Below are 121,687 nucleotides of genomic sequence, written 5' to 3' on the forward strand. Positions count from 1 at the left end.
CAGCAGCCTACACTTGGAGGGGAGGGTCACAAGGACCTGTCCTGACCCATCTACTCGAATCTCCAGGAGCCCTGACTGGAGCTAGGAACTCCCTTGTCTGCTCAGGGAGTGCACACTGAGAAATGATGGCCCTCTGCTTAGCTCCCACCCCAAATGACTTTGATTTGGCCAGTTGGCCCCTCAATAGCTCACTTCCCTGGTCCCTCTTCCTCCTCCTTTGTGTTCCATGGAGAGTAAGATGAGGACCGGGGAGAATTGAAGTTGGGGCCGGGCCCAGAATCAATGTGACCGGCGGTCTCACCCCAGCCACCCTCTCCTGACGGGCACCACAGGCCACAGGAGGACTGGCTTGCCCCCCTCTGCTGTCCCCCAGCCACATTTTTTCCCTGGTTTGAAAACCACTCTTTCCCTCCTTCTTCTTTTATCTCTCCTCTGCTCTTCCCAATAGCTCTCACCCCCCCTTCTCCTTTCCACTCTCCCCTCTGGCCAATCCCTCTTAGTTCCCTTGGACATTTTGAGACCAACAGGGAACAGGGGAGTTGGCAGTGGGAGTGGGGGTACTTACTTCCTGAGTGGAATCAACTCAAACCCTCCTCAGGCTAGAGGGGCTTGAAGTGGACTGCCCCCCAAAGGAGAGAGGAGAGTGAGCCAGAGGGGATGGGCTAGGCCTCTCCTCCCACCCTATGGCACAGTGAAGCTCTGTACAGAAACCTGCATGTGGAACTGAAAACAGGGCTCCAGCTTTAGAAAATAAAGTGTTTGTTTATTATGAAATTAGAGATGGAGGCCTCTCCCCTTCCTCCCTTTTTCCCCTTCCCCAGCTGCCTCCCTCTTTTCTTTCCTTCCCCTCCCCTCCCCCCGGGGCCTGGGAAGCACACAAGACAATGCCCAGAGCTGGGATGCCCAAGGCAGGCCAACAGCTGGGCAGAGCTCCAGGGAGGCGGCCATGGTGGGAGTGGGGTGTGCTGGAGCTCTCGCCCTGGGAGGTGGGCTGGCACCCTCTCTCTGCTGGAGGCCAGTGGAGCCAGGATGAGGCCATGAGTGATGGATGGAACCATGCGGGCAGGTCTGTAAAGACAGGAGAGCCCGGGGTCGAGGTGGTGAGTGGAGGAGGGCTTCAGGCCATCCCTGTTCCCCCAGGCCCATCATCTAGGGACACTGACCTGGGGCCGAACATTCCCTGCAGGAGGGTGGGCAGCAGTGGCTGGAAGTTTCTCTTGCTTTTGGGATGGTCAACAGAAAAAACCAAAAAGCCAGTCACAGGGACCCAAAGAGAATGCAGGCAGATGTGGGCAGGAGACAGACACAGAGCATGTATGTGGGCAAGGGAGACAGAGAGAGGGTGTGAGAGAGATTTAGAATCCGGGAGACAAAAACAGAGTCACAGAGAGAGTGGAATCACAGTGAAAGAACAGAGAGATTCAGAGTCGAGCCACACAATCCAGACCCAGACAGGAGAGCGTTACAGAAAGAGACAGAGATCCCTGGAGGGAGACACACAGACTCAGGAGGAGGGAGGTAAGAAGGAGGTTGCCCTGGGGAAGGTGGGAGGAGGGACACAGGGAGGAAAGGAGGCCTGGGGGCCCCTGGGCTGCTGCCGCCTGCCTGGACCCCGGGGGAGCTCACTCAGAGGGCCTGTGCGGGCTGCCCCACCGCGGCGGGCAGGGCCAGGGCCGGCTCTCAGGGGGCCGGGGGCTCCTTGGCCCCGTACAGCTCAGCCAGGGTGCGGAAGAGCGGCCCCCAGTCGTCCAGTGGTTCGGTGGGGCCGGAGGCGCCCCCCGCTTCGCTGCCGGAGCCCAGGGAGCTGAGGGAGCCGCAGGAGGAACCCCGGCCCTCGTAGCCGTACACCTGCACCGAATCGTAGGGCGGCACGCTGGGGTCATCGTCCGCCTCGCGGAGCCGCAGCGCCAGGAGCTGGGCCACGTCAGAGGGGCCGGGGGGCCTGGGCTGGCGTGGCGCCCGGGCCCGGGGCAGCACGTCGCGGCGCGCTGGAGGGCCCGGGTTCGGTGGGCCCGCCCCGTCGGGGTTCTGCAGTGCGCTGATGTCGAAGGCCTCGGTGTCCTCTTCGCCGCCGCCCTCATCATCGTAGGTGATGATGTTCTCGCGGACGTCCTCCTCCTCCAGCACCATCAGCGCTTCCTGCTTCTGCCGCCGCAGGGCCACAAAGAGCACCACCAGCGCTGGGGGAGAGGCGCACACAGGCCGCTGAGCCCGCAGGGCCCGGAACAGGGCGCCTGGTTCCGTTCTGAACCGCAGGCAGGTTGGGAGACAGAGGAGACAGTGTGGCCTAGGGGTGGCAAGACCTTGGTCTGACATCTGGCAAACCTCGTTTGAGTCCTGACTTCACCCCTTAGTAGCTGTGTGACTGTGGGAAGTTGCTTGGCTTCTCTGAACCTCTTTGACCCTTTAGAGGGTTTGTGTGGAAAACAGGGAGAACAAATTTACCTCTTAGAGCTGTTCAAAGGATGAAAGGAAATAGCAGGAGTGATGTGCTGGGCACCACACGTGCTCCAGAGTCAGGGTTCAATAAACAGTTTTTATAGCTTGTTGCTGTCATTGCGGATGGGTATGTCAGGGAAATGAGGCCAGAGCTTTTCTCTTGGACACATGAGGCAGTGGGAAAATCCAGGCATGATGCTTCCTTCATGCCCTAGGGTGGATTTCCCTGTGTCCAGGGATCTGGCTCCTCTCTATACCCCCTGCAGCCTTGGACCCCACATCTGTGTCCCACGGTGGTCTGACTCACCAAGCAAGGTGCCCACGCAGGTGATGATGGCAAGCAGGGCCCCAGTGCTGAGCCCAGCGGGGGAGAGCTGCGCCTCGGGCCGGCAGGACGCCACAGAGCCATCAGGACGGCAGCGGCACACGCTGACAGTCACTGTGGCAGTGCTGCTCATAGCTGGCTGTCCCCAGTCCCACAGCTCTATGGGAACCAGATAGGGTGCCTGGCGGGGCGGAGCAGGACGAGAGGGCAGCAGCAGGCTGGCAGAGCCATCTGTGGGAGAGGGAAGGTGTTGGCTATCTCCGGGGACACCTCCCCTGTAGGGTGGGTGCGACCCACGGAGACAGCTTCCGATGGGGAAGGTTTGCAAAGAGCAAAAACGTGCAAATCCCCATCCACTTTCTGTTGAGTGGGGGGCCCAGATATGTGGGTCAGGAGTCAGGCCGACTGGGCTAGGGGGTGGCAGAGGAAGAGAAGAGCAGGGAGGCAGGCACAGGCACAGTGGTAGAAGGCTACCCACCTCGGTTGTCTCGGACAGTGAAGTTGGCATCAGGCCCCAGAGGCCCTTGAAGGGAGACACGGCTACTGTTGCCAACTTCATCTCTGTCCAGAGCCCGGATGACCTGAATCAGCTGGGAGGAAGAAGAGAGGCCTTGTATGGAGTGGGCAGCTGAAGGTCTTGAGGTCCCAACCCTGCTGCCTCAGCGGCTCACCTGGCCAGGGGCTGCAGAATCACATACAAAGGTGTCGTAGGGCTCGGCCAGCTGGGGGGCGTTGTCATTCTCATCCAAGGTCTGGATGGCCACTTGCACGCGGGAGGCCTGTGCGGAGCTGTCTGAAGCCAGAACACGAACACATACACCCCAAACACGCACACACGCCACAGTTTACACACAGCACACAGGGTGCACGGGCACGGATGCCACATGCAGCACACAGCATGCACGTGCAACACACGAGATATGCACGCAATATGCGAGTGAGAAACAGCATTGTGAAATGAAAGGAGCAACACCAAGTGCACACAACATTCCCGTGGTAGCCAAGATATGTGCAATGCAGCACACACATTCGGCAGGAGGGAAGCACCCACAATACATACATACAATAACCCACATGCAGGGCACATGCACCGTGAATGAAAGGTAGACACAAAGTGCATACAGGATGCACACATACAATAGTCATGAAATAAACACATTCATACCATATATTCGATGTACACTCAGCATTTAAAGCAAATATAACACACACGAAGTGGATGTTGGATATATACAGTGAATACAGTGTCACCAGCCCCCCGGGTCGAGAGAATGCATTTCATACACAGCGTGCGTGGGACAGAGACAGACACATGCACGCGTGCGCGCGCACACACACACACACACACACACACACACACACCCCATCAGAGGTCTGGGAGGCCATGGTATAGCAATGAGTATCACTTAGAGTTGGCCTTGGGGAGCCAGGCCAGCCTGGGTACCAGAGCTAGACACAGGCCCCCTTCTTCATGCATCCCTTTATCAGGTGGCTTCATCATTGCCCTGCCTTGCTCCTCACTGCCAATGCCATCCAAGAGAGAATGGAAAACAGGTACCCCTGCCCACCCTGGTGCTCACCTCTCCTGGTTGAGCCTCCCACATTCTTTAGTCCTTCCCCAGGTGGGGAGAGAGCTGGCTAGCCCTGGTGAAGGGGCTAAGGTCCCAGCCTGGGCAAGGGAGGCTGAGTGGGCTCCCCAGCCAAGGGTTTGGGGCTCCATTCCTTCTGTGCAGTCAGGACCTGGGGCCTGCTACTTGATATTGGGGTTTGTTGCAGAGCAGGATTTGGTGGGAGGGTGAGAAGGCAGGGAGGGGAGCATGCGCGTGCACACGCGCACACGCATACACACACACACACACACTCACACACACACACGGCTACGTATACACAGGCAACTACAAACACACTATGTAAACACGCAGGGGGATTCCCACGGACAGATACACAAGCACTTCTATGTAACACACAGCAACATGGGCATAAACATAAGCCCATACACAGAAAATTCTACACCGAGAGGAGAAAACTGCTCTGATTCTGCAGCCTGACTGGGTCTGATGGCTCTTCCACTTAACGTCTGTGTGACCTTGGGAAGTTACTTAACTTCTCTCTGCCCGAGTTTCCTTATTTTCAAATGGGGAACTAATCATAACTTCCACATAAAGTTGTAGTGGTGATTACATTAATTCGTTCACATTTGGTACTTAGAACAGTGCCTGATACACAATAAGTAATAAATTACCTGTCCGCAAACACTCACACATGCAAAACGATATATATAAATGGCCACTGTACCTATTATCATATACATCAAATTACACATATGCACAAATATTCTATACTCAACTACATATACACACAAATACGTGTGTGTATTTTCACACACACAGAATTATACACACATGTAAGTACATACTCACACGTACACATACTATATAGTTCTTTACTGACACGTACAAACATCTGTGCACACAGTTACAACTCCCACAGACAGGACACAGAGAGAAAATGTAGGAGACCCTGGGGCGTGAACAGGGGTGAGAAGGGGGGGTTCACAAAGGGGAAGGAGGTCTTCCTATCTCCGGTGGCCATGGCTGCCCAGAGGTAGTCAACCCATGCTGCTGGTGACTGGTGGCTGACAGGGGCAGGAGCTGGGCCCTCTCCTCTACCTTGAGGGCTCTCTGTGGGGCTTCCCTGAGAGGGGCTTCTGGGGCCCCCCCAATCAGCCCCCAGAGGAGGGACCCAGCCCTTCCCTGAACCCTGGCTTCAGCCTGCAGCAGACAGTGGGAAGGGCAGGGTCTGCCAAGGTGCAGGTTGGGGTTTGTTAGGGGTTGGAAGCTATCTGAGGTTAGGTTTGTTTCCCAGTTGGGGAAAGTCAGGCATGGGAGTGAATTTAAAGTCAGGGGAATGTGCAGGCAGACCCACTGTGCCCAGGCCAGTCCAGCCTCAGAGACCAGAAGGCCTGCCTGTGGTGATGATCCAGGCTGGGGACCCAGCGCTGCACACAGTGAGGAGTGGTGGCAGTGACTGCCCCTCCCCCCCCCCCCCCCTCCACCCAACTCCCCCTGCTCAGGGACAGCTCCTCTGCCAGGAGGCTGCTGCTTTCCCCTCTCCTGGGGGCCCAGGGCTCCTCACCGAGCTCTGTGGCCAACACTGTGAGGTTGTGCCAGACACGAGTCTCGCGGTCCAGGGGCACCACCGTGCGGATGGTGCCGTCTTCAGGCTCGATAGAGAAGCAGCGCTCTGGATCCGAGTGGGGGAGGATGGAGTATCTGGGGAAGACGGAGTGGAGCTGGGGGCAGATCTGGGGCAGGGCCGGAGCTGGCTGCTACCCCTCCCTCCCTTCTGTTTGCCTTGCTGGGCCTCGTGGCTCTTCTGGGCAGAGGGCCCGAGCTCGTCTGGGCTGAGCCTCCCCCGTGTACCCAGAGCCATGATTCACATTAGGGTCCCCTTAAAAAACAAATCATTTGGGGAAGTCATAAACATTAAACACCTGTCCTAAGACTCAGGGGGACTGGGTTTCATGGGTTTGGGAGAGGAAGAGGTGGAAAAGGGGTAGATATGATCTGTCTGTCAGACTTCTGGGCTCTGTTTTGGGGACCCAGGGACCTGTGTTTCAGCTTTGCTTTGCCTCAGACCAGCTGTGTGACCTTGGGTGAGTCGTTCAACCTCTCCTTACTTAACCACAAAATGGCAATGACACCAGCACCTCCCTCATTCCTGTGACAGGGATGCCCAGAGGTGGGAAGAGTGGCTCTTCTCAAGGCAGACAAATCCGGATTTGGATCCCAACTCTGGCGATGTAACCTTGGGCAAGTAACTTAAGTTCTTGGGGCCTCGTCTCTAAAACAACGGGTGATGATCATGCCTACTTCACGGGGCTGTCGTGAGAATTGAATGTGGTCAAGCGTTTGGTAAAATGTGAAGCAATAGTGGTAGCCATCACCCATCCACCAAGCTCCTCGCAAGAGATTGCATTTGCTTGCACCGCCACTGGGAGGTGCCACTGTTATCCTCTCAGAGGGATGGGTGGAATTGGAGAGCAGTAATTAGCCAGGTCCTCCAGCCCTCCCCTGGCCCCCAGCCCCGCAGAGTGGGAGACCTCTGCCAGGAGGTGAGTGTGATTTTTCCATGAAGGGGACCCATCCTCAGTGGGAATAGCCTGCTGCTGAGCTCCTTCCCTGAGTCCCGGCCCTTCCCCTGCCCACACCCCAGCTCACCTGATTGGGCTGGCTGGGGAATCCAGGTCAGAGGCTGAGACCTGGCCCACCAGCGTCCCGGGAGCTTTGTTCTCAGGCACTGCCAGGTGATAGGCAGCCTGGGTGAAGGCAGGGGGCTCTGGGGCATCCTGCACAGCCACGCGTACCGAGGCCACGTCCTTGAAGGGCCCTCGCCGCAGGTAAGCTGGGTCGATGAGGGTGTTGGTGGCCTCCACACGGAAGGAATAGGAGCGCCGGGTCTCAAAGTCTAGGGGCTATGGGGAGGGGACGGGGAGTGACTGAGGCACGTGGAAACCAGGGCAGGCCCAAGCTCCCGGGAGGTGAGAGAGAGGTCCCCTCTCCATGCAACCAGTGCTCAGCCCACCTGACAGGAGAGGTGGGCGCCTGAGAGGCAGTGGCCGCAGTGGTCCGAGTGAGGCAGATGACTTAGTCCGTAACTCTAGGTGTGCCTCCAGCTCCACCACAGACTGGCTACATAAAAAGTCCTGAGCCAGTCATTCCCCCTTGCTGGGCCCCAGTCCCTCATCTGAAAGAGGACTAGATGACCATGATCCCTAAGCTCCAAACGTGGTCCCGAGTCTGTTGTAGACCAGTTAGAGGGGTGCCTCATGGGGCAGGAGGCACACATGAGTGAGTCTGCAAGCGTTAGCAGACAGGAGACTAACCTTGCGGACAGTGAGAAGCCCATCTCGACCCTGGGAGTCTGTGCTGATGCTGAAGGCCTCGGACCCCTCTCCGTCCAGGATGCTGTATGCCATGAGGGCGTTGTCCCCCAGGTCTGGGTCCTGGGCCCGCAGACGGCCCACTAGGGTGCCTGGCCCAGCAGTCTCCACCACAGAGAACTGGTACAGGCCTTGGGTGTGGATGGAGAGGAAACATTCTTAGAGGGGTCCCAGCCCTCCTCCCTCCCCCAGCACTTCCTTCTCCTGGGGGCTGGCTAAGGGAGGGGCGGGAGAGAAGACTTCTCCAGAGGCCGTAGGGGGTGGGGCGGTCAAAGGATGGGTCAGGTGGCAGCACTGGCCCCTTACTTTGAGGGAACTTGGGGGGGTTGTCGTTGACATCGCTGAGGGTGACTGTCACCGTAGTGCTGCCCGACAGCCCCCCCATGTGGCCGCCCATGTCCTTGGCCTGAATCACCACCAAGAACTCCTCCTGTGTCTCCCGGTCCATGTTGGGGATGGCGGTCCGCACCACTCCTGGGGAGAGACGAGGGGTCAGGGGGTGCCTGTTCCCATGGCTGCCCCCCCAGGTTCCTGAGCCCTATTCTCACCAGTCTGGGGGTCAACAGAGAAGAAAGGCAGTCCATCCAGCACGGTGTACACAAGCTTGGCGCTGTTCCCGTAGCTGGGGTCATCGGCATCGTGAGCCGTCACCTGGATCACTGATGTCCCTGTGGGCCGTCCCGGCACCCCCACTCAGCAGGGGCAGGGCCAGGTGGGAAGGAACAGCAGATGAGGGGGACCCAGACATGACGGCAATGCAGGAAGGAGAGATGAGGGTGCTCCAGGAGATGGACCCCAGGATGGTCAGAGTTGGGGTACTCACCGACATTGGACATCTCGGGCACTGTGGCGTGGTAGGGCCCGAGGGGAAAGATAGGTGGATTGTCGTTGATGTCTTGCACCTTGATGATAAACTCTGAAGGGGGCTCCAGAGGCCGGTTTGAGGCTCGGTCCACAGCTTGGGCAAGCAGCACGTACTGTGCCTTCTCCTCTCGGTCCAGGCTCTTGGTGACATGGATATTGCCTGTGGCCTCATCAATCACAAATACAGTGCCTGCCCCCTCCCCGGTCAGCAGGTACTTGGTGCGGCCCTCGCCCCTGTCCACATCCGAGTGCAGCTGTAGGGGTCAGGGAAAAATGGCAGCGGGTTCCAAGCATAGGGACAGAAGGTTAAAGAGTCTAAGTCTATGACTGGGTGGAACGTTGGGAGTCCTGAGGGACCAAGGTCATTGTAGAAGTGACAAAGTTGCAGGGCAGGGCCTAAGGGCCTCAAGAGTCAAGGTAGACATGGGAAGGGCTGATCCTTACCTTACCAATAAGGACGGGCTCTGGACCGGCATATTCCTCAATGACAAAGAACTGGTTCCACACCCAACTCCTTCGGTTCCGTAGCAGTACTGGTCCTGGGCCCCCCCGGGACCCTGCCCAGGCCCGGGCTGGGGCTGCCAGGCGCCCCATGCAGCCCCAGCCACCCAGCCAGGCCAGGAGGAGCCTCACCAGACCCCACATGTTTGGGCTCCAGCCGGGGCTCTGTTCACTGTCCCTGGGTACTGAGGCATGAGCTGGCCGGGGCAGAGGGGCAGATGCGTTGGAGCTACCCCATAGATCCACACCTGTAGGACAGGTAGTTGTTCAGGGTCAAAGAAACCCTTAACTCTCCCCACCCCCCAACCAAAGTTCGATGCTGAAGATCAGACCTCCAAGGAACCAGACATCCCACTGCCCAGAACCCAGACTGAGAGCAGACAGTCTGATCCTTCTCTCCACCCAGGCTCTGCCTGTATTCACCTCCAGCCCTACAAGCTGATAAATCTCTGGCCAGTCAACTCTGAGTCGAGAAGCTGGGGAAGAAAACAGGAGAGGGGATGCCGGAAGGGTTTAGAACCCTAAATGTGGCTCCTGTTCTCCCAGGTTGGGCATGCAGCCAGGGGGTTGGAGGAGATGGGGACTACCAGAGAAAGGGCTTAAAATCCAGAGGCTGGGACTCATGGAGGTGTGGTGTCAGGGTGTCTAGGGTCAGGCTGAGCAATGACAAGGAGTGCAGCCAAAGACAGGGTTGCGAGCCTGTGAAAGTCCCTCTTTCACGGAGAACCCCACCTCTCCAGAACCTGCCCCCAGCTCATACTGCCAGCCGAAGTCCTTGAAGGGGGACTCCAGAGTGGAGGGCCGGCCCTGAAAGAAGAGGGGGTAGAGTTGGGGGCCAGGGCCAGGAGGCTGGGAAGGGAGAACAGAGAGTACAGATACAACGTTACTGAGGGTAAGACCCAGACTCAGGCACTGTCCGGCACAGACTGGGACAGAATGGCAGCAAGAGACACAAGGAAAGAGATCAAAGGAGGCAGCCTGGATGTGTGATAGGCAGAGAAGAGTCATAGGTAACAGGCTTGGGAATGGTTGGGAGGAGGGCAGAGGGGCTTTCTGTGTGTGATGGGCAGACAGGGGCAGCCCTCAGCTACGGGGGGGTCAGGCCAGGCCTGGAGAACTTCAATCTGGGAGAGGGGGTGGCCAGGAGGGGCTTCGGGAAGGGAGCTGGAGAGAGGACCCTTCCCACTGCTGTCTCCTCCCTCTCCTCCTGGGGGGCATCCCTCAGGTAGCTGTGGCTGCCACCCCTCCTTCCCCAGAGCAGATACACACCTGCCAGTCCTTTGCCCCCCCCCCCCCCCCGAGGGAAGAGGGAAGCCGAAGAGGGAAGCCGGAGGGAAGCGGGGGGACCAGAGCGGGAGGCGGGACGAGGAGAAGGGAAGGGCTGGAGGAGTGGGAAACAGGATAGCGGGAAGGGAAGAGGAGGCGAAAGGAAAGGAGAGCGGGAAAAGGCAAAGAGAAAGGAAAGGAAAGGTAGGGGAAGGAAAAGGCAAAGAGGAAGAGGAGATGGAGAAAGACAGGGCAAGAGGGAGAGGGAAGAGGCGGAGGAGGCAAACAGGCAGAGAGAAGGCAGGATGAAGAGAAATCGAGGGAGAGGAAAATGGGGAAAGGAGGGAGAGTAGGTGCGAGGGAAGAAGGGAAAGAGGTAGAGCGCGGGAGACGGGAGCGGGCAGTGGGCTCCCAGCCGCGGAGCGCACCGCTCTGAAGACACCCGCAGGCTGCGGGCCCCCTGCTGCCCCGCCGCGGGTTGTCCACCCCGGGCTCCGGGGCAGGCGCCCTTACCTGGCAGTGCCGAGAGGCCCAGGCCGGCGGGGAGCGTCCCCGCCCGCCCCCGTCGCCGGGTCCCGGGGGCGCAGCCCCGAGCGGATCGGAGCGGGCGCCGCGGCTCCGCTGCAGGTCTGAGCGGCCCCGGCGAGAACAAGGGAGCGAGACGGAGGGGGCGGGGGAAGGAGGCTCCGCCTGCGGAGGAGCGAGGCGGCTCCGCGGCGCGCGGGAGAGAGCCCAGCCTCCGACCCTCCCCGGCCAGCCCGGGCCCGCGCGGCGGGGGCGGGGGCGGCGCTGCCGGGCCGCCGGGCGCATACAGATGCAGCGCCCCTCCCGGGCCGGGCCGCAGCGCCCGGCGGGCCACTCGGGCGGGAGGACGTCCAGGCCCCGGCGCCAGGCCGTCTTCCAACGGCTGGCGAAGAGGGTGAAGCCGGGAGCGCCGAGCGGCCCCCGCACACCGCCCGCAACGGGGCGAAGGGCGAGCGTGTGGTGAGGCGGGGAATTAGGAGCCCGCTGCGGAGAGGCCCGGCTCCAGCTCCCGGGGGCGGCCTCTGGGGCGGCTATAAACCCCGGCCACAAGGCGGCGGCATTTGGGGGGGCCGGTGCGGGGCACCAGAGCGGGCCGACTGGGGCAGCGCTTAAGCCCGGCAGAAGGGTCCAGGGAGACCGCGGGCTGAGCCCAGGGAACAGGTCAGGGCCCGAGGCACGCCAGCAGCGGGAGGGGACGGAGGTGGGGAGTGGAGCCTTTTTGGGAAGCTCCTTTACAGGTTCCCATTGAGCTAGTGGCTGCCGCCCCCTGGCGGCAGCCGTGGGAGGCGCCTTGAAGGAGGCGAGCAGGTGACCAAAAGCCTACACCACAGGAAGGACTGGGAACCTCCTCAACCCTCCAACCAACACTCCTCTTGGCAGGGGTCTTCCCCTCTCTGCCCTCCAGTGAGTTAGATCCTCTGTGGCGACGTAGTTACAGCCAAGGCAGAGATGGAGGGCGGGAATTCCCTGCTCCAGGAAGCAGCAGGCTTCCTGAACAAGTGTACGGAGTGCAAACAGTGGTGCTTCCATGCTACCAGTCCTCTTCAACTCAATTTGGCTCTCCCCCACGCCCTGCCCAAGGAAGGCCAGTAATACACACTAGTTAAAACTAAGTCAGATTTTTATTATTTTCCATAGACCACATCATTTAATAATAAAAAAAATAAAAATAAAAATTGAACAAAAGGAAAAGGTGGATATAAAGTGGAACCGGTGGGCAAGAGGCAAGGACTGCAGGACAGAAGAGACTGGGAACTGCAGGGGCCCTGGGACTCAGGAGGAGATGCTGATTCAGCTCATAGGTGACCCAGTCCTGGCCCCGGCTGTTCCCAAGAGGGGGGTGTGAGTACCCAAAGGAGGTGGTGAGCAGGATGGAGGAAAAATGAAAGAGGTGTGGGGCTTCTGGCTGTTCCCCACCTCTGGGCCAACCACCTCCCTCCCTAACCTAGCTCTTCCCTCTCAGATTTAACATGGGAAATGAGAGGGAGAAGAGAGCAAACTCCCAAGAGATAGGTTATGGGGGTGGGGCTTTGGGGGGGGGGGGAAGATGGCCACTACTCCATTTGGTATGTGGGGACAGGTGGCAGCCATACTTCAGCACTGGGTAAAAGATGTGAAAGACCCCTGGTTATAGGGTGGTAGAGATTGTACCTATCCCTCTGTGGCCTCGAACCCCCCAGGGCAGGGTGGCTGATGCCTGCAGCTCTCCCTCTCAAGTTTTCCCAGCTAACGGCGCCCGCCCCGGTCCCGCACAGGTGTGCTCCGACTCCGGCTCCTGCTGTGGCGCTTGGTGTCTCTGCGGTCCCTCTCCCTGCCTCGCTCCCGGTCCCTCTCCCTATCCCGATCTCTATCACCCCTGTCACGCTCCCTTTCCCTCTCTCTTTCCCTGTCCCTCTCTCTGCTGTGCTCTCGACGCTTCTCCCGCTCCAGCTGTCGGTTCCTTTCCCGCTCTGCTTCCTTCTCCCGCTCCTTTTGCTCTTCCTCCTCTTGCTCCTTTCGCCGCTTCTCCCGCTCCTTGGCCCGTTCAGCCCGCTCTGCCTCCTTCTGAACAATCTGCAGCAGGCAGCAAATGTAGAGAATAGGCATCTTGGCCCTGCTCATGCCAGTCCCGCTTTGTCTATCTGCATCTGGACCCTGCCCTCCTAGCTCAGGGTCACTGTCAGCTCTGCTGTTAAGCAAGAAGTGTCAGCAATCACATCTCTTTGTCTTGGGGTCCTAATCCCTCCAAGTTTTTACCTTTTATACCCACAACAGGTAGTGGCACCAGTCATGCCTGGCCTCTGGTATTTCCCTAGCTACCTAGATGTGAACAAACCACTTTTATGTTTAGTTGAGTAATATCAGCCTCAAATTCCCAAAAGGCCCATCACTAAGAAACTTAAATTTAAAAAGCAAAAAATCCAAGTAACAAACAAACAAGTAAAAAGCAAAAAATCCTAGTGGTGCTTGGCTGGTTCAGTCAGAAGAACATGCAACTCTTGATCCTGGGGTTGTGAGATGGAGCCCGACACGGGGTGTAGGAATCACTTAAATAGATAATTTAAAAAAAAATGTTCTTAATTTTTTTATTTTTGAGAGAGAGAGAGAGAGAGAGAGAGCGAGCACACAAGCAGGGCAGGGGTGGGGGCGGAGGGGGACAAAGGATCCAAAGTGGGCTGTGCGCTGACAGCAGCGAGCCCAACGTGGGGGCTTGAAACTCTTGAACTGTGACATCATGACCTGAGCTGAAGCCAGACATGGAACCAACAGAGCCACCCAGGTGCCCAAAATAAATAAATAATTAAAAAAAAAAAAAAAAAAAAAGTCCTAGAAATAAAAAAGCAGAGAAGTGGATGAATCTAGAAAATGGATTTCTTGGGGTGCCTGGGTGGCTCGGTCGGTTAAGCGTCCAACTTCGGCTCAAGTCATGATCTCACAGTCCGTGAGTTTGAGCCCCGCATCGGGCTCTGTGCTGACAGCTCGGAGCCTGAAGCCTGTTTCAGATTCTGTGTCTCCCTCTCTCTCCGCCCCTCCGCTGTTCATGCTCTGTCTCTCTCTGTCTCAAAAATAAATAAATGTTAAAAAAAAAAATTTTTTTTTTAAAAGAAAATGGATTTCTTGGCTAACCAAAATCAATTTCCAAGAGGCATGGCTGACACAACTATATAAACCCAGTTCCTGTCTTTGTGTCAACCTTTACCCTCTTGGGTTTGGCTTCTCTGTGGCATACTTGGCACGTGGTTCTTAAAACTACCTCTTTCTGTGATGCTTAGTTTCTCCCCTTACTATCCTAAGCCAACACCTGGGCCTACTCAACCCTCTAGTCACGTGACTCTCTCTGCAGACTGCCGGCAAGACTGGGTGCTACTCTGAGTGGAGCAGGAAGGTGAGCACTCACCTGGCTGTCAGTCAGCGGGAGCCAATAGATGCAGGGAGCTGCCTTGGTTTTACGGAAAAGGTCATCCAGCAGCTTGGCAGGTGGTTCCTCCTGAGCTTTCTCTGAAGTGGAAGAAAGCAAGTCAGACTTTATGCCGCTGACCCTGTGTCCCATCCCATTTGGACCCCTACTAACGGGTGTGTATGCCCCCACCACTAAGTACCTTTCTTCTCACTCTTCTTTTCTTTAGACTTCGCACGTTCCTTGCGGCGGCGGTCACGGGACCGTGATCGGGAGCGGGGCCCTTCTCGAACTTTGTCCCGATCCCATTCACGCTCTGATCGAGTTCGCTCCCGCCGCTCCATTTCCCGTTCCCGCTCTGCCCACTGTTCCCGCACCGCCCTCTCCTGCTCCCGCTGTTCTGCCCGGGGATGCTGTGGTGGCTGGGCTGGGGGTGGGGGCGGGGGGTGCAGGGGCCGTGGTACCCCCTGCTCCTCTGTCTTAGTTTCAGAGGGACGGTCCACCAAGAGGCCCCGGTGATAATCCAGCTGTGGGTAGAGGAGGGACAAGGACAGTCAGGATGGAGATGATATCACTCCCACTGAAGGAGCCCAGGTACCAGGGCATACAGATTTTGGAGCCCCATGGTTCAACTAAAGGAACCAAGGGGGAGGGAGAAGAGGGAGAAGGAATCTCAATGACTGCAGGTTTGGCCAGGATCTCAGCTGGTTTCTAGCAGATAATGGCCTCCCCTGCCCCTCCTTCCTTTCTCTAGGTTTCTTACCTCCTCTTGCTCAGCATAGTCAGCACAAAGGAATTTGGGGTTGGACTGGGGCCACTTGACCCCATGTAGAGCTGTGCGGGTGGCAACTGCTTCCTCTACTGTTGAGTACTGGTGGAGGAAGGGAGAAGGTGGAGGGTCACAACAGGCCTCAATCCCTCCCACTTGCCACAGGGCCCTCAATTCCACCCACATTAGTCACAAAAGGAAATCTATGCCACAACCTAGAGGATCAGCATCCTTTCCTCACCGTTACAAAGCAGTGAGATTTGATCTTGTCAATCCAGAAGGCCTCTTCCACCAGAGTTCCTGTCCGTCCCAACAATTCCTTTAGTTGGCCTAAAGTAAAGGGACGCACCTGCCAGCGAAAACGGAGTTTCAGAGTCTTAAAGAAAGCAAGAACAACACTGTAACTAGTATTCAGATTCCCCAAATCTCTGGCACAGGAGGACAGCTTCAAAGTCTGGGTGAGGGCAAAGGGGTCAGGAACTCTCTTGCATGGGAAGCGAAAAGAGTGGTAACACAGAGATACTATGTGCCAGGCCCTCCACAAATCCTCCAGACAAACCTTACAGGCTGATACTTTGTCCCTATTTTTCAGGTGAGGAAACTGGTTGTGAGAGATTAAGTTCAGTTGCTCAGTGAATAACTGACAGATCTAGGAGCTGAAGCTAAGAAACAGGAACCCAAAGCTCAAACTCTTAACCACTGAACAATGTTGTGCTGTGGGGAAACAATGCCGACTCACCAAATTGGAGATGTGGACGATGTTACTGATCTTGCCCCGGGGTGGGGAGGGCACCTGAGCAGTTCGGACTGGGTCATCAATTGTAATGGAAACTCCAGACTTTTGCTGGCTAATGGAACGTCGAGTTAAGGTATCTCCTAAAGTCACTATCAAAAAGAGCACACAAAGTGTTTTCAGCAGGGAGCAATGCTGGCTCTTTTACCTCTGATACGCCTTTCTTTTTTCTTATTCTCCACCACTAGTCACTCTTCCACCTAATGTGCTGAACACCTATAATGTGCAAGGTGACGCTCCATATTATGGAGATTGAAAGATTCTAACCTAGCTCTCATGCAGCTTAGTAACAAGGAGGCGGAAGTAAAACAGATATGCAAAATACTAAAATAAAAGGCAGAAAACATTAAATGCTTTAAAAGAGGTCCAAATAAAGTGCTCTGGGAATTCAGAGAACTGCATGCTTCACCTACCTTTCTTTACTTCGTGCTCCACAGGAGGGGGCAAGGCCACCTCTACTGAAACCTGGGGAGGTATAGGGGGTTCTGCTTCGGGCTCCTTCTCTTCTTCCTCTTCTTCCCTCTGCCCATTCTCTTGGCCTTCGGCAGGTACTACCTGTAAGTATCAGACAATGGAGGAATTCTTAAACACCAAACTGGCACATTCTTTTCAATCTCTTGTTCCTAAGAGGGGTGGTACATTTAACCTAGCATGCTCTTTCAACTAGGAGAAAGATTAAGTTCTCTTCCACCAGATCCTGGGATTATTAATGGTTCAACTGTCATGAGGAAAACTAAGACAGGAATGGGCAGATTTTCTCTGTATATGGCAAGATAATATTTTTAGGTCTTGTGAGTAATACAGTTTCTGTTGCAACTATTCAACACTGATGTTCTAGCACTTAAGCAGCCAGAGAGATAAGAATAAATGGGTTGGCATAGCCTTGTTCCAGTAAGACTTTATTATTACAGACAACAGGTTAGATTTGGTAGTCTGTTGATCCAAAAGGGCAATTAACCCAACCCTCTGCACAGATGGCAGATTTCCCTTCTAAAACTCCACCTTAGTTGCCTGCTCTGAGTCCACTGCCCCCTCCCGACACTGGGGTGCAGAAGCCTTACCTGGGTGACAGTCCGGCATATTTTCAGCCCCTTGTCATGTGTCCCATCGTCACCATTACGCTCTGTCTCATCCTCAGAGATTCGGGAGTCATCAGCATGAAGATCCACAATAGCCTCCTGCCCCGCCAGGGGTTTGATGTCGGGGATGAGGCTCTGGGACACAGATACCCCCCACCCCGTTACACTGGGCCCGTGTCTACTCCCACCTCAACGTGTCTCGTCCTCCCTTCCCCGGCTCCTCCCACCTCACCTTGAGTGATTCAGTGGTGATACTGATGGAGGGCTTCTTCTGTGTGGTGGCTGTGCTGGCTCCCCAACGCCGCTTCCGACCAGGCTGGCCCCCCTCTGTGTCACTGTTTCCAGCTGGCACCCCCTTGGTAGCTGCTGTCCCCAAGAAACAGGACCCAACAGTTAGATGGTCTCAGGTCCTCTGCTGGTTCACACCATAACACATACAGATAGCCTTCGACTGGAATTTCAGTAAAAGGTTAACTTAAGGAAATTTTATTTGGGCACTGGGAAACATTGCTTCAGAGTGAACAATAAAAGGACTGGAGCTACTTCCTGACAGATAAAAACTACTAATCTCTAAAGGCAATGAGGGATGGGTAACTAGGGTGGTGTGAAGTTTAAACTTTTAGTGGCAAAAATAGCTAACACACTGGAGAAGGCAGACTGAGAAGGACATATGAATACAAGAAAACACGGCTATGTGATACCAATATCTAAGTAAAGTTAAGACTGTGACATATCTAATCATGCTTCACATTCATTTTCACACTATGATCTCATATTTAAGTTACAAAGATCTATTATGCTTTTATGGATTTAGAACTTCTTGGTGGGAAAATGTTAAAAATGTTACTGTTTGAGGTGTGAGCACTCTTAAGACTCTCTCTCAGAAGAAAACATAAACTGATAAGCATTATATGGGAATCCCTCAAACCTACTCCTGGTTCTGAGGGTTCAGATACCTGGACAAGGAAATGCACGTAGGGCTAAACAGGAAATGGTGAGACACCTCGCAGTGTGTCTCATTAGTTAAGAAAGAAATGTGACCTAGGAAAAATGACAGGGATTGTCTGAAGTTTTGAATTACAAAATGGCCAAGATGGAAATCTGCTGGGTACAGGGAGTGGGATGGGAAGAGGTGACCCAAGAATGCCATGGAGAAAGAATGGGAACCTATTTCGCTATAAACTCATTTTTATGGTTACTTTTGACCTTTATCAGGGATTGGGGCTAGACTTACAGACAACGGAGATCTTCCTCTTGAATGATTTGGGCAGCGAGCTCTGTATAGAGAAGAAAAGGGGGGAAAAAAAAAAAAAGAGAAAGAGACACACCCCACAGAGAGGGGGGAAGGAGGTTAGATGGGGCAGTCTTAGCATAGGCTCCAAAGACACAGAGAGAGAGAGACACAGAGACAGACAAGAGACCAAAACAGAAGCGGCAAACGGCAAAAACGAAGCAGAATCAATGCAAGTTAGAGAAAAAAATAAAATCAAACATCACAGCAGGGAAAAGTCATCTAGTCCATACCACACCTGTGTATTAGCTTAACCAGAAATAAGCTGGAAGAGGAATTCAGGAGCCTCCCAGCCCTTTAAAGGCATTGGTCATGCCCTCTTCCATGGTCTCTAGGGGTCAAGAGGACACCAAGCCCAATAAGGTATGCCCAGAACTGGGTCATCTAGTCCTCTCAGAAAACATGAGGAAACAAGGAAAACCACCTTTGGAATAACTGTCCAGCCTGACACCCACTGACACTGGCAGTGAGTCACTTGGACAGCAGACTGTTAAGACTGTCCACACCCCTACAGGGCAGCACCAGACCCACTGGAGATGAGGCTCCCTAGTCAACTGCCAGCAGAAAGAATTTAAAGGTGCCTTTGGTACAGAAAGGTTTTTATGATGGGCAGATTGTCCCCAGGGAGCCTCAGACTTTCTAACCACTGTACAGAGCTCTAGCAGAGCCTTCCTGGTTCCTTTCAACCGGGGCTTAAGGCTTAGGGGCTCTGCCAAGGACTAGAAACTCCCAAACCTGCTTTGGAGCAAATTTCTACCCCAAACACTCAGTGGGAGAAAGACTATGGACAGAGCAAAAAGAGGAAGAGAGAGAAAAGGGGATTAGAGCATTTTGAGATTTCAGTGCTTATTTCTGGAAAAACTAAGACCTACCACCCTTCTAAAGGGTAGGGCAGGACCCTCTTGATGAAATCCCCTTTCCCCATCCACCCCCCAGCCCCGTTTGTGTCGTCTAACCAAGTCTCCTTGGTCTCCGTTAAGGGCCAGCCTGACCCCTAGCCGGGCTGCTCTCGATGGGTAAGTTAGTGAGAGGAAAAAAAAAAAAAAAAAAAAAAAAGAGAAAAAAAAAAAAGAGGTCTTAATTAAAACAGGAAAAACATGAACCAAATAAATAAATCCAATAAAGAAATCAGAAAAATAAAGAAAAAGAAAATAATTAAAATAAAATATTAAATAAAAAGAAGAAGAAAATAAAGAAGAAAATAACTAGGAATATGACAAATGTTCCAGGTACCATCTCACACCTGGGATCTTCAGTTCAGCCAATCGCACCTCACTGTGTACTGTATCTAGTCAACCGCCGGTCCAATCAGAATGAGCCCTCCCTGCTAGGCGCTGTGCAATTGGTGGGGGGTTGGGTTGGCAAAAAAGGTGGGCGCACGGCGTGGTGGTCAGCACGGCACTGCCAGAGTCCTCCCAGGGGCGCAGGGGGGGCGGGAGGAAAACGTGTGGGGGGACGCTGCCCAGTTTCCATGATGTCAAGACAGTTCACTGGTGGTGGCCAGGCTCAGCGAGGGGTACGGGGGGAAAGGGGGCAGAGACATCAGTCCCAGCCCTGTAGGGGCATCATCTTGCAGTCCCTGATGAGATGGCCTGTGAGTAGCAGGAATAGTCCTGGCCTTTTATCGTGACAGGCAGGCAGGACCCTATGTCCACCAGTGGCAAGATGCAGCAATACCACCACCCAATACTTGGAATCCAGGTGATGACTCCAGAGTCCCTTTCTCCTCTGCCTGTAAATGGGGAGGGGGTCCTCTCACCGAGTGGGATCATGGAGCCTCTGATGAAGGCAGGCTGGGGGTAGTAGGTGGATAGCCCCAGGACCTGGCACACATTCAGCAGCAAGGTCAGAATACTTTTCTTCTGAGAGTTGTGTGTGGCATCTCCTCAGGGACTCCAGCTGAGACAGTGGTTCCAGTCAGATGGATGGATGAGGCCCTGCCTCCAGGGATGGAGGAGAAGCCGGAGCAACCAACATGCTGCCCTTCACCATGGACAACAGGGACCAAAGGAAAGTCCTTCTGATGAGCAAGTGGTGATACATGGCTGGGCTGTCATCAGCATTAAATCCCTGGGCTCAAACCCTAGACTTCTCTGCAGGGTTCCTAGTCGTCACAGCTTAAGCCGAGAGCCTCCACTTGGAATTTTACAGCATGGCACTGTGATCACAAACATTGACTCTTTAGGAGGTCTTGGTGCCCTAGATGGGGATCCCAACAGTCTGCAGCAAACAAGGCAACCCACAGTCCTCAAAAGGGTTAAGGGCATGTGGGCAGGCGCCCCAGCACTGACACAAGCTCTTCTTGGGGTGTCCCAAATAGGGAGATGATGCAAGTCCACCCCTTTCCAAATGTTTTTTGCTTTCTCAATACAAGTCTCTCCAGAACAGTGCTCTTCTTGGCCCCCTGATGTAAGCAAGGCAGGGAGGCAAAAGGGGGCCCATCACAGGATCCCATATACATGCCCCCCTCTGGCCAAGACACCTGGATAGCAGACTCGGCTCTGATTGGGCAGCTCAGTAGCAGCGGGTGGGTCCAGAGGAAGAGGCGGCATCAGCGATTGGCCAGTTGGGCAGGGTTTTATTTTACGGGCGGATTACCGTACATGAGGTACTTGGACAAAGTTTTACGGGGAAGAAGGACCTTGTAATAAATAATATTCTGCACATCAAATCACTTTCACCGGCCCCCACCCCCGCAACACACACCAAAGAAAGGCTACACACACGACAGTCCCTCCCATCCTGTTATCCCACTCCCAAACCCAGCTAACTCCTTCTCTATTACTTTAAGAGCCAAGAAGACTTCGCTGGCTCTGATGGGGGGAACCCCCTGAATTGGGTGCAGGACACAAGATAATATATATGCCAAAAAAAGGAAGTAGAGGGGTCAGAGAAATGGAGAAGGGGCCTCCGGGCTCACCAAGTGCTGGCTTAAGTAGCTATTATCTCTGCAATATGACCACTAGAGGGCAGAGGAGGAACAAAAATTCCTCAGCATGGCTGGTCAGCTGAGAACCACCACAGCCCACTAGATGGCGTTGAACTCCCACAGGCTTTTAAAAAGGAGGGAAAGCTAACAGTTACTACAGGGAGAAGCTTGAGAGGGTAGCAGGGAAAGCTGGGCCTGGGTCTTAGATAAAGGGCCATTAATCGACGTTTCCTTTCATTACAAACTTCCAACACTCTGCACTACACTACTTCCCCAACAGGGAAAGGGGAACCAATGAGCCCTGTCCCCATCACAAGGGGTCTCCCTTGCTAAACCAGCGAATTCTCCCTTGGCCCTATCCTGATCCAAGTCTGTCTAGTCCCTTCTTTTTAAAGCTATCCCACTGTGTAAGAGGGATCATCAAAGTGGTCTACTCTCTCCCCTAGGCCCGTTCTTGCCCACCCACCCCAACAGGTGGCTTGGAAATTTACCTCTTTCTTCTCCTCATCTTCGGCACTGCCCTCTGGGCGGTCATCATTGCTGACTTGGTCTGCAATAGGCACGGGGGGTTCTGGAACCTCATTTTCAGGTCTGTTTTCACTTGTGTCCATGGTCACTTCCTCCTTCTCCTCACTGACAGTATGGGGAGAGGTACGGAGGGAAGGGCAGGAAAGAACCAAGGGGAAGAGAGAGCAAGACGTTAGGTTTTGGGTCAGGAAACCCCCATGCCTCATCACTTGGGTGGGGTTGGGAGGGCTGCTTTTCAGATCAGACTAGAGACCATGCCCCCACAGGAAAAGTGAGAAACTGTTTTCTTTGGGGAAAGAGCACAGATTGTAGCATCCACATCCACTCACTGCTCAGATAGGATAAAGGTGTGATGAGTGAGGTCAGGACTCCCAACTGTTTTTAGGTAATTCACCAGAGTACTCTTATATGGAAAGGAGTAACATCCCTCTCTGAAACAGTCCCTCAAAAGTCATTGTGATTTGCCCACAATCCTGTGGCCTCCCTATCCCCTGGCCACAGGCATCTTTAACAAAATTGCATGAGAAGTTAAAGGAAGCTTGACTACTTAAAAACACGAGAAATAATGTCCGTGGCTGTGGCAAATGATTCCAACCTTGTGTTTATTATAATCAACTGCTTAATAAAACCTACTGACCCACAGGATCTGGAAACATCAGGAATGGAGAAATTGTGGGGGAGGGGGCTGCAGGGAAAGCAGGGCTGATGAAGGTTCAAGCTTCAACAAGGACCCTCTGTCATCCAAAAAGAAAAAGCTACAATTGCTGGAGTTTGAAAGCTCAGAGAAGAATCAGGCCACTTTTACCTGCTCAGGGGTGTAGGAATTGTTCTTATATTCGGCTTTCGCCCAGTTTCTCCCACTCCCTCATTCCAACTTCCAAGAGGTAAAGAGAGCAGGCCTCCTAGTCAAGACACACCCCCCCCCACACCATGTATCGCCCCCCCAATATTGAATCCCCCTACCCCCACTCTGAATCACACAAGTTAGCTCCCATTTCAGGCAATGAATCCCAAAGATTCACTTCAGATAAACTATCTTTCCATCCCCTTTTTCTGTTTTCATCCCTAACTTCTATCTCTAACCTCACCCCCACTACCACCAAACACTGGGGTTCCCAGTGTTTGGGTTCCCCCAAATTAAGATGAGCAGGAGCCTAAGACTCAGGAGAGGGCAAACCAAGCCCCCCACCGATAACCACCACCAGAAAATTCAGCATTCCCAACGGGCTGACTGACACTCAGAGGTCAGAACAGCCTCCCCAGAGCAGGCAGGGAGGGATGCACGGGAAGGGGGAGGGGAAAATCGGAACTGTGCCCCCAGCTAACCGGCCCCCACAGAAACACGCGATTCAACTGCCTAAATCTAAGGAAAAGACTTATCCCAAAAATACCTATTTCCCACACGGAGAGGGCAAGTTGGGCCAATTAGGAATCAGGCAGGAAGGACAAAGAGGGAAAGCAGAGTGACTGAAAACAAACCAAAACGAAAGACGGAATGAAAGCCATGGGGAAGAGAAGGAAGATGAGGTGGGCTAAAGTGGTGGGGTAAAGGGATACATGGAAATGTGAGGCTCTCACCCTTCTTTGCTTTCTGATAACATGATTTTTTTTCTCCCCCTGGAAGTGCTGTTTATCCCTTTCTGGAATGGAAGAAATAACAAAAACCAAAGAAAAAAAATCCTAAAAAATTATAAAAAAAAAAAAAAACAACCAAAAAACCACAACACCTTCCTTGTCCCAAGAGCCCACCACCTCCTCCCCAGCCACCCGATCCAGAGAGAGAAAATCGAGATGCAGCAACTGGGGATCCAAAAAATGGTAAATGGAAGGGGAGGTGGTGGTGGTGGTGGTGGTGAGGGGAGGCTAAAATAGATCTGGCTTTTAAGAGATAAGCGTTAAGTCCTCACGGCAAACCCCGAGTTCGGCTGGATTGGTCTCTCTGGAGAAGGAGGAGGAAGAGGGCCAGGCTGCTGGTAGTGGCTGGCTCTATTGTATTGGCGGAGCGGCGGCGATCAGCCGGAGACATGCAGGGGAGCCATCTTGCCACTTACCCAGCAGCCCGTGTGTGCGGATGGGGGAGGGCCCTGCTGCAGCAGGGGAGGGGAAAGAAAAAAGGGAGGGCGCTGAGTGAGCAAGGTTCTTATCCTCTGGCAGGCCACAGGGAGCTCACTGCTGGCTCAATAGGCCTGGCCTTTTTCCTTCTTTTCTCAGGTTACAACAGCTACCCAGGCCTATCCCCACAGGGAAAGGGTGCGCTCTCCTTGTCTTCCCAGGGGGAGGGGGAGGGGGCTGGGTGGAGAGGGCATACAAAGTTACAGCAGCTTGCTTGGAAGATTCCAGAGAATAGATGGAAGGGAAACAGCAGAGCTGGGAGTGAAAAATGATTAAAGGAAGACAACAAAGCCAAAGTTGAAAGAGACACAGAATGGAGGGTCCTGAGCAATTTTTTACGTGTCTACCTCCCCCCCATCCTAGAAGCCAGTCAGCTGTTCATGGCAGGGAGGTGGGATGAGAACTGGCACTATCCAATCACTATAGCAGCTAGCTAGCTGCTCACCCCAAGCAATGACCACGTGTTATTACTCCAACCTGTCCTTTCTCCAGGGATGGTGGGAGGAGTGGATAGCAGAGATAGTTCCTTTTTGAGTTACCAGTAGAGAGGGGGAGAGGTGTCTCTAAAGAGATGACAGACAACTTTGTTTCAAAGAGTCTTTAATAAGGTCACCCTTCCCCGGGGTCCACTGGAGCCAGAAAGGAAAAGGATAAACAGGGCAAGGGGGACCTTGGGTAGCTGTAGCACGAAGGCCACATTTTGGAGCAAGGACTCCAAGGTGAAGGCTTGAAGTAGATGAGAAACTGAAGACAGCAGTTACCCGGGGCAGGGGTAGGGGGATATCTGTTGGGCCGAAAGTGTTTGGGAACTAAACAGAAACTATTAATCATGGGCATCTTCACCAGACTACATGTGAAATAGGAAGCTGACTCTAACCATTCAAAGAAAGCACTCAGGAGATGTTCAAAAACACTGCTTTGTTGAATGCAAAGGTGCTCCTTTTGTGTCCTAGTGGCAGCAGAGGTTTAACACTAAGACAAGCTCCTGGGTACTTAACCAAAACCTTGGTATTATCTCATCTGTAATACCAGAGCTTTTAGCTAGGAATAAAACTTACTCCCCAATGCTTAAAATCTCATACATGCCAACCACATGCTAAAGTGGTCATGTTTACACATTACACATTTCCTTTCACTTAGTGGTCCTTGTCTGCCCAGTAAGACTGAGAGCTCTGCAGTCAAACTGGCTAGGGCCTAGTCATGGCCTGCCCCAGCTCCCATACAAGTTCTGTGGTTTTGGGCAAATCTCTGATTCTGTGTATCTCTTTCTTAATCTGTAAAGTGGGGATAACAACAATACCTATCTCATGGAAGTGTGATGAGTTCGCCCTTAAGAGTCTGGCTTGGATGACTTTTGATTCCAAGTCAAGGTAAAGATATACATAAACACATGTACATTTAATAGGTCATTATCTCATTTGATGCCACCTATGGAACTTTTTCTGAGTTTTCTCAAAGAGTAGACTGCTTTTTCTCTGACGTGAAGGTATTCGGTAGTTGGTCTGACAGGTTTTCAGCAAAGACCTCATCACTCTGTATGATAACCGCTGGTTGACTTGCCCCTCACCTCCACCTTGCAGGGTTCCTCAAGGTCAGGGGCTACATCCCTAGCCCAGGGCCTAACACAAAGAAATGCTCCATAAATATTTAAGACTGTCACTGGGGGTACCAGGAGGACATTTTAATAATTGCTTGCTGAGTGGCACCTGGGTGGCTCAGTCAGTTAAGCATCTGACTCCTGATTTCGGCTCAGGTCATGATATCACGGTTCAGAGTTCAAGCCCCATGTTGGGCTCTGCGCTAGCAGCAAGGACAACTGCTTGGGATTCTTTCTCTCTCTGCCCCTCCCCCATCCCCCAAATAAGTAAATAAACATTAAAAAAAAAAAATCATTGCTTGCTGAACTAAAAGTTTTCTTCCTCTTTTTTTTTTAAAGCTCTATGGGGGCGCCTGGGTGGCTCAGTCGGTTAAGCGTCCGACTTCAGCTCAGGTCACGATCTCACGGTCTGTGAGTCCGTGAGTTCGAGCCCCGCGTCTGGCTCTGGGCTGATGGCTCGGAGCCTGGAGCCTGCTTCCGGTTCTGTGTCTCCCTCTCTCTCTGCCCCTCCCCCATTCATGCTCTGTCTCTCTCTGTCTCAAAAATAAATAAACGTTAAAAAAAAAAAATTAAAAAAAAAAAAAGCTCTATGCCCAATGTGGGGCTCAAACTCTTGATTCCAGATCAAGAGTCACACCCTCTACTGACTGAGCCAGACAAGCTCCCCTAAGTTTTCTTCTTAAAAATTATTGTAGATGGAATTCCTACAGAAAATGTTACCTCATGAAGAATGTTAGCTTCCAACATCCTCAGATAAATGTTCCCTGTCCATCAAATGTCCTAAAATAGTTTGGGGTGCCAATATGCCTCTCCAGAAGTGGCTTCCTTGGAGGAAGAATATTTCTTTCTTGGAAATTCTATCTCGTTTTTTCAAGAATAAGAATTTTACCTGTTATCCTTGGCTTTCTTAAGACACAGTGAGTTTGTGCCATCTATTTCCCCACAAACAATTCTGTGGGATCCAAGATTCCCAAGACTTTATTTTCATAAGAAAAAGATGAATCCTTCAAATTGCCCCCCAAAGGGGCTCAATCTACTTGCAGGCCCAGTCCCAAAACCTTGTTAGCTATTTGTCAGAGCCCCATGCAGCTTTTCTTTGTAGCCCCTTTTAGACAAAAAGCATCCAGGCATCTCCCTTCCCACATCAAGTTCTTGCACAAATATTTCTGATATCTTTGAAAAATCTGTGAAATTGCATGGGGGCTGGGGGTCGGAGATATCTATCTATAATTAAAGAGCACACAAAGCATTTGCAGGCCAGAAGAACCAAACTACTTGGAGACTAGTAACATATTACAGTTCATATCAAGATTCAGAGAAACTGATGGGAAAGGAAATTTCTACAGGCATACATGTCTCAATTTTAGTTACTGTAGAACACTCATGAGCTAAAGACCTGATATGAAACTTACTAAGAAATAACGGGATGTGACTACTCCCAGGCAGTGAGACTTAAATACATAATCCTGTAGGAGCATACTAGTTCCAAGATAACCAAGAACAGAATGATTTGGGGAGTATGTCTTTAGATCCTCATTTCTCAGTGAGCGAACGCTATTGAGAATAATACATTTTACTTTTTAAAATTATGCATCATTTGCATACTGGCACTGTAGGTCCCCTGGAGAGTAACCATTACGCTGTCATACTGGCTTAAAGGACCATTTCCTTCCTTCATACTCAGGCAAGCCAAAAGTCCAAAACTGCTATTGCCTGCAAGGGTTGTGTCCTCAGGAAGGTTGTATTCAGAAAAATTCAAGTTTGAATTAACTACGGCTGGATGATACAGCTGCCCACACGAATGTTCTTATTTCCCCTCTATTTTTTTAATGTAAAAGAGAGTAGCATTATTTTCTGCTGAGGACATTTTTGTTATATCCATAGCAGGCAAAGATTGGATTTTGGAACATAGCCCAACCGAAATAGGACTGAGGGCTCACAAATTACTATTCCAAGCAATGACAAGATACCTTACCTCATAAATTTAGAATTCCTCAGGACACAATCAGAATGGATTTAACAAAGCATGGAAAAAGTTAGGCAATTTCTTCCAGGTGCTGAGAGGTCCATGAAGTCTTTTTTTTTTTTTTTTTTTTTTTTTTTTTAACACTTTACTGAATCAACAGGCCCTAGCTCTCTTGTTGAGACACACTGGAAAACCAAGGTTAAGCCACAAATAGTCTTTTCCATTTAGCACTGCTGATCCCACTTTTAAAACTGGCCACCAGGCTGAACACTAGGACTCTAGAGGGGTGAAGGACTAGGAGGAGTGTTGTGATTCGGTTGAGCCTCCAGAAATGCAGGCAAACTTTTCTCAAAGATTCATTTATCAAATCCAATGCCAGAATAGCCTACAGGTTTTGGCCGTTGGGCATGTCTTTTTATTAGGCTGCTGAATAGACCATCTGGAAGACAGGCAGAGGGAAAGTAAGTAAAGGGGATGTGTGTGAGTTACTCCTGAGGCCAGATTGCATTTCTAATCTATAGGCTGCTCCACTGAAGCTTGCCTAGGCAACAATGGACAATCTCAGTATTTGCCCAAGGTGCCACTTGCCTATCACCTTGTTGGAATCAATGTAACTAGATTGCTTGCCTCAGTTGTAAAATGAAAGATCAAAGCCACCTTTATGTGGGGAGAAAAACTCTATATGACTCCAAGCTTCACTTGTCCCAGGCTTACATGCAAAAGTACAGAAATAAAGATGTTTCAAAATGGCATCAAGTGCCGTTTTGTAGCCAGGATCTCACAGACCAACTGAATATTAGGGCAAACAAAACCTTTTCAGAAAATTACTTGCCTCTCAAGGTGCATAGGAGGCAGTTCCTCAGGCCCAATTAGTAGCAAGTTGTCAACACCTACTTTGAAACTGCCATTACACAAAGGACATGCTGTACCCCGCCCCCCCCCTCCCCCGCCCATGGGATGGGGTAGAGGAGGGCAGGTATTATCTCTGCTTGATGGATATGGAAGGGAAGCTGTCACCCCATTTCCTCATCGATGGTGTAGCTGGGGAATCCTGAACACCTTCCAGAATCCGCTGGGTTTTCACTTTATGGTCCTAGAAGAAAAACCCCTCTCCAAAGGATAATGTACCCATCCCCAAAGGGAAAAACAAAAACTTTTCAAAGTCGAGTGAACTTTTGACATTCAAACCAAAAAATGGCCACAAGATGGCAGCAGAGGCAAGACCATTAGACTGAACAGCAGCAAGGGTATATCCCAAGGCAAAAACTATACAGATAGAGTACGAAACTAGTATTAAAGTCATAAGGAAATGAGGTAATCAGTCGCCTGCCCACCACCCTCCAAAATCTGAGGCAAGATAGTCCGAAACTCTCATAAGAGAGTAAATTATTAGACTTTTACATAAAAGGGAAAATCATACTGGTAGTATTAGTGTTAAAACGACATAAAACCAACATGGAACAACTTTAGGTCAACTGTCTACACAGGATGTTCACTAAAGCAGTACAGGATTCTTGATGTCCAAAAGCTAAGCAATCTTATTTCCACAATGCTTTGCTTTTCATTTCCCATGGGACTCTGAAGCCAGGAATTTGGGTTCAAATGCTTCTTAATTTATAGTACCTAGCTCAGAATACTGAATGATATACCTGTTCTTACCTGTATTTTTCTAAAAATAAATACAAGGAATAAAAAGTTCAAATTATATAAATGGCAAAAATCAATCCAAGGGTCTTACGGGGCCCCCAAATAAACTTCTGACTTCCTTCATGTACACTTCATATTTTGCTGTATCGTATCCAGTAAAAACTACGATGGATTATGCTTAATAAAAAGACAGCTAACAACCAGGGAAAACAGCGAAAACTCAAAAGCAAACCCCCTGTGCCTTTCTCAGTAGACTTTTGATATCCTTTATTAAACTGTGTTCCCAGGCTCAGATGTAGCTGGTAAACGTGAATTAAAGATTGAGTTAAGCTGACCTGAGTCAACTCCCTCACTGTCTTGAGTTTGGAAACCAAAGTCCCTACCACCTGTTCCTTAAAGGACCTGACTATTTTGGTCAGAGGATCCCAGAAATGGGTTTCCTTATGCTCTAACCACCACTTTTCAGACTACCTTAAGAATTCTCGTGGCAGCTCTTAATGTGACAACTGAAACCTAGACTTTGTCCAGATAAAGCTCTGCCTTCTGTTTTAAAAGGAAACTAGGACTGCGTAGTCGAAGAACCCCAGGGAGTGAAGAACTACCCCTCACTCCCAGTTCCTTATTATACCCCAGACAAGATCGATTACTTACACAGTGTGATGAATCCTTTCTGATTCTGGTAGGTGAGAAGTCTGGGTCTCGGAGGTTTGGGGCTGTGTGGCAGCTGGTGGCTCTGCCTCTTCAGCTTCACACTTCTTTGGGCTCCCCTGTCAGGACAAACATAGCAAAACAACATAGCAACGTACTTAAATCTGCTTGGTTCCTTTTCTTTAACCTGGAGCTGGTAAAAGGCAGAGCAGGACTTACACAGTAGCAGCTCCACACTTAGCCCTATATATCTTCATTATTTTAGTTTAGAAAGTGGAATGGAATGCCACTTCAAGCCAGCAATCATTTTATTAGAATTTTTTTGAGAGAACTGAGAAAAGGCTTCCTTTGGGGCAGAAAAAAAGGAGACATTCTACAGAAGTGACTCTGGGAGCCCTAGAGATGAGAACCTTGCTGCTTAGCCTCACATAGAGCTTTCATGAACCAGGGAGCCGGAACGGAGTTCAGTGGAATCTTCCATGTGTCCCCAAATATCAACGTTTCTATCGAACCTTATCCAGACCAACCTTTCAGTTTTACAGCTAACACAAAAGGGAAAATCATGCCTAATCCTCCATCTCCCACTAGGGAGGGGGCATAACAGCCTACCCGCTCAGGTTGTAACCTCTGGGTCACATGCTTTTCGGCTGGCTCAGGTTGGCTTAAACGCCTCATTCGAATAGAGGATGAGGTGGAAGTCCTCTCCTTTGGCTCAAGGACCTGCAGTTGTGGCACTGGTGGAGTTGCAACCTCCTGACCAGAAGAGGGATCTTTGGTTTCAGTGTAGCTGGTGCTGCTGTCTCTGGAGACTCCAGGGCTCAGAGACTAAAGAAATGAAGCACATAAAGCAAATTATTTTATATGATTATGTATTTAGTACATCACTGAGTTTTCCAATTTCTGCTGACTCAGTTTAATACTTTAGACCCTTCTGTCTCTTATGTTTATTCTTGTTTGAGTTAGTGATCTCTTGGACTTCCTAGAGTATTTGCCAAATTATTTATTAAGTCCCAACTAAGGTGCTGAGATGCTGGGATACTAGAATACACATGTAAAAAGGCATGTCCATATCCTCAAGTTTACAGTCTAATGAAGGAGACGGGTAAATGATTCAACTTCGGAATCAAAGGGACTCAAAAAATGAAAAAGAACTCTAGGGATCAATGAGTTGAAAATCAGACTCAGAGATGATAGGAAAGTGACCTGGGGAGTAAAAATAGTTTTTCCCATTCCTGCCAGGAACTATAATAGGTTCTCCTGGGGTTGAAAAACACTGGAGTACAAGATAAAAAAACATCAATGCACCCAAGATTCTCCCACACTTACTTTTCTGCTGTTGCTTGACGCTGAACGGGAACGGGAACGTGACCTGGACTCTGACGTTGATCTGGAGTCCATCTCAGATCTACCACGAGGGTTGGTGTGAGTACGTGCCCGAGATCCATCTCTCTGCTTGGATCTTGGAGATGAGTGAGATTGAGAGCCTGAGCTGTCAGGAGAGCGGGATCTTGATCTAGAACTGGAGGATGAAGAGGAGGACCGGCTTGAGGATGAGTCAGCTGACTGTTTCAATCTGTGGCTTGGGAAAAGAGTATGAGAAGCCCTTCTGCCTTCCTTCTGTTCCAAAGACAGCTGTTTCAGAGATTCCTCAGTGATCCCTTTGGCCGGTGCTAATTCCTCAATTTTTAGAGGGAGTGGTTGAGCAGATTTTTCTGACTCAGTTTCAAGACCCTTCTGGGTTGAGCATTCAGCTAGTGTGCTTTTCTGAACTAGAGGCAGGACACTCTCCTCTGGCACTTTCTCTGCTAGAGATTCTGCTTTGGTGTCTGCAAGACTGGACAAAGGAGACAGGCCTCCCACCAACTGGACAGTATGCTGAGATATTAATAGCTCCCTGGCCTCAGCATCTGTATTATGAGGAGACAGCTGAATGAGGACAGGGGGAGCTGGGCCTTCCATGGGCTCTATTTCTTCTTCACTCTGGAGTTGTGTATTAGATGGTGGAGAAGATGCTTCCTTGGTAAGTAAAGGTGGGGGAGTTTCCTCCTCACTGGCATTTTGCTCTGGTTGTAGCACAAGAGGGGCCTTCTCCAGATCTTCAGTCAGTCGAGGAGGGGAAGGGGATTTCGATTTTTCCTCGAAGCCTTTTAAAATTTTTACTTCCTTTTCTTCCTCCTCAAGAGAAGAAACTGTTTTCATCTCTTTCTCCTGCTGATGTCTGGCCATATGACTTCTTCTGGCCTCCTCCTGGGACCTTGTAACTCTCCCTCCTCTCTCTAACCCCTCCTGTTCCTGGGATCTTATGGTTTGGGATCTCTCATCTATCACCTCCTCTGGTTTTGCTCTGGGTATCTCTTCCCTCTCTTCTGTTTCCTCAAACTGTTTCAGGACTAGTACATCCCTAGATTTTTGTCCCTCATCATCTTCTTCCTCTTCCTCATCTTCCTCCTCTTCCTCCTCCTCTTCTTCTTCCTCCTCCGTTTTCAAATTTCGATCTGCTCTGACCCGCAGATTTCTGGAAGGTGCCTCTTGGTCCTCTTCCTCCTCAGCAGCCTGGCTGCACTCAGAGAGTTTAGCTGCTCTTGCCTGAAAAAAAAAAAAAAAAAAAAAAAAAAAAAAGAAAAGATAGTTATTTGTTTATTTATTTAAAGTAGGCTCCATGGCTAACCTGGGGCTCAAACTCACAACCCTGAGATTAAGAGTCACATGCTCTACCCACTAAGCCAACCAGGTGTCCTGGAAAGGAAAGATATACAATAGTTCCAAGTATATTTGCTCACTATCAACAGAGGAGAAAAGTATCTCAAGATATACATAGGAAGGAGAAACTCAAAGACACGTGTTTTCAGCAACATAAACAAGTGTCTCAGTAAACAAGCATGACTTATCGAGCTCTTACAGGCATCAAAATAGTGACCAAAAGGAATACAATAATGAAACTGCTACTAGTTTTTAGTTTCAAGCTTTAAAAATAAACTGAACATCTTTGGATGCCTGGGTGGCTCAGCTGGTTAAGTGTTGGACTTCAGCTTAGGTCATGATCTCACGGTCTGTGAGTTTGAGCCCCACGTCCGGATGTGTTGACAGCTCAGAGTCTGGAGCCTGCTTCAGATTCTGTGATTCCCTCTCTCTCTGCCCCTCCCCTGCTCACACTCTCTCTCAAAAATAAACAAACATTAAAAATAAATAAATAAAAATAAACTGAACATCTAGAAAGTAGCAGGGCAGGTGGGGGAACTGACATATCATCACTTAATGTAATTATTCTTATCGTTTTGGTATATTTAATTTTTTCCCCACTATTTCTTTTACATACTCATAATTATACCACAAATATCCTTTTGTATTCTGCTCACTTAATACTGTATCATATGGCTTTAAAATTTTTTTTGTTTGTTTTAAAGATTTTAAGTAATCGCTACACCCAACATGGGGCTTGAACTCACAACCCCGAGATCAAGAGTCATATACTCTACCGACTGAAGACAGCCAGGTGCCCCTGGCTTTAAAGTTTTAATTAAATAACTGTATCTTTTCTAATAATGTATTTTAGAAATACAAACCAGCCTGTTAATTTTCACAATTAAATTTTAATTTTTATATATTTGCTTAATTTTATATATTTGCTTCTATGCAGATTTGCTTAGAAATCTGAACACCAGAGCAGATCTAAATTAAAAAAACCAGGGTGGCTCAGTTGGTTAAGGGTCTGACTTCAGCTCAGATCACGATCTCACGGTCCATGAGTTCAAGCCCCGCATCAGGCTCTGTGCTGACCGCTCAGAGCCTGGAGCCTGTTTCGGATTCTGTCTCCCTCTCTCTCTGACCCTCCCCCATTCATGCTCTGTCTCTCTCTGTCTCAAAAATAAATAAATGTTGGGACGCCTGGGTGGCTCAGTCGGTTGGGCGGCCGACTTCGGCTCAGGTCACGATCTCGCGGTCCGTGAGTTCGAGCCCCGCGTCGGGCTCTGGGCTGACAGCTCAGAGCCCGGAGCCTGTTTCGGATTCTGTGTCTCCCTCTCTCTCTGACCCTCCCCCGTTCATGCTCTGTCTCTCCCTGTCTCAAAAATAAATAAAACATTAAAAAAAAAAAAAATTAAAAAAAAAAAAATAAATAAATGTTAAAAAAAATTTTTTTTTAATTAAAAAAACCAAAGCAAAAAAAAATGATAGAGACGAGAAAGAAGATAACTACAGAAATCTAAAGAGACACCAATTCTGAAAAAGTCTGAGGAAGAGAAGGAGAAGATAGCCAAAGCAATACCCAAAGAGGTGATAGATGTTTTAAGAGGTATTTGAATTACCTGTCTGACCCTGGATGATCGTCTTTCTCCTTTCCTTGGTTTATCATCATCAGATTCACCTTTCTCTTCAGAAATAGAGGAGCTTTTTCCTATCAAACGAAAGAAAATCAAGTCAGACTCATGGCGTAAACACTCGTTCAAGGCTGCTTTCTAAAATTCAATCAATCATAGCATATGAGTGGGGCGCCTGGGGGTTCAGTTGGTTGAGCGTACAACTTCGGCTCAGGTCATGATCTCACGGTTCATGAGCATCAGGGTCCGTGCTGACAGCTCAGAGCCGGGAGCCTGCTTCACATTCTGTGTCTCTCCCACTTCTCTCTGGCCCTCCCCTGCTCACACTCTGTCTCTCAAAAATAAATAAACATTAAAAAAAATTTTTTTTTGAATCATAGCATATGAGCTAGCCAATATATATATGTATCAATTTCTTTGACTTCTAAGCAGAAGACCATATCAAGTTCTAAGAGTCAAGGTCTTATTGATAATTCCTGCTATGCATGTCTGGAATATTTTCAGTATCTCAAAGCCGATTCACAGATTACAAATAACTCAAATAAATACATGTAAAATAACTACTAGGGGTTTCAAACTGTTTAGCAGGGATGTACAAATACAAAGTATACTTATTTCTATAAAATATTTTGTCACCATTTTTCTGGATTGCCTGACAAACCAGTTTGTGAAACAACAATCTCATGAAATAAGTACTTAAATGAATTGTTTTCAAGCCCTAAGTTGCTAGAAATTACTTCAAGCCCTGCACAGGGCCTTAAAAATGGGCTATAAAGAGCTCAAGGTAAGATTTCTTTTTGGAAGGAAAAATAAGTTCAAGAAAGCTTGAAAACCACTAGTCTAGGTCATTTCAAAAGAACTCCATGTAAAGCTGGAAAAAAGATGGATTGAAAGATTTCTAAGTTCCCTACCAGGATTAAAATATTACACAGAATACAATGCAAATATCAATGAGAACCACCTTAGAAAGCAGCCTAAACATTATTCCAGATACTTAGCTAGATTGGGCTCAATTTTAATATAGTACAAAACTTAAATGATCCATAAAACCATATCCTACACTAAAAGTATTTAAATTGGTGCAAATAAAACAGACGGTGTGAGGTCTAATTCAGTCTTCTTATTTCTATATCCCAACAATTTGGGGCACCTGGCTGACTCAGTTGGTAGAAAATGTGACTCTTGATCTCAGGGTCATGAGTTCAAACACCGCATTAGATGCGGAGCTACTTAAAAAAAATAAAATAAATATATACCAAAGAACTAAAATGAACTAGTCTTTGCTTCTGTAATTATAAGAAGAAACAGGGGCACCTGGGTGGTTCCTCTGGTTACACATCCAACCTGCTCAAGTCATGATCTCATAGTTTGTGAGTTTGAGCCCCTAATTGGGCTCTCTGCTGTCAGTACAGAGCCCACTTCTGATCCTGTCACCCTTTCTTTCTGCCCCTTCCCTGCTTGCACTTTCAGGCTCTTTCAAAAATAAACATTAAAAAAAATAAACATAAAATGAACTAGAAGACTGCACATATTTTGTAAAACTTTACTCCATCATCACTTGACTAATAAGATCTCTGAATATATACCATTTTACATCTGGGTTAGTGAATAAACACCTGCATTATGGGTATGTGCTTAGGATATATAATGACAGGCCAGACTCTCTAGCAAACATTTGAAGGATAATCTGTAGGAAATTAATAAATAATGTGATTATAATAATCAATAAGAATTTAGTAATTAAGTGGCCTGAAATAGGTTAAATTACAATTTGAATAAACCAAAAGAAGATTGTTTTCCATTAATTTCAGATAAAGCTCCTTTACAAAAGTTTAAAAGAAAGAAGTTATTTTTGTAGTTTAACCAAAAAAAAAAAAAAAAAAAGGCAGAGGCTGGGGGCAGGAGGGCTGAACAGGCAGAGCACAGAGAACTTTTACAACAGTGAAAATACTCCGTATGATACTGGAGTGATGGGTACATATTATACATCAATCCAAACCCACAAAATGTACAACTTAAGAGTGAACTCTAATGTAAACTATGGATCTTGGGTGATTATGACTTGTCAATGTAGGTTCATCAATTTTAAGAAATGTACCACAATGATGGGGGATGTGGATAACAGGAGAGACTATGCATGGGTGGGAACAGAAGGCATACAGGAAATCTCTATACCATCCTCTTAATTTTGCCCTGAACCTAAAATTGCTCTAAAAAAAAAAAATGTCTTGGAGCATCTGGGTAGCTTAGTTAAAGCATCCGAATCTTGATCTCAGCTCAGGTCTTGATCTCAGGGTTGTGGGTTCAAACTCCACGTTGGGCTCCAACCCCACGTTGGGTTCCACGCACAGCATGAAGCCTACTTAAAAAATAAAAAATAATTCAAAAATAATGTCTTAGGAGGCACCTGGCTTGCTCAGTTGGTAAAGCATGCAACTCTTAATCTTAGGGTTTTGAGTTTGAGCCCCTTGTTCAGTGTAGAGATTATTTAAAAATAAAAATCTCAGGGGCACTTGGGTGGCTCTGTCAGTTAAGTGTCTGACTCTTGATTTCAGCTCAGGTCATGATCTCACAGTTCTTGAGATCAAGCCCCATGCTGGACTCTACACTGACAGCAAGAAGCCTGCTTGGGATTCCCTCTCTCCTTCTTTCTCTCTCTGTCCCTCCCCCACTCTCTCACTCTCTCAGAATAAATAAGTAAGCTTAAAAAAAATCATGCAGGGGCACCTGGGTGGCTCAGTTGGTTAAGTGTCTGACTTTGGCTCAGGTCATGAGCTCCTGCCCATGCTCTCTCTCAAAGGTGAATAAACACTTAAAAAAAAAAATCATCCAGATGCTCAAAAAAAAGAAAAAAAAAAAGTTAACCAGGTCAGAGGTAACGTAAAGATTTGAATTTTGTAGGCATTTTAAGCTTATACACAGACAAAGAAAAGATGGGGAAAATTATACATCAAAATATCAGCTGAGGTTTTTTTAGTGTGTAGGACTATGGATGATTTAAAAACTTGTTTTCTTGGGGCGCCTGGGTGACTCAGTCGGTTAAGCATCCGACTTCGGCTCGGGTTATGATCTCATGGTTCGTGGGTTCAAGCCCTGTGTTGGGCTCAGTGCTGACAGCTCAGAGGCTGGAGCCTGCTTCAGATTCTGTGTCTTCCTCTCTCTCTCTGCCCCTCCCTTGCTCATGCTCTCTCTCCTTCTCTCTCCCAAAAATAAAATAAAAACATAAAAAAAATTAAAAACTTGTTTTCTCTAGTTTTTCCAAATTTTCTTTAATAAATACATACTTTTGTAATAAGACAATAAATATTATTTAACTTTTTTTAAAGATGTTTATTTATTTTTGAGAGAGAGAGTCACAGTGCAAGCAGGAGAGGGACAGAAAGAGAGGGAGACACAGAATCTGAAGTAGGATCCAGGCTCTGAGCTGATCCAGGCATCAGAGCCCGATGGAGGGCTCGAACTCATGAACCATGAAATCATGACCTGAGCCGAAGCTGGACGCTTAATCGGCTGAGCCACCCAGGTGCCCTGACAATAAATATTATTAAAAGGATAAAATCCTATCCTCTGGAAGAAAAAAAGTACTCCTCAAATCCTATAAATAGCTAAAATTCATAGGCCTAGCCATCCCAAGTACTCATTTTTATCACTGCAAGTTCTGAGAAACATTCTCTGTGTTCTTTTCAATTCATAAACAGAAATTATATACACATATTTACAGCCATACTAAAATGCTTTGTGGTGAAAAACAGGCTTTCAGTAAACACACATATGCTCTGAATAAACAAATGTGATTTTAAGGGGTGGGAAAAAGACATGTTTTATAAAGCTGGCCAGATTAATGTGTTATACAGGTCAAAGAGTTCTAGAGTTGTGATTTTAAAATTTATGTACAAGCAAAGAGCATTTTTCTCTACCTATTGAAAGTTGAGTGCTATTTATAACTTGGATCATAATGTTGTCCAGATGCTGTAAAACTACAGTGATAGGATTCTAAATGTTAACCCTCTGGAAGCACTTGATTCATCAAAGAGACGTGGGCCATTCAGAAAGTTTTGGTCATGAGTGTTTAGCAAAAAAAAGTGACAACTTGGAGGGGACCCTCAGACATAAAATAGGAACTCAATAAGCAATACAAAATATAAAGAAAAAAATAAATAAAGAAATCAGGAATCACTTTCTAGCTCTTAGTAAGGAGCTGATCTGATGCAGACAAGCTTCTGGGAAAGGTGACATCTTCTATGATGGGCACAAGATGTCTTAACGTAAGTGTCTTAAGCCAGATGTTAACAGTATGTGTAGAAACTGAGTACCTTTAGCAAAGGATGGAGCCAATGTATTTTAGGAGTTGAAAAGCAAGTCAGAGTAAATATAAGATTTCTAAGATTCCAAAGCCAGAAGCCTTCAGGAGAAAGTGTAAGGTGGCTGCTAGATAGTGGAGAAGTGAAGAATGTTTAAGGTCCACATAGGAAAGCAGTATCTTCATTCTAGAAGATAAATCCATGGGCAGGACTGGCAGGACCCAAGTAAGGTAGTTAGAGATCACATCAAAGCCTGTGTACAAAGGGTATCCTTGGGTATGAATGAGAAGCAGGAATTAAGAGAAGAGAACTGGCAATGATGCCAAACCTAAATCTGACTCATGGCAGCTGAGTAAGTAACTTAACTAGCATTTCTCTAGAATCTCAGCTTTCACATTTAATACGAGAAAAAGGAATGAGGACTGTATGCCCTATAAGCAAAAGGCTAGTTAAGATTTCCTAGAGCTATACCTTTGTTAAAGAACCTGTATCCTGATATCCACTTTTAAATGTTTTTGTATTTTCCTAGATTGGACTCTTTTTGAAATAACTAATGGCGGCAATAAGAATTTCTGTATACCCAATCATGACCTAGAGGTGAGTCCAGACAACTTCTGACTATGGACTCCCCATACCTTAGAAAAATCTGAAGAAAGTGGTAGAAAGAGAAGTCAAGAAGGAAAGGCAGGGAGGATTTTATATACCAATTCTTCCCTATTTGGGGTTTTGTGTATAACACATAAACAGGAGATTGCTGGAATATAAGCCAAAGATCCTCATCAAATACAATATTGAAAAATTATTCTTTCAGTTAGTCATTCACAAATTGAGTTGATTAACAAAACTACCAGGGGACTTTTAAAAACATGTAGAATCCCAGACTCCCATTCCCTGAGACTCTTGGGGTAAGGTCCAGGAAGCCACATTCTTAAAAATAGTAATACAAAAAAAAAAAAAAAAAAAAAATCAGATCATCAGGTGCCACTACCAATTAGCAAAATATGTCACTAGAAACCTAAAATCAAAATCTTAATTAAAGAGAGGATTCCCAAAACATCCAAATAAGCTGGTATCTCAAAAGTTTCCTGGCCTATGGCAGATTAACACAGCGAACCTTGCAAGAATCTAATTTTCTGGGTAAACTCCAGGCATTACCACTGTTCCAAATACACACTGCTAGAACTCCAAACTACCACTTCGTTGAGGATCTTGCCCAAATTTTGTACATCTATGAGATCCATATTCTAACCAAGATCAGAGGTAGGAAGTTTATGGTAGACAGTACAATGAAGAGCACAAATGGCAATTGTTAGCTGTGCTCTACAATTTACTTCAGTAATCTCTTCTAATTTATTTGCTTTTGAAACCTTATTTGTTTCAGGATCCATTTCTTATTTTCATTTCAAATTACATTCAGAACTGAGACTCTTTTATTTAAAGAGAGTTCTTCATCAAATCATGCTCCTATTAAGAATTTTCAGTGGTTTCTCCTTACTTTAGAATAAAAAACCTCATATTCATTGAATTAACATTCAAAGACCTTTGCACTATTATCCCAATCTACCTTACAAGTTGTTTCTCTATTCTTTTTTTAATGTTTATTTCTGAGAGAAAGACAGAGCACAAACAGGGGAGGGACAGAGACAGAGAGGGAGACACAGAATCCAAAACAGGCTCCAGGCTCTGAGCTGTCAGCACAGAGCCCAACGCGGGGCTCGAACTCAGGACAGTGAGATCATGACCTGAGCCGAAGCTGGATGCTTAACCGACTGAGCCACCCAGCCCTTCTGACTATTTTTGAATATGTAAGACCACTTCACTCTGGCTGCACTAATTCATTACTTCTCCTTTAAAAATATCACATCCAGGGGCACCTGGTGGCTGTTGGTTGAGCATCCGACTTTGGCTCAGATCATGATCTCCTGGATCTCATGAGTCTGAGCCTCATATAGGTAAAAACAAACAAACAAACAAACAAACAGGCAAACAAGCAAACAACAACAAAAAAAAACCCAGAAAAACAATCCACAAGCCCTGCACCAGCCTTGCTACCATCAGCCCAGAACCTGCTTTGGATCCTCTGTCCCTCTCTCTCTGCCCCTCCACCTCGCCCCCCTCAAAGATAAATAAACATACAAAAATAAAAATATCACATTCATTATTTCTATGCATTTGTTCCTTCCTAAAAATACTCTCTTGTTTCCTCTGAGCCAATTCAAATCCTACTGATTTCTAGGGCTCAGTTCAAATCCTACACCTTTTCCATGAAGCTCTCTCTCATCACTGCAGTCCTCAGGGAACTTTTATTCTGTATTCTTATGGTCCATGTGTTTGTACTATTTATGTATCACTTTAAAGCACACCATCTTCTCTTGATGGCTGTATGTGCAATTTTCCTCTCCCAAAAAGACTTTATAATGTGTTAACGCCCCCTATACTCACAGCAGAAACTTAATAAATACTTTCGTGACTGACTTCTGAAAACACTGACAACTAATCTAGAAGAGTTTTCCCCCTCCCTTCTGGCTTTACAATCATGGGGAAAAAAAAGAGTATTAGGAGCAAAATGGATCAACTGAGACTCTGCTACTTTTGTACTTGAGAAGAAAAGAGATCTCTAAAATAACTTATTTTTCTCTTACCGTTAAATATCTGCTAAAAAAAAAAAAAAATCTATGTTCAGAAAGGAATTCTATATTCATCAGAAAAGGTAGTAACTTCTACATGTCCTAAAAATATTAAATATGGAGTGATCACCTTCCCCATGACCACTAACATTAAAAATGATTCACAATCCTTTTAATTACAAATTGTTTTAATATATTTATTGTCCACGTCCTACTACGTGAAACTGGGTGCTTAATTTTTATGTGAAAAACTAACCTTGCCTGAACCCACCCTACACAGTGAGTTAGAGCTCCCTGTAATATGCTCACATGATATTCTGCACTGCCTCTGAGAGCACAGAGCACAACAGTAATAATTATGCAATAACCTGACTAATGTCCATCTCTTCACTAAACTATACATTTCATTAGGGCAGAGACTTGTCCTTGCTCTCCTATATTCCTGGTGCCCAGCATGTGTCTAGCATACAAAAAGCACTTAATGAAAATTTGTTGAATGAATTAATAAACTACAGCAGATGTCCATTTGGGGGGGGTGACTGGATGGGCAACACGTAACCCATACAACTGGTGAAAAGATGACAGAGTTGTGACTCCTGTAAATTCAGAAGTAGAGGAGGTTAAAGAGGTACAGATGCGAAGAAAAATCATACTGCCTTTAAAACACTCTGAGAGGTTGTCACAACACAGAGGTGAAAGCAGACTTCAAAAAGGACATAATTCCCATGACAAACAGATGTGAAGTATCAATGTCACAGAACTGCCCTGGGACTTTAACGGAGGCTTAGCATGAAAGGAGGCGTAACTACCTCCCCCCACCAACTACGCAGGATTGACAAAACAGCGCAGTGGGGAGGGAGATACGTACTGGGTGAATGTCTGCTGAGCTCCAGCTCTGGTCTCTCCAGGCTGCTCTGAAAGTCAGGAGGCAGCAGGGAAGCCACTCCCTCAGGATGGATCATCTCGTCCTCCGACTCAGCTGAAGCTTCTGCAAAGCACAGATTGGGTCGGGGCAGGGAGGGAGTGAAGGGCTCAGCATGTGGGAATATGTAGAGGAGCGAAGGAGATCAGGCAAAGTCACGGGACACAGAGTATATACTAAAGAGAGCACTGTACATAGAGAAAAAACTCCCTGGGATTAAGATCTACCTCATTTAAAGGGCAGCTTAATTTACTTATAATTCTTCCTGTTGGCAGGAATCCTTTTCTAACAGTCAAATTAAGTGTCTTCTTCCCTGACAAAAAGTAAATAACAACTCACTTGGCTTAACTACCAAAGCAAGTAAGTAGCAGTTTCAGCCTGACTTACTCCTGAAATTGCCTACTTAAACTGGCCTATCTATTCAGTGACAGGAATAAGAATGAAGAACTCCTTGAAAGAAGTGACAGTCTGGGCTTACCTTCAAGTTCTGCAGCTTCTCGGGCTTCACGTTCCAGACGCTGCCTAAGTAGCTCCTGCTGCTTTTCCAGATACTGCTTTATGAAACTGTTCTGGCTCATTTCCTCGCCAATCTGTGTAGAAGACATGGAAAAAGAAAGTCGAGGAAAGCAAACCAGGAAAACACAAGGAAGAAAATTCCATGGAGCAAAAGTCTACTCCTTATATTTGAACCCAAGAAAGATAATCAAAATGTTGGAAGGCCCTTTTCTAATTATGGTGAGGACCAAAATAAATAACCCTATGATTCAGAAAAGATGGCAAAAAGAGGAACTGCACATAATTTCTTATCTTGAATATTTAGTCCCAACGAAAGAGTGATGCCCAAATTAAAATAAAAATTCCTGCAAAATTATGTTTTAATCCAAATTTTAATCTAAAATGTTATTTAAAGTTAATCTAATTTTTCTTTTTAGTAATATCAAGAACTGAAAGGAAAAAATACAAGTTCCTACTAGGTCATTTTGTTGTTGATAAAAAAAGGTAAATCTCCACCTATCCAGGGATCATTTTGTTAAACAACTCCAAAATTTACATACGGCACTTAAACTATGTAAGAGATTAAGAAAAGGGATGTCTATTCATCATTTAAACAGAGTTTTAACTTCCTTTTTCTTTGGGTGGGAAAAAATCCTTGGTAACAACATTAAAATCCAGGAGCTTAATCCCTTTTCCCATTTTTTCCTGTAACACAGAGTCCCACATCACTCTTCTGTCACAAGTCCTTCCCAGAACCTTCTTGCTTAGCAAGTCCTACTAGAATGCCAAAAAAAGGGAAAAAATCTGAATATTGTTTGTTTTTAGTCATCTTTCCTAAGCATGGTAAATGTTTATTTTCACTTAAAGTAGAGATGCATCTCTTGGTACTCAATGGACATTGATAAAGTGTGGGTTGCATTTATTACAGAACGTACAGATTTACTGCAAAAATCCTATGTTAATAAAGCAAAGTTTCAAAGACTAAAATGCAATGAATAAATGGAATATAATCATAAACTGATTAACTCATATAGTTTCTTACACTTATACTTAACTAAACTTCCATAAACAGACTAGATTATGACATAGCTTAATGAAGTGGTAACAAGGGACTAGGAAGGCTCTCTTGTTTTTCCATAGTATCTTGGGACTTCACCTAGTACTGGAGCTGCACAACACTGCACTAACAAAGACCTAGATTTTTCCTTTAAGTACATAACATACTATAATGAGGGGATTTTAAAAGCTGAAAAGAGTCCTATGAAATTGCAGTCTAAGAATTTTATTTTTTTAAACTGTGGAATTGTTTCTTCTAAAAAAATCTTACACTGAAACTCAATATATAAGACAGATAAAAGAAGATCAAATTTAGTTAGGTGGGGAATATGAGCACCTGCCCACTTGGGAAGAAGGTTATCTTCCCCAGAAATCCCCCAAAAGCAGGTCTACAAAACTAAAGTAGAGCAGTTATAAAACTACGGATATAGTCCAACCTTTTCTAATATTATACATAGAAATTGTGGAATCCAAGGCATCCAAAGGTTAAGTTTCTTGCCCTAAGTAACAGAGTAACTAATGATATTTACAAGTAAGTGCACAGTTAGCATTAACACTAGTAATGGTGGATATTTCCAAAGGATTGAATTCTTGGAAAATCTATGTCAACACAAGAATTCTTCTTGATCAGCAAGTATCATCCTACACTGCCCTATTGATTGTCTACTTCATGTCTTCATTCAAAGACATCAACTACTTTTTCCAAATCAATGGCAAATGAATGGCTCCAGATTCTTGTACTACACTTCATCAATTGGAACCACATCTTTTTGCACACATCATTGCAAGTATCAGAAATTAACTAATAGCTCTTCTAATTCTGTTTCTGAATTTTTTTATTAGAATTCATCTGATCTGGTATGAGGACTTTTCCAACTCAGGGAATTCAGAAAAATACTGGTGAGGAATTAACCATCAAATATATATCATTATGTCCTTCCATATGTCTGTGCATCCAAAGAGCCCACCCTATCTAATAAATCTTTTTTCTTACCTGGGAATTTGGCTGGAATGCAGCATGGGGTGTTGAGTGTTTCTGCAAATTTTCTAGCATTAGAGCCTGGTATAGAGAATGGCAAAAGTCAGAAACTTGGGGGAAAAAACCCACCACTCCCCAATCTCTTCATTGAATGCAATGACTAACCATACACACTTAAACTGTACTCCTTTTCCAGGAACCTAAAAGCCCTTTACTAATACTGTTCTTACTCATCTTCAGAAGACCCTTAAAAGTAGCCATGGTTACTGCTCCCAAATGTACAAATGTAAAATGCAGGCACATGAAGAAAATGAGCGACCTGGCTATGTAATAAAATCAGTGACAGTGACAGAACCAGTACTACAATCTCTATTATCTTCTGCACTTCTGACTAATGTCCCTTCTAAATCTGGCCATGCAGGTAAAATGACTTCAAATGCTCAAGTCAGCTTCAAATACAGGAAACCAACATGGGGCTGCTGGTTTTGGCTTGACTGAATTACTTGGTCAGTTACCCAGGGCTAGATCTACTTGAGTGAATTCGTATTGTTTCCAACAGAGTGGCACCTAGATTTATCAAGTCTATAAAAATTTCAAAAAGGAGGCTATAGAACAAAATGACCACAGACTCTAAACTGTGGCTGACCCAATCCACACACACGAAACCGTCAGCTCTGTACAGGCAGGCAACGGTCTGTCAATTTAACCATTGAGCCAACTCAGCCCTAATGGGGACTACACACCATGTATCCTAATTAACCCCAATTAAAACCATGACATCCTCACATTGCCTCCGTTTACACCAAATCTATACACACAAATCCATCCACCTCATGACGATCCCACCCTAAACTACTCAAATCGATTCAAAATCCCCAACATATAACAACCTGCCCCACCTCTCTCACCAATATTCACCAAACTCTTATCCACCTAAATTGCTTCTGGATAAATCATACACCCCTCTACAACCGAGTCCCTTCAAGTCAAGGTCTCTCTTCATCTCACCTCCTAATCTAATCAGGTAGGCGTTTTACCCTATCCCAATCCTATTCCTCCGGATACCGACACCAGCCCCATTAACCCCTCCGCCCAACTATACCCCTAACTCTGACCCAGCCCAATTCGCCCCCCTCAGGCCAGCAACGCCGGTGGTAGTGGTGGGATTTAACTCCTTCTGCAGCGCATGCGCCGAAACCACAGACACAAACAAGGAGGGGGTGGGGGAAGGAGGAAGGAGCTTAAGACACTCCGGGAGAGTAGCGCGCACCCTCCCATTTTGGGCTCGCGCCGCTGCCGTTAAGGCGGGAACCGGCGCTGTCTCTATTCCAGCGCGAGCCTCACCAACCACCGTGCGCGCGGTTCCGGAGGCTCGCGCTGGCGGCCTGAGCGAGCTCGCGCGGAGCCCGGACACTGCGCCTGCGCCGCGGCAGAGACTCGTCTCTACCGGGTCCGCTCCCCTCCGACACCCCGGCAACGCCGTCTTCTCACCCCTTTGAGCCGCTTGACCAGGGCACTCTTCTGCCCGCTCTTGGCTAGGCCTCGCTGCTCCAGTGCGGCCTTCAGGTCGGTCACCCGCAGCGCCTGAAGAGGCTTCCCGTCCAGAGTCACCTCCTCCAGCTCCGCCATCTTGCGTGAGGTACTCGGGTCCGTCCCGACGGCTTCGGGCATCTTCGGTAATTTCCGCCAACGCCCTTCGAACGTACCGAGCTGACCCCGCCCACTGCCATAGTCAACCCCTCGATTACCACTCAGAACTCCTCGGGTTCCTCCGGAATTGCTTGGGTATTTCCGTCTCAACATCGGCACCAATCAGTTCTTCCCATCCTCCCAGCCTCACCCCCTTCCTCACGCGGCCTTCAGAACTCGGTTATCTTCGTCTTACCGAGGCTTTGAATCGAATGTACTCGGAAGCCCTCGACTCTGGCCTAACCAAAATCGGAGTTAGTCGGCTATCTCCGAACCTAAGACTGAGGCGCTGAGGCGCTTGGGTTTTTGGGGCTGCTCCGGGACCGGAAGTGCGTGGGCTGCCGGGCTGGCCCTGCTTATGGTTTTCAGGAAACATGGAAGCGGCGGCGACAGTTGGGGTTTAAGCACTTTGTGACGGTCTCCAGGTGCCCTGTGAGAGGAAAGGGGAGGTAAGCGGGGTAGAAGTCCCTCCCTGGGCCGGGTCAGACTCGGTGTTTGCGGGTTACCCTAGTTGGGCACACTTCCCGCTCTCCTACCGGTACAGCTGCCGCCTCCCGATATCTGAATCCCCGCCACTCCCATCTAAGGCTACGTTGCTCTTTGGGATCTTAGAATGCCAGGCTCCGTGGCCTCCAAAGTGGGCAAGTGGCGGCACCGTGTCTTTGGGCCCAGACTGTGAACCAATTCAAAATTATTGAACTTGAGTTTGCTGTGGAGGCCATGTCGCAAGACTAGGCAAAAGTTTCTCCTTTCCCCGAGTAAGAATAAAGTTCCTTTAGGAGGGATTGCTTCTTGGAGGAGCTCTGTGAAAAAGGCAACCTCCCTGTACTGTTTGGGTACTGAACTGATGTTAATTGCTTACGGATTCTTCTCTTTGTCACTACAAATACTCCAACCTGCAGCAGAAGAAACACAAACAGTAAAATGGGTCATAGACAAGTAGTTTAAAGTTTTCATTGTTAGACATTCAAACTGTGGAACTCAAACTATTCAAGTCGACTGACCTTCCATTTGCATTACTGATGCAAATCAATGACAGGGCATCAATAGGTATTATATTATTAAACCTTAAGGAAAATGTTCAAAGACATAAATTGTCATACATCTCCCGCAGTATGATACTTGTTACACTCCTAAGTCATCAAACCAACTAGACTTTTTTCAGTCTTGAATAAACACGTAGCTTCTTCTATTTTTTCCTTTCTGTGTTATCTTAATTTGGGTGAGGCACGCTCACTTACTTTGCTCTTTAATTTTTCCTGGTGCTTTAACAGGAAATATAAGGAAGTAATGGATGTTATGAAGCTCTTGGCATATCTCAGAGGCAATGTGCACATTACAAAGAAGACTTATCATATATGATTTTCACCATTGATAGCTCTGGAATTATTAGCAGCTAGGCCCTCACCAGCTGCATGTACTAGATTAAAAAAATATGTACCTTTTTTCATTTTAAGGAAGATGAGGTGGACCAACATTATCATTTTTCTTTACTCAACCTCGAACATAGAAGTAGGCCAGAGAGAGTGAACAAGAAATGTGTTGGTTATTTTTAGATTCTTTACAAGAATAATGGAGAGAAGCAGTGGTTGGGGAGGCTAATGGGTTTGAAAGGGAGGGAGGTTGGCAAATATGAAGTTATTTTGGGGTGACTTCTCTAAGGTAGTTGGAGAATAACCTATGTGAAGTACCCTGTTGTTTTCTTGTAAATTGAATTGGTGAAAAATAACTTTATCTGTAGATGGTGATTTTCGGTAAGATTCTTTGTTGGGAAGTTGTATTTTGGTTGCCCTATCTAGAGAGTATATAACAGTGCTTTTATGTTTCAGGATGCCACTGGAATCATCTTCCTCTTCGATGCCACTATCCTTCCCTACTCCCTTACCCTCAGTGCCAGACAGTATTACTAACTCTTCCCCACCCCCAATGTCTTACATCACTTCCCAGGAGATGAAGTGTATTCTTCACTGGTTTGCCAGTTGGTCAGGTCCCCAGCGTGAGCGTTTCCTACAGGACCTGGTAGCTAAGGCAGTGCCGGGAAAATTACAGCCACTGCTGGAAGGTCTGGAGCAGCTTAGTGTGTCTGGAGCAAACCGACCGCCTTGTATCTTTGAGTGTCAGCTACGTCTTTGGGATCAGTGGTTTCGAGGTTGGGCTGAGCAGGAGCGCAACGAATTTGTCAGGCAGCTGGAGGTCAGTGAGCCAGACTTCGTGGCAAAGTTTTACCAAGCAGTGGCTGCTACAGCTGGTAAAGATTGATGGACTTTAAAATCAAAGAAGATAATCGTATCTGATGGAGCTGCAACTTTACAGTGAGAACTTCAAATATGTCACTTAACAGTCTAGGGATGCTATCCTGATCAACTGACTGAACTTGTTGACCAGGACAGGCTTGGTTATTTCAACTTTAATAGCCTATCAACTGGACTCCCAGCAGAAATGTTTTCCATCTAAGTAAATTCAGATCAGTCAGCCTCCTAGCTTGCTCCTTTCTACATGTCAAACCCTCAAGAATTCAATGGCTTCTTTTGTGAGTATAACCAAAGGGAACCTACATATTATAACTCAAGCCTATTGCTGGCCCATGAGGCTATAAAGTAGAGCCTTCCTGCTCCAGAAACAGGAGAGAAGGACGATAAAAGGTCACGTTTTTATAGTTTAACTGGATTCAGATGGCTGATATCACCACTCTTACCAGATTCTGGCATAATTGTGTGACATCCCAACTATTAGCTTTCCTAGTGATGATTTTGTAAAAGTATGTAAAAATCAGGAGAGGGAGATAATTGTTACTCCTTCCATGCTGATGTTGGTTTGAATCCAAATAGCAATGGCTTTTTCTAAAGCATATTGTGATATCCTTGGAGCTGGTAACAAATATCTGTTCTGTAAGTTTGCCCTCCAATATGAAAACAAGTGACACTCTTTATAGGTTGAAGTGTTTATTTTTTGTATCAAAATAAAGAATCTTCAGAACCATAAGTCTCTGGAATTTTTTCATTACAAGGCTAGAATAGAGTTGGTATCTAGAGAAAGAGGCATTCTGGGAAAAGTATAGACTTTCCATCCAGTTGTCTTCCAAGAAATAATCTGCCCTATCTATCCTGTCATGTCACACCTCTCTTACTCCTTCAACTGGGCCCCTTGTTTCTTGGAGCTCTGGTGAATGGTGAGGGGCAGCTGGTGCCACCTGGAGAATAGCTCTTCTCTGATAGGCCATGGTTCCCAGTGCACCCACCAGGATAAGCAGTGTTAGGCAGAGTCCCATGGACAGCCCTAGATGAGTCATGGAGGAATTATGGTCCAAGGTAACCAGTGACCTAGGAACATAGAGGTAATATTTGGCTTGAAATAATGCTTAGGCTTAGGAGGTGAAGGGCTTCACTTTTATCATACAGAGCTCATGAAACTCTGCTTCATCCATTCAAGCTACACAGGAAATCAGGAATATAGATCCTGAAAGTAGGAAAAAGACCAAGATCCAAGTCTCCTAGCAACTTAAATTGTTGGAAAGAGACCTAACCTGGCAGTGAGGTGTTGGCAGTTAGACTATGGTGTTTAGGTAACTAGACATAGTAGCCTGTTAGTACTTTAGGGAGGAAGAGGACTAGGATCCCTATGTCCTACAGATGGGGAACTCCATCATTGTGGAGGGAAAGGTGTCGCATAGTGCTAGGTCTGAGGTGATCCCACTCGTTTTCCAAAATAAGCCTAAGACACACATGAGTGCTTACTGCAATTTCAAACATCTGGACTCCAGGAATTTGAAAGAAAGCTACTTGGAATATTGTCTTACTTGATGTGTTCTGTGGTAAAGCTGGCTCCTCCATAATATACTTCCAGGGGCTTCTTGTGGAGACTCAGGGTCAGGGCCCTGTGCAGCATACCAACTGAAGGCCCGTGGCAGCCAGAGGACTTCCACATGTACACAGTGAACACCAGTCCAGTGGTAGTGGAGGGGCTGTGGAAATAGCACCTACAGGGACATTTGGATCTCTTAAGGGAGATAGAGTCCCTGGAAGAGTATATCTCCTGAAACAGGTGCAGGCTTAGGAATGGCACAAAGTTTTCAGAGGAGAGTGGTGAAGTAACCAACTTAGGCAGTCTCCCTGGCCCACTGTGTACATCCTCAGTCTGAACTGTCCCTTTACCTGCCAGTGTGGCCTCTGCTCACCAGAGCCTGTAGTACTGCTTCAGTCAGCTCTTCTAGCATTTCTTTCCCCACAGAGTGGCCTGGGGGCCCAGCTAATTGTAAAGACAGATGGAATAACAGGTCTTGGGTGGCAAGACTCACAGGTGGGGAAGTAACAGCACTGGTACCTTCATTTGTTTGACACAGCCGACCCCGGGGACAGAAGAGAAGACCATAGTACCCAGGTATCTGTAAGGAAATACATAGCAGGGTATAGTTATTACCTCAATTGTTTGCTCAAGCCTTTCTAAGGAAATTGTACAATCTAGATCAGAGTCACAGACTCGGTGGGTACTTAGAGAAAAATGAATGAACATCTAAATGTACTAACTACCATACAAGCATTGTCAAACTTCCTTTTGCCAAGGGGCTCTGTAGCTTTTCACTTATGATACCCACCTGAATAGCCTTTCCAGGAAGGCATGAGGCCCAGGGTGACCCCTCTACCTGCACGTTGTATGCTCCCCTTTCTGTGCATTGATGTAAGTAGCAGCGGCCAGTGAACTCTGCTTCCTTCAGGTGTGGGATCTGAGAGGGATGCCTGGTCTCGTCCCCACGGAGCAGTTGTGAAGTGAGGTTGGCAAGGAAGCAACGACTCTGGGAATGGTAAATTTCCCCGTGGGGGTTGTCTGCCCCAGGTGGGAATCCATTTTCCTTCTTCCAGCATTCACTCTGAAAGGCGGGACAGGAGGCAGAATAGTGTTTGCCTAGATGCCTTAGACGTTGACTCCTCTCCGGGCCCACTCACTTCCATTCTCTCTTCTCCAGTCGTCTCACCCCATTGGCCAGGGGCTTGTACATGCGGCAGCCTTCCAGCATGGGGTCTGAGGAACAGCTCCCCTTGTCCAGGTGCAGGTAGTGGCAGCCCAGTCCGCTGTGTGGAAGGGATGGCAGCTGACACCAGGGTCCCCGACAGCCATACAGCCCCTCAACCACTCAGCACACACACCTGCCAGTACAGAAGAAGTCTGAGGAGCCAGCCCCACATGTGGTCACCAGGCCAAATTCCAGGCCAGATCCTGCTTGAGAGGTGGGAAGAGAAAGAGCCCTCAGAACAAGTGAAGCCCCCAACACCCCTCAGCGCTGGCTGTGCTTATGCTTCAGCTACATGTCTGCAGCAGATAACCCCTTCCAACCTCTCTCACTGCCCCCAAGCTGACTCAGGTGGTGAGGGCCCCTATGCGATTCTCCTTTGTTCTCACCCCGGCCCCACAACAGCTCCTCTGCAGCACTGTGGTTGACTTGGTACCAGCCTGAATCTTTGAAGGCAGCAAGAGTGACGGGATCAAGTCGAGTGCGCCGGGCACCATCGAAGGTAGCGGTCATTACAGAACCCTGGAGCAGTCGGGCCTCCCAGTGTGAAGACAAAGTGCCCTAGGGAGGAGGTAGCCCGTTGCCACCTGATGACCCCCTCTTCCTTCCAGCACCCCGAGGTGTTCTCAGTCTCACCTCTTCTTCCAAGGGAACACCCAGTGAAGCCCCTAGCACTCCCAAGTGTTTGGCCAGGCTGTGGCTAACAGCTGGGGTAGTGAGAAGCAGCTGTCCCCACTCATCACGCCTTGTGACTTGTGGCCTTGTAGAACAGTTCTCTGGAACTGAGCACAGAAAGTGAAGGAGGCAATATGAGAGGAAAACTCAGAAAGGGTGGAGCAGAAATGGAGGGAAGGAGTTGGTGGGATGGTAGTGATCCCCTCTCTTTGACATTGTGGGAAGGCTGACTCTCACTCCTCTCATTTACCACCGGGTCCTGAGGGGCAATCCCGCCACTTCTTGAAGAGCTGTCCAGAGAAACCCAGAGCATGGAGCAATTCATGTAGTGTGGCCTAAGGACAAATGACCGCACGGTGAGGGGGACTGGGTGTGGAGCAGACTGACCGGCCATTCCATAGCCCCTCTGCCCAATCAGCTCTTCTTAGAGTCTGAGGCACCTTCTCCTCCAACCTTAATAGATTCTTCCACTTCATGGGAAGCTGAGTGACCTGTCCCCTATCCCCAACCTGTTTGCATCTTCCTATTCATCATGCAGCAATCACCGTGATGATGTCACTATGGCTGAGGCTGGGGCTGGCAAGATGTTGGGCACAGTAGACAATGGTACCAGCAAGGGGCCTGTCTTCTGAGTCCAGCTGGCAGCAGGCAGCATAGGCTATGATAGAAGGCTGCGGATGGGCCAGGACAAGGTAGCGGTGGAAAGCAGGGATGCGGGGGAACACAGAAGAAATCTTTCTGAAAATAGACACCCACGGAACTCAGCAGGGATGGTCCCAAGGGATTACTTGAAGGGGTTTAGCTCCCACCCAAACTTCATCAACATGACCCAAGTTACCTCAAATGAGCACAACTTTTAATAAAAATTGCTTTTATGCTCCCTCCCCCTCCCCAGGATATTTAAGACTAGGAGAGACAGAACACAGAAAAGGACTCGATTTGGGCCTCACCTCTCCATGGCACTTGGAAGTGTGGGCAATCCGCACATACAGGAGAAAATCAGTGTTTTGGACCCCAGGCCCATCTGGCTGGACAAGTTGTGGGGGACCCTGCTCTGGCCACAGTGCATAACCACGGAGATGGGCGTCAGGGATCTGGCAGGGAGTAGAATGTAGCATCTAGTTTAGCAGATGAGGACAATAGGAAACTGGGTACTAGGAGTGAGGAGTGTGGACAGTCTCTGTCTTTAGTCTGCCTTAGTGTTATGTAGGTAGCTGGTCAGAATAGGGACTCCTGCCACCTTCCCTCCCCATCTCTGATTTTGTAAATTGCCAGGGTGAGAAGGGGCTCAGGAATCTGCATTTATTAGGAAGGACATTAAACAATTTTGGTGCTAATAATGGTCTTGGAGAAGTCTAGGCAGGCTAGAGATCTTCAGATCCCCAAATCTCACCTTTACTCCCAGGCAACTCTCTCCTTTGTACCCTGGGTTCAAGAGGCTGCACCTGCCAAGAATGAATACCTGTAGGTGAGCTGGAGACATTTCTGTGTACCGCCGAAGAGGCACCATGTACATCTCAATTACATGAACTCACCTGTGGTAGTTTGGGGTGTCTGGGTCTCCCCAGACAGCATGGCAGTACTGTGCAGGGTCTCGACTCAGAAGCAGGGGTCCTTGCACTGGAGGGACTTAAAAAGACAAAAAGTCGATTTCACCTCAACATCTTTAGAGTTCCTTTTTGCTGGTTGTCTTCCTCCATAGCCCTCTGACCCTCAGCCCTCCCTGACTACCTTTGGTTTCCCTACTTACCTGCAAGGACACCCTGGAGTCTCCTAGCAGCCTGTCTGGCAGCCACCAGGGCATGAAATACTCCTCTCCTTCCGGCTCCCTCAGTATCCCAAGCTCCATCTGATACAGGATCTCTGATATAGCAGGTTCGGATTCTCAGGGGCTGAGGATCACGAGAGCCAGGGTGGGTGAAGGAAGCAGAGCGGAAGTCTGGGGCAAGTTGGGAGAGAGGGGGCCTGAGCAGGCTCACAGACTTCTGTGTCTCATCGTGTAGGCATCTGCTTGCAGCAATCCCCAGGAACAGCAGCAACAACATCTCACAAGTGGTCCTCCCTAATGTGCCCTGGGTCCTGTCTTCTGCTCCTCTCTCTTCCTTGCCTCGCTTACTTCTGGCTGCCCTCTCTTTACTGTCTCTCTCCATACCCTCTCCACCACTCTTGCTTATTTTTTTTTTAAGATTCGAGTCTCGTTGACTAAATCTATAGTTACCCCCAGGAGGTCGGATGTGAAGCACAAGGATCAAAGCTGCGCCCCCCCACCCCCCATGCCAGAGTGGAGAGCTGGGGGGCGGGGCAGTGTTATTCCTAAAGCCTCAACTGATCTTTCCAAACAGGAGCCTGTGCCATCTGGGAACCCCTCCAAACCCTCTTTCATCTCTCATACTAATTTCCCTGCCTTTCTGAGTGGACAACCTTGGAACCTTCCTAGAACTAAAAAGTTGGTGTTAATATAAGCGTGTATGTGGGGGGGGGGGGAGGGGCACTCTGTGCTTCACAGATGCCTACTTACCTCATTGGAGATGGGCAAACAAGGCTTCTGCATGGCACTACCCCCGGTATCAGAACTGGGTGGACTCTAACCTGACTGCAAGACTTTTAGGCGTCACCCCCATCTGTATAGGGCACTTAGTAGGTGCTCAACAAACACATGTTGGTTGACTGACACCTCCTAGGAGAGGCTGTTGTGTTAGCTCTGTGAGGCTTCACAGATAGGCATGCTGCGGGGGAAAGTCAACTCTTACAGTGGACATTAAAAGAAGATGTTCAAAGATGTTCTCACCCAGCTCTTGGAAGTCCCTCTGTTTTCTTTGCTCACACTGTGTTTTCACATCCTGTTCCCCCCCCCACCCCCTCCCGCTCTCCTTTCCTGCCTGCCTGGCTAATTCCTACCTCCCCTATAATTACTTCGGGAAGCTTTCCTTACTTAACACCTCCTGCCCAAATTCCACTCTTGCTCTGGGGAGGGGAGGAGGCCCACTTCACAGAAGGCCTCCCCTTCCCTCTCCTTCTATAATTGTTGGCTTAGCGGCACTCCCTCCGCATCCTGCACTCCTTCAAGGTAAGCCTGCTTCCTGGCTGGCTTTGTAGTCACAGCACTCGGCACAGTCCCGAGGGCCTAGTCATCCGTCTGTGTTGTGGATGAAGGAACAGAACCTAACCCCATTGTTTAACTTTTGAAGAAACAGGTCAGGGGTGAAATGACATAAAGCAACACTGCTAATTCCTGACAGGATGAGAGTTTCCAGAAGGGCCGCTGACTTCCTAGGGAGGCTGGATTTGATACTTTGACACGCCACAGCTGTGGCTGGAAAGGTGATTACAAGGGAGGCAGCCAAACGCTGGAGCCAAACCAACTCTGCCACTTTCTGCCTATGCAGCTTTGGCCCAGTGCCTCCGTGTTCCCATCTGCAAAAGGGGGGTGATTATACTTACCTGACAAGGCTGCTCTGAGGAGAAAGCAAAGATTTGTAAAGTGCTGAGAACAGTGTCCATGCTCATGGTAAATACGAAGTCACGTCAACAGTACATATTCCACAGACACTTCCAACTCAGTGGAGAGCTGTTCTGTTCTTATCAACATGTGTACAAATCTTTAGGGGACTCTTGTTCTTTTTCTAAGACAAACCCTATTCTGCACGTTATCAGACTCCCTCTTTTTCCTGGCAGGGCAGCCTATTTGGGGAACACCCTTGTGGTGAGGCTTGGGGCAAGGGAGTCCAGGTCTGTGTGGCTTTCCGTTTTCCGTCCCCTCCGCAGCCGCTCCTGATGCTTTGCTGCCCCCTTATGGCCGCGCAGAGGAGGGGCACCCCCACCAGGGCCGGGGGTCAGGCTAACTTCTTCACACACGCATGCAGAACTTCGTACTTTCCAGCAGAAACAGCACAAGAAACACCTCATGTTTCTTCTGCTGGAATACCTCTGTCCTGCCTTTGCCTGGCAAATTCCTCACCATCCTCCTAGAGCCAGCTCAGAGGGTATCCGCCTGCTGAGTTTTTTCTTTACTCCCCCAGGCAGAGGTGGTTTGCATAGCCCCTGTTCTCCAATAGCAGCTCTTGTGCATCTAGCACTTATTATATTCTCTTGACATTTATTTCTGTGCTTGTTCCCCTGCTAGACTGTGGGCAGGGGCTGAGTCTGATTTCGCCTGTGCCTCTTTGAAGAGGTGTGAAGTCGGCACAGAGGGATAATGGAGGTGGGAAGGTGGCTGGGAGGAAAGAGAGGAGGAAAGGAGAGAGGGTGAGAATAACAGTCATTGGAGCATTCCCTTTGTGCCCAGACACCTTCCAAGTACTTTAGACTCACACATTCCTTTTGGCAACCTTCCAGGGTACGTATTATTATAAATACCCCAATTTTACAACCGAGGCATGGCAAAATTAGGCAAAGTGAGTAGGTGGTGAGTGTGGGGTTTAACCCAAAATGCAATAGTGTTCTCAAGGGCATAGCATGATCGTGATCGATTGGAGGGGCAGGATGAGAAAGAGGGGGCAAGGACAATAGGTGGAGATTGGAGGGAAGCAGCATAAGAAGAGGCTGAGGCATGGGAGAGGGTGGGGCAGATCCCAGAGGGGAAGAGGTGAGAAGAGGGTGCAGAGGGAGGAAATTAGAGACTGGGAGGGACGTGCTGAGGAGGAATGGGAGGAAGGGAAGGCCAGCTAGGACGAGGGCAGGGTGTGGGAGAGGATGGGACTGAACAGAGGATGCCTTGGTGGTGGTGGTGCCTGTGTGGATGCTCTGTCCAGCACACTGACCTCTCAGTTCCTTCACTCTCCCATCTCTAACATTCTCCATTCCACCCTCACAAGCCACTCCCGGGAGCCTTATCATCACCAGAAACTGCAGCACCTATGAAATAACTGAATCAAACATCGTGCTGTCTGATATGATCTCCTTTCCTTATGGTTTGTTTGCTCAAGTAGGCTTACTGCAGCTGTTCTAGGGGCTCATGGAAGGACCGCTGGCCCTTCCTGTCTTTTCATCTTCAGCCTTGGGTTCCATGCTCATTACTAAATCCCTCCTTCGAAAGTACCCCCCCCCCCCCTTCACTGTCTATCCTGTCCATCCTGCCTCCCAACATTTGACTTCTCTACCCTGGCCCCCAGAAGCTAAGGACCACAGAGGGAAATCACCCAGGAGAACAGTCTGTTGTCACTCCATTGTCATCATTGACTTCAGTGGAGGCATGCTCTCCAGTCAGAAATCTCAGTCCTCCTTCCTCTCATCACCTGAGGTCTTACACCTTGAAGCCTGCTTCTCAGAGCCTCCTGCTTCATCACTGACACTCACCTCTTCTCATGGTGAAAACAGACAGAACTGGCCACAGCCTGCTACATCCTACCTGTGCCTGTATCTGTGTCTGCTGCTGTCCCGCTGTCTCTTCTTTCTCCTTAGAGGAGAGGAAATGTCCACCTCCCTTGGGAGGTGGTTCCTGCCTCTGATGCTCTGGATCCCATCAGAGGGAGGTCTGGTCTCAGCCCCTCTCTGACTTGGTCTGTCCCCCAGCCACTGTCAGTGACCAGGAAGGGCCTGCCTGGGGCCTTGGCATACATTTCCCATCTGCTGGGAACCCCTGCTCTTTGCCAGACCAACTCCTCACCTTTTAGAGATATCTGCATGTTACTTCCTTGAAGAAGCCTTGCCTGACCTTCACCTTTAAGTCAGGTGCCCTTGTTAACATCCGTCCCAGTTGCCCCTTTACTTTTGCCACATAGCACTGCCCATTTAGAATTATCAATTTATTTGTGATGTTATGTCTGGCCCCCTCATGAATCTGTAAGCTCCATGAGGGCAGGGACTATTCTCTTTGTGTATCCTGTAGCTTCTAGAACAAGCAAAGTGCCCAGCCTGGAGTAGGTGTTATAAGTATTCTTTGAGCAAATGAATACATGAATGGGTGTGATGCGAAGACAGGAGGGATGTGAGGGGGAAGGAAGGATGGGGATGGGAGGTGAAGAGAGCAGATGGCCAGTGCAGGGAGAGGGTGGTAATGACAACGTGCAGAGGTGAGGCTGGGGATGGAGGGGAAAGGTAGGGAGGGGAGGACCAGGCAGAAGGCATCTCTGTGCTGGTGCTGGGCCTGAGTGAGGCTTCCCAGGAGCTCTGTCTCTTGGCCATGCTGCCTGAGAAGTTTGAAGGCAGAGCCAGTGGGCGGGGCTAGACTTTATCTTAGGGCGCAGTCCTAACCTCAGATGGTGACAGAGCGGGAGCTAGCAGGGGTTTTGCAAACCGTCCCGATTGCAGCAGGCCAGCAGTCTCGCTCTGGAGGGCGGGTGGGGCCTGGGCTTATCTCCCAAGTACAGTCCTAACCTCAGATGGTGACAAAGCGGGAGCTAGCAGGCGTTTTGCAAACCGTCCCGATTGCAGCAGGGTTGGATGGCCTGGCCAGGGGCAACAGTGCTAGGCGTGGGGGGCAACAGAGGGTTGGACAGTTTGGGGCTTCGGGTTGAACTTTGGCTTTTGGGGTGTGGGGGATCCATTCTACCTATGGCTTGCCTTCACCTACCTTAGATCTCTGTTTCTAAAACCATAGGGGGAGGCTATGGCTCTGTAGGTGGGGCTCTCCCTGTTAGGAAGCCTGGCTTTTCCCAAGTCCTAGGACCCTTCTGCTACTTCCAGAAGTCAGAATTGACGGCCAGTTGCAGCCATTTTCCCACAATGTCCCCAGCAGGCTTGCCTCAGGGAATTTCTCATGAGCCAAGGAAGTTTCTATGGGGCTGGGCCTGCTTATAGGAGCAGCTGACAAAGGCCAGTCAGGAGTCCTGCCCAAGTCTAACCATTCCCACTTAGGAACAGTGCAGGCTGAGAGGAGAGGTCTGCTTGCCAGGGGCCAGCGTGGGTGACAGGAAGTGACTGGCCTGTCAGAGAGGAGGTGCACAGGCCCTCAGCCAGCCCTGGCTATTGTTGCCTCAGCATCTCCTATACAGCCCCCTGCATCCCAGAGCCCCCTCCCTGGCTGGCAAAGGGTAGGGGTGGAGGTGAAGAGGCCCCTTTCCACCCCCACTACCCCAACCGGGATCTTGCAACACTGGGATGGGGGCCCTGGGGGCCCAGGCGTGTGGCAATCCATGGGGGGTGGGGTGGGGAGGTGTGCACTGAGCAGGGGAGCAGCTTTCACAAGCAGCCACTGCAGGACTGACCTTGGCTGCCTCACCTTGGGCAGCTTCCTCTCTCTTCCCGGTATCACCAAGTAGCCTTCCTTCACCTCAGCCGTTTCCCAGGAGCCTGAGGTCCTGTCTCTCAGCTCAGCACTCTCATCCCGGTCCCCAGTTCAGCTCATGAAGGAAAAGCAGGCCTGAGCCCACTGTGGAGGCTAAAGCAATGGGACGCATGTGTGTGCTGTTTGGACCTTGATTTGCTGGTTTCTTAAAGTCACCGCAGCCCAAGGAAGAGCACTTCTTTCTGCCTCTTCTTTCCCTGAGGCAGCTCTGCTTTGGGGGGTGAGGGTGGGTTGGAGACGGGGTTTGGGTGCTGGATGCTTGCTGTCTGTGACACCTCAGTTTCTTAGGGACTGTCCTGTCCCACAGAGGGAATGGGAAAGGGAGAGAGTCCTTTGCAATTCCATTCTAGACAGAGGGAGGTGTTTTCTTGTTTACCCCTTTCCTTCTTCTTTCCATTCAGCCAGCCTCACTTGGCTTGCTTTCTTTTTCTTGATCACCCAAACTTTAGAGCCTTCACCTTTTGCTCTCCCCTCTGCTCACCCTTCCACCCCAATTTGGCACATCTGCTCCTCCTTGAAATGTTTTAGGTTTCAACTCCAGTGTCACTTTCTCAGAGAAGCCTTCCTTGATCACCCCAGCTAAAATAACCTCCCTCCTAGGGCACCTGGGTGGCTCAGTCAGTTAAGTGTCTGACTTTGGCTCAGGTCATGATCTCGTGGTCTGTGAGTTCAAGTCCTGCATCGGGCTTTGTGCTGACAGCTCGGAGCCTGCTTCAGATTCTGTGTCTCCGTCTCTCTCTGCCCCTCCCCCACTTGTGCTCTGTCTCTCAAAAATGAATACATGTAAACAAAAAGTTTTTTTTTAAATAAATAAAATAACCTCCCTCCCTGTTTATCTGTTTGGTTTCCCCAAATGGAGGTATTAATGGATTGACTGAAGGGATTAAGGGAAAGTTGCAAGGAGAGATGAAGAAACTGGCTAGCTGCAGCGAGGGTCCATTACAGCCCCCAGGGCCATAAGGGCAGGGAGCCTGTGAAAGAGACCTGTCCCCTACCGCAGAGAGGGTGCCCTCCTGCTGCTTTCCAACGTCCAGTCATGCCTGGAACACAGCAGGATGACTAAGGGTAGGGGGCACCTAGAAAGGCAAAGGAAGATAGTGCACTCGCTTGTTGCTTGTTGTCCTTTTCTTCCTACTCCTTCAGTGAAGAGCTGGGTCTGTCTGGGTCACTACCGTGTTCTCAACACCCTGCAAGAGCCTGGCACAGGGACAGATGCTCAACAAATACATGTTGAATAAGTTGCTTTGGCCCAAACCAGAGGAGGTCAGGTTAGAAGCCTCATTCAGAAAGTGTGACCCCTGGCTATGTGTCATCCCCCTGGGATGTGATCTGCCAGAGCATTGGGGCATGTTCAACACTCCTTGTCACGCAGGCACCAGGTGTGTTCTTTTCTCACAGCGGCGCTGGGACCCTTCTCCAGCTCTGGTGCCAAGCACCTGCCCAGAGGATGGTGGACGGCTGGGTGGAGACCCAATTCAGAGCTGTGGGAAAGAAGCACGGAGTTGGTGCTGAACAACCCAGGTCCCATCACCCAGAACCTTGAAAATAAGTCAAGGGGCAGTGGTCTTGAGCTGAGAGGAGGAAATCCGGAGGTTGAGTCACTTACCATGTTCTGTACAAACCCCCCTTATGCAACCCCATCCCCCTGGGCTAAAAGGAAGGTGCGGGATTCTCCCGGACATCCACAGAGACTGGCGCCTCCCCCTTACAAACTCAGAAGGCCCCACGGCTGAGGAATAAACCAGCTATTGAGGTTCAGATCTGTCTGTGCAGACCAGATCTGTGGCAGTGGGATCCAGGGAGAGATGTAGGACAGGATGCCTGAGGGACACAGAGGCAAAGGCAGGAAAAGGGACCGAGTCCTGGGTGAGGCTGGCGTGCTGCCCACGGATGCCCAAGATGTAGGAAGTCTCTGCCCCTGGGGATGTGGAGATGAGGGGAAGGGAGAGAGAGGGAGAGACTGGGTTCCACCTGTCAGAAAGTTATTCCTTAATGTCTAACTTGGGCTTTCTCAGCAGTGGCCTACAAGTCACTGGCGGCCCAGGAGAGACTCTAGGCCCTATTGTGTCTTATGTCTCTCATGTGCCCATAATTCCTGGTTACTTATTGAAGGGACTCTCAGGCCCACCCTGTGTGCCTCTGTGGGGAGGGTGTGAGCAAGGAGTAGAGACAAGTGCCGTGTACTGACACAGCAAAGGGACTGAGAGAGCCTCAGGAGAATGTCTCTTATCCCCTCTGGCTTTATCTGTAAGATGTGGCTCGCACTATCTTGCTTGTCTGAGGCCAAAGCCCACCAGCCGATCTCTTGAGGTCTCTTCCAGCACCTCTTGAGATCTGTGATTTTTGTGGAGCTGTTTTTGATTCTGCCTCTAAGCAATCCTGTGACTCTGGCTAAGTCCCTTTCTCTTCCTGAGGCCTCAGTTTCCTCACCTACAAAATGAGAAGTTTAGATGAGATCCTGAGGTCCTTCCAGTTCTAGTAAAGTGGAATAATAACAACTATTCATCTCACCATGTGCCAGGCCCTGTTTATCTATGAACATAACAACACTGTGAGATGGGTATTAATCCTACTCCCATGGTACAGATGAGGAAATTGAGGCATAGAGGGAAGTCACTGGTTCAGGTCACACAGCTTGGAAGAACCGGAGGGAGATTCAACTGGAGCCTCTTAAGAGGGCTAGAGTTCTAGCAAGAAAGAATACTTTGCACAAAGGATTTCACTGGTAGAGGTGCCTGGGTGGCTCAGTCGGTTGAGTGTCCAACTTCAGCTCAGGTCACTATCTCACGGCTTGCAAGTTTGAGCCTGGCGTCAGGCTCTGTGCTGACAGTTTGGAACCTGGAGCCTGTTTCACATTCTGTGTCTCCCCCTCTCTCTGCCCCTCCCCTGCTCATGCGCATGCTTTGTTTCTCTCTCAAAAATAAATCAACATTAAACAACAACGACAACAACAACAACAACAACAACAACAACAACAACAAAACCAAGGGGTTTACTGACAGAGGTGATTGTTCTTGTCATTATCAACTTTCTTCATACACACAGGTCTCAGGCCTTTCCCAACGGAGTCCTCCCCCAGGCACTCAGATTCTAGTGCTTTGGAGAACTCAAGCCCCAGGGAATGAGGGGCAAAGAGGGAATGGGTGGATAGGAGCCATGTTGGGGGGGGTGGGCGCTGTCAGCCTGGTGGGCTCAAGCTGTGGAACTGGAGAGAAAAGATTGAGTCCTGGATTAAGAGCTAGGGGACCATAAATGTGGCAGAGCCATCTGGAAGCTGACAGGAGCTCCCAGACCTATATATCAAGGTGCTGGGGTCAGCAGGCCTAGACAGGGATTGGGAGGTGCTGGGATCCCCCCACAAGCCACAGAACTCTGTTAGGGAAACATCCAGAGGCTGTTCCAGGCCTGTGGGATTGCAGGGGTGGTGTGCCTTCATTATCCAGAAGGATAGAGTGGGTTGGCTAGGGGCAGGGGGAGAGCGGAGCAGAGTGACAGACACGCAGCTTGGCCGTGTGGTGTGTCAGGGGAGAGCTGTGGGCAGTGTATCTGTATTCTTGGATATTCATTTGTGCATGGAACCGAGAGGTATACAGACCCAGCCATATGCATTCCCTGCCCTTGAGGCCCCTATGCCACACATGCAACCCCCCCCCCCCCCCCCCCGCCGGCCGCCGGAGAAGGCCAAGGCCCAGTGTGCAGGCCCATTACTGAGTCATAGTGCAATTTTATTCAGCCATAGAATCATCATGCTGGGGTCTGCCCTCCTCCCTTGCCACCCGCTGCCATTTGTCCATGGTCTATGTCTCAGGCTCAACCTGTGAGGGCTCTAGGGCCCCAGCAGGGTCAGGCCAGGGCTGGTGTCACAGTCTGCCAGCTGGGCTCAGCTGCAGCCCCCCACGCCCTTGATGAGGTTGGCAGCCTCGGGGATCTGGCGGAAGAGGTTTCGGAGGGTGTCCAGCTCCTGGGTCAGCTGCTCCACGCGGCTGCGGAGGCGCTCGTTCTCTGCCATGTACTCCAGCACCTTCTGTTGCGTCTCCAGGATGCGCCTCTTGGCCTTGTCCCTGCTCTTGCGCACAGCAATGTTGTTCCGCTCCCGCCGAAGCCGGTACTCCAGGCTGTCCTTGTTCACCGCCTTCTTGCCTTTGTGTGAGGGGCCAGCTGGGGATGGCGCCTTGAGGAGGGGGCTGCAGGGGGGTGCGGCGGCGGCCACAGGGGCCTGGAGGGGACACAGAAGGACCAGAGGTGAGGCTCTGGCCAGGAAGCAGAGTGGAGGCAGGGCAGGAATCCCAGCAGCACAGGCACACTTGGGCGTCAAAGAGATACGGGATCCAGAGCCAGCTTTTGGCTCTCAGTGAGAACAGCCACTGCCCTGCCGCATGCAGAGGGTCCCCCGCTCTGACCAAAACTTCCTTTCATGTTCCCACAGGGTCTGAGGACACTTTCCTTCAGTCTCTCTCGAGTCTCTAGTCCTACGACCAGTAGGTGTTTTCTCTTCTAGAAGCAGGTGGCAGAGAAACAAGAGGAAAGGGCTGATGGGCAGCAGAGAAGCTGGTGGGACCCGAGGTCAGGGCAGGTCGGCTGGCCACAGGGGCTGCAGGACACACTGGGTTCCAACCATACGGTGGGGTCTAGGATAAGCGTGAATTCACAGAGAAGCAAAGAGGGGTCCTGGTCGGGGGGGAGGGCATGGTGGTGAGCACAGAGGGCTTTGGGCTGGGTCAGTTCCACACAGCAACATCAAACATAGACTCGTTAGTGTAAGCAGGGAGCTCAGAGTCCTGCACCAGCACGGGCCTCTCTCCAGCTCCTGGGTGCCAGGGACGGGATTTGACCTGCTCTTACCTTGAGGACGCGCAGGGGCTGGCTGGGCGCTGCCAGGGCTGGGGGCAGGTGCATGGCCGTCTGCCCACAGTGTGCTACTTGGTACTGCAGAGGATTGTAGCCACCACGGCTGGCCCCTCGGCTGCCCTCTGGTCCCCGGGGCTCCTCCTTCACGGCCACAGCCCTGGGGTCGTAGCTCCCTGGGCTGCTGTAGATGCCAGGCCCCAGTGCCTTCCTGTCAGGGCCGAAGGTATGTGGCGGGTAGGCGAAGGGCCGTGGGTCGGGCGGCAGGTAGTGGGGGAAGGCAGGGGTTCCAGGTCCCTTAAGCCCTCTGGCCTCAGGTGCTGGCTTCACAGTGAAGAGGTCAGAGAGGAGCTGTTCCTCCCCAGACTCGATGTAGGCGGAGAGGTCGATGGAGGCCTCATGCTCACACATGTCCCCCAGCTCTCCAGGCCCCGCTCTGCCCCCTGAGAACTCGAGTGGCTGCTGACCAGCCCGGGGCTCACACTCGTAGTAGGTCCCGTGGGACATGGCCGGCCCGCCCCCTCAGCTCCCCGCCCCTGCAGCCCTGCTCTTGGGGCACCCTCTGGGATGCTCGACCTGCCCTCTCCCTATCTCCCCCTGCCCTAGATCTGCCCTAGATCTGCCCTCTCCGGACTCCTCTGTCACCCACTCTTGTGTGGCCTCTCTCCTCCCTCCTCTGCTGTTTCCTTTTCCTTCCTCTGTAGTCAATGCCTCTTTTCTCTTCCCTTTTTTCCTCCTCTCTCCTTGGGGTGACTCAGGGAGGGGCAGGGCGCACCCCGGAGGAAGGGATGCAGGGCTTAGAGAAAGGGGGCCCCTGGCCTATTTAGCAGTTGGGAGCACTCTTTGGTCAGGGTCCAAGCCAGGGTTCTCAGACGCCTGGGAGCTGATGCTTCTGGGAATGCCTCCCCCCTCCCTGTTGAGTCCAGGGGATTCCAGAGTCCTCCCTGAGGACAACACCTCACTCTGAGTGTCCTCCTCCCTCCGACTTCTAAAAAGTTCTGTGCAGATGAGGTGCCAAGTCAGAATGAACAGAGAAAACCCTCTGCCAGTGCCGACCCCAGCCGGATCTGAGCTCCTCCCTTGACACGCCTCCCTCTCTGCCCCCCGCCCCCCCAACCCAGCGCTGGGCTCCACCTACCCCCAGGGGGAGTCAGTTCCTTTTGTAGCCCCACCTCCCAGGGCATTCTCTTGGGTACAGGCCAGGGGGTGTTGTTTGAGGGGTTTACGAAGTAGTGACAGGTTCTGGGACCAAGCCTGCACTGTGGTGCAGAGCATTTGCTAGGTTTTTGTGCAATAGCCCGAACCCTCTTATGTTTCCAGCCCTGGGTAGCCCTTGCAGCCTGGCACTATCCCTGACTGCCAAGGCTTGGCTGAGGCACCTGCTCAGGACTTGGGCCCCGTGCCCCAGACTCAGGCAGGCTGCTGACCCAGGAGCCGACAGCTGCACTCCTCCGGTGACTCCAGTGCTCTCTCTTCCAGCTGCCCTGCACTGCTAGAGCCTCAGACTGGCACTGTGCCCCCACCCCCCCATCTGGTCCTGGGGCTCTGCCCTGTTTCCTGTGCCTTGTGCCACAGGGCTCAGGCACTCACTGCAGCTTGGTTTGCTGTCTTTCCTTCTGCATAGCCGTTCTCTGACCTCGATGCGTCTCTTGGGTCCACTTCCTCTTGCAAGTCTTGAGAAGACTTCTCTTTTTGTCATCACCTCTTCCTGGGACTCTGTTGCAGGGTTTCCAGGAGAAGCCCAACCTCGGCACGTTTTGTCTCATGCTGAGCCCCCTCTCCCTTCCCTTTTCTTTTTGCTCTGGGAACTCCCCACTCTCTCCTGTTAGAGGTATTGCAGTTGCTCTGTGTTTACCTATTGAATTTCTCCTACAAAAGGGACTATAGGTCCAGAAAAGGAAAGGACACAGAAATGTGTCACCAACACTTTTATCACCAGCAGATGCTGTGAGTACAGAACCTGTGGAGGCCAGAAGGTTTGATAAGTAGGGTACATGAAGGGCCAGGGCAAATGCAGAGGGGATATGTGTGGCATTGAACATTAAAATAAAGTATGCAAATGTAGACATGGCTGCCTACCCGTCAGGCTAGTTAGCATCTTCCTTCCTCCCTCCCATCTCCAAGGGCACAGCTTAAGGTACTTCCTCTGAAAGCCCTGTCCTGGCATGGGGAGATCTGCGTGTATCCTGGAGACAGATCTCAGGGACCAGATGGGGAGATTTCTATCTGATCTCCTTTTCAAAGGACCTTGGGTCAAACAGGTACCAGAGCTGAAGTACTTCAGTTTGGCAGGAGTGCCTCTGTTGACCACCAGGTGGCAATGTTGGTCCAGAATTCAGGACTTGAGGGGTTGCTGTGGTCAGGCATCCGGGGGCCGACAGAGGGCAGCCTCCCACAGCCATGACAAGGGCAAGCCGCAGCTGGGCCCCCAGAAGGAGGAAGAAGAATCACGGCGGGGTGGGGGCTTGCAGTGTAGTTACCGGGAGGGTGGGTAGGCTGAGAGGACTGGGGCCAGGGCCTTGTCTTAATGAGGAGAAATTCTAGCCCTCTCCGACTTTGGAATAGTGATGATGGCTAAGGCCTGGCATTTTCTGGGGTTACGCTTTTTTGATCATTGAAACATTTACTTTTCCATGCTGACCATTTCCCTGTGAGTTAAGGGGGAAGGTAAGCAAGACAGAGGGTATTTTTATCTCTGCCTTATAAAAGAGGAAAACAAGGGTGAAAGGCCAAACCTCCCAAGGTCACACAAGGATGCAGTATTGGTCCTGGGGGATAGGGCGGTAGGCTAGTTCTTAAAACCCCCAGGCAAGAAGGGGTGTGGAAATGGGGAGCTGTGTGACTCAGAGAGCCATGTTTGCCCTCAGTCAGCCCTCCTGGGGGGAGCGAGAGACCGTGTCAGTAGCCAGTAGCCAGTGAAGGGGGGGCGGGGGAGGGAGCACTGGAGGAAGCAGGGAAGTGTGCAAATAGAGCTGGCAGGAAATGAGAAAGGCTGGGGCCAGTAGGAGATAAGTGATCTCGGTCTCTCACCTCCCAGGCTGGTGGCTGACGTTGCTGGAGTACTGACATCAGTGTTTCCCAGTAACCGAGGGGCTTGGTGGTGGGGGTGGGGCAGGTTGCATTCTGGATGTCCCTGCAGGGGAGGAGTGGGTACTGGACAGGAACAGGGGAGGGGGAGGGCAGTGCCAGCTAAGAGCAGGGGGCTTCTTGGATTCCATGGAGTTACTCAGGAGTGGAAAGAAGCCTCCTTGGCCAGCAGGATCATTTCCTCCTGTGCTGCTTCAGTTGCTACCTGTTTGCATTAACTGAAACAATGCATGATATATTATCTTAGTGACTTTGTAACAGGCCTCAGTTCAAAAGTCACCTCCTTCACCAGGTCCTTCCAACAGGGAGGCAGCCAAACATGGCAGTCAAGTGTCAGAGAGAACTGGGCTTACATCCTGCCTCTGTCACTTCCCAGCTGGGGGGCCTCAGGCAAGTTACTTAATCTTACTTGTAAAATGGCAGTAGTAAAGTCTACTTTGCTGGATTGTTTAATTACTTTGAATAAGATAATGTATAGAGAGCAACTTATCAGTAAATGTTCAGTCTTCTTCTGCCCTTCCTCTGACCACCTCTTGTGGTTTATCTGTGTCTCCTAAGTAGACAAACTATCTGTAGCCTCATCCGATGCCTTAACTTGACAGGTATTTTGGGGCATGTAGGCACCAGGCACCATACAGGTTCTGGGGATCTGGCGGACTCAGCTCGAAGTCCACCTGGTGTGGGCAGTCAGCCATGCCTGAAAGTGCACATGTACATGTCATGTGCCTTCTTTCCGTCAGCTGACCATATTGCCTGAATTATAATTAGTAGAGGTGGATTGTCAAGTATGAATATTTTCATGGAGTCAGCGGGACTAAGTATTTGAAATCTGTGCTGATTTGGAAAATTCAGGAGTAAGTTTGCTATTCTCATAGCATATAACAAACCCCTTGGACACGATGGTTCTAAGATATGTTGTGTGACTAACAAATGAATGCTCAAGCAGCTATGATTTCAGTGACCCCCAAAGTCCCTAAGGTCAGAGCATCTGAATTCCTACCATGAAAGTGACTGACAGGGTTAAGACAGGGTAAAAGCCCAGGTTAAAAATAAATGCATGTTGCCCAGGAGGAGACTACATTTTCCCATTTGACCAGGTTAAAAAGGTCAGCAAATGTCACCTTAGGGGGATGGTGGTAGTGGATAGGAACAAGTGTCTCCACAGGGTGAGAGGGGACTGGGAAGGGCCAGGCCAGACTTGCTGGAATGAGGCAACATGGAGAATATACTGGCAGCCATGGGAAGGAAAAGTATGTGTATTGGGGCAGAGGGGGTTCAAAAGGGTGGATTTGAGTCCTGGAGAGAAGCCTCTTGCACAAGACTGGCCTCTGCCCAGTTTTGCCCTTGCTCTCTGGGGACAACCTTGGGCTGGGAGATTGAAGGACTCTTTGAGAATAGGTTTAATCCTTTTTTTTTTTTCTTCTTTTCCTTTTCTCTAAAAGTGCTATATAGGTTAAGTGACTTGCCCAAGGACACAAGCTGTTTAGTGGCTGCTGACCTGGGACTCAGAGCCAAGCATCTGTACCCCTGTGACTGGCACACCTCCAGTCTGAGTCTAGAAGAAATGCCAGCCATAAATGAGGAGTGTTGGGGCCAGGCCAGGACTGGGAGTAGAGGCATCTTGCCTGCCTGTGTCCTCACGTGTCCTAGATGGTAGAGGGTGATGTCTTAATAACCCCCTCCCCTGCCCATGTCTGCCAGAAGTACTGGCTCTGGAGTAATGCAGCCCCAGGACAGGCAGCTGGGAGGCTGCCCACAAAGGAGGCACTCCAAGCAAGGACTGGGCCTAATCCCACCAACTTCCTCCAGCAATTAACCCAAAGCACGAGGCGAACTTGTTCCTACTGTACCTGCTCCCTCCTTTGTCCTCACTCAGCAGCCTTCCTAGTCTTCTAACTAGACACGGTCCTCTCAGTCTGCTCTGTGCAGCTGAGGGGGACTGTGTCTCACCTCCTAGTCCCTCCTGTCAAACCCCTTGTATCTGGCTGGGTGTTTTCCTAAGTCTCCTTGGCATCTCTCCACAAGCTCAGCCTGTCCCTTCCTTTCCCACCTGGTGCCAGCTGTCCTGGTGCCAGAAGCCTTTGCTGATCCAGCCTTGGGGAACCACCCTGCCTTTGCCTCCCTCCACTCAACTTAGTGCTGTCTGTCATCCATGTCCCCAACTGGGCAGTGAGGAGGTTCTTCTTCCCAGCTAGTTTGTGGGCTCTCGGTAAAGTAGGAACTTTAACACTTTCTGATTTTACTGAAGCAATGAGAAAGTTTTTGGTTCAAAACGAGAGGGAGTTAAAACAACAACAACAACAACAACAACAACAACAAACCCAAAGAGGTGGTATTTGTACTGGCACTGAGTCCCTGGAACAGAGCAAGGGCCATTCTGGGGTGAAGCTGGCAACCAAAGCATCCTCATGAGATAGGAAACACCTGGGGACTTTGTTTCAGAAGATCACTGAGTTATTACCACCAACAACTTCATTTCCATTTAAAATTTTATTACATCAAAAGAAAAAACAAAAACAAAAAACAAACGAACTCTAACCCTCAACCAACTCAAAGACAGAAGATTATTATCCAGGTATAACTAAGGCCCTCCCCCCACCCCAAACAACTTACATTAAAAAATCCAAAAGAAATAGAAATACCAGCTTCAAAAATATTTATCCAAAAAAGTAAGGCATTCACTTTATGAAACAAACAAACAAATCAACCCCAACAATTAAAGGAGGGATGGAGGTTGGAGGAATGAGAACAGAGAACAGGAGGACGGTTCCCTGACCCTTGAGGGGCCAGCCCTATCCTGCCCTCCACTTGGAAGGGACCAGAACTCAAACCAAACCTGGCAGCTCACCAATGGGGGGTCAGGCAGGCCAGGTGGGGAGTTGGTGGAGCCAAGCAAGCCAGGAGCACTCCCCACGTGTTCTAGTCTAAGCAGATGGTACAGGGAGGTAGGAAAGAGGGGATCTTGCTTTGCGATGAAAAGATCCTAGTCCTTAGCACAGCAAGTGTGGCAGGAAGGGCAAACATGGTGGCCTTCCTCTGGAGTGCAGGGAAAGGCAGCCTCTGCCCACAGGATGGCCAGAAGTCCACATACCATAGAGAATGTGTCTCCAAAATGGGTACCTTCTGCCACTGCCCTTTCATCCTGTCTTGGAGGCTGTCTAAAGACAGGCAGTGGTGGGACCAAAAAAGGGGGGTATCTGAGTAGGGGGAGGAGGGATGAACTAGCCTTCAGAAGACACTCTCTCCCCAAATAGTCTTCCAGCTTATGGGATGGGCACTTCTGAGGGGTGGGTGGGAAAGCACCCTCCATTCCAGGAAGGCTTTTCATACCAGGTCTATCCTGAGGGTTAGAAATCAGGGAGTATTTTTAGGTCCAGTTCTTGGATGGGAGGTGACTTAAGGCTGATTTGGCTTGGGTTTCAGGCCTGAAGGGCTTGGGGAGCCTTCACATTGGTTGGTCCCAGAGCCAAGCCAGAGAGGAGGAAAAGGACATGATGGGGGTGCCAGCAGGGGGCATGTTGGGGGCATGGCTGCAGGGATAATGGAGTAACTGCTTCTTCTCGTGGGAGTAGGGAGGGAAGAGGAGCTGAGCAGCTTTGCCATCAAGAGAAAAATGTCCACTACACTGAAAACAAGAAGACTTTCTGGCTTCAGGAAGCTTTGGCACCGAATGGGGGTCAGGATGCAGGAGACAGGGACAGGGCTGGGTTTCTGCAATTTGAGCCTTTCCCAATCTCTTCCACAGGCCTGGCTTGGGGTTAGGAGGAGGGGGCAGTTCTCCTGCTCATTGGTCCTTAGCTCTGTAGGAAGGTGGTGTCCCGACAGGAACCTTGCTCTAGCCAGGGAGTCCAAGCTGGGGTGGGGGGAGGTACATGGGGAGGGGGAGAGGAGAGAACAGAGGGAAGCATCTCTCTGATTTCTTGGGTTCCTAGTGAAGGGAGAGGGATATGGGTCTCTCCAGTTGACCTTTAAAGATGACAGATTTGTTTGAGTCTGTCCCTCCCCAAAAGACTCACTGTTGCTTCCACTTCTCTGAGCAGAGGCCTCCCTTGGGCTCAGGAATGGGGAGGGAAGGCAGTACTGAACTGGGCTCCTGAGGAGGCAAGTGAGGGTTTGAGCCCCCAGGGCGGTGCAGGAAGGCCCTGTAGGATACCCCCAGCAGCTCCACTCTCCTCCCACTGCTTGGAGCAAACCCTCACAAGGGTTTTGGACATAGGCCCTGGTGGTAAGAAGCTGGTTCTTTGGGTACAAATGTCAGTGTCTTTGTTTATAGTTTTTTACACCCACACCCAGGTCCTGCCCCTGCTTGACAGAAGCAGAGGGGTGTGTGTGTGTGTGTGTGTGTGTGTGTGTGTGTGTGTGTTGGGGTGGGACCTAGCCCGGGAAGGAGGGCAAAAAGGGGGTATAGGAAGAAGAAGCCAGTTGAGAGGGGATGGTGGTCCTCAGGGCTGGGGCTGCTCCGAGTCCTTGTCCTTACAGGCAGTGGGCTGGTAGATGGGCTGCCGCTGTTCTTCTGTGTCCTCATTCAGTTCCTCTGTCCCTGAGCCCCCCTCCACCTCGGGGTACACAACCACACACATCTTCTGGCTCACCAGGGTTAGCAGCTCTATGGGAGGTTACACAGAACAGGTCAGTGCTGAGCATCCCATCAACACAGCCAACCAGGCTATGGCCCTGCCCAGATCCCCTGCCCCAGATGTAGACTCAGCAGAGCTGCCAACACCTTCAGGAGACTTCCATTCCAGTAGACAGCCACCTTACCACCTCCTCTGTCTCTGGGAAGCCTGTTTGTTGGCTGCCCATTCCCATAAAAGCCTTAGTCCTGCACCTTCCCTACACTTGCTGACCACCAGTTCTAGGGTCTTCCCTGGCCTCTACCTCAGGCAGCTCCTGCAGGATGGCTGTCAAGTTGCCTATTTTCTTATAGGTCTAAGGTCTGTGTGCAAACCTCAGCTGTTCTCCCCTCCTCAGAGGTTTCTGGGAAGGCACCCACCCTTTCTCATCCTGTCTTCTTCTACGGAGCTCTGTGGACCAGCCTAGGACTCCTGACCGGGAGACCCAGTCCAGACCAGAAGGCCCTCTATCCATCCAGCGCCCTCAACAACTCACCAATGAAGTTATTGAAACACTTGGGCTTGTGTTGCCAGTAAACACCCAGGAAATAGACGGGCACTCCTGTCAGCATGATGGCCAGGCCAGTGCCACACACCACAGGCTCCGACAACAGGCTAAAGATCAGCAGGAAGGCCCAGAACAACAAGTAGATGATGGGGAACAGCAGGTTGATCTGTGGAGCAGAGGTGCTGTTAGCTGTGTGGACCCCAGGGGCCCCAGGATCAGGGCATTCTCCTTCTTCTCAACCTACAGGGAGGCATCTTTGAGGGCAAAGGGTAGACTTCACTCAGCTCTGTGGCTTCCACACCCTTACGCCTGACAGATCAAGTGCTATGTCAACAAATGTTGGTGAACTTGGGTAGTGGGACAGGAATAGGAGAGGGGAACTAGGGAAGGAATGATTTTCACTGGATCTTCTCTTCTGGGAAGGATGAAACAACACCTTGTCATCCATGCCATGTGTTTGTGGCAATAATAGAAGCCCATGGGGATCGATAAGCTTGCTGGTATATTGGTATATATTTGCTGAGGTCCTAGGGTGGAGGAGAAGTGGAGGAATGAGGGAGAGGAAAGAAGGAACTGGCCTGGATATGTCAGGTTCCTTACCCTTGCCCGGTTCTAGGCAAGGCCCTCATCTGGGCACCATGTGGGCAAATGTCCATCCCTCTCAATGTGAAAGATCTAATCCCAGGATCAGTCTCAATGTGTCTCTCTCAAGCCATTTGAGAAGATAAGTCTGCCAAGGTCCAAGAAATCAGGAAACCTACCATAGTATAAGACAGTCAGGGGCCTCAGTTTTTTCAAAAAGAAGCATCAGCTCTATGGGCTTCATCCTATCTGGTTGGCCACAGGTGGGAGTTCCCAGTAGAGTCTTCTTCAAGACTCTAGATTCAGCTGCCTTTCTCTTCCCTGTCATCTCTTCTCAGAGGGTATGAAAGGGTTGGGGGAGGGATGGGTTATTCTATGTTGTCATCCTAGCAGGCTTTCTAAGAGTGGTAGGAAAGTGGTGGTGGAAAACAGATGTGGAGAGCTGGAATTCCTCAGCTGGAAGAATCTTCTGGAAGGATCTAGTCTTCTCTGTTTCTAGAATAGGATTGTTCAAATAGCTCAGGGATATACTCTATTCTTCCAATTTGCAGGAGAACCCAGAGTGCTCTCACATATTTTTTTCTGAGCAACCCCATTCATTCCCACCACACAATTATCTCTTGTAGCCATCAATAGGTTCACCAAGCACCCTACTACCTATAGGGCCCTAGTAGTTTAACAAGAGAGGCACATGGAGGGTTGGGGTGGACTGGGAAGCTTCAGGGAAGAGGAGGAACTTGAGGCCTATGTGGAAAATGGTTAGGATTTGGATAGGCAGATGGGAGAAGGAAACTCATTCTGGGATGGAGACATAGCTCAAGTAAACTCAGCTATCTGGAGGGATAAGGAGGAGACTGGACAGATCAGCAGACTCAGGGAAATGTTGGAGAGATAAGGGAGTCTGGAAAAATCAACTGGAGTTTATAAGAGTCATAGGAAACAAAGAAATGACCTGATGAAAGTACATTTAATCTAACTTATTCTTCCAGCTGCAATTTGTTCTGGTCCTGTCTCCAGTGGAAAATGGAAATGGCTGCCCCATTTATACATAACCCTTGCTTCCCAGAGGGTCTGCTACCATCATAGAAATTATGATCTGTGGTCAGCAGCTGATAACAAGGTGATTTAAAAATCTGGGCTGCAGCTAGAACCAGTAGAGGAGATGGAGGGGGTCCCAAGGGCAGCACCTTGATAGGGCGGGGGATGTCAGGCTTCTTCCAGCGAAGAACTATCTGTCCAGCAATTGTGACTCCATAGAAGAGGTAGTTGATGAAGCCCACGTAGTTGATGAGTGTGTACATATCGCTGGTGACCAGCATCAGCAGGGTTGAGATGCACTGTAGAGAATGGGAGAAACTCATCAGTAATCAGAAAGATATTTGGACACTGGAGGAGCTATTTACAGGTCAGGGGACTGTTCTGCCTCTAGGAAGACAACACCATTTTATGATGAATGTCTCAAAATTGAGACTTTACAGCATCCCCTAGTCACCCTGGCCATTGCTAACACCTTCGTTGCCAGTAAGTTCTTTCTTATTGCAGGAGTGATAATAAAAATATTTAAGCACTGGTATGGCATGGGCACTAACCAATCAGAACAGATACTGGCTGTAAACAACTGGATTGGCCACACTGGCGACAGTGGCTCTACGTCTGCCCTGGTCTCATTTATATTTCTTCCTTGGTTGTAGCTCAAGCTGTTTTTTTTTGTTTTTTTTGTTTTTTTTTTTTGAGTCCCTTAGGGAAGATTGTTAACTGCAGATTAAAGCTTTATTCTTACCCTCAATCTCTTCTCCTGAGTCATTATCCTCCCCCCCCTTTTTTAAATATCACAGTTTTATAACAATCCCAACCAAAAAAAAAAACAAAAAACAACAAAAACTGTTTATAACAGTTATAAAGCACTTACTAGGTGCCGAGCCCTGTTCTTAGTGTTCTACAAATATTAACCCATCTAACTCTCATAACAGCCTCATGAGGTTTTGTTGACAGAGTCCACTTTCCAACTTCAAAATCATCTCAGTGGCTCTCTCAGAACCACGTTCTGCCCCTTTGTTAATTTGTTAAGGCCAAGAGAAGGTTCAGTTCTCTTGTAAGATCTGATGGTGAAAATAATCTAGAAGATTTTAACAGGCAAATAAGCCAGATTCTGACTATACTTGCCTTGCAGTCACAGGACTTCACCAATGGCTCAAACTGGAAACAAGTCTGTGGGTCACTGGGAGCACTAGGTGGTCTCTAGGCACCTTTCACAGCTAACCAATCAGATGGCCTTCATCCTGTATCTGAACATTCTGGAACTCCCCTCATGTTGTACAATGTTTCCACTTGACTCCTGAGAACTCTATTATCCTGGGCTAACTGCTTCTCTGATGGAACAAAATCATTTTTAATACTGTATTCAGGATACAGGAAGAAAAAAAAATAACTCAAAAGACTCAGTGGGAACAAGTCTTTGCTCTTTCTTTTTACCCCTCCAAATGACTCTACTCGGGGCCATTTTGCCCTCATTTCTTCCCTGTCCCAAGTTTCCTTTTCTTCATTTTCAGTTACTAGTCTTCCTTTCTTTATGATTTTCTTATTTGGTGTACCTACGCATAACACCGAATTTGTTTCAGTCATGTTTTCCAAGAGATAGGCAGAGCCTCCTGGGGTAAGAAGATTGAGGGGAGTGCTGGGAGTGTGCAGCAATTGGTCAGGAGCAGGGGCCCAAAGCTGCAACTCCGTGAGCAGCAGGTGTAGGGGAAAGCCAAGAAAGGAGAAGTTTCTTTATGAGGCTGTAGAGTCATGAGACAGTCCCTTCAGTCTGACCCAAAAGGATGGGAGAATAGAAATGAGCCAGGGTGAGAGCCTGAAGGTGTTTCATGACTCAGGGTTTTTCCTTGTTCTTTCTCTTGATATTCACAAAGCCCACTCATGCCATTTGCCAGATTATCTAAGACCCAGTGAAACCTAGGAGCAGGCCAGAGGGGGACAGGGGTGTGTGGGGGAAGTGTGAGCTCCCAGTTCAAATCAAGTGCAAAGAGAAAGGGTGTATATAGGACTGGCAGAAGGAGGGGCCCTTACTGTGAAGAGCAAGGCTGGGATTGGAGTGCAGCGCTTCACATGGATCATGGCCAGCACACTGGGAAGGTGGCCTTCCCTGGCTCCAGCAAAGAACAGCCTGGTAGAAAGAAAAGGAAGTCAGCCTGGGATGGCCCATGGACCACCTAAGGAAGGTCCCTCCCCAGCCCAGTCTCCCTCATCCATGCCTACCTTCTGCTCACACAGGAGCATCTTCCCCACCCCAACCAGGTACCCACCTTCCCATGCACACTCCAGCCCACTTGTCACAGGACCCACGTTCACAAGTGCAGGTGCAGGCAGACCAGAGGCAGCCAGTGGATAATGGATGGATTCTGGGTGCATGGAGACCCCGAGTATGGTCTGAGTGGTTTGGGGTTACTGATGATTGTGCCTTCACTTTGTGGGCCTCATAATGCTTTAATCCCTCTAAAAATGTGCTTCCCCCATTCTCGAGGGATACGGGTTCTCTGATACATGGGAACTGAACTGTCTGTCCATGGAAAACCTTAAAAACACTGATATCCTAGTCAAGAAGTAGTTGCTACTTTGGGGGTAGAGAATGGGTGGTAGACCAGAAAGGGAAACTTGGGTGATACATGGAAATATTTTATATCTCATTTTGGGTGGTGCTTACATGGCTGTCTACATCTTTCAAAACTCATCAATCTGAACACTTACATCTGTGTATTTTATTGTATTGTACGTATTGTATTTTATTATACCTAAAAATTTATATATCCTTAAGCTACTTTTTCTATTCCCCAAAAAGCCATCCTAAGGAAATGAATAGTGAGTTAGTAAAAAGTATGTATACAAAGATACTCTAATGATAAAAAAGATTGGAAATATCCTAAATGCCCAAAAGTAAGAGATTGATTACATAAATTACGGTGTATCTATTAATATGGAATATTTTACAGTCATAATAATGTTAAAAAAATTGATCACATGAGAACATGCTCACAATACAATGTCAAATGGTAAAAGCAAGATAGAAAACTGTATGGTTCCATACAGTATGGTTCCAATTAATTTAGAAATTACGGACATGTAAAAACATACCAACTGATTATCTCTGGGTGATAGGATTATGAGTAATTTTAATTATCTTCCTTAGACTTTATTAAAAAATTAATTTCTAAAATAGACAAGGAATTTATAATTGGAATAAAAATTATTTTTTAAACTTTTTAAAAATTAAACTTTTTTGGGGAGAGAATTGTAGATTCACAGTCAGTTGGAATAAATAATACAGAGAGATCCTAGGTATCTACCCTGTTTCTACTGGTAACATATTGCCAAACTATAGTACAATATCACGGTCAGGCTACTGATGTCTAAAAATTAATTAAAATTTGTTTAATGTTTATTTAATTTTTGAGAGAGAGAGAGAGAGAGAGAGAGAAAATGAGCAGGGGAGGGGCAGAGAGAGAGAGGGAGACACAGAATCCAAAGCAGGCTCCAAGATCTCAGCACAGAGCCCAATACGGGGCTCGAACCACAAACTGTGAGCCAAAGTCAGACACTTAACCGAATGATCCACCCAGGTGCCCCTAAAAGTTAATTTAAAAAAATGTTTATTTATTAAAATTTTTTTTAATGTTTATTTTTGAGAGAGAGAGAGAGATATAGCATGAGTGGGGGAGGGACAAAGACAGTGGGGAACACAGGATCTGAAGCAGACTCTGTGCTGAGAGCAGAGAGCCCAATGTGGGGCTCAAATTCATGAACTGTGAGATCATGACCTGAGCTGAAGTTGGACTCAACTGACTGAGCTACCCAGGTGCCCTAAAAGTTAATTTTTAAAAAGAGAAGCTTTAACATAAGGGAACACTTCTTCTCTGTCCCTTTTCTGAGAGAAAAGAATACAAGAAGCTGTTGGGAGTCATTTACATATTAGTGTGGATTAGCTTTTTCTTTTCTCTAGAATTTTGTAGGGAGAAAGAAACACCTAGAGGTTGGAGGAAGGGGATGGTGTAATGGGGACAGAAAGGACAGAATCAGCATGCTAGGTGTTCTGAAAAAAACTGTCACTTACATTGTAATTTGTGTGTGAGGGGGATGGAGCTAACAGCAGCAGTTTGGTAGAAGTGTGGGAGTCCATTATGGCCCCAAGTACCCATGTGCATCACCATCAGCTGCCATCACCAACCTCCTAGGCCACTGTCACTAGTTTCATGCAGCCACACAATATCGCCCCTCTATGGTGCAGCCTCATGCACCCAACTGAGCCACAGGTGCTCTGTGGGCCTCATCATGCACATAGCCAGGGCTCTGCATTCACATCCCTCCTCCACATGCAGCCAGGACCATGTGTAACTGTCCAGGTCCAACAGCATTTGCAAGTGTCAAGTTCACAAGAGACAATTCTTGCCCAGCTAGCTGACAACAGAAGAGACACTGACATTAAGCATGACACACGCCACACACACTCCTATTCCTCAGGAAGGATCATCCTCTCCATACACTAAACACAAAAGAATAAGAGAGAGCAGGGAAGGAGGGGGAAGGAAGGAAGGAACTGGAAAGATGAGCAGAGGAGGCCTGGTGGGTGAGCTGTGCCTCTGAATCAGAGGTCTCACACACCAGGGCCACTGTGTCCTGCATGCATACACAGCTATACCACATGCACGCAGACCACTGCTTGGCCTGCCTGAGGGACAAACCCCACTCTAAAGTGACTATAGCCAGTCACTCTCCTTCCAATAGTTCTCAGAGAGCCTCATGGGTCACTGCTCTTCCACTGCTCGCCCTCGGTTGAGGCCTCCAGGTGGCCACTGCTCCTGTGTAATACGCACACGAGGTTGCTGTGGGTGAGTCTCATAGGGTCCTGGGGTAAAGAGGATACCTACACTCCCTCTTCCCTGCCCTGGATCCTGAAAACATGGCTCTCCTTTGACATTTCATGAGAACTCCTCCCTGATGGGATAGGTGGCTTTGGAAGCAGCTAAACCCAGGGACACCACTTTTACTGTATCTTTTCAGTAGAACTGTGCCCTGGGGGCAGGGAACTTTCTAAGAAAACTGGGAGAACCCCTAGAACCACACCAATGGAAACTATCCAGTGTCTGCCGGCCTCAATAGCCCATTCCGGAGATAGTAAGAAGAGACACTGAGGAGGGGCCAGATTCCTAGAGGTGTGGAGGCAGGAGCTAGGGATTCCTGGACCCACTTGAACTTCTGGCTTCCCTGAGAATTTGGGAGTTTGGGGCATGGCTTTGGACAAATGCTTTCCTTTAGCTCTTCCACATTTCTCTTACTTCACACACTCTGCCCTAGTCTCCTGAGCGACCATGAGAAGGCTGCCCATAGCCACATGTCTGTTGAGCAAGGAGAAGCTGCAGGGCACTCAGAGATGATCCATCCCACCTATGGGCTGGTCCCAGAACTTCCATGAGACACCAGCCCAGAAGCCCCAGGCCCATGCTCCTCCTGGTCCCTTGTAGAGTGGGGTTCCTTTCTAGCCAGCATAGCCTGTTTCTAGTCGAGTAGCAAAGGGGCTCTGAGGCTGCAGCTGAGACACTGTCCTGCTGCCAGTCACAGTACTCAGACCTAGGACTGCATCAGGTGGCCTGGGACCTCCTCAGCCCTGGGCTCCTACTGAAATGAGGTGGGATGGGGCTTCTCGCCACTACATGTGAAGCCACACACATTGCAGGTAACCACGTGAGCAGCACACACCCCTCTGCATCCAAGCTGACACACATCTGCCCTTATGTGAGCAATCACCCCCTACCAGGTCACCATCCAGGTGCCCACACAGACCCCTGCTGATGGAGACAAATACCCCACATATACACAGAGCAATAAGCACAGCAGAATGGCCCCTGGTCCAGGAAAGGCCTGGACAACACTCACCGGGAAGAGGTGAAGAGAGACCCATTTACTCCTCCAAATGTGGACAGGGCAACAGAAATGGGCATGATCCAGGCCATGACCCCTAGGAGCTTCTCTCCAAAAGTCTGGGAGAGAAAACAAGGGGGTGAGCAGAAAAGGAGAGGTTACAACCCTCCACTTGTACATCATTCTTGGGAATGCTCCCTCCCATCTCTACCCTTGCTGAGTCTCTCTGACTAGGGTCCTGAGGGGAGGGTTGCAGGCCCCAGGCCCCTTCTGCACCACACCACCACTTCCCTTCCCATGTTGATCACCACACAGTGGGCATTTAATCAGTGTTTTGGGCTATTAACTGAAGGAGACAGTGCATGGTGGTAATAATAATACTAATAATAACAACAACAACAACGACAATGATGTGGTAACATTTGTTTTCCTTGTCTTATGGATGAGAAAACTAAGGCACAAACTGAGATCACAAACCCAGAAAGTGGAGGGCCAGGACTAGAAGCCAGCTGTGTGAGTCTGGGCCTCATGTGCATTATACACGAGTGAGACAGGCAGGCCCAACAGTTTGGAGCTCTGAGACCTTGAACAAGGTCCTTAATTTTTGAGCCTCAGTTTTCCCATCTGTAAAACAGAAATGGATCCTAATTCATAGAATGAGAATTTCTAAATTTATAGAAATAATATGCTAAGAAGGGAAAAATGATAACAAGCCACTACATAGGCTGAGAAAGAAAAGACAGTGAAGCTACAGACTAGTCTTCATATATTGAAGGAATATAAAATGTCAGGGGACTAGCCTTTTCTATGTTTTCTGAGCCAAGTACATATTCAATTTCTAGCACATTATGGGGGAGGGGTTTGTTTAGAGTAGATGTCCTGCTGGGTTAGGCTGGTTGGTGGTCATGGAAACAGGCTACCACTGAAGGACCTCTTTCTTTACAGTCCTCTGAGATAAGCCATGTGATGACAGCTTGGCAGGGTGGCATCCAGGCCCAGGTGAAGCCAGGTGAGGGAACGGCATGGCTCCCAGGTCTTTCCTGGATATCAAAGACCCCAGTGCCTTGGATCTACATGATCTCTTTCCCCAAAAAGCACAAACCATTCCTACTTTCTGACTATTTACTGGCACACACTTTTCCCTGATGAGGGAAGGAATCAGGCTGCATGATTTCCCGAGGAAGAAATGAAGGCAGAGAGAAATGGTGTTGTCTTCTGCTAGATTATATCTTTCTGAGGAGGAGACTGCCTCCTTTATATGATCATCACATTTAGAGTTTAAAGTGCCCCAGATCAGGAGTTAGCAAACTTTTTCCATAAAGGGTCAGATAGTAAGTAATTTGGCTTTGCAGGCCATACAGTGTTTGTGGCAACTAGACAACTCTGCCGTTTTTGCTGTTGTAGGTACAACACGGCTGTCAGTTTGCTCCTAGGCACTTGAAGATGTGGTTTCTGCCCTGAGTACTTGGGTTGACTTCCAATTCCACAAATCCATGGATCAGGGAAAAGTGAGTGGGGCTAATCAGGCAAGTCTATGTCAACATTCCTGGTTTGAAGGACTGTGAGTTTGATTTCTTACCACAGCGACTGCATTTGATGCCAGCAGCTCCTGAGGGGACATTGCAGTGACATAAGCGACATTGGCAAAGACATACACAAATGTGACCAGTGGGATGGAGATGAAGATGGCTCTGGGAAGGTTCCTGTAGAGGGAGAGGAGGTGAGAGGGGGAAGGCCTGGCACCTGGGACCACCTGCCTTGTGATGGGATCTGGGGAGTGCCTTTTGTCTTTCTGCACACAGCTGACTTTGCAGTGCAGCTGACTTTACACTTTTCTGTGATGCTCCCTCTCCCTGGGGGGGGGGGGGTGGATTTGTCTCAATATGGGCAGGACAATTTAAAGGAAATGAAACAGCGTAGGCTGGGAATATGCTCCATACTGTTGGTCCCTTCTTGATTGGAATCTCCATGATGTACCTCTCTCCCCTGCCTCAAGACACAAAGACCCTCCTGTCCCAAGACAGGTAAATAAGATGTCTGGAGGCCTCTCAGGGCACATTTCATCCTCTAAGGTAGTGGTGTTTCCTCAGCCCTGTTTCAACTTTTTAATCTGCTCTGGGACCGTCATGGCATCATTTTTCTCCTCCTGGCAGGGTGTATGGCAAATGGTTAAAGTTCCTAGGAAATAACTCTTTCTTTAGAATAGACCAGGTCATGGTCAGATGGGGCTGGAGGTGGAGAAGTGGCCAGGGGACACCTGGCTCCCTTTTCCTAGTAGCAGGTGCCATGACCTTTTGAGGGATTTGGGAAGAGCTGGGCTATTTCAACTCACTTGTAGGGATCAACAAGTTCCTCAGTCACGTAATTAAGAAAGTTCCAGCCTCCGTAGGCAAAGGAGCCCTGAAGGAAAGCCAGTGCGATGAGGCCGATGTTGGGTTCTTGGAAATTCTCAAATGCGTTCTTTGGCTCCAGCCAGAAATACTCTCCTGTGGACGCAAGGGGCAGGAGGCTGCTCAGAGAGATAAGCCAGAGGCCTGGCGGCCCTTAGCCTGCCTAGTCCCGTCTTGGCCCCTCCCTGCAGTGATGGTCCAGCTCTTTGTCTTGTCTCCAGTGAACCCCACACATCGGAGAAGTGGGACCAAAAGGAGCAGGGAAATAGAGATCTAGGACTTCCCCAGAAACTGTTAACCAGGAGTCCAAATGGGGATTCAGGTTCAAAGCACAGTGCTCAACGTTCTTTTAAAAGGCAAATTTACTTGGAAAGAAAGGCCAGGGGTGGTCACTGGTTAGGGCAGGGTAAATCTGGGGCAGGTGGGGGGGGTGGGGGGCTGGCTTGTTGAGATTTGGAGATACAGGATTAGGGTCATTGGCAGTCTCCTGACCACCTTCCTTTGTATCTAAGATATATCTATATCTACTTTTTTATACAAATGTAAACAGTTTTATTTAGAAACAGATAGGTACCTGTTTGTATTGTAGAATATAAAACTTGATTTACACTCTATAAAAAATAACCAGTATCCAAATTCAAGAGAGCTAGCATTCACAGAACATACAATGTGGGTGTGTAGCTACTGCTCACCAGCCTCAGGCTTGACTTAAACCAAAAAGATAATCCAGGGGGATTATTAGAGATTAGAGTACAATGCTTGCTGCTGAGCACCCAGCATCCAGAAGTTGCCGTTTTAGCATATGAAGGTTTGCTTTCTAAGTGCGTAACTTTAATAAGGTCTAGGTGCTCTGTACCTAGTGAGCTGTGAGGCTCTCCTGCCACACAGTTTTCACAAAGCATGAAGAACAACAAACACTCACACATAAACTCCTATAATGCCATTATTAGTTCATGCTTGCTCTTTCTTTGTCAATATCCTCCTATCTCTTTCTAAGGTGTGTGTCTGGTCTCCCTCTTCATGGTATAGATTCCCTGAGGACAAGGTCCTTCAGCAAAGAGATTTTCTACTGCCTTCCCAACCCTTAGCACAGGGTCCTGTACACAGTGGGCCCTCAAGAAAGGTTGCTGATGACACTGTAATGAGACATGGATTAACTGCCCATATTTTACTTATTCATCTGTAATCCAGCATTTGGACAGGAAATAAGATTACAGTGATCAGGAGAAAGCATTGGGACCAGAATAGGAGGAACTTACTATCTCTGAAAAGATAGCACAGTGATTTCTTTCTTTCTTTCTTTTAGGGGAAAGCGTGAGCATAGTCCCCACTACCACAAATTATGTAATCACGTTTCTCACATTTGGAGAAATCGCAGGGGTCAACACATCCGGAGTACAATGGATAAGACTCGCCCTGGGAATACCACCTTCATGATCATGGTATCTCCCCTGCCAGGTAAGTACATACAACAATTTCTTTAAACAATATAACCTGCTAAAGAACTTAACATAACTGGTTGAAATAACAGCAAACTTTAATTAGTTTCCTGGAGTAAATATCCAGGCACCCCACAAGGCCTTTAGAGCTTGTAGGCAGATGGGAGGTCTCTCTGTTTGTCATCTGACTTTCTCCAGGAGGCAGTGACACTGGGCAGAGCCTAGTGGTGCCATGGTTCCCATGGAAGCCAAATACAGACTCGGGCTTGGAAAGGACCAAATCCAGTGGGGAATGTTGGCAGGGGCCCCAGGAATGTCGAGCTCTCTCTTGTAGAGATTATGAGTAATTTTGAAATGTGTAAAAATCTCCTCCATTCCTCATTTTAAGATATGGACAACATACACTATAAGATGCAGGGAGCTTTCCTGGGGCTGGGGCAAGAGGGCAACAGGAGTCCAGAGATCTGGGGTCTTTACCTAGCTATGCTAGAGCCATGAGGTCAGCATGGGAGAATTAAATTCTGCAACCCAGGTGGGGCATGCTCAACTTCCAACCACCCCAGGAAAAATGGTTTCTTTTTCCCTTTGTCAAGCAAGTGAAGAAGAAAAGTCATTCAAGGCCAGAACTGGGAAATCTCAGGGTGTGCACATGTTCAAAGACAGTGTGAAGGGGTATGTACATGCAAGGGGTGGAGAGTTGGGTAGGGCCCTGATGTTCAGGTGATACTCACCTTTGCAGATCTGTACAACTCCCATGATGATGATCAGGGCCAGGGCCAGGAGCTTCCCAGCTGTGAAAATGTCTTGAACTCGGGTGGCCCAGCGAACACTGGAACAGTTGACCCATGTGAGGAGCACTGAAATGACAGATCCCCAAACATACCCTCAGGGCTATAATGAGGCCCTCTGCACAGAAACAGAAACGCTCCTTGCTCCTGATGATGGGATTGTAACGGGCAAGCCAAATTTCCCTAAAGCTCAGCCCAGTGTCCAGAAACCTTGGCTAGGTTAATGGGTTACAAATGGGGATTATGTGCCACAAATTAGAGCTTGGTCAGAGCATGCCCTGCCCAGGGCTGAAAGCCAGAAGCAGGCATGTAAGTGTGGGCACTGGCTTTGGGGAAAATCAGCATCTGACCAGGGTGCAAGTGTGGGCTTTGTTTTCAGGTCACTATGCTCAGGAGGAGCCCTGAGCAGCTGGTAGATCCTGAATGTCATCTTCCTCAGCCTGAATTTGGGGCAATAGAGGTTAGGGGAATCTTTTGTTACCTGAGGTATAATTTACATAGAGTGAAATTCATTTTTCTAAGTGTACAGTTTGATGAGATTGAACAAACATGTTTCATTATTTAATCACTTCCACATTCTTTGATGTGTATTTACTTACGAGAGAGAGATGGAGCACGAGCGGGGTAGGGGCAGAGACAGGGAGGCACAAAATCTGAAACAGACTCCAGGCTCAGAGCAGTCAGCACAGCGCCTGATGTGGGGCTCAAACCCCAAACTGCGAGATCATGACCTGAGCTGCAGTTGGACGCTTAACTGACTGAGCCACCCAGGTGCCCCACTTCCTCACTCTTTATACGGAACATTTCCAACACCCTAAAAAGCGCTCTCTCTTGTACACTGTGCTCCTTTGAGGTCAGTCCCCTTCCCCTACCTCTGGTAACCATTAATTTGGCTTCTGTCACTAAAGTTTTGCCTTTTTTAGCATGTCACATGAACAGAATCATATAATATGTAGCCTTTTGTGTCTGGCTTCTTTCACTTTCTGTGATGCTTTTGAGATCCATTCATGTATGGCTGTGTATGTCAATAGTCTAGGCCTTTTATTGTCAAGTAGTACTCCATTTTATGTATCAGTTTTCTATTCACTGGCTGATGGACATCTGGGTTGCTCCCAGTTTGGGGCTATGATGAATAAAGCTGCTATAAACACTTGCACAGAAGTCTTTAAATGGATTGTAGATATCTTTGAGAAGGGTTTTCATTGCTCTTGAGTAAATACCCAGGAGTGAGATTTTGAGTCATAAGGTAAATTATTATTATTTTTAAAGTTTATTTATTTATTTTGAGAGGGGGGCAAGGGAGAGGAGAGAAAGAATCCCAAGCAGGCTCTGCACTGTCAGCGTGGAGTCCGACATAATGCTCGAACCCACGAACCATGAGATCATGACCTGAACCGAAGTCAAGAGTTGGATGCTTAACTGACTGAGCCACCCAGATGCCCCTAACTTTATTATTTTTTTAAAGGTTTCGTTATTAAACTTAAAAAATTTTTTTTAATTGAGAGAGACAAAGATAGCATGAGCAGGGGAGGGGCAGAGAGAGAGGGAGATATATAGAGAGAATCCCAAGCAGGCTCTGTATGACAGTGCAGAGCCAGATGCGGGGCTCGATCTCATGAACCTGTGAGATCATGACCTGAGCAGAAACCAAGAGTGGGACGCTTAACTGACTGAGCCACCCAGGTGCTCCAAAGATTTAATTTTTTTAAAAGTAATCTCTACATCCAGCGTGGGGCTCAAGCTCACAATCCTGAGATCAAGAGTCACATGCTCTACTGACTGCGTGACCCAGACGCCCTCTGAATGTATGTTTAACTTTATAAGAAACAGTCACACTGCTTTCCAGAGTGGCTATATCTGTTAGTATTCCCACCAGTGACAACAGGTAGTTGTGGCTATATCAGGTGGTATTCCCACCAGTGACAACAGGACGAGTTCCTGTTGCTCTGCATCCTTTCAGCATTTGGTATTGTCAGCTCCAAAAGTTGGGCTATTCTAGTGGGTATGCAGTGGTATCTATCTCATTGTGGTTTCCATTTGCATTTCCCTAGTGAGTAATGATGTTGAGTATGTTTTCATGTGCTTATTTGCCACTATCCCTATATCTTCTTTGGTGGCATGAGGGCTTTTAACTCTGTTTTATTTCCTAGGAGTCATAGGGCTCCCACAGAGATCCCAACAACCTGGAGCCTCCAAGGGCTGGAAGAGAGTTGAGAGGCTGAATCCTACCACCACACTCACCAAGCAACCTGGGGGAGCCTGTGCCATAGGAACAGGACTCATACATGCTTAGGAAGAGCTTGAGAACAAAGGGAAGTTAAAATCCTCTTATTTCTCCCTCTAGTCCTCTAAAGGTAAAAGTCATACATGTAAAAGCACCAGATCTCATTTGCAACTACATGAGTGGAACTAGAGGGTACTATGCTAAGTGAAATTAGTCAGTCAGAGAAAGCCAAATACCATATGACTTCACTCATATGAGGAATTTAAGATACAAAACAGATGAACATAAGGAAAGGGAAGTAAAAATAATATAAAAACAGGGAGGGGGACAAAACATAAGAGACTTTTAAATACAGAGAACAAATTGAGAGTAGCTAGAGGGGTTGTGGGGGGGGGATGGGCTAAATGGTTAAGGGGCATTAAGGAAACTACTCCTGAAATCATTGTTGCACTATATGCTAACTAAATAAATAAATTATTATAAAACAAAAACAAAAAACACCAGATCTCTTCTCAAGCTCTGGCCAGGCCTCTGACTTCACTTGAACAGCTAATCAAGTTATATCAATACTTGATCCTTAAACTGCCCTTTTACTTTTCAAGAGTTTTCCAACCTTACTTGATTCTGAGAGCGTTTCAGTAAGGGTAAAGACCTGATGTTATTATCTGCCTGTAACCTTTCTCCCTGCACCTCTTCTACCTGGCAAGCTCCTTCTCATCTTTCAAGATCCAGCTCAAATGTCACCTGTTCGTGAGTCTTTATTATTTTACTTATTCCTGACAATGTGACTGCAAGGTAAGATATACCAGCTGCATTTTATAGACAAGGAACAAAGTTTGCCCCTCCTCTCTACCCCCAGACCACTTTCTTTATATTTAGTTTTGGCATCTAGTTCTTTGTATTATAATGATTTGTTCCTTTTTCTCTGTCTTCATGTAGGCCAGGAAGGCGGGGACTGTGACTTTTCAAGCTTTTAATCCCAGGGCATCATTAGTGCCTGCAAATAGCAGGTGCTCAACAAATATTTAATACTTGGATAAAGAAAATGCCCCATATCATTAGACCTGAAATCTCATTTTAGTCTACACATTCTACAATGCACCGAATCTCCCCTGTTCCCCAGGAATCTCATCAAAAGAAGACACAATCCCCAGATGGTTGTACAGAGCCAAAAGGGCAACAGGAAACTTGACTTCAAGAGTAGAAACTCTTGACTCCTCATGGAGGAGCTGTTATCCAAGATGGTGTCATATAAGGAGAACCAAAACATGTTGTCAGAGGAAGGATTTTAAGTGCCTGAACAGGGAGAACATCTTGTAAATACTCGAATGTTCCAGATGGACTGAGACATCCTGATAAACACACATTTGGTTTATCTTACTCAATTCAAAAAGGATTTCAGGATCACATGCCTGGTGACAATCCAACCCAAGTCACTCTAAGCACCGGGGCCTGTGATCTGCTTCTCCTCAGGGCCCTGAGGCTTGCTAAATACAAGGCTGGGCCCCCGGGGCCCTAGGAATCCAGGCAGACACAAGCAATGACTTAAGGATAAAAGAGACTGATACATGAAAAGAAGATTAGGACACAATACCCATGAGGCTCAGGGATAGGTAAGGATTACAGATTAAGGAACCAGATTGTGATCACAGAGAAGAAAATTATCCTCTACCAAAGGGGAGGAGAGGGCATGGTGGAGAGGACACAGCAAAGTACTTGGAGGGAAATAAGAGATGAGCAGGACAACTCACAGAAACTCCTCTCCCCCAGCAGGTGTGGAGGGGGGGAATGTGGCCACCTCCTGGTAGGCTGGGATAAAAAACACAAAATCATCTCCTTAGGAGGGGACTTTGTCAAGGCAACCAGAAAGATTCCTTCAGTCAGCTCCACAGTAGTGCTGGGGGATGGGAGATGTTTGAAGGAAGGGATAATTTGTCAAATAAACTTGCTGTGGGTGTCTTCTGTCCCACCTGAGCTTATCTCCACAATTTCACAAGAACCCAGCCCTTGACTAATATTTAACCTTTTACCTTTACAGGGATCTTTCAGAAATAAAAAGAGAAATCCTGAGAATGAGGTGGAGAGACAGGCTGCCTGTGACACTAATCTCCTTAGAACAATGGCTGCAGGCCCTATATCTGACCCTTTACCCTGAAGTTGGGTGATCACAGCATGTGACTGAGGGGAAAGAGGGCACTTTGAGTCTCCTGCTACCACAGGACACCTTTCCTCACAGCAGGCTGAAACCCGAGCCTCCAACCAGAGAGGAAAGGTCAGTGAGTGGAGGCAACACTGTCGGATGCTTGCCAAGTCCCTGCCCTGCTCAGGCCTTCTGTTTCTGCCTGTCTACTACCCAGAACCCCTTTCTGTTGTTGATGACTGTGTCCCCTCTCTCTTCTCAGCCAGACCCTGCATTATGCATGTTTGAGAGACAGTGACCTCAGGGAAGCCACATGTAGATGGGGACTAGTGGCCAACTACAGCTTGAAATGTGAGGAGTTTCTTCCATCCATCCATCTATCCATCCATTCATCCATCCATCCATCCATCCATCCATCCATCCATCCATCCAAACATCATCTATAAAGGGCCTACATATTCTAAGCACTCTGGTAGAGTGCCTAGGGGAGTTATAAGTAAGACACAAGTTCCTGCCCACAGGGAGTTGACAGCCTAAGGGGGGATGTTGGGTGAGCTAAAAGATAATCATGCAACAATGATCATGCCACAATGTGGTGGCAGCAGAGCTCTTCATGGAAGCCAGTGGGCTAATTCAGCCCAGGGGAATCAGATGCTTCCTATAGGAGGGAGAGACCCTAACAGAAAGAAGAATTTTATAATTTTGGCCCAGCTGGATAAAATAAATAAGAAGGCATAAGATTCTTGTTCTTGTCCATTGTAATTTGGCTGTGAGGTGGTTGCTGCTTCTCTAGAGGCCTCCATGGAATCTTAGACTTATCTGTATTTCTTGGGCATTTTCTCCTCTCTCTTTTGTTTCCTTTCTGTTTGCTGGGTTAAAAAAAAAAAAAAAAAGACTATCAAGAAGATGCTGAAGTCAGGAGTTGGTTACTTAATCTGCCAAGTTGGAAAAGGTGACAAGGTGACACCTTAATGTCAAGGGACAGGAGGGGTACAAAAAACAAGACAGGCAGGAGTAGGGAATTTAGAACCCAGCAATCTTTTTTTTTTCTTTTAAGTTTACTTACTTATTTTGAGAGCGAGAGTGTGTGAGCAGGGAAGGAGCAGAGAGAGAGATGTAGAGAGAGAATCCCAAGCACACTCTACACTATCAGAGTGGAGCCCAATGCAGGGCTCAATCCCATGAACTGTGAGATTATGGCCTGAGCCAAAATCAAGAGTCAGATGTTTGACTGACTGAGCCACCTAGGTGCCCCCCAGCAATCTTGTGCCCTGCTCAGAGCACAGGGCCTCTCAACTGCCAGATAGGAGAGGTGGGCTCAGTACTTCCTGTCCATGGGAAAACTGTAAGACTGAAAGAGAGATGCAGAGTCCTCGGGTTGATGACAATGCAGATCCTGTCACTGACCTGGACAATGTCCACTGTAGAGAGGGTTGGCAAGCTCCTGTATCCTGCAGAGAAGACTGAGTCCCCTCCCAGCCCTGATCCTCAGACTCTGATCCCTTGGGGACTCGCAGAAGCTTCTCCTTCACTTCCTCCCTCGGATGATGACATCAGAACTCATGGGGCCAGTGGTAGGCAGAGAAATGACCATCCCAGAGATGTCAACATCCTAATCTTGTTAGCATGTTACTTTATATGGCAAAAGAAAATTTGCAAATGTGAGTAAATTAAGAAACTTCAGATGGGGAGATTATTGAGGATTATCTGAATGAGTGCAATGTAGTCACAAGAGTTCTTATAAGAGGAAGGCAGGGAGGGTCAGAGTTAGGAAAAGAGACATGATGTCAGAAACAGAAGTCAGAGAGGGAGAAAGAAAGATCTGAAGAAGCCATGCTGCTGGCTTTGAAGATGGAAGAAGGGCCATGAATCAAAAAATGTTAAGGAGTCTCCAGAAGCTGGAAAACACATGGAAACAACTGTTCCCAGAGCCTCTAGAAAGAACACAGCTTTGCTGACACCTTGAGTTTAGGATTTCTGACCTTCAGAAGTATAAGACACCAAATCTGTGTAGTTTTAAGTCACTAAGTTTGTGATAATTTGTTGTAGCAGCAATAGGAAGCTAATACAGGGCCAGGCACCACACAGAAAGACCAGAAGGCAGGTGGCACACCTTGAAACAGCAAACCTTTTAAAGAGTAACCAGACAGCATATCCAAGACCCCAAAGGAGTGCCTGTCCACAGACCTTGCAGAACACCTGTGGAGGAAAGAGGTGGGGCCCTCTAGAAGTGGTCAGTGAAAGTGAAGTCACGCATGTGCTGACCTAGCTGGCAAATTTCCACACCAAATGACAGCATCCCAACTCTTCCACACCCCCAGGATCCTATAGCTAAAGTGTTACTGCCTCCTGTTCCTTCCCTTTGTAATTCTATACAGTAGTAAACAGGCTCACCCTCCAATAACTCTAGCTGTAATTTTCTTTTCTTTTTAGTTTTTTAATGTATTTATTTTTGAGAGAGAGAGTGCAAGCTGGGGAGAGGCAGAGAGAGATGGAGACACAGAGTCCGAAGCAGGGTCCAGGCTCTGAGCTGTCAGCACAGAGCACGACATGGGGCTCGAACTCACGAACCATGAGATCATGACCTGAGCCGAAGTCAGACACCTAATTGACTGAGCCACCCAGGCACCCCTAGCTGTGATTTTCTTCTCACAAAAATTTGGGGCAAAAAAACACTCCTAGTATCCCTCCTTCATGCAACCCCAGGTTCTCATCCAGTCTCCTCCATATTCCATGAAACTTCAGGCCCACACACACAACCCAGATATACATACAAATGGAAGCCCAAAAGTCTTAAACTTCTTACAAGGTGGGTATAGCCCTGGAATGCTCACAAACATGGTTCCTTTGTTCTCTGCCCCCATGGTTTTATTGGTCTCCTAATTTTACTGACCAGAGGCTATAATCACAGACATAGAGGAAGTCAAGATGAAAAGCTAAGAGATGGGCTCAAGTGTCCTGAGACTGGGTTCCTTCCTCAAGTCAAAGGATAGAGTGGCCACAATGTGCACTATCTTGCAGTGGACAACACTGAAAGTGCCCTGGCAGAGCCCATTCTGGGACTTTCCCAGGTTGAGTCAACCCAACCCAACCCCCCAGGAAGGGAGGCGAGGTTAAAGGATTAACAAATTTTAGAAGGGAAGAACATGAACAACATGTTTTGGGAACCTTTACCTTAGATGGATATATTATAGATTATAGGTAAAAGAGACAATTTAAAATTAATCTCTCTAGTCCATCTTTAAACAGAACATCAGTGACTTGCAAGCATAAAATAACTAAAATTTCCATTTAGAAAATGGGTTAGGGAATGGTGGGGCTGGTTTTAAGTATCTGCAACCAGCACAGGCCAGGTTTATGTCTTCAGGTACTCCCTTGCTTCTGGACACAGGACTCTGGCCTGTTGCTGAGCTGGGCTGGCAAAGGGTCATTTTATGTCTTCATCAGAGGCCAAGTGAAGACCTTCCCACATGGAACCCCAATCTCATTCCTTTTGCTAAGCCAGCTCTGCTCCATGTCATGTCGTTCAGGTGTGATGAGGTGAAAGCCAGGATGGGGCCATTTGGATAGGGAGCTGGTTAAAAAAAATTTTTTTTAATGTTTATTTATTTATTTTTGAGAGAGAGAGAGAGACAGAGTGTGAGCAGGGGAGGAGAAGAGTGAGAGAGAGACACAGAATCTGAAGCAGGCTCCAGGCTCTGAGCTGTCAGCACAGAGCCCGATGTAGGGCTTGAACTCATGAACTGTGAGATCATGACCTGAGCCGAAGTCAGAGCTTAACTGACTGAGCCACTCAGGTGTCTTTCCCCACAAAAAATTTTTTACATTTATTTATTTTTGAGAGAGAGAGAGAGAGAGAGAGAGAGAGAGAGAGAGAGAGAGAGAGAGACAGTGGGGTAGGAGCGGTGGGGGAGAGGGGTACAGAGGATCCAAAGCAGGCTCTGTGCTGAGAGCAGAGAGCACGATGTGGGGCTTGAACCCACGAACTGTGAGATCATGACCTGAGCTAGAGTCTGATGCTTAACCAACTGAGCCACCCAGGTGCCCCTGTAACAGTGATCAGGGAGCGTGTGGGTAGCTCAGTTGGTTGAGCTTCCAACTCTTGATTTTGGCTCAGGTCATGATCCCAGGGTCATGGGATCAAGCCTCGTGTCTGGCTCCACACTGAGCATGGAGCCTGCTTAAGATTCTCTCTTTCTCTCCCTTTGTCCCTCTTCTTCACTCACACTTTCTCTCTAAAGAAAAAGAAAAAGAAAAAGAAAAAGAAAAAGAAAAAGAAAAAGAAAAAGAAAAAGAACTGTGCTCAGAAGAATGAACTAGTTGGGGCTCTCCTTGTAGAAAGCCCCCAAACTAGGGGGAAATGTTTGAGGCTTTTGCCCTACTATCCAGAGGCACATTTCTAGCCTTATGAGCAATCAGAGCCAGGAACTGACCTGAGAGACTCAGAATGTCATTTTATACAGAGTGGAGGAAGACCCCAACTAATGTCCTCCTGGCCCCCAGTTTCTCAGTTGCTTATTCTCCCACTACATCAGCCTTTATTTTATCATATACACATTGCCCTGCATTCCCTTTGCCCATTCCTACATTCTCTTTCTCCTGCTCCTGTCAGTGGTACTCAAGATCATTGCTGAAGTGCCACTCTGAGTCAGTCACCTGAAGATACCAGCTAGTCTGCTTTCAGGCTAGCAGGAAATGAGATGCCAATGTGGCAAAGGGGAAGACTAAGATGGCTACCCCTCAGAAACCAAAAGAGTCGCCTCCATTGCTCCTAGAGCTTTAGAAAATTATTTCCCACTGGCAGTCTTGGTTCTCTGCCTTTGTATCCCCTTCTCTGGCCCCTTGTCAATGTCACCATCACTTGTTCTCTTGAACTCTGGGAACTTCTTTAGGATTTCTTGGTCTTGCTGTCTCATACCTTTCTCAGGAATGGGCTGGAGGCAGCTTGGAACAACTTGTTTTTGTTTAGCACTTCCAGAACTAGGTCTCTCTGTCTTTTCAGATAAGAGAAAACAGAGAAAGTGGGGGGAAATGCCCAGACTTGTCAAAGTCCATAAAGACAGGTGATGAAGAAGAGAGGGAAAGAGAGAGCCTGAGAAACAACAGTGGGGAGGAAGGAAGAGGAGGGACAGTACACATTGATATGAGTAAGGGAGAAAGAGCCTGAGAGATGCAGCACAGAGAAGGCCAGGACAGAAAAAAGATATAATGCACTAAGCAAACAGCTGCTGAAAGGGGAAGCTGTGACGCCACTTTGTAGAAATCAGAACACCCTGTTCCTCTCCAGAGCTTCAAAATAACCACCTTTCTGGGATGGAGCTCCCAGACCTCTGAAGCAGCCATAAATTTCACCTGGGTCATAGGCATTGGTTTCTTAGTCTCACCTTCTGCTGGGGCACACACTTCTCCTCCTTCCGCCTTCTGCCATGCTCTGCCAGCTCCCCCTAACTCCCTCCCTCCAGACCTGGAGCAAAAGGGGCAAGGTGACGCCCCTTAGACCAGCCCTCCGGTGCCCAGGCTGGAGCAGCAAGCCTGTGAGCACTCAGCCCGCAGGAGGGGGTGTGGTGACACTGAGCTCTGTGATAGGCTGGACAGGGCTCCTTGGCCAAGTCTCCCGTCCTGCTCTTGGAAGGATCTGGGCACGTGTTTCTAATTGTGGAGAGGCTGCTTGGGCTTGGCTTGCCTAACCTCAGCCATTTCCAGAACTAGGAGGTTACCAGTGCCAGCTGCCAAAAGACGCTGATACGCAAAGAAAACAGAGAGCCCTGTTTGAGATCTAACAAACACAACCCAAGGCTCTGATAAGGTTCCAGGTTTGCCCACATGGGCCAGACTGAGCTATCTTTCCTTCTATGAGTCCTCAGAGAGACCTGGGGGGAAAGGGGTGTGAGTGGAAAGACACAGCCAGCTTCCTAGAATCCTTCCCTGTTCACCCAGGGTGAGACATTTTTCACACGGGGTGAGGAGTTGTATTATAAAGTCCCAAGTTGTTGCCTATCTAAAACAAAGGCTGGTATTATGGTAAGTATAAATAACTTGACTGATGAAAGACAAAAACATCAAAACAAAGCAACAGCAATAACACCAAAATCAATCAAAGCAGCCCTTTCCTATAAACTAAGCTTTGATCCCAGCTTCTGTAAGGTCCACAATGGGGCTGTGAAACAGATCTTGCACCATGCTATAGTAACGTTTTGTCCTTCTCCAGCCCTTTACATCTGGAAGCATTCTTCCAGCTAAGCTCCCACCCATGCTGCCCTACCCCCCTCCCTGGCTCTCTCTTCCCCTTCCTTCTTATCCTGACCCCTCCGTGCCAGTTGCTAGACCTGGAGTTTCTGCTGAATCACCATCTGGGACTTAGTTTAGCCAAGAAGCCCAAACTCCCAGCTCAGCATTTTCCAAGAGCTGAGTAGTTCTCTCTTCAGCATGAACTAAACATGGCTTCTGAGCTAGGGTAGGGATGGGGTGGGGTGGGGGGAGAGAAAAATGGAAAGCAGCTGGAAAGCAGGGGAGACAGACCTAGTGCACCATGCCACCTCTGAGTTACATTTTAATCCTACTCATTATTGTCTCAGCACTGGCCTCAAAAATTCCTGTTATCTCATCCCCCCAATTCTCAGGGCAGATGCCTCCCAGACAAAATGGGAAAGGGAATGGGGCAGGTTCTGTGGGGTCTGCACAGAGCTCAAGAGGGCTAGCCTCACTTTTCATCACCCTCAGCCTTGGAGGAAAGGGTGTGAGTCTTGGGAGGTCTGGTTGGTTCTTGGGCTAGAACACTTGTGGGCTCTGTTGGTGTCACTGAAGCTTATAAGCATGGACCCAGGCTGCAAAATTCCCAGGATTGGTTCAGTTATAACCCTACTCCAATGGCAGGTAGTACTTATACTTGCTAAACTCTCAAAAACAAATCTTCCCTCTCATCTTTACCCCAAAACTCCCTGTAACATTAGGCCCCACTCCCAGTAGTCTTCTAGTTTTATATTCTTGGGTATGTGAAATAAATGTGAACTTCATAAACCACAGGCTCTGGCTCCTCTTGGTAAAACAAAGTCAGCAACAAAAGGCCAGAGGAGAATTTAATCTGCAAGGCTGGTTTGAGAAAGTTAGCAAGCTGTTTCCATCCTAGTGGAAGCTGAACTACTAGAAAACTCCCTGTTTTAGGAAGCCTCAATCCCATTTATTACTCTCTCAAGTAGGGCTGGACACATTCCCAGGAACAAGTTCCTCATTCCCCAATTTCCAGGACTTTGGCTATTTGGACCCTTTGAACAGCAAACTCCAGTCTAAGAGTGAAAGCTGGAGACTAGAAGAGACACTATGGGAATCCAGGAAAGAAGAGGTGATCTGGACCAGGAATTGAAGCATATTGAAACTAAAAAGAAGACAAAGAAACTGATCTGAGAACAGAACTAGATTTAGACTAATGGACAGAAGTGTCCAACAACCAATGGATCTCTAGATCCAAACTCTAGAATTTGCTGTGATATTTGTAATTGCTTACTATGATATATAAACTATAGAGCACTTATTGGTAGTTGTTCTTATTAGAGCTCAAGATTGGATCGCTCTTAAGAAATGTTCACTGGGTGTTGTATGGAAACCAATTTGACAATAAATCTCATATATTGGAAAAAATAATAAAATAAAAGTTAGATAGTTCTAAAATAAAAAAAAAGAAAGAAATGTTAAGATGAGGATAATAGGCACAAAAGATACTCAAGAGGTCTTATAGGGCAGGGAGGAGGTGAAATGGCACTGAAGAGCAGGTGTTTACTCTGCCATTATAGGCATGAATTCCAAAAGCATATGGAATGCCTTCCTCAAGTCCCAGCAACAGATCATGAGTATTGGAGAGTGAATGGGAAGGGTGAATGGGAAGGGAAGTGAATCGTGAGTATTGGAGAGACAGATGGGCCAACTCAACACAGTATGAACCACACCAATGACAAGGCATTAAAATATAATCCAGTGTTATCCTCAATTTATTTCACTTGCATTCCAGTGAGAATGTGCCATCCTTGACTCCCCAATCACCATAATCACCAGGTCCTGTAAATTCTACCCTGTAAATGCCAAATACATCTATTTCTGTATACCCCCACAACTCCATCCCTAATTCATATCACTGTCATCCCTATCCTGGATTCCTGTAACCACATTATAACTGGTCTCCTTGCCTCTGATCTTATTCCCCTCTCCAATTCATCCTTTACTCTTGCAGCCATGAGTTTTCTAAAATGTAAATATGATCATATCAATTTTCTGAAACCCTTTAATGCTGTCCCACTGCTCCTAGAGTAAAGCCCAATCTCTCTGGCATGGCCCAGAAGGCCCTTTCATGGCTGAGTCTTCACTTCTATCTACATTTCCTACCTCTTAGTCTATGCTGTGGCTATACTGAATCACCTGAAGTTCCCCTAAGGGGGAATGTTCTTTCCTGTTCCTAGACCTTGGCACATGCTAATCCTTCCTGCTATAACATTCTCCCTGTCCCATCCCATTCCACTTTTCTCTCCATGCTGAATGTTGCCCTATCTCCAACTGGTCTTTCCTCAACTTATATGTAATTTTCTCCAAGATTTTCCTCAACCACAGTCCCTACTCCCATTTCTTTTTTTTTTTTTAATTTTTTTAATGTTTATTTATTTTTGAGAGAGAGACAGAACGTGAGTGGGGAAGGGGCAGAGACAGAGGGAAACACAGAATCTGAAGCAGACTCCAAGCTCTGAGCTGTAAGCACAGAGCCCAATGTGGGGCTCGAACTCACGAACCACGAGATCATGACCTGAGCTGAAGTTGATGCTTAACTGATTGAGCCACCCAGGCGCCTCTACTCCCATTTCTGTTATATCTAGCTCTGCTTGGATGTTGTCCTCTTGGGGAATTTACAAGTTAGAACTGAAATTCCTTGTGTCTTTGTCAGAATCATCCGTTGGACTGTGGGTTCCTTGCTACAGGAACGAAGTATCTTCATGTCTAACACAGTCCCTGAAGCAGAACAGACACTCAGTTATTCGAGAATAATTGAATGATTCTGTATCCCCTGTGGTACCTGGAAGACACACATATGGACTCAGTAAATGTTTATTAAGTCTTAACTTCCTGCTGCTGCCACCGCAAATGAGAATGAGGTTTTTTGGTTTACTGTTGTATCTCCTGTGTCTCAAACAGTATCTAGCACATCATGGGCACTTGATAAATCTTTGTTGAATGAACAAAGTGTTGAGATTCTCATTTATATAATGCTTCCCAAGAGTCCCAACTCCTTTCTAGGTTGTATTGCTCTACAGCAGACTTTTGAGCAACAACCTGGGGTAGCCACCCTGAGGAAGGCTTCCAGCCAAAGACCTGCTCAGTGCTCCTCAGGGCTTTGCGGAGGTGGTGGAAGGCAGAAAGAGAGAACACATTGTGAATGCTCGTCACAAACACTAGACAGTTGAAACATTTCATTTTGGGGGCGCCTGGGTGGCGCAGTCGGTTAAGCGTCCGACTTCAGCCAGGTCGCGATCTCGCGGTCCGTGAGTTCGAGCCCCGCGTCAGGCTCTGGGCCGATGGCTCGGAGCCTGGAGCCTGTTTCCGATTCTGTGTCTCCCTCTCTCTCTGCCCCTCCCCCGTTCATGCTCTGTCTCTCTCTGTCCCAAAAATAAATTAAAAACGTTGAAAAAAGAAACATTTCATTTTGATTCGTCCTAGATAAACTACATTGCTCCTTCTTAGTAGTCAATCACCATGTCCAGCTGATTCTACTCCTAAATCTTTCTGGTTTTTGTCACCTTGTAACTTCATTTTTATTTCAGGCCAGGATTTCGCTGGCCTGGACAAATGTTTAGCCTGCTAACTCGTCTTCCTGCTTCAAGTGTCACAGTCTTCACTCAGATGTGAGCCTAATCATGTTACTCATCTGCTCAATATCCTTCAGTGGTTCCCCATGCCTTGGATGAAGCCTGCTCTCTCCTGTATGATATATAGGATCCTTCGAGATCTGGCCCCTTCTCACCTGTTCAACCTCATCTCCTATCACTCTCCTGGGCTCCATCCACACAAAAGTACTTGCTTTTCTCCAACATGTCATTTCTCTCTTGACACAAAGTCTTTCCTGCGCCCATCCCTCTACCTGGCTGTTCTATTTCATGCCTATCTGGAGCCCACCTACTTACCATTTTAGATTTGGCTCAATCTGGGAGCCTTACCTAGCATTCCTCTGGCAACTTTGAAGGACATTTCTTTGTGTTGCACACACTTTTGTCATCACATTGTATTGTAATTATTTGTTTGTACACCAATGTCTTCAATAGCCTTTAACCTCTTCCCAGACTCTATAAATAATGCCTTATCATCGCCCCTCAGTGTTGGAGCTCAATATGGTGATTAACTGATAGATTTGCAGTTTCTTTCTTTTTTGAAAAGCCACTTACAAAATAATTTTAGTCTCTATGAATCATAAAAATGAAAAACGAGATTTTAGTCAAATTGACAACTGAGTAAAAAATTAAAGAGATTTTCAATATGCAGGTGACCCTTGAACGATATGAGTTGGAGCGTCACAGGCCCGCTAAAATGTGGATTTGTTACAGCACAGCACTGTAAATGTATTTTCTCTTCCTTATGATTTTCTTAACGTTTTTAGCTTACTTTATTGTAAGAATACAGTATATATAATCCATACAACATACACAATATGTGTTAATTGGCTGTTTATGTTACTGGTAAAGCTTCTAGTCAATAGTAGGCTAAGTGCAGTTAAGTTTTTGGGAAGTCAAAGTTATATGTGGATTTTCAATTGTTCAGGGAGTCAGCATCCCTAACCCCTCCATTGTTCAAGGGTCAACTGTATTTAGATTTTATTTATTTATTTATTTTTTAATAAATTTTTTTTTAACGTTTATTCACTTTTGAGAGAGAGAGAGAGAGAAACAAAGCGTGAGCAGGGGAGGGGCAGAGAGAGGAAGACACAGAATCTGAAGCAGGCTCTGGACTCTGAGCTGTCAACACAGAGCCTGACACAGGGCTCAAACCCATGAACCGTGAGACCATGACCCGAGCCAAAGTCAGACTGAGCCACCCAGGAACGCCTGTATGCTAGACGATGTATGGGGAAAGAAGACAACCTGGATATACATGGATTAAATCTGGGCAGTCTGTTTGTCTGGATTCATACATATAAGGATTATGAGACATCCAGAGAACTCCGGGAATTAAGGAGGGCAAGAAAGCAATGCTGTCCAGGCATCTGAGGCAACAGGTTTAGTAAATGGAGATAAATTTGGGGTTAGAGAATGTGAAAGAAACCTCAAAGGAAAATGAACCAAGACTAAGGGATTTAGAAATTAGGAAAGACTAGAACCCTCTGATGTCAAGGTATTAATTTGCAAGAGACTTGCAAAACAATACACACGTTTATCTATCATAGCATCCTGCATCAAGGACCTGAAAGCTTTCCACAGAGGAATTGCAGAGCAAATCAGAGTTAAAAATTACACAAATAGTGAAGTTCTTTCTCTCCCAAGCTGCTCAAGGAAGAAAAAGAAGGAGAAAGAGAAAAAGAAGAAAAAAAAGGAGGAGGAGAAGGAGGAAAAGGAGAAAAGCAGAAGCAGGAGGAGGAGGAGAAATCTGAAGCCCTAAAAGACTAGCCTCTTAGGAATCTCAGTAGAGAGATAGAAAATAAGATAAGAAGCATTTTTTACTTGTGAAATGCATGCAGCGCACTCTTGTCCCCTCAGGGTGAGAAAGGAGAAGGAGTTTTTTTAGGACAGGCATTCAGGGGGGAAAGGGTACTTGAATGAGAAGGAAAAATTCTACTTTAGCTTCTGGACATGACCCTAGCTCCCAAAGCCAGGAAGGAGACCAAGAGCGGCTTGAGTGAAAGGTGGCCCAGTCCCAAGGAGAGGGAGACAGATCCCAAAGGAAAACCCAGTGTTAGGAAGCAAGAAGCACAAATGGGGGACCCCAGAACACCTGAAGCTCCTTCAGTGTCAATGGGACCTCTTTGTTTATAACTAGAAACTCAGGCAATTGCCAAAAGATATAACTAAATGATAAAACAGCAAGCTGCAGAAATAACCTGTCAATATGTCTGTCTATATGTCCAGACACATACATGGAGAGATGAATTTTACTTAGAATTAGAAAGATACCTATCAACTGTTAGCACTGCCACTGGGCAGGGGAAGACTGTGACAGTAAGGGGAAGTTTTCACAGTCGACCAACTTTATATAACTACTTGAATCTTTTACCTAGAGAATATAATCATTTATAAATTAGTAAAAAGACAAAGAAAGAAAAGAGAAACACTCAAGGAAATCACAGAAGAAGGCATCAAAGCCAAGTTTCAACACTTCCTGGTCCCCCTCTTTCTTAAGTCCTTCCTCCCACTCTGGAGAAGGGAGAAAGGCTTTTCATTTAATTAGAATGTAAAATACATTCTTTTTTTCTTACTGCCTGGTGGCAAGGGATATTCTGCTGACTCAGCAGTGAATAATCAGCTTTGACCTACATAATAGAATAACTCAAAGTGGCAGCTGCAGTTGCATAAGCAGATCCAGCTCTGCAGTTCCTTCTCCCTCCCCACCCCCACCCCCAACCTGCCAGGCTCCTAGCAGGCAAGCCAGTTATAGCAGGTTCTCTCCACCCCCAACTGGCTGTCCCACCACCATTTCTCATCTGATCTATTTTGGCCCCAACACAGAACCAGACTTGACCTCATCTCTTCCCTCCCATGGCCAACTCCAGCCAGGGGCCCATGGGGTCTCCCTGCCAGGCTCCCCACCCAGTCTTCCTGCTCCCTCCATGATATACCTCTTCACAGAGGGTGGCCTTAAAAATTCGCATCCTACAGTGGGTTAGGCCTGTCATCAGTATACCAAAATGACACAGCAGAAAGCAGAACTTTTTATTTCAATACATTCAGACCATCCCAAACTTTCTACTGATTCTCTCAAAAACCTGACTAGACTGGGCCACTCTTGGCTCTACTGCCAAAGAACACTGGGCCTATTTTTACACAGCTGGCTTGCCTGGCACCTGCAAAGAGGACAGGGTGCTGGAATAAAAGATAATAGCATTTAAGGAAAGTAGCATCCATCAAGCCTTCTGGACAGTTGGTTCCTTTTTCACTGAATACCTTAAGAGATGATTAGAGGGCCTATAGAAGTGGATTCCAAAAACAGAAAAAAAAAAAGTATTCAACAAACCAGAAAACAGAACTTTCTTTGCACAGACTCAAAGCAGCTGGTAGCATCTGGTGAGAAAATGTGAGTGTGTGGCTATGTCTGCACGTACACCCCTGCCGGGAGAGGGGTCATGGGCTCCACATGGCCTTCACATTTGGGAAGAAGTGGGTAGCACAAGGGGTTAGGTAAGGAGCTATTTTCCATTTCCTCCAAAAGAAATAAGGAGAAATAAGTTTGGGTTTTAGATTTTTCTGCTTATGAAGGTGAAAAAGTACTTGAATACCTAGCTCAAGGACAATGAAAAATTCCTGTCTCTGGAGAACAAGATTGACCAATGTTAAGTTGGAGATAATCTCTCTGCAGTTCTACTTAGGAGGCAGAGGACAGGTCAGATAAGCTTTATTGAACCTTTAATGGCAGGAATTGGGAGAGGACAGGACTTTGTCATTTTGTCATCAGAGTTTCTAAATTCCTCCTTGGCTTGGTGCTAGCAGTGTCTAGTTGAGGAGTGGGCTGTGGAGGGGACAAGGCACAACTGTCTTTCCAGAGCTGGGCTATAGGCAGGAGATAACCTTGTCTGACCTGAAGGGGTATCTATGGGGCTATACAACTGCAGAGGGTCTTGGCACAAGGGATCAGCTACCCTTGGCAGTTTGGGGGAAGGCAAAGGAGGCTGTGGGGTCAGCTGCCAAGGCAACTCCATTGTGTGGCCTGGTTTTTCTCTGCGGGGACAGAGTGACCAGTCTCATGGTTGTCAATTTCTTGTTGGAGAGTAAGGGTGGCCTCCTGTCTGAGATACTTCAGCAGTATCAGCAGGAAAAAGGAAGCCGAGGCTGTGTGCACGAGACACTGAAATAGCAGTGGCCAGCACTTATGTGGTCCTCCTTCCTACCTCCATTAACCTGTCTGATGGCAGAAATAGCAACTCTTCCTGCATTCCCACGCCACCTTCCCCCTCCCCACACCTCTCCCAGCTCTGGATCCAGCTAGCAGGCAAGGACTGAGTGACCACCCTCAGTGACTACGTGACCCTGTGCTAAGAACATTTATTATCTCATGCAATCCTTACAACCATGACCTCCTGTGCAGGCAGGATTACAACCTCCATCTCACAGCAGGGTGGGGTGGGGAACTTTGCCAAGCACTTGCCACAATTAGAAAGTGGTGCAGAGATGCAGCCTCAGGCAACCTGGTTCTGGAGTCCACATTCCTTTGCCTCTAGGGCCATGAGCAGGCCTGACCAAGCACAGGGAATATACCCCAAATAAGTATCTTGGCCCCATAGTACCACCTGCTTGGATGGTAGGGGTCTCTCCTAGAGCTGTATACCACTGCCAAAGAAAGAGGGCATGCTTGGCAAGGAGACTACCCCTGTGAGAGGCCTCGGGGTGGGCAAGTGACCCCTCCTCTTCTTTCCCACCAGCCTGACAGAGGGAAAACATCAAGATCTGGGAAAAAGTGTGGTCCAGATTGTCACTGCCCGCAGCTAAGTGTATGTGTGTTGAAAGGTACGAGAAGGCAGGGATCATGTTAATTCCAAAAAGTGGAGCCTGGAAAAAATCCAAATATTTTCTTTAAAAATTAGTTTTTGGTTAAAATATATAAAATATCTCAATCTATTGAGATCCCTGATACTTCCTAAAAATATGAGTTGCAGAATTTCTCTACACAAATCTCTAATCTATTCCAGCTCACAAACATCTTTCCTTCTTCTCTGAATTTTAAAAAAATGTTTATTTTTGAGAGAGAGAGAACAGGGTGGGGGCAGAGAGAAAGGAAGACAGAGGATCTGAAGCAAACTCTGGGGCTTGAACTCACGAACTCATGAACCATGAGATCATGACCTGAGCAGCAGTCAGACACTTAATGGACTGAGCCACCCAGGCACCCCTGCCCCTTCTCTGAAATTTTACTGAAATTGAATCCTTACTACAGAACCTGTTTCTGTGGCTTTTCTCCCCAGTTAGGTAGAAAGCATATTAAGGGTAGAGACCATAGACGATGCACTTATTTTCTCCCAACTCACAGCTTTACACTCTCCTCCCAAAGAGTTTTAAGCTGTGAACTGGCAGATTGAGGTAGAGATGGATGAAGCCAGAAAAAAAATCTTCCTACAAGCATCAGGGTGCCTCCACAGTGTATGTGCTGGAAAGAGAAGGAATTAGGAGATCTGGGCTCCACTCAGGGCCTGCCACCTTGAGTATTCATTTGCCTGGCTCTTGTACTTACCTGCTCTAGGAAAGTGATAATATTGGCCCTGCTTACCTCATGGATTTGTCATGAGGCTCAGATCAGATAATATAGGTGAAAGTGCTGTGTATGATGTAAAGAACCTTGCCGGTGAAAATTACTGTGCCCCTGAGCAGCTATTTACGTTTCTCCTTCTTCTTCTTTTTTTTTTTTTTTGAAAATTTTTTAATGTGAGAGACACACACACACACAGAGAACATGAGTGAGGGAGGGGCAGAGAGAGATGAAGACACAGAATCTGAAGCAGGCTCCAGGCTTTGAGCTGTCAGCACAGCCCGACGCAGGGCTCGAACTCACGAGCTATGAGATCATGACCTGAGCTGGTCAGATGCTCAACCGACTGAGCCACCCAGGCACCCTAGTTTCTTCTTTTTTAACACCAGATAATTATATGCATAATCAATTCATCCAAGGCACACATGTTGGAAAAGCAATGGGGGGGGGGCGGGTGTGGAAATAAAGGAGGGAAGGAAAGAAAGAGGGAGAGGAAGGAGAATCAGAGACAAGCGGACCACCAGGAAGGCCAAAAGAGGCCGTCCTAGGAGCAAGGCCCAGATGGCACTTACATAAGCAGATGGCAGCCAGGAGTCGAAGGCCAGACTCTGGGGGGAAGCAGGTGGGGAAGAGAGGCTGCAGCACATAGTTGGAGAAGGTGAGGGCGATGACAGCCTGGTTGGTGGGGTAGATCACCAGCACCGCAATCCAAAGCCTCAGGAACCTGAAGGGGGAACAGGACAGAACTTGACCCAAGATAGCCACAGAGACTCCCGCCCCAATGACATGCATGGCAGGGATTCAGGAGTCATCAAAAGAAACCTGGGCAAGTCACTGGGCAGTAGAGGTGGGTGGGCTAAAGGGGTACGTTTCCTTTTCATTTTCAGGGATGCTGAGGACCCCAACCCCTGCTCAATGAGACAGTTGGCCCTCTGCAATGACAATAAAGTGGTTTGACGACGAGGAGCTAAGTGTCTGCTAGTGCAAACACATGTCTCGGCATTCTTCTCTCTCTCCTCTCCTTTTATAATCTCTTCTCTGAGCCCTGGCTCCTAGAATCCAGTGGTGGAAAATAAAATAGGCAACCTGAGAATTCTGACAGCCAGGACATGCTTAGGGTGTGGCCACTTTAAGCAACTGCCAGGGGCGGCACTGAGTGGGGGCATGAGGGGAAAGTGCCCTCCACATTCTTGGCCCCCTGGTAAGGGTTCAGCTCCTCAGTAGCAGGGCTGCAGAAGCTGAAGAAATTCAAGATCAGGGGCTGACTCTGCTGGGAGGCCTCATCCTTGATAGTGTGAGAAGAGGGTACCCCATTTCTTAGGTGGTCACTCTAATTTGTAAAACAAAAGGGCTTTGTTTTGTGATGTGCTTTCTCTGTGAGTCTATGGTCAGAGTTGTCATAAAGCCCAATTTGTTACCACTCATAGAATCTTGCCCACTGAAATCAACAAAGAGGTAAAAACTACAACCTGGTTCTTCTGCCATCCTCAGAAGAATCAAGGGGACACACAGCTACATTAGTGACCATGACAGGGAAGCAAAAGAGGAATCCTATTCTCTAGCTCTCCTAGGCACACTGGAAACCACTGGCCTTGGCTTCTAGACAACACAGGCCTCTGTGGGTCCTCTTACCCAGCCAGTCCTCCAAAGATGTCCTTGACGTAGGAGTAGTCACCTCCAGATTTGGGGATGGTGACACCAAGCTCAGCATAGCACAGGGCTCCCACAGCTGTGATGAGACCAGTCACAATCCAGACAATGAGAGCAAGGCCCACAGAGCCAGCGTTCTCCAGCACACCTTTTGGCGAGACGAAGATCCCAGAGCCAATGATGTTCCCTGCAGGAGGCACCAAGGTTGTCAGGGAAGACAGTGGAGTCAGCACAATTGGCAAGACTGGCATTTGCAGCAGTGGTCTCATCTCTGGTTTGATCCTAAAATGCCTTTGGAACACACCTTCAGGCAGGTGCATCTAGTAATAATTTACATGTCTCCTTTGGTCCTCAGGATACCCCTATGGAGTCAGATATAATTTTATCCATTTTACAGAGGAGGAAACTGAATCTCAGAGATATCAAGTGCATTGTCCAAGTCTACATGGTAGCAAGTAGTGGCTCAGGTACTGAACTTTAAGACCCTCTTACTGGGCTGTACCATGGCCTACTCGAGGCAACAGAAATCTTAAGACTAACTGGAAATGGCAGGACTGGAAAAGCAATCTATTCCCAGAGACAATCTGCAGGGTAGAGAGCTTCAAAAATGAGCTTAAGGGCCATAAATTTTGTATAGATTGTGGTCATACCCCATGCCTGGGGTTTTTTAAGACCCAGGAGCATCGATAGCACTTCTAGAGGCTGGCTTTTACCCCAGACATGACAGCCCCACCCTTGGTAAGAAATATGAAATAACCCTATAAAAACAGTCCTAGTAGCTTGGAAGTGGTTTGTAGGAGTGCAATACGTGCAAAGGTTCAGCACTATATTCTTCCAAAGGTCGTTCCCCTCCATTGTTTCATGCGACCCTCACAAAAACCTTAGGAAATTCAGGAAGAAGAGGAAGAATAGGTATTTCTCTCTTTATTTTACAAAAAGGCTAAGACATCGAGGGGTTAAGTGACTTTTTCCAAATTCCACAGTCACTGATGGGTAAAATTGGATCTAGAAGTCAGTCTCCTGATGCTTAATCCAGTGCATTTTCCACTAATCTATTTCTGCTTCTGTGTGCAGAAAGGCCAGCTTTCTCCTGAGAGGTGAGACGGGTAGCAAGGACTGAATAGTTGGCTACTGGCATGTGTATATTGGGCAGGGGAGGAACAGATGGGTGGGGGGAGCTCCTGACATGCTCCATCCCAAGCTTTCCTCTACTTCTTGTGATTCAAGGTGATCAGGGTGCACTGCACAGGTTCTTTGAAAGAAAGCTCTTTGAGGGCTGAGGGAAGAATCAGAGACTAAGTGAATGCAGGTAGAAAATCAGAACTGGAGTATTATGAGGCCAGCTTGGTTTGACAATGTTCTGAGGACATCTGAAACTCCCACCACCTCTCTTAGGGGGTTTGGAACCATATCTGGGCTGAACAAGATGCAGAGTATGAGATTTTACACTCAACTTTCAAAAACGACTTTCAGATCTCAACCACAACTCAACCTCAGTCCAGTCCTGGAACTTTCACATCTAAACCAAAATTCATGCATCTGGTTATTTCAGTGAAAGGGAACATTCTATTTCAGTGAATAGTCACATTCTAAAAATAATACACTTTGGGGCCCCTGGGTGGCTCAGTCGGTTGAGCGTCTGACTTCAGCTCAGGTCATGATCTCACAGTTCATGAGTTCGAGCCCCACATCAGGTTCTGTGCTGACAGCTCAGAGCCTGGAGCCTGCTTTGGATTCTGTGTCTCGCTCTCTCTCTCTGCCCCTCCCCCGTTCATGCTCTGTCTGTCTCGAAAATAAATAAACATTAAAAAAATTTTTTTTAAATAATACATCTTATTCCTCTTGGATAAAGAATGCTTTTCACACTAAAAAATTGCAGCTTCAGATGACTAATGGGAGAGGAAAGGGGTCTAGGCAGGTATGACAGCAGCAACCGTGAGACTGACATACAGCATCTGCAGCTAGATTCAGATGGTAAGGAAGCACATTTGTCTCAAACTTGCCTTGCTTCTGTGCAGATAGTCTATCCCAACAGAACCGGGCTAAATACACAGATGAAGCTAAAAGAAGTAACAATCCCTTATGTTCAGCTTTGTGATCTAAACATCAGGCAAAGAGAGATAGAAAAATGAGATTCTGGGCCCCATTAGTTCTTAAAGACTTTTCCTTTTCTTGTACGTTTACTTAAAGTCCTATGTGATAGGAACAGCCTCCCTCTCTCCTCCACCAGTCTCCATATGTGTTTTGCATGAAGGTTAGGCTAGTGGAGACTAGAAGGCCTTCTGGTAGTGTGCTAAGACTCAGGACACAGTTACCCTAGCAAGTGACCCTTAATTTGCCAAACGTAACATGCTCCTGTCCCCTGAAAGACACCAAGTGCCGGGAGTTGAGAACAAGGGATGGGATTGCTAACAATGCTGAAAAGTGATAGTAAACTCCTTGCCTAGCAGGAATTTATCAGAAAAGTAATTTGTAGGGCATTTCAAAGCCAGCCAAGAGGAGAGTAATACAGCTAGAGTTATAAAACTAGTTCAAGGGGTTAGAAAAATAATCAATACAGGAGAAAAACAAGGTTTGACTTTGGTCTTTAAGGTGCTGGAAAGGGAGGTGGTGGAGGAATGGGTAGGTGTTTCTCAGAGCCAGGAATGGCTGTCACAAGGAGGAAGTGGGAGTGAACGCTATCAAAGGGATTCCGTCTTCTCAGGAATTAAGTGTCAATGTTCCACCAAGGATTCTTGGAAAACAAATACTGCAGTGGGGATCTGTAAGCATTTCTGTTCTCCAGCCTTTGTTCTGGCATTTCCAGAGTGTGTACTCCTTTTCTCATTCCAGAGGCAGGCAGCTGCTGGAAAATGGGATGTGCAACACCAACAGCCCTTTGCGACTCTGATCACTTAACTGTGTCTCCTTATTCTTGGATAACATGTCCTTCTGTGGAGCTGCTGAGGTGATGGTGAGGGTCATAATGGGTTGACATTGGGACAAGAGTCTTTACTTTATAAAAATTTGACTCTACCCCCTGCCCTGAAATCTTAACTTTGACCAAACTAAAATTACAAAGATATAAGCTAAAAAAAAAAAAAAAAAAAAAAATGCTAGCCAAAACAGAGTGCTAGAGAACAGGAAGAAGAGGAATGTCTCTCTGATTCTAGGAAGCCACTACCTAGAAAACCAGAATCAGATAACTTTTCCTCCACCTTAGTGGCCTCTGGAGCTTCTGCAGGGGAAGGAATGTCACACAGAGCTGTGTTCTGAAGCTGAAAGAACATTCACATTACATTTAGTCAAGAGTAATGTCTACTATTTACTGCATCCTCTCACTTGTAAAGTGTCACACAGTAGACACTCCATAAATGTTTACTGAATGAATGATGTCAGACATCCATCTAGAACTTATGTCCACAGAACAATTTAATGTACATGTTTCTTTGGAACCTCCAGATCCTGCAAAGTAAGTCAATTGTGTTTTGTAGGCAAATGAGTAAAGCAACCCACTTCTTTCACTGCTGAAGAGAGTGATCTGGCTATTATTACTGTCTCCAATTTATAGGGGAAGAAAATAGGGCAACTATTACTCCCATTTTCCAAATGGGAAAAAATGAGAGAGGTATTACTATCCCTATTTTATGGATGAAGAAACTGAGACCCAGAGAGGTAGTTATTTGCCTAAATCATGGAGTAGGTTAGTAGTAACTGGATTAGAACCTAAATCTTCTGTCACACAGCCTCAAGCTTTTCCCAGGAAATAGACAGCTTTACTAAGATGATACTTATTAAGATAAGATGCTTATTAAGGAATTAGAACACAGATCTGATTCCTTCTTTCTACTGTGCCACCTTCGATGGTGATTTACAAAGTGTTCACATCCATTACTTTATTTGATTCTCAGAACTACTTTCTTAGGTGCACAGGGCAGGTACTATCATTTATATTTACCTTTGCTAAGACTGAGTTTTAGAGAGGTGAGGAGACTTGACCAAAGTCACATATTGCATAGGCAGCAAGGACTGCATAAGCAGTCCAAGTCCTTGGACTCCCAGCCTGGGTTTCCTGCACTATTCTACAGGGCCTCTCCTCTAGAAATTGCACAATAGAGACTTTAACTGGAGGGCTTTTACACTTGGACCCTGTCCAAATGTGTTTTTTCTGGAGTGGCTTTGAAAAAGGAGAAGTGGGAAAGGTCTTTTCTATCTTGACTATGGACCTTTCTTGATGAGAGGTTGGAAGAAAGTTGATTACTGTAGGGATGCTTTTCTCCATTGTTTTACTCTTAGACTCATTGTCTATAAAACCATTTAAGAATGAGATGCCCATTCATCTGGTATAGCCAAGGTTTCAATCCTTCCTTTCATCCATCCCAATTAGTAATATAATCACCTTATCATATAGATCTTCTTTGGTAAAAAATGAGTCCTAGGATGCCTGGACAATGAGGCCCAACTTGGCTTCTTCTGTCAAAGAAAAGCCAAGCAAACCACTCCAGGTTATATCAGTGGGCAAGTCTTCACCAGAAAAAAATTTGGAATTAAGAAAATCCACATTTGCCATGTATAACTTGATTTCCCCACTTGTGGGCCAATGTTCATGTGACTCCTATTAAGGCCTTACTCACATCCAGGCCTGTCCGCACTAGAATGCTGTAGGCATCAAAGAATTTCCTACGGCATCGAATTACAGACTTCTAATGCCCAACAGACCCTCTAATCCAAAAGCTTTTGGCCTTCCTTAATAGCTCATGCTAGTCTTAGAGTCTAATCAGAGATCCTCTTAGGGCTTGGAGGTTCTGTCCATTTCTATAATGTTTAGAGAAAGCCAGGTAAACTTTTTTTATGCTTCTTCCTTAAAGTGGCTGAGAAGATCTCAGGATTTTCAGGACTGGGGGAAGTGTGGAAGCAGGATCTGGTATATTGGGGGCCTTGATCCTCATGGCAGGAAGCTCACCATGTTTCCTACCCTGTATAGACTTTCCCATTAGGACCATACAAATAGTTACATCAGGGTGACAACAGGTCAAGACTGACATGTGCCCTGCAGAGTTGCTATCTCTGGCAGAATAAACATGTGGAAGGTGCTGCAGGACTCTGCTGTTTTGGATTCCTTACTGAAAAATGAAAAGGGCGGAAGGCTCAGAATTGGGGGAGCCATTGATTCCTTGCTTTGCCACTCACAAGCTGTGTGACCTGAATTTTTCTGACAGCCCTTTCCTTTACCTGCTGAATGGGAATAATTGTTCCTGCCCTGGCTACCTCACAAGGTTGTTATGGGAATCAAGGGAGGTCACATATGAAAAAAAAAAGGAGGGTGGAGGTCATGTATGTGTGGGAGCACTTTATAGTCTGTAAAATGCTAGCAAATATAAGGAATTGCTAGGATTTATAGCAGTAGAGATAGAGTCTATATCTAGAAGAATCCAATGGGCTTGCTTTGGAAGCTTGGCTCCAAAACAGCGCTGTAGAGCCAGGACCATGAAGCATTCTCTGAGTCATTTGTCTGCCTGTCTAGGTATAATTTTTAGATGCTGTAAGTGGGCGGCCAGCAGGTAACTGCATCTCAAAAAGTATTTATTAAGCACCCTCTCTGTACATGCTTGCTTTAAAAGGTAATTGGGAAGCACTTGTTCACACATGGACTTTTAATGACAAGACGGAGACAACCACCACCCACCAGCCCCTGAAAAGCATAGCATCCTGGCTTGAAGGGCTATGAGTGCATATGTGCATCCTCACATATGCCCACTAACATTCACATCTAACCTCCAGCATCTCCCTGTCTTGTTGGGGAAGAAGGCACTAGCAGAGACAGGTTTTTTCTACATCAGTGGTTCTCATCCAGGAGCAATTTTGCACCATGTCCCCCAGCCCCAGGGGACAGTTGGCAATGACTGGAGACACTCTTGATTGTTACAACTGGGGGAGGGGGTGCTATGGCATCTAGTGAGTAGAGGCCATGGCTGATGTTAAGCATTCATCCTTCAATACATGTGACAGCACCCCACAACCACAAAGTGTCTGGCCCAGAAGGTAACAGTGCTGACATTGAGAAACACTGTTCTAACTTCAAGCCTCATTGTCATTATCTGGCTAATCCCTAAAATCCCTTTTAGATTGGAACTTGGATGATTTTTTTTTTATGCCAAACACAAACATTTACTGTTCATGGGAATAACCCAATTTTAAGCTAAAGAATATTTTGTTGTAGTAAAAGACATATAACATTATATTTACCATCTTAACCATTTTTAAGTGTACAGTTCAGGGGTGCCTGGGTGGCTCAGTCAGTTAAGTGTCAGACTTTGGTTGAGGTCATGATCTCGTGGTCCGTGAGTTCAAGCCCCATGAGTTGGGCTCTGTGCTGACTGTTCAGAGCCTGGAGCCTGCTACGGATTCTGTGTCTCCCTCTCTCTCTGACCCTCCCCCATTCATGCTCTGTCTCTCTCTGTCTCAAAAATAAATAAACGTTAAAAAAAAAAAGAATCTGAAGATGGTACCTTCTTGATAAAAAAAAAAAAAGTGTACAGTTCAGTAGCATTAAGTATATTTACATTGTTAGGAAATATCTCCAGTGGATGATTTGTTTTTAACTGGCTGCTATTATTCAACAAATACTTTCTAAGCATTTGCCATGTGCCAGGCTGAATACTCAGGGATGTGAAAATGAGTAACACTGAGTCTTTACCCTCAAGGAAGTGTATGAAGTGAGGGCATGTAAGTGGACATGGAGCTGACAACAACTGTGCTGTATGACAGGATACCAAGGATGGAAAGGCCCACCGGCGTGGGCCACACACAACAAGCTTCCTGGAAGAGGGGAAGTACAAGATGGATGCTGATGAGTAAGAAGACTCAAATCAGCAGAGAGGAAGGGGAAAGCGTTGGCTGGTTGATAAGCAGGTGAGGTTTGAACTGAATTGGCCAGTTCTTCTCTTTGCCTGATCAGTCCAATTTAAATTTCTTTCTTTCTTTTTTTATTTGAGAGAGAGAGAGAGAGAGAGAGAGAGAGAGAGAGAGAAAGCAAGCGGGAACTGGAGGAGTGGCAGAGGGAGAGAGAGAGAGAGAGAGAGAGAGAGAGAGAGAGAGAGAGAGATTGAGAGGGAGAGTGAATCCCAAGCAGGCTCCATGCTGAGTATGGAGCCTGACTCAGGGCTTGATCCCATGACCCTGGGATCATGACCTGAGCTGAAATCAAGAGTTGGAGAGTTGGATACTCAACTAAATGAGCCACCCAGGCACCTCCCAACCTAAATTTCTGAACCAGAATTAATGAGTGCGTGTCAGGGGACTGGAGGTGGGAGGGGAAGTAAGGGTAGTGGTGGAGGAGGAGGAGCTCAAGGAGAGAAAGAAACTAATATTTATTGAATATATATCATAGGATACCAGCTTTGTTTTAATACTTCACAAAAAACTTCTGTTCTACAGGTAAGTAAACTGATAATTAACTTGTTGCAGGTTATGAAGCTTATAAATAGGCAAGCAGCTTGCAAACCTAAGACTCCCTTCAAAGCCCCTCCCCTTCTGCTACATCATTTATGCTTCTTCCCTTTCAACAACACTCTGATACAAATCATGGACAAATTCATTATATCCCTTCTACTACAGCATCAGGATCTACTTAACAAATTATTCCTTATCTCTAAGGCAACATGACCTGTGTGTATTAGCTGCTTACTAAATACTCTATGCAGAATTGTACTCTAAAGAAGCAGCTAAAGCATTTATGCATTTCATAGATATACAAACAGGTACCTTTAAAATCTACATACAGATGAAAAAAGTATACTGATAATTCTGCAGCAAGGGTACTCTCTCTGGATAATCCACCTTCACACATGAAGCGTGGTGTGAGGTTGCCTGGAACATCTTTTGGCATATTGTGAAACCATCTCCCCAGAAGTGACGTCAGTGCTAATGCTGAGGATATTTAAGGTAGGGAGCAAACCAATGGGAATACTTGTGACTGTGACAAAGAATGAGGGATGAGATGTAATCAACAAAGCTTCTTAGCTCAAACTTCATTCATTCTATAAATAAAATAGCTTAAAATAAACCTGAAGCATAATTTTGCTTCTTAGAAATAAAATTGACCAGTGCTCAGCACATGATCCAGCATATAATATGCTCGATGAGTGCTGAATGTTAAAATATGGACGAGTCTCAAATCCTATAACCAGCACTCCCATTTCTGTCCCCAGGAGCAACCTGCAGTTTATCATTCCCAGATCTCCAGAGAGAAGCAACTCAGGGTGCCTCATCCGTAGGCGTGTTCTGGGAGGGGAGCAAGCATAGTCTTTCTTGCTCTATATGCTTAGCCAAGAGTTAAAGATTGCAAAGGGGGGCGCCTGGGTGGCGCAGTCGGTTAAGCGTCCGACTTCAGCCAGGTCACGATCTTGCGGTCTGTGAGTTCGAGCCCCGCGTCGGGCTCTGGGCTGATGGCTCGGAGCCTGTTTCTGATTCTGTGTCTCCCTCTCTCTGACCCTCCCCCGCTCATGCTCTGTCTCTCTCTGTCCCAAAAATAAATAAAAAACGTTGAAAAAAAAATTAAAAAAAAAAAAAAAAAAAAAAAAGATTGCAAAGGAACAATTCCTAGTTCCCTGGGCTCTACATGGTTGTTATTTTGGGGGTTCAGAATATATTCTTGGGATTATTTGCTCATGCCTGCTTTTTTGACACTCCCTCATCACCCCAAACATTAACAACAAAACAAGAGCAACAAAAGAATCTCCTGAGGCATTTCTTTATAGGCAGCTGTGATGCTGGATTAACCCTCAGAAGAAAGCCAAAAACCCTGGTAACCAGGCAATTTGAGAAACCCCAATCTGTATGCTCCTTACCTCCACACCACTTTAATAAGCTGTTTTAATTCAGAAAAGATATATATATGGTGCCAGCCTGTCCCAAAAGGTCATTTGATCTGGGTACAGGGTATTTTTGATGTTGTTGTTTTTCTAAATAAGATGAGCTATTTGGTTTTGTTTCTTGGACATACTTTTTTACCTTCTGGGTTCCTATTTTCTTCTCCCAATCCCAAGAGTCTCTTGCTAATCACTCAATCTGCATAACTCTGCTCTTTAGGAGAACATATTATAGTCCTGCCACTAGCAGCCTCAACCAGATTGCTCCTTGAGCTCCGTGTTTCCTGGAGGCAGGAAGCATGCAACAGGATCCCTGTCCTCAGCTGCCCAGTTACATGCTGTGGAGAGCTTTGGTTAAGCCCAATGGCTTCAGAGTTCAATGACATGGAGGGAATCCTGGGTCTGTCATTGCCCACTTATTCATTCAAACCCTTCCTTTTTATGACAGTACTAATTACAAGGTATTAGAAGAGTATATTCATTTAAAACAATTTTTTTTTTAATTTTTTTTTTCAACATTTTTTATTTATTTTTGGGACAGAGAGAGACAGAGCATGAACGGGGGAGGGGCAGAGAGAGAGGGAGACACAGAATCGGAAACAGGCTCCAGGCTCCGAGCCATCAGCCCAGAGCCTGACGCGGGGCTCAAACTCACGCACCGCGAGATCGTGACCTGGCTGAAGTCGGACGCTTAACCGACTGCGCCACCCAGGCGCCCCTAAAACAATTTTTTAAATGTTTATTTATTATTGAGAGACAGAGAGAGACAGAGCATGAGCATGGGAGAGGCAGAGACAGGGGGAGACACAGAATCTGAAGCAGGCTCCAGGCTCTGAGCTGCCAGCACAGAGCCCAACGTGGGGCTTGAACTCACAAACTGCGAGACGATGACCTGAGCTGAAGTTGGATGCCCAACCAACTGAGCCACTCAGGCGCCCCTAGAAGAGTATATTCATAAAGCACTGACCAAGATACCACTATCAGTGCATAGTAGTGCTCAGTAAATGGTAGCTACTTACTATTATTATTATTACTATTATTATTATTTTAATATTTATTTATTTTTGAGAGACAGAGTGAGACAAAGTGAGACTGGGGGAGGGGCAGAGAGAGAGGGAGACACAGGATTGGAAACAGGCTCCAGGCTCTGAGCTGTCAGCACAGAGCCTGACGCGGGGCTCGAACCCACAGACTGTGAGACCATGACCTGAGCCGAAGTCGGACGCTCAACCGACTGAGCCACCCAGGCACCCCGCTACTTACTATTATGATTACACTGCTGGGTAAGCCTTTCTCTGCTAACCAAGATGTGTTTCTTTTGACAAGCCTCCTACTTGGCTTCTGTCTCAGAGTTTTCTTTGAGAACAATGAGTTTTAAACATGTTTGCATCCTGAATGAACCATATTTTAATCCCTCCATGTTTTTTTTTAAAAGTTGTAGTGCAAACTCAAGAAGAAATTTTCACACTCCAACCCTCTGTTTAACATCCAATAGACATTTGGGGGATTAGAAAGCTAATACATCATACTAGAGACTAAAATATAAAATCTTCTGAAGTGGTATAAAACACATGGGTCTGAAAACCTTTTGGACTTGAAAATTTTCCAAATCAGCCTAGTGCCATTTTGATATGGTTATACAAATAGCCACACTTTTTTGTTGACAAATAGCCTTAAAAAAAAAATGTTTTCCCCCAGCCTTTTCAGTACCAGACATCCATGGTCTTTACTGGCTCTGATCTCTGATGTCATAGTTATGGTCTTCCGTGGCCCACTCCCCCACCACACAATACACACTGGCCTTACTCCTTTTTCTCTCTGTTACTGATTAGAAATAAAGAATAGCTAAAAGCTTTGGCCCTGGAGTCAGACCATCTCAGTAATCGGTTGTGTGACCACTGGCAAATTACCTACCAGTTCTGTGACTCAATTCCCCATGTTTAAAAATAGAGGGGGGGCGCCTGGGTGGCTCAGTCGGTTAAGCGTCCGACTTCGGCTCAGGTCATGATCTCACGGTTCGTGGGTTCGAGCCCCGCGTCGGGCTCTGTGCTGACAGCTCAGAGCCTGGAGCCTGTTTCAGATTCTGTGTCTCCTTCTCTCTGTGACCCTCCCCCGTTCATGCTCTGTCTCTCTCTGTCTCAAAAATAAATAAACATTAAAAAAAAAAAAATTTAAAAAAAAAAAATAAAAATAAAAATAAAAAAAAAATAAAAATAAAAATAGAGGGGCGCCTGGGTGGCTCAGTGGGTTAAACATCCCACTTTAGCTCAGGTCATGATCTCTTGGTTCATGGGTTTGAGCCCCACATTGGGCTCTGTGCTGACAGTTCAGAGCCTGGAGCCTGCTTCAGATTCTGTGTCTCCCCGTCTTTCTGCCCCTCTCCCACTCGACATTGTCTATATTTCTCTCAAATATAAATTAACATTAACAAATTTTTTTTAATTAAAAAAATTGAGATAGTCATAATATCTACTTCCATAGGATTATGGTCAGGATTAAATAAGGTAATATGCATAAAAACTCATAGCACAGGAACTGTGGGCATTTAGTAAGAGCTCAATAAATACTACTCTTTTATCTTTACTTTTTCAAAGATTTTATTTTTAAGTAATCTCTACACCCAATGTGGGGTTTGAACCCACAATCCAAGATCAAGAGTTACATGCTCCACCAACTGAGCAAGCCAGGAACCCCAATAAATACTATTTAAAAAAAATATCTCAGGGGTGCCTGGGTGGCTTAGTCCATGGAGCATCTGATTCTTGATTTCAGTTCAGGTCATGACCTCATGGTTGTGAGATCAAGCCCCAGGGTGGGCTCCAGGCTGGGTGTGGAGCCTGATTAAGATTCTCTCTCTTTCCCTCTGCTCCTCCTCCATGTGTGCGTGCACTCTCTCTCTCTCAAAAAGAAAGAAAGAAAGAAGAAAGAAAGAGAAAAAGAAAAAGAAAAAACATATATATATATATATATATATACAAAGAGGGACCTCTGCCCAGGGTCTAAAGGAAAACACTCCTTTAGAACATAAAAGTAGAAATAGTAGAGAATAATGCTTAAAAGTTCAATTCAGAATTGGGACAAGCTCTAGGTTTGAATCTTGCCTTCAATACTTTTTAGCCATGTGATCTTCAACAAGTTGCTTATCCATCTGAGCCTCCATTTCCTTATCTGGAGAAAGAGATAAGTGCCTACCATGCCAGGTATTGTGAGGGATAAATAGGATAATGATATTGGGTAACTGCACAAGTGTCTGGCATATATTAAGTGCTTAATAATGATAGCTCTTGGGGATTCAGTCAGTGGAACGTGCGACTCTTGATTTTGAGGTTGTAGGTTTGAGCCCCATGTTGGATGGAGATAATTGCTTAAAAAGTAAAATCTAAAAAAAAAAAAAAAAAAGATAGCTCTTAACAGTAACTTCGGTATCATTAGATGAATTTTGCTGCTGTGTCACACTCTCTTTAGATTTTGGGGGAACTACACATTCATAGTGAAATCTAAGTTCATCTGTTGTCACCAGATTTCCTTAGCCAAGTACATGGAGAACAATAGACTGGTTAGATTAAGGTAAAGGTGATATTAAAAATTAAAATGGCCTGGGATGCCTGGCTGGCTCAGCCAGTGGAGCATGCAATTCTTAATCTCAGGTTTGTGAGTTCAAGCCCCACGTTGAGTGTAGAGCTTACTTAAAAAAAAAAATTTTTTTTTTAATGGCCCAACCTAATTGTCTATGTTGATGAAATTATTCCTTGCTTAAAGATTTTCAAGCCAGGTTCCCAACAGTTCTTCAGATAAACACTTCTTATTACTACTATATGCAGACTTTTCCCAAGAGCTAATAAAGTCCAACAATCATTTGAGTTATTGTTCCATATAGGGCTACACACTAAAGATTCAGAGATGTAGAAGATACATTTTTTTTTTTTTTTTTGCTCAAGGGAATAACAGTTTAGTTGTTAACGTTTTAAAGTTTCTTTTTTTTTAATGTTTATTTATTTTTGAGACAGAGAGAGACAGAGCATGAACGGGGGAGGGTCAGAGAGAGAGGGAGACACAGAATCTGAAGCAGGCTCCAGTCTCTGAGCTGTCAGCACAGAGCCTGACGCGGAGCTCGAACTCATGGACCATGAGATCATGACCTGAGCCGAAGTCGGATGCTTAACCAAATGAGCCACCCAGCTGCCCCTAGTTGTCAACGTTTTACCTATGAAATCTCCCAGAATCATCTTCTCTATCCCATCTTTTCCAACATCCTCAAGATGTTTCTTAATCTAGTGCTGGATGAGACTTCTCTCCTTGTGCTTCCTACCATTCACCTAACTTTGCCCTTATTCAGCTCTTACACAACTCAACTATTTCATTAATTTCGTTATTTGTTTAATGTATATGAATGTCATCTCTCCAGTCAGATTATAAGTAACTCTAGGGCATGGGTTTCTATTAGTTCAGTCTACATTCTTGTAACACCTACCATTCTATTATTCCTACTTTAGATCATCAATGATGCTTGTTAATGAAATTTTATGAGCTTGTATGAAACATATAGTTTAACTTATCCCTCTAAGTCAATTGGGTATGAGATAGTTGGATTTGGGGCAGATGTTACTTTCCCATACCATATCACCGGACTCACTTAGGAAATTTCTTTCCTCTTTTTGCCTTCTAATTCTCTTTCTTCCACAGTCTTGATGTTGAACACCAGATCACTGAATTCTGCATGGAAAAGGCCATTTCTATTTTTGCATTTGGTCTTGAAAAAACTTGAATCACTATCATCCACTCAGAAACCCCTCTAGAAGAGAATGGGGCTGCTGCTCAGCATATCTGCAATTCAACAGCCATGCAGGAGGGGAAGCAAGAAGAATTTTTTTTCCTGGAAGCAGATGTCCTTCTGACAAAAGCAGAAAAAAATTTGCCCCCATATAATCCTAGAGAAAATCTGTGTCTCACCCTAGTTTAAATGGAGCTAGAATAGTGCCTATTAACTCTACAAAGATTCTCACACTTTGGAAAAATATCCTGATTTCTCTGAAATCACCTATTTGGGATCTCCCTTTACTTTAGAGTTATTCTTGTCACTGTAATGTCAATGGGAATATTGGGAGTATTTTCACACTGAAGCTCAATCTATGAGATTGTGGGTAAAGCAGTAGTAATATTTACCCAACTAAGATTGTATTTCTTCAACATTTAGAAACCTGTTGAAGAAAGAGACAAGAACAACCTCAGGATATAGAGAAACGTCCTCCACCCTTGAATACCTGCACATATACAGAGGTGGGTGAGCAAGGCTGAGGCAGGAAAGAGGTTTGACTGTGCTTGTGTGCATGTAGGTGTACACATCTGCATATGAATAAGAGGAGGAAAATGCTTAATCCTATCAGTCAAACTGGTGAAAGAGGTAACAGGCTCTGGGCTATTTATAGACCATAAATTGGCATGTGCTGTACGTATTGAGTACTTTGCTGATCTCATTTTTTGAGCAATTGAGATAAAGGAGAAGCAAAGAAAAGGTAATGAGAGATTCAGATCATGATTGTAATTTTCTAAAATAACATTACATTTCTTTTAACTGTAGATGCCTGGAAAACCTCCCAGAGTCAAGAGAATTAGATAGAATGGGATTCCATTTTGAAAACAGAGTGGAGATAACATGATCACCAAAGTCTGGGTGTAGAGGTGAAGAGGATTATCTGAATACTATACTGATTTTATTTGATTTCAAGGGCGTTCTCCAATGTCATTATTGCTCGGGTGCCAAAATGCCTCTGTGCATGTAATATGGGCTCATCCAGAGACACTGATTCATGGGCAGTAGGACAATAGGGCAATAGGGCAATAGAAAAAAGTTCAAAAGGAACTTTGGAGAGAGGACACAAACATATCTGGCCTGACCATCCCTCACCCCATTCTCTGGGAAGTCTGTAAAACCTTCTACCAAAAACAGAAGAAATGCTCACTCTCCGAAGTAATGAGCCATTGCCCATCCATCTCCAGGGCCTCTCTGGAAAGAGGAAGATGTGTTGTCTAGAGACAGAACCATATCTGGGACCCTCTGCCAAGCAGTGTGTGGTTAGGGGGTTGGAGTGGCCTATACTGGCACTCTCAGGAACACTCAGGCCCCCCAGCCTCGTCAAAGTCTTCCAGCTGGGACCCATTTTAACCATCGGTTCCTCCTTGACTCCACGTTCTAGTCATTCTTTGAGAGCCTCATAAGGTCTTCCATGAATGTTAGGAGATGGGCAGACTCACAGGCAACTAGAGAAACTGCAAACTGTCTGTTTACAGAGAGGCACAATCTGTCTCTCCCTTTCTCCATAATTTATTTCCTCATCTGTGAAATGGGAATAACAGCCCCATCACATCTACTTTACAAAGTGAAAGTGCTGCATAAGATGAAAAAAGCTATAGGAAGGCAAGGTATTATTAGCGCCATTGTAGCCATTTTTATTATCCATTCCCCAGGCCCCCTATGTTTCATAGGACATAAAATAACAAAACATTTACTAAATATGTCTCAAGACAGTCCCCAGCCTGCTAAAGAGATGGCTGCATGAAACCCTGTTAAAAATTCAGGTTCCCTAGCCCCACTTTAAGCCAACTGGATCAGAACCTTCAAGTGTGGAGCCAGAAGACTTGTATTTTCAACAAGCTCCCAGGCAATGCTGACCAGCAGCCAGGTGTGTGAACCCTCTTTGCTCCATTCTATGAACACTGGACAGAACTGCTCAGCCTGCTTTGAAGGAAGAGATGCAAGACATACACAGCTTCCTAGACCCATCAAATATGACCACTGGGGATGGGTTACAGTACAGGTGAATGACAATCCTTTTCTAAGGGAGTAGGAAGCAAAAATAGCACTTTAGAGGGGGCATAGGTTCCATAAGAGGACCACCAGAGAAGGGGAGGAGTGGTGGATGGGAAAGGAAATTGGACTCACCTACAATGATACCACAAGCACTGACCAATCCAATTTCTTTCTTCAGGGCTACTCCGCCCCCTCCAGAACCAGACTCCGGGGTGGTATCCGATTTGCTCCCACCTGGGTGGCTCTTTTCAGTGTTGTTTCGGTGCCTGGCTCCTTTTTCCATCTTTCCCATTGGATTTCAACCTCCGAAAGGTATCTCTCTTTCTAAATATGTGTGGGTGTAAATATATTTTAAGAGATTGTCTTTCAAATTGAAATGTCCTTTTCTGAAATAAGGACCACTCCTACTCTCTTAAAAAAGACTCAGGCAGATAAAAGAAAAAAACTGAAAATCTTCCTATTCTGTATTGACACTTTCTTGTCACTCGTGCTTACAAACTAGGAAAGGGTTGTTAAAAGTGGGGGGAAAAGAGACATAGATATTTAAATATAAA

The 121,687-nt window shown here is 47.4% G+C and overlaps 6 protein-coding genes and 1 non-coding gene across 18 annotated transcripts; 1 reads left to right on the forward strand and 6 right to left on the reverse strand.

The window, feature by feature from the left end:
- Positions 1-769: 769 nt before the first annotated feature.
- CDH24 (cadherin 24) lies at positions 770-11,114 on the reverse strand. Of its 2 annotated transcripts, none has more exons than XM_058738527.1 (13): positions 10,851-11,114; positions 9,015-9,319; positions 8,530-8,710; positions 8,255-8,374; positions 8,013-8,180; positions 7,650-7,837; positions 6,985-7,238; positions 5,900-6,036; positions 3,436-3,557; positions 3,243-3,354; positions 2,747-2,995; positions 1,164-2,180; positions 770-1,068 (listed from the first exon to the last, which is right to left on the reverse strand). In XM_058738527.1, the coding sequence occupies exons 2-12, from the start codon at positions 9,213-9,215 to the stop codon at positions 1,681-1,683; spliced, it is 2,232 nt and encodes a 743-aa protein (XP_058594510.1). In that variant the 5' UTR covers positions 9,216-9,319; positions 10,851-11,114; the 3' UTR covers positions 770-1,068; positions 1,164-1,680. The 2 variants fall into 2 exon arrangements, with proteins under 2 accessions (XP_058594510.1, XP_058594509.1); XM_058738526.1 differs by having other exon boundaries at positions 8,530-8,824; positions 10,851-11,112.
- An 850-nt stretch (positions 11,115-11,964) lies between these two features.
- ACIN1 (apoptotic chromatin condensation inducer 1) lies at positions 11,965-46,246 on the reverse strand. Of its 7 annotated transcripts, none has more exons than XM_058738522.1 (19): positions 45,785-46,246; positions 44,309-44,374; positions 42,242-42,353; positions 41,710-41,829; positions 33,902-33,990; positions 30,924-32,183; positions 30,207-30,422; positions 29,601-29,716; positions 21,591-21,732; positions 18,114-18,156; positions 17,112-17,242; positions 16,862-16,978; positions 16,214-16,355; positions 15,747-15,892; positions 15,249-15,356; positions 15,002-15,109; positions 14,441-14,765; positions 14,239-14,339; positions 11,965-12,914 (listed from the first exon to the last, which is right to left on the reverse strand). In XM_058738522.1, exons 1-19 carry the CDS (start codon positions 46,094-46,096, stop codon positions 12,588-12,590), a joined length of 3,981 nt encoding a protein of 1,326 aa, XP_058594505.1. In that variant the 5' UTR covers positions 46,097-46,246; the 3' UTR covers positions 11,965-12,587. The 7 variants fall into 7 exon arrangements, with proteins under 7 accessions (XP_058594505.1, XP_058594501.1, XP_058594503.1 ...); XM_058738518.1 differs by having other exon boundaries at positions 16,862-17,014; positions 17,112-17,245; positions 45,785-46,244; XM_058738520.1 differs by having other exon boundaries at positions 16,862-17,014; positions 45,785-45,922.
- On the forward strand, positions 45,859-48,964 carry C7H14orf119 (chromosome 7 C14orf119 homolog). Of its 3 annotated transcripts, none has more exons than XM_058738531.1 (2): positions 45,859-45,969; positions 47,812-48,964. In XM_058738531.1, the coding sequence occupies exon 2, from the start codon at positions 47,813-47,815 to the stop codon at positions 48,239-48,241; it is 429 nt and encodes a 142-aa protein (XP_058594514.1). In that variant the 5' UTR covers positions 45,859-45,969; position 47,812; the 3' UTR covers positions 48,242-48,964. The 3 variants fall into 3 exon arrangements, with proteins under 3 accessions (XP_058594514.1, XP_058594512.1, XP_058594513.1); XM_058738529.1 differs by lacking the exon at positions 45,859-45,969 and adding an exon at positions 46,274-46,431; XM_058738530.1 differs by lacking the exon at positions 45,859-45,969 and adding an exon at positions 46,446-47,032.
- A 1-nt stretch (position 48,965) lies between these two features.
- Positions 48,966-53,799, reverse strand: CIROP (ciliated left-right organizer metallopeptidase). Its single transcript, XM_058738528.1, has 14 exons — positions 53,413-53,799; positions 53,198-53,291; positions 53,056-53,107; positions 52,613-52,756; positions 52,208-52,333; positions 51,913-51,997; positions 51,624-51,769; positions 51,377-51,548; positions 51,124-51,193; positions 50,952-51,048; positions 50,574-50,846; positions 50,134-50,363; positions 49,779-49,958; positions 48,966-49,302 (listed from the first exon to the last, which is right to left on the reverse strand). Exons 1-14 carry the CDS (start codon positions 53,705-53,707, stop codon positions 49,095-49,097), a joined length of 2,172 nt encoding a protein of 723 aa, XP_058594511.1. The 5' UTR covers positions 53,708-53,799; the 3' UTR covers positions 48,966-49,094.
- Positions 53,800-62,591: 8,792 nt separating this feature from the next.
- Positions 62,592-64,815, reverse strand: CEBPE (CCAAT enhancer binding protein epsilon). 2 transcript variants are annotated; one of them, XM_058738532.1, is made up of 2 exons: positions 63,730-64,801; positions 62,592-63,103 (listed from the first exon to the last, which is right to left on the reverse strand). In XM_058738532.1, the coding sequence occupies exons 1-2, from the start codon at positions 64,237-64,239 to the stop codon at positions 62,768-62,770; spliced, it is 846 nt and encodes a 281-aa protein (XP_058594515.1). In that variant the 5' UTR covers positions 64,240-64,801; the 3' UTR covers positions 62,592-62,767. The 2 variants fall into 2 exon arrangements, with proteins under 2 accessions (XP_058594515.1, XP_058594517.1); XM_058738534.1 differs by having other exon boundaries at positions 62,967-63,381; positions 63,730-64,815.
- Positions 64,816-69,458: 4,643 nt separating this feature from the next.
- Positions 69,459-121,425, reverse strand: SLC7A8 (solute carrier family 7 member 8). Of its 2 annotated transcripts, XM_058738545.1 has the most exons (11): positions 121,266-121,425; positions 105,459-105,663; positions 104,399-104,550; positions 83,992-84,117; positions 81,764-81,917; positions 81,011-81,134; positions 79,447-79,550; positions 75,589-75,685; positions 73,710-73,859; positions 71,929-72,106; positions 69,459-71,425 (listed from the first exon to the last, which is right to left on the reverse strand). In XM_058738545.1, the coding sequence occupies exons 1-11, from the start codon at positions 121,423-121,425 to the stop codon at positions 71,262-71,264; spliced, it is 1,614 nt and encodes a 537-aa protein (XP_058594528.1). In that variant the 3' UTR covers positions 69,459-71,261. The 2 variants fall into 2 exon arrangements, with proteins under 2 accessions (XP_058594528.1, XP_058594529.1); XM_058738546.1 differs by lacking the exons at positions 104,399-104,550; positions 105,459-105,663; positions 121,266-121,425 and adding an exon at positions 93,797-93,909.
- On the reverse strand, positions 83,125-83,287 carry LOC131518480 (U1 spliceosomal RNA). The gene has a single exon (XR_009265153.1). It is a non-coding gene; the product is annotated as a U1 spliceosomal RNA (small nuclear RNA).
- Positions 121,426-121,687: the final 262 nt, after the last annotated feature.

Source organism: Neofelis nebulosa, chromosome 7 (assembly GCF_028018385.1).
Source record: "Neofelis nebulosa isolate mNeoNeb1 chromosome 7, mNeoNeb1.pri, whole genome shotgun sequence".
Lineage (NCBI taxonomy): Eukaryota > Metazoa > Chordata > Mammalia > Carnivora > Felidae > Neofelis > Neofelis nebulosa.

Excerpts from the sequence above, each read along its gene's own strand:
- CDH24 (XM_058738526.1), bottom strand. The coding sequence starts at position 9,215 with ATGTGGGGTCTGGTGAGGCTCCTCCTGGCCTGGCTGGGTGGCTGGGGC. Across the intron at positions 3,558-5,899 it reads AGTGTTGGCCACAGAGCTCG|ACAGCTCCGCACAGGCCTCC; the intron begins GTGAGGAGCCCT and ends TTCTGGCTTCAG. Across the intron at positions 2,181-2,746 it reads CTGCGTGGGCACCTTGCTTG|CGCTGGTGGTGCTCTTTGTG; the intron begins GTGAGTCAGACC and ends CCTCTCCCCCAG.
- ACIN1 (XM_058738518.1), bottom strand. The coding sequence starts at position 46,096 with ATGTTGAGACGGAAATACCCAAGCAATTCCGGAGGAACCCGAGGAGTT. Across the intron at positions 44,375-45,784 it reads TGGTCAAGCGGCTCAAAGGG|GCTCTAATGCTAGAAAATTT; the intron begins GTGAGAAGACGG and ends TCTCTATACCAG. Across the intron at positions 15,893-16,213 it reads GGAGCACGAAGTAAAGAAAG|TGACTTTAGGAGATACCTTA; the intron begins GTAGGTGAAGCA and ends TCTTTTTGATAG.
- CEBPE (XM_058738532.1), bottom strand. The coding sequence starts at position 64,239 with ATGTCCCACGGGACCTACTACGAGTGTGAGCCCCGGGCTGGTCAGCAG. Across the intron at positions 63,104-63,729 it reads AGCCCCTGCGCGTCCTCAAG|GCCCCTGTGGCCGCCGCCGC; the intron begins GTAAGAGCAGGT and ends TGTCCCCTCCAG.
- C7H14orf119 (XM_058738531.1), top strand. The coding sequence starts at position 47,813 with ATGCCACTGGAATCATCTTCCTCTTCGATGCCACTATCCTTCCCTACT.
- SLC7A8 (XM_058738545.1), bottom strand. The coding sequence starts at position 121,425 with ATGGGAAAGATGGAAAAAGGAGCCAGGCACCGAAACAACACTGAAAAG. Across the intron at positions 79,551-81,010 it reads CATCAAATGCAGTCGCTGTG|ACTTTTGGAGAGAAGCTCCT; the intron begins GTAAGAAATCAA and ends TTTCTCTCCCAG. Across the intron at positions 75,686-79,446 it reads TCTCTCTTCACCTCTTCCCG|GCTGTTCTTTGCTGGAGCCA; the intron begins GTGAGTGTTGTC and ends TCTTTCTACCAG.
- CIROP (XM_058738528.1), bottom strand. The coding sequence starts at position 53,707 with ATGTTGTTGCTGCTGTTCCTGGGGATTGCTGCAAGCAGATGCCTACAC. Across the intron at positions 50,364-50,573 it reads TTCCTGGAAAGGCTATTCAG|ATACCTGGGTACTATGGTCT; the intron begins GTGGGTATCATA and ends ATTTCCTTACAG. Across the intron at positions 49,303-49,778 it reads TTTACCACAGAACACATCAA|GTCACTGGTTACCTTGGACC; the intron begins GTAAGACAATAT and ends CTATGTTCCTAG.